This window comes from Dermochelys coriacea, chromosome 2 (assembly GCF_009764565.3).
Source record: "Dermochelys coriacea isolate rDerCor1 chromosome 2, rDerCor1.pri.v4, whole genome shotgun sequence".
NCBI lineage: Eukaryota > Metazoa > Chordata > Testudines > Dermochelyidae > Dermochelys > Dermochelys coriacea.
This window is the reverse complement of record NC_050069.1, coordinates 114,079,149-114,193,785: the sequence shown is the minus strand read 5'-3', so window position 1 is coordinate 114,193,785 and position 114,637 is coordinate 114,079,149. Positions and strand designations below refer to the sequence as shown.

The following is a 114,637-nucleotide window of genomic DNA, read 5'->3' as shown; positions in this document are numbered from 1 at the left end:
CTTAGGGGTTTTACATAGGTATAACTGGCTGGAATTTAGGAGGGAATGGCCTTTAACAGCTTATTATTTTCTTCTCTAGAGCTGAGACCTAGAAGAAAGCTCTCAGTTTCTCAGGGCAGCAATAGCTAAGGAGTGGAAGTCCCTTGGCCCACGCCGCTTCCCGCAGCCCCCATTGGCCTGGAGTGGCGAACCGCGGCCAGTGGGAGCCGCGATCGGCCGAACCTGCAGAAGCGGCAGGTAAACAAACTGGCCTGGCCCACCAGGGGCTTTCCCTGAACAAGCTGCATCCCAAGTTTGGGAAACACTGCTCTACACCTTTTCCCCTCACTCTGCTAAGTAACCAAAGGGCATTAGAGGCTGGACTGATAGTCACAGAGTCTTTCTACCACCATGTGGATCTTCCAGTCATCCCCACTCTCTGGAGGTGCAAGGGATATAGAGAGAAATCCTGGCTCCATTGAAGTCAATGGCATCAGCATTTCACTTATGTAGGCTATTTAGCTCTTAGGCTGGAGATCTCCATTTACTACATGATATGGGCTGATGTTTGGGGGTAGAATTTGGAGTTTCAGGTATAGGTATTTCTGGGATATGTGTATAATACAATGGCACTAAATCAAATACTGGATGCAAGTTCTACAGGGCATGGACTGTGACTTGTACAAAGCCGAGCACTCTGACCACACTTAACAATTAATAATAACATGAATGTTTTGGTTGAACACACTGGAAAGATTTCTGTATTTCAAATTATTTCCTCTGTCACCTTCTTCAATAACCCTGCTCACTAGACTTCAGTGTTCTAAGCCAACTAGGTATTTCCTGTTGCGTGTGTTTTTAAAATGATTATTATAGAAGGATAGCTGAAAATAGATGAGCTGAATTATTCACTGACACCTAGACCTGGATGTTCTTTCCCTCCCCGACACTTTCTAAAAAAACAAATCAAAAAACCCTCTGGATTTACTCAAATGATCATTTTCAGAATCAAATAATCTTTTCTTGTTTTTAACAATGTAAATTTGGCCTTGTTTTGGAGTATAAGATTTCCTAATTCCTGGATTAGCTGCAATTCTAAATTAGTACATGTATTCTGTATAAATAGTATAGTTCCTACATTGACTGATTACCAACACAGCTTGGATTTTCTTGCACCACAATAGTTTTCTGCCACCTGGTGGATATATAGGGTCAGTACCTCAATACTTACAATCTCTTATGTTTTCCTATATTTTTAATGACAAGTTAATTAAATAAATCAGGATTTTTACAGTTCCTTTTGAAGATAATATGAAACAAAGGGCCAACTCACCGTTTCTTGATAACGGTTGGGGAATTAGTTTACTACCTGAGTTTCTGCTTTCAGGAATATATCCTGTCATCAGTCTGTATCAAAAATTGGCCCATATTCTATTAATAAGGTTGGGATTATTTCTAGAACTGCATATCCCTTAAGGTCTGATCCTGATCCCATTAAAATCCATGGAAAAACTCATATTTTTAATTTGGCAAGAGCAGGCTCTGTAGGCCCAAATACTACACAAAGTGCAAGGCAGTAGAGACAAAGGCTAAGAGCTAGTCTACACTGGCAACGTTAAAGTGCTGCAGCAGCGCTTTAACATGGCTTGTGTAGTCACGGCACAGCTCCCACCTCCACGAGGGATGCGGCTCACAGCTGGGGCACTGTCTATGATGGCGCATTACAGCGCTGAAACTTGCAGCGCTCAGGGAGGTGTTTTTTCACACCCCTGAGCGAGAAAGTTGCAGCGCTGTAAAGTGCCAGAGTAGACAAGCCCTTAGTGTCAACAAAAGGTGATGAACTTCATATGGGATGTTGTCCCACAGTATCAAGCAATGAAACCTTTATTATTTTGTGGCTTTCTACAAACTTGATCATTCTAACATCATTACATGCGAACTTTGTATTCTGCAGTAATTATTTTCATTATTTGGCAACACACATTGCATGTGTCCTTTTGGTCACATACATACAGTATCACTGAAATGCAGTCACCTTTGGTGTGGCTGGCAGCGGCCAGTGAACAAACAGCACAACAGTGTGGAGAAGGGACACTTTTGGCTAAGAACAATGAAGTGACCCCCTAATGTTGTGAAAAGTGTCCTAGGATGTCTAAGATCCATGCAAAGCGGACAGGCCCTCAGGGAAGGTATGATAATACTAAAAAAGACGTATACAGTAAATGACTTATGGTGCTCAGTTTATACACCTTGGAAGGATAAAGGGCGGAATTGATGCCAGAAGGATTTTAAGTGGTTCCAGAGTCTAGATATTGTCTCTAGGAGTAAAATGATAATAGTTACATTGATGAAAAGAAGTTGAGATGTGTTTAGAAGATACAACCTTGTATCCTGTATTTATTACCTTGGATACAAGGCTGACTCTTCACTCATATAGCTACAACTCTTCAGCCACTAAAACTAGAAGCTGCTATTTTGGCCACCTGATAACTCCCATCTCTTTCCATTAACAAACAAAAATAAACAGAGAATGACAACACTGAGAATAAAGGCTTTAAAGTTCAAAAGGGCCTGTTCCCTGCATTATTTCCAATATTTATGTGGGTACAAAACTTCATGAAAATCACATTACGTTGATTGTTTTAGAGTAGCAGCCATGTTAATCTGTATCCGCAAAAAGAAAAGGAGGACTTGTGGCACCTTAGAGACTAACAAATTTATTTGAGCATAAGCTTTCGTGAGCTACAGCTCACTTCATCGGATGCATTGATTGTGTAATTCTTCTTCAAAAAGGTGATAACTGTCCTACGTGCCACAATTATCCCCATACATAGCACACATGTTTAAATAATTTTTCTCTCAAGATCATTGTATGCACCCAAGTAGGTTCTAGCTAGTGTGATGCTGTACAATTTAAATTGGTGCAACAATTAGTATGGAGAATAACCACAATTTTGGGGCAGAAAAGCACAATGAGGGTGTGACTTGGACACAGATCACTGGAATCGGTACATGATAATACAACACAATCTTCACACATTAGGGCTGCAACAGAACTGGGGAAGGCATTAAGTGTAGATCAAACCTGCAGACAATCGATTAAAGTTGGCACAGTTCATTAGATTGTCATTATGCAAAATGCCTGAAGGATGTAGGCATCTACATATCTTGACCAACATGATTTTATATATGATTTTCAGTAGAGGATTATTCTTTAGAGGCAACTATACATAGATGTGTATTAAGTGGAGTCAGAAGCTGGGATTTTTTTAAAAAAGATCCTCTTCCTTCACGTCCCGTAGATACATTAAAGATGGGTTTCCATTGTAGGGCAGGGGGCAGCCCATCCTACATGAGAGTGCATGGCAAGGAAGCTAAACTGCACTTTTAAAAAAGTGTAGCAAGGGCACATGTATCTGATATCAACAGTTAATAGGATAATTTCTTAGAAGTGCCTTTTCTGCAATATTTGTAAACCATTTGCAGGAACATAATCCATAGGGAGAAAGCTGTACCACAGTGGTGTTTTCCCTGCAAATATTTAGGAGAAAAGTCATACAAGTATACTGCCCCTCAAACAGCCATTTATTTCAGGGGATAATCAGTATCCCTGAAAAAAGAAAAGGAGTACTTGTGGCACCTTAGAGACTAACAAATTTATTAGAGCATAAGCTTTCGTGAGCTACAGCTCACTTCAAGTGAGCTGTAGCTCACGAAAGCTTATGCTCTAATAAATTTGTTAGTCTCTAAGGTGCCACAAGTACTCCTTTTCTTTTTGCGAATACAGACTAACACGGCTGCTACTCTGAAATCAGTATCCCTGGTTCCTCACGGGGATATTTGAAATTATTTGCCTGCCTACTATAAGTCAGAGCTGTATATCTGCTTCTTGTTGTTATTGAGTATTCAATACTTGTTTGCTTCAGCAGTCCAAAGGGTTGGTTGGCATCACATTGCTGAGTGATGACATATATAATATCAATATCAGATGCAATATTAGAAGAGAAGTCAGTGGCTCAGGTTTAGAATGTTCCAATGTATGACTGTTTTACTGCAGGAATTATTAGTGTAATTAATGTTAATTAACTGTTCGGTCATGACCTACACCGGCTACCCGTTCCTTTAGGTATGTGCTCTACATCCAGGTGAAATATATTGCACAACTAGTGGATGGTGCTATGCTGTGCACCTCTGACAATCAGACCAAAAGGGACATGCCCAAGGGCCCACAATGAGTTAGTGACAGAGCTGAGACTAGAAATAAAGTTTCAATGACTCCCACTTGAACATGGTCATTTCCAAGACATACCCTATAGCACATACAGGTGCTCCAAAAGAGAGAGTGATGTTATATAATGCAATTATTTAAAGTAAGGGCCTTTGAAGTTCTGTGGTTGCCACTAAGGCTTTAATTTTGAAACTGCAAGTCTGCCCATTATCACTATTACATTATATCCAAGCTATTCTCTGGGAGGAGGGCGGGTGGGATATGATGTACAAGAGACACTCGGTCAACTGCAGGGAGTAAGAGCTGCCTCCCCTCATTCAGATCTTTTGAAATGGCATTTAGGAAAATGGATGAATACACTTAAATGAAGTGCACTCTGAACTCGCTGTATTTAAACCAAGTACAGACTCCTTTTTTTTATTTCAGAATACGTTTACTGTTGAAAAATGGTATGTACTAAAGCCACAACATTATACATACAGATAAAACATCAGATAATAAAACCTTATTGTATGAGCACTATTGGTTGTAGTACAATCAGATACCTTAAAACTGAAGGAATTTATGTACTCTGAAAAGGTACAATAGGCACAATGTATATCCTGTAACTAGCTTTGCAAGCATATAACCATGAATTCACTCTTACAAAGTATTACAAGTGATCAAAAATGTATGCTGAATTTTAAGTACTACGCGCTGAAATCGTAAAATGTATAGCACACTCCACCTTAGTGTTAAAAAAGCATGTAAATAAGAACTGTAACATAGAATCAAGGGTCTTAAACAGAAATAGTCCCTTTAATTTGGGTCAGAATTCATATGGAATACATCTATGGCTTTTATTTATGGACGTATTTGAAGATTAGTATGCAAATCTTGCAAGTGGCTAAAAAAAACAACCAAAACCCTGGGATTACATCCCCAACAGGCAGCTTATACAATAGAATACTTTAGAGAACCAAAATCAGCAAGGAAACAAGTTATCGGGCATCTGACACTTAGCATGTGCCCAAATCATAAAACAACTCTATCTCAGGCTATGTCTACATTACTTTGGAAAGTCGACCTACGCTACGCAACTCCAGCTACGTGAATAACATAGCTGCAGTCGACATATCTTAGGTCAAGTTACCGTGGGGTCTACACTGCGGGGGGGGGGAGGTCAATGGAAGAAACTCTCCCGTCAACTTACCTTACTCTTCTCATTGGGGGTAAAGTACAGGGGTTGACTGCAGAGCGATCTGCTCTTGATTTGGCGGGTCTTCGCTAAATTGACCACCAGTGGATCAATCTCAGAGCGACGATCCTGGCTGTAGTGTAGACCAGGGGTTCTCAAACTGGGGATCGGTCGTGAAGTTATTACATGGGGGGATCGTGAGCTGTCAGCCTCCACCCTAAATCCCACTTTGCATCCAGCATTTATAATGGTGTTAAATATATTTAAAAGTGTTTTTAATTTATAAGGGGGAGTCACACTCAGAGGCTTGCTGTGTGAAAAGGGTCACCAGAACAAAAGTTTGAGAACCACTGGTGTAGACCTGCCATCAGTTTTTATAGCAGGCTGTGCAGTACTGTGTGAAGAAAAACAAAAAATCCCAATTCCTGCCCTCCAACCCTAAATAAAGGAACACAAAAGAAATCAGAGAAGTGAAAAACCTTCAGATGATATGCTGAACATTAAATAACATTTTCTAGAAGATATTAGGATTAATAATTTACAAGCAAAAGGGATACAACTGGTCTGTGTAAACTGAAAGCTGAGGGATACTCTACATATACATATTAGAAAAATGTTTGATTAAAATATCCTGTTTTTATATTCCATTGGCAAAATGTATTGCTGAAAATTGTACTTTTGTGTCTTAAAAACTCCATGATTATTAGAACAGATCTACAAGAATCACACACTTCCAGGGGGTACATTTTCACCGCATCATACATGAATTATCTAAAAGGTAAAAAAAATCTTAATTGTTTTAAGATTATTTTTGACTAGCAGAAACATAAAAAGGAATGCACTGAAACATGATTGTAACAAAGTATATCATGCAATATTTTGGCTTAATGTGTGCAGTGTAATAGCCACTAACGCAAATGGAGTATTTTTTTTTAAAAATCCCTTATGTTCACATGACATCATGTAGAATCAAAACCGTAAATGAAGGCAAACTGTGTGGAAACTTTAAAAATATCAGAATGCCTAATAAAAGCGTGCTAGACATGTCATTGTTTCTAGTGTACAGAGCTGCTGTTTGAAGACCTACTACAGCAGTATAAGCTACTGTTACTTCTAGTTCTTTATGTTGCTGTTTTATTTAGGCTGACCTTGGTCTGAGATCGTGCTCAGCGGGTGCTGTATGGCATTAGAAAGTTAACCTACAATCTCTGCAGGTTCAGTGACCAACTTAGATCCATCCCATGCTGTCTTAAACTGTTCAGGAACAGGAAATTCTTTCTGGTAAATGGAAAGAACAACAACGATTGTTAGATAAACAGTGGATATCTTATAAAAACTGATGGAGTACTATTAGTGCTGCATGATTGACAAGGCATTTATAACTCAGACATGCCTGGATTACAAAGAGGCCTTCTTCATTATGCACAGGAAACTGTTTCAATGTCACACAGAAAACAAGCTCATTATTACCATAATTCATTTAGCTTTGTTCATGTGCTAGTTTGTAACAACCCCCTTTCCTCATTATTTGGACAAACTACATCAATATAACTTGTTTCAAAAAAGAATATGGATTCCATTAGCAGGCAGTCAAGCTAACTGGATGGGAATGTAGAAAAGAAAACCTGGTAAATACCAGTAAACTTGGTAAGGTAGTGACAAGACTAACAGGAATTTTAAAGAGAAAAGTGATGTCCTACAGAGCAAAACCCATGGTCAATCCTCAGAATTTGGTGGCAGATGTAATCTCAGATCTCAAGATAATTGTTCACCAGTCTTAGGTGGATGAACAAAGGTGCATGTTAACAAAAACACTGTCACATTACCACTTTAACAGTGAAGCATTCCAAAAGACACAATATGTACAGTCAACGATGCAGGACTTCACAGGAGTCCTTAGCTCATTCAGTGTGCACCTGTGAAAGTGGCCAGGGACTCTGCTGGATCCCTGGCGTCAGGCGCTGCATACCTTGTAGGGTAAAAATTGTGTGATGCTCCTAAGATGTGGAAGAGAAGGCTCCTTTCTTCAGACCCTGCAGTGGATTTACATTTTCTTAAATGACTAGTGATTTTGGGTACCCAGCTCGAGACACGTTCAAAGGGGCCTGATTTTTAGAAGGTGCTTAGCAACCGTCCTCTGAAAATGAGGCCCTTTTAAGGTGTTGGAAGTTGGGCACCCAGGACCACTAGTCACTGCTGAACATTTAGGCTTTTTTTTTTTTAAATTAACAAAAACCTCCCCCATGAAATTCCAGCACAAAAATATTAAGAGAACGTTAAGGTAGCCTGGTTAAGCCCTCAGTAAAGTTGCATACACAACTTTAACCCTGCCCCTTTGTGTGTTTGTATTACAACACAGTCTAATTATACGATATCCTGCTACAGTATTGCATGCAGTGAATGAGGGATGGCTCCACAGGAGGTGCTGAGATACTGCAGTCCTAAGTATAGTATGAGAACCTCAGTAGAAGAGTCAGAGCCCTTGCTTCAGTAACGTGCAACATATGTATGAATCAAATGAAAAGGAGTACTTGTGACACCTTAGAGACTAACAAATTTATCTGAGTATAAGCTTTTGTGAGCTACAGCTTACTTCATCAGATGCTTTCCTGGACTCTGTCTAGCATGCGTAGAAAGTTCTACAAGATACTATACACATACAAAAAGCTTGTATTTAAAAATACATTGTATTATTTGAGAACTAATATGTGATGATGTTGACCTTAACACTGGCATTTCCTGACCTTTGAGTTAATGTTCTTATAATGTGTGGCAGGAAAATGAAGTTAGAAATCTGTTTCACACAGGCCAGAGACTAAATTGACATAGGAGACACTGAATTATTTTCCATCACAATGGAAGGAGATAAAGGCTCTTTTAATGTACGCAATTACTTTGCACCCCAGGAAAAGGTGTTCTTAGATTGTAGCTGAGACTATTGGTGTATGAAAGAGGGTTTATTTCTATGGTTTGAATCAGACCTTGCTGGGGGGAAAATTGTGGCACTTTAACTCCTACTTGCCTAGTCATATGAAAGGCTAATCACTACACGGATTAAAAGAGGGGAAAAAAACTGAGTCTTTAAAAATATTTCACTTACATAATCTCCATTTAGGGGGATGAGAATGTTCATTTCAGATGACTTGGCACTCACAATCTCACAGTCTAATGAATCTTCACTGAGGTATATGTGGCAGCCTTCTGTCTTGTTAATCGAAATGGTTGGCACTTTCCCCATCACCTGAAGAACAATAAATGCACCTAATACCAAATGCCACTGCAGCAGTGAAAGTAACAGTTAATAACAAAAACCCTATCCACCTGCTGAGCCTAGCTTTGGCCACCAAACTCTGATATATGGCTGCTGCATTTACATTTGGGGATTTAAACAGACTGGCATTGACCAATTAATAGATGGTGGGAAGGCTGCTACTGTTTAACTGTATTAAATGTTATTTTCTAGCCCTGAAGTTCTAAAACATCAACTTTTAAACAACAAGCCTCTCACTCACACACACATACACACAGTCTCCACCCGTTGGCCCTCTTTACCAAAGGGGATAAGATGATGGGATCCACACACACTCCCACCAGTACTAGTGCATAACTTGCATGTACATCAGTGGGACTTATGGGGAAACAGATCCCCCCCACACACAGAGTGACTGACTGCAAATAATGACAGGTTTCAGAATAGCAGCCGTGTTAGTCTGTATTCGCAAAAAGAAAAGGAGTACTTGTGGCACCTTAGAGACTAACAGATTTATTTGAGCACAAGCTTTCATGAGCTACAGCTCACTTCATCCAATGAAGTGAGCTGTAGCTCATGAAAGCTTGTGCTCAAATAAATCTGTTAGTCTCTAAGGTGCCACAAGTACTCCTTTTCTGACTGCAAATACTCCTTCACTAGAGAGATGCTCCACAAGTTTCTGCTTAAAACATTCTGCAGCCTGAAGGGTCTCTGAGGTATTGCAGCACATAATAAGAAAGGATTTTTTTTTCTTCCCTTGCCAGCAATGGTACAGCTCTAAAAGTGTATTGAAATTGATTACAATTTAAATTAAACAGACATTTCTTTAAGTCAGTTTGAAAGCAAGGGCAAGATTTACTTGAGGCAAGAAGAGGAAACAAGCCAACTCCTCTTTGCATCTGTGGGGTTGTAAACAACTCCACAGGACAAAGTGGTTGAGTCACTGTTTGTCAGTAAGAATCCCCTTCTCTCTCCCTCCCCCCCCCAAAAAAGCAGTAACTAGAGTCCCATGGTATATGATTGCCAAGATATCAAAAGGAGAGAGGTTAGTTAGGGTCATAAAACAGCAGCAGCAGGGGATATATATATATTCCCATGTAAATAAAAAGGAGTGTTTTCTCACATCATTCACGTTAATACATTTTAGATTCAGTTCCTGAACAACATGCTGATAAACACAGAGTGTTAAGTGGCCATGGCTTTGATTCTATGGCTAGACTGTGCAAGTGGAGCACTGTGTCTAGGTTGATTTTACTGGAGCTCCACTGAGGCGAAAGTATGCTCCTATGGATCATATGGTATGCTGTGGGTATTTTATTTGACAAATATTAACCCAGCAGGAAAAATAATCAGTAAATAGTTATACTGGTGGGGGTCAAGAGCCAAGAGCATTGCACTATTATTGCTGTTTATGACAAGATCTGCTTGGTGAATTCCATTGATCTATTATATTAACATATCATTCATATGACCAAACCTGCAAAGTGCTGACAGAGTTCAGGTGCTCAGCACCTTGCAGGATCAAACCCTTAGAAAGAAGACAGCAGCCTGGTTCAAGCAGTTGTTGTTCAACCTGACTCATACTTTTTTTAAGTGCAAGACCAGCCACGCTATAAGGCACTGAAATCTTATGCAACATTCATGAAGCCTGAATCATCAAAGGCATTTTGATTTTAGCAAATATATTTCTCCTTTATTTGAATTTTAACAAGATGTGGTGTTCCTTTTCATTATGTATAGACTTTTCAGCTCTGGTGAATAGTTCTAGCGCTAACAATCAAAATCCTCTATTTATTGAAAAAAAGATCACTGTTTCTTAAATAATCATGCCCTTTACTCTCTCCCAACTGCCTCTTTCACCAAAATGAAATGTAGTGATTACCAAAAAATATTGGTAAATGTTCAGAAGTAGACACGTAGCTAGTATAATGTCATTCACTTGTTTAACATTTAAAAGATACAAATATCTTGCTGTTACTCTCCCTATGGTGGCTTTGACCCACATTTCTGAAGCATGGGTACAGTATTCTTCATTATTAATGTCACTCACTGTGCTGTATCAGCCCATCTATATGTAAGTAGAAGACCCCACTGATTTCAGTGAGGAATGTGAGTCTCGAGACGGATGGCAGGATATGAGCTGATGAATGTTTCAATGGTTTTATTTTTTATTGATATTTTAAAGAAAAGCCATTGTTTGCCCTTCTCCCAGCAAAGCTGGAGAAGCCATTTCGATTCCATTCTGTTGCTAACAGGGTAGACTGTCAAGGGCTCAGCACCTAGCGCTCAATTAAAGTCATTGGGAATTAGGTGCCATTTGAAAATCTACCCAACATCCTCAGTGGAGAAAATTAGCTGAGCCTCACAACCACCTTCTTGACTTTAGCACCAATTAGGCAAATGAGTGGCACTATGCCATGAAGCTTTGCCAAACTCCGGCACTGATGGACCAGGATGCATGGAGTCCAAACCTGGGGACCGTTCATTGAGAGAACCTGACCACCACTTCCCAGAAGTAAAAGTTCCCAGACTATCAGAAAATACCTCTGCTGATCTCAACTACAGCACCAGAACATTAAGGAAAGGTGTTCTCGACAGGGAGCCTTGATCAGTGGCACTTGAAAACTCAAAGGCAAAAACAATAGTAACTCTCAACCTTTTTCTAGACAAGTTAGAAGAATTTAGTGCATCTAAAAGGTAATTTTTGGAAATATACATTTTTTTTGTATACTCCAGGGAAACTGAAATCATCTCTAGTAGCCAAATACCACTTTGAAGTTATTGGTTCTTTTCTTCTTCTTTTCTAATTGGATGTTTACCTGAATCTGGATATCTCTGGAATTGATCACTTCCACGATGCCCACGACGTTGTCAAACACAAGGCCAAACTTTCTGCAGTTGTCTACAAACAAACAAACCCCAAACAAATGAAGGCAAAATAAAAAGATCTTTAAAAAAAAATCACATGACCACATTAAAAACTAAAATGCTTCAATCCTGCAATGACTTACACGTGTGAGTAACTTTACACAGGACTATTCATGTCAATAAAGTTACCTGCATGTGCCAATCTTTCCAGGACTTACTGCCCCAAAGCTCATATGTGAGACTGTCCACTCACCAATTGTAATGGAATTTATTTTTCCTTTCATTTGTAGTGTAGATTTGTTGCATTTAAAAATGTAAGCCACTTGCTTGAGTTCAGTATCAGTAATAACAAGGTCGTTCTTATCCTCTTGGTATTCCTGTTTTAAAAAATGCATATACTGGTTTCACTATCTTTAATAAGGCAGCAATAAGGTAGACTTTAAGCACAACTTATTCCAGTCATTGCATCTTCACATAGAAAGGAATGGGGAGGAAAAAAGATTCTCACTTATCTCAGCCTGTGATAAGTCTAACTGATTGGGTTTATGAGGGCACATATTCAGTGCTGTGTGTGCATGGTTTAGAGCTGAAGTGTCTGTGTTGTGAAGATCTTAATACTGACCAAGACCAAAAAATGTTTATTTTGGTACTAGGTTCTTATACACTCAACTATTTAAAACTATCCCAGTGAAGTTGTTGCTTGGTTACCACCCAATTTTAGAACAAGTAGGCACCTTCAGGAATAGAACAAGTTGTTGGTGCATACTGTTATATAATTCATTAGGGTAGGTGTGAGCAAGGCAGTATCCAACAAGAAGTAGTGCATGAAGACCTTCCTTTCTATTTGTAAGACACTGAGAGCCCATTTTGTGCACAAGACTTCCAATTGATTTCAATGGGAGAGTTGAGGTATGTAAGCTACACATTGCGTGTCCCAGCATAGTAAAACAGAATTCATAGCAAAATGTTGGTCTACTTAGCATGTACACAGGGGCTTTCCCATGTTTTGCCTTTACTGCACTTTCTTGTCTCAGTGAGAGTACCTGGAATATTCTAACACTAGCATAGCACAACCCATGTAAACAATGGCTGTCCCTCATGCACACTGTGAGCCATGCAAACAAGGGCCTATGTAAGCTACCAACTGACTAAATTATGTCTTGTCTTCCCCACCCTTATAAACAACATAACTTGCCATTCAATAAGTTCTGTGCATGCACATGCAAAAAACCACACATACCCCCTCCAAAACTAAACAAATCAAGCTATTCTTTCTATGGGCTGGGAAAGAAGATGGAGAACAATTGTTCTCTCTATTTGTAAATACTATGATATTGTGATTATATGAGTATCTAGACAGAGGTGCTCCCACTGGCTAAAAAATGAGAACTTCCATTGTGTCACAACAACTATATCTCTCATATGTAAGAATGGTTTGCACGATGGGACCTTACTCAATTGGAGTTCTCTGTGGGTTTCCTTCTGAGGGACTTTTTGACTGAGTTAAGAACTAAAATATTGGTTCTGAACCTTATAAGAGTATTTTCCAGTTCAGGTAAATTCTTATACTATTCTCACCAACAAATGAACAAGCTGTAAATCCCACAAGAATATTAAGGACTAAGCTGTGGCTAGATGGGACAGTGCAGAGCCACTGTGCCCCCAGAGGAGCACTGGAGAGATTGTGCCTCAGGCAGGTACAATTCCTCTGGGGATATTCCAGGCACAAGTACGTGTGTGTGTGTATGTGCGATGTGAGCTGAACTTACCACTCTCCATTTCTTTCCCTCTAGTTCTAACAAAGGAGAATGGCTCTGCTGAGGAGAATTTTTGGGAGAAGTGGGGCTTGGAGTATGGCTTTTTGTAGGAGAACGAACTGGCAGACCCTGAGCACGTAGATTGGGATTCTTATGGGTCTTCTGGTCATCTGAGACATGTCGTAGCCCTAATAAATAAATAAATAAACAAAGAGGTGCTAATATGACTGAGTCTCTCTCACAGCATTAGGCCCGTAGGGAGGTTAATATTAAAACAGGGAAGAGAATACCATAGCTAGTTTGATTACAATTGTATTAAAATGCCCAACACACTTTTATGCTTCTTTAGGTATTTAGCCAAAAGAGAACTGTCTGGCCTCATACTTTTAAATAGAAGTTCTTTTACTGTGAATGGGCTGGCATTATATCTTCACAGATAAGCTCAGCAATGTCTATTGGCATCTCTCTGTACACAGATCTAAAGGTTCACTATATCTGTCATCATCTGTGCATGCCGCCACTCCATTCATTTTATAGGTTCATCTGTGAAAATTAGATTCTCTAGCTAATCTGATTGTAATGCACCCATCCTCAGAATACCTAGGGCCAAAGACTGAACTTTACTGTACTGCGTATATTTCAACTCAAAACTGTGTACACTAATTAAGACTGTCTAGTGTTATTAAGAAAAGCTTAATAGCTTTATCTAGGTGTACTTACAACAACATTATACAGTGGTATAGCAATCGGTACCTGCTTATCTAAACCAATGTCTCAGTACAAATCAGTGTACTGGGTGTGAAAATGCAGAGTGGATAAATTCTGGTCTCAGTGACATCTGGGCACTGTCACTGAAGTCAACAGGACCTAAAGTGTCAAACTTGGGTGCCTATAATTGGGTGCCCAAATTCACACTGAGGGATCTAAATAAGTGACCTGAATTTCAATTTCAGAGTAGCAGCCGTGTTAGTCTGTATTCGCAAAAAGAAAAGGAGTACTTGTGGGACCTTAGAGACTAACAAATTTATTTGAGCTTTATTTATTTTAAGCTTCGGTAGCTCATGAAAGCTTATGCTCAAATAAATTTGTTAGTCTCCTGAATTTCAAAGGTGCTGAGTACCTATGAGATCCTACTTATTCAATGGGAGCTGCCAGGGCTCAGTATCTCTGAAAATCAGGCTATTAATTTGGGTGCCTCAATATGAATTTAGATGCCTAAATTTAGGCTTCCAAGCTTAAAAATATACTGGCTTTGGGCTGTATAGATGTGACTAAAGAGAGAATTTGGCTAAGTACGTATAGTGGTAGCTAGTATCAGTTGGCTGAAGAGTGACAAGTTGAACTATTTTCCTCTAACCTTTGGTAATTGCCTCTCCCTGGTTAAGCTGGGCAAACAAGGCTGAGCGAGATGTGGTTGTTTCATCCTTCCCTTTCTGTATCGAAGACAGGAGGTCCTGGGGGCAGCGGTGGAGGTGGGGGTGGTGGGAGGCACTGCCCACTTGTTAGAGTAGACAACACAGATGCTGTTGATGCAGTTGGGCCCTATGTGTGGGAGATGGAAAATATGTTTAATACAGTTTTTCAGAAAACCCTCTATTATGGAATATTATTTCTTTTCATACTTGAATGCTGCTGGGAGTTGGACTTTGGCCAGCAGTGGGCTTGGGAAAAATTGCTGGCACTAATGAATGAACTTACATATTAAGAAAGATTCATAGTGTAAGGAAGAAAGTTTCTTCTTTCCCCAAATATCCAGATAAAATAAAACTCAGAATGATGCACATTCAGTATAGGCCACACAAATAAAAAAGCATTTCACTCTAATCTCCAGTGAAGATAACACAATGAATAATAGGATGGAACTTGCCCAGCCAGTTATACACATGCAAAGTGGGCATAAAATGCTACCACTCAGATTTTGAATATACTTTGCAATGTGGTGTAAGGCTGTGGTGATTCAGGCTGTTAAATTCAACACAATATTTCAGAATTCTGATTTGACTGCTTTTTATTTTTTTAAATTTCTATATGTTTCTAACACAATAGCTCCAGGTGCATTCATAATACAAGTTATAGACACATACTGTAATGAGGGACATGGATATAGTGTGAATAAACTAATTTTTCTAGCAATTGGTTTGTATAATCAGCAGTACATGGTATTGGTCTGTCTGAATTATATGTCTATGCCAGTGCACTATGAAAAGAAACAGAACAGCTTTATTAGTAAAAAATCAGATTCAGATCTTAGATTTCTAATTTGCCTGACTCACAGGAAAGACAGGAAGGATCAAAGGAATTGGGATTCATTTTTTCTGTCTGACCGCTCACTGAGTGTCACTCTGATTCCAAGAATCCCTCATCTGGACAGCACCTCTGCAGAGGAGGACAAAGACTATATTTTATAGGATCCATTATGGAAGATCAGACATTTGGAATCTATACCTGAAAACCTCATTGTTTCAGGCATAACTACCACCTAGAAGCAGCAGCCCAGGCTGGTTATATGGAAGTAGCATGAGGCCTTCTGCACCAATTATATCTTGCATGGGGGTTGCACAGGCAGGTTGCTAGGAGAATGGCTGCATAGGAGGGCCTGGTATCTGTGTGGGTCCAGCACAATCCAATGGGGAAGGCTACAATGGGATGAGGCTGCTGGAAAGGCCATAGGTTCACATGTGAGCAGAGTCCCTGAATTATTCCAGCCCATAGACTAGAATAGCAGTCAAGAGGGTGAAGGCTAGGCTGGGCTGCACAAAACCTTGAGATGGGAAGGTGGATTTTACCTCCACAGCCACTCCACTCCCATAGAGCACAGATCCTTGAGCCTTATGTGGGATGGGTAAATTTCTCCATAGAGAAAACAGAACTTTTTGTTTGGTTTTGGGATCATTTCCCTCCCAGGCTGCCCAACTGCCTCACATCCTATTATGGACCTGGTCTAAAGCCCATTTCAATCAATGGGAGTCTTTCATTTGAGTTCAGCAGGCTTTGGATCAGGCCTTATAACAACGAGGAAGCATTTTGGTAATTGTATCAGAAGTAAAAAGCATGGCAGTAATTGAGAAAAATATGCTAATATATTCAACCAACAGTACCTCTAAAATGTACTTTCCCACTGTTTCAGTCTGGGGTAAGATCTTTGCATACAAGTTATGACTCATATAGTAAAGGATCAGAACTCTAACCACTGTAAAACCAGCCGTGTTTTGTATTCCTCCTCCTCCTCCATGGGCTAAGTAAACAATAGAGGTTACAAAAATCATTATATTCCACTACACTCCTAGAATTCATAGCAGCACTCAGTGAGCCATCAAAGATTGAATGGTAAATAAGCTGCATTTTCTCTTGTTTCTTACTTTTATGTACATTTAGGTGGCTTGGGAAAGGGAGAAGAGAAAATAACAATCAACTTTGTAACAGAAATCAAGGAAGTTCAAGAGTTAAGTTGAACTTCTGTTGCAAACTTTTTTCCTGTGTGCCAAATTCTTTTCTCAATACAGCCAAGCAACATAGACAGAATATCAGCAGACTGCAGAGAAATCAATCTGCACAACAGCCTAGAGTACAATCATGGGTTTTGGAAGAAGACTATAAAAGTTGCTGACACTGACTAGGGAAGTGTCTAGAACAGTGTTTTTCAACCTTTTTTCATGTGTGGATCCCTAAAAATTTTAGAATGGAGGTGCAGATCCTTTTGGAAATCTTAGACATTCTGTGGACCCCAGGTGAAAACCACTGTCAAGAAAGAAGAGTTGCAGCCAAGTAACTCTATAAAAATCAACAGAATAACATGGGTGTATGTGAGAGCAGAATTTGTCCCCGTAATTATTGCATAGGAGTAGATTCTCAAAACGTAGTCCGACTTTTTAACCTGTCATGAATTTCAGTCATAATTTAGGCCACTGAGACATCTAAGAACAAATCTAAGGTAATGAGATTGCTGGGGTATAATTCAGGGCTGAGTTTGCTCCATTGTACGTGCAAATCTCAAGGCATGAGGGCTCAGCCGAAGTTACCAAACACACCCAGTGAACACACCTGGGATAGAATGACAAGAGAAAAGACAGACAAATTTAAATCATTAGGAAGCATACAGAAACATACTGTTGCTGCTGTCAACTGTCTGCCTCTGTGTGTACTGTGTGTGTGTCTGTCTCTCTCTTTTAACCTGTACAATACTGAGTTGCCCAATTTAGATCAAGTAAATATTCATGCTTCATGAAATTCATTCCATGGAGGAGGACCCATGTGTAGCATAGAGGCTCCTTGGCCAAGGGTCCCCTGTTCTTTTAAAACAAATCTCACCTCAGACCTGACAATCTCACTACACCAAACGCATGTCTTACAGGATATTTAGCCATAAAGAAGAGCGACTCGTAAGGTATCTACAGAAAACTTATAACCAGACATGCCAAACCCACAAAAAAGTGCAGAAATTGGGCTTGTTTTTGGCTTAATTGACTTGGGAGTTGCTTGTTGGCTAGTTTTTGGCTTGTTGCTTGTTTGGCTTGTAGCTTAGTGCAGCTTGTTGCTTCTTTTTTTTATCAACTCCTGGCAAGCAGGGGCAAGCAGGGGAGAGAGTCAGGGATGCACAATGGCCCCACCACAGTCCCAGACTGCACGACAGGGGTATCTAGTCACAAAGAGTGTTGGGGTTCTTAGGGACTGGCTTGTTTTGGCCTTGTTTTGAAATGGGATTTGCTTGATTTTTGGCTTATTGTGAACGTCAGGGTGCTTATTTACCGCATGGAAGTTGGCAACTGTGCTTATAACTTGTCAAGACTCATAATCTTTGCAAGATATATATGGATAATATTTAAGGAATAATGTATTTATATTGAAATTATGTTGTATCGACTTGGAGCAAAAATTAGTCACCAGGGTAGTCTTGGTGATGACCTATTCAAGCAAGAGTTGTCACCCCTCCCTAGTCAGCTGGTGAGGTAATGCAAGATTCTATTGTCTACTCTTGCCACATTGCAGAACAGTCAATGGAAAACCATCAAAGACAAATGCCAACAATCAAAACCACTTGGAGGTGAAAAAGAACATTTTAGCTGGCAGGAGATCGCCCTGACTATGAATAAAAACAAAACACTGTTTCAGTATAACAGAGTATAGGGAAAGGCGCTCTGGACCCATTCACTGAGGAAACCCTTTAACAAGGGGGCTTTCATGAACGTTTGGATTCTGGTTCTTGTGAAACCAGCCAGCTCTGCAACAAGCTGAACTTTGGGGGGAAGCCTACTTTGTTGTAACTACTGCTAATCCCAGACTCAGGTTTGTGTTTTACGATTGTTTTGTGTTTGTAACCAGTTGTTTCCATCTCTTTCTCTCATTTCTAGTTAAATCTTTATTCTTTCTTTAATAAACCTACTTTTGTTTTATTGCAAGTGTTCACAAGAGCTGTGTGGTTTACAGGAGTGGTGGTTTAAGGTAAAACTGGTAAACTAGGGTACCCTGCACCTCTAGGTGCTGAGAATCTGGAATTTCAGTGAGTAGCCAGTGTCTGGGGCTGGATGTCACAAGGGAATGATTCAAAGGGACTCAAGGCTTGGGGTGCACCTATTGTTAACTTGCAAAGTGAAGATAGAGCTGGCATAGCCCAGAGGAGAGTGTTTGAGTGGCTGACAGGCTGGTGGTGTCAGGGAGGTGATACCCAGTTACCAAAGGGAAGACTCCCTCTTGCTGGAGACAGGGGTAAGAAAGATGACTCACAGTCCTGGGTACCCCGAGAACCATCACACCATGCAAGGCCCTGTGGAAGCCCTGAGATACCTCTTGGCAAGGGGACAGGGAGCAGGCAAGCAGACTGGATGTGCAGGAAAGTCTCTGCATCCCTAGCCTGCCAGGGCAATGGATTTTGTTCTGCTTCCAAATACACTGGTATGGAGGGCAGTTTTGGAGTGGGCTTGGTTAGGAGGGTCCATTGGATCCATAAATTGCTCTAGTATCTAGGAATGGCTGCACAGGGATCACCATGGGGCAGCAATCACCATACGAGCTGGAGTAGTAGCTATGTAAGGGGTATTTTACAGTTGGGTGACCTGTCCCTGAATTGGGGTGAATTCCATTCCTGTCCAGTTTCCACTGAGTTTCCTTCATAAAGCCCATTTATTTGTGCTTTGCATTGCGTGTTGTGTGTATGTGTGAGCCCCTGGGAATTGAAAAAACAGCACATTATACGCTCACAAAACTTCATCTTTTCTAATAGAGCAGGTGCTTAAAAGGCTTGCTATTTGCAAACAACTCTTTACATTAACTTTGAGCAGATGTCCACAACAATGTATCTTTACACAAAGAGTATTTAAGAGCCATTTGACTAGCGAGGGTTGTTATCTGCAAGCCCCTGTCTTCTATTTTCATTTCAGCTGTTTTCCTTGGTAACAGCTGCTCTCCTCAGTGCCCTGGTTTACATACATCCACTCAAGTTATGCGCAGGGATGTTTGTTCCCACTTGCATCTTTGGGTGGTCATTTTCCATTTGTAATTAAGATCTTTTTGTTGAAACAGTGTCATCACTTGCAAATGTGCCCCTTGTAAGAAATATTAGGGAAGCGACTGACTTCAGCGCTAGCTAGCTAAAATGACAATTTTATACAAATACAGGAAGACATCTGAGAAGAAGGGAATGTATCAGTAACTTTAACCCATACACGTTTCATCATACAGTACTACCAATCTCAATGTGCTTTAAAAGCTTGCTTTAGTAAAGATTTATATAACTGGACAAAGAATTCTTTGTAGCTGTCTGAGTAAGATCCTATGAACATTGGAAAGGCTAGAACCTAGCTCTATGTGGAAATAACTGTGTAAGGGACCGGAAACGCCACAGGATTATCTTCATGGTGTTTCCTCTGCAGCCTTCCACTTGAGTCAGGGTTTGACCCTGTGTAGGTCCGAGTTATCTGCACAGAGGCTCTGTTCCTCCATACTGACTCTGGCTCCCTAGCAGCCCCCTGTACCTCAGTGACACAATTCCAGTGGCATCATGCTTATAAACCTCCAGCAGCTTGTGCATGCCCCAGGATACTCTGTAAAAGGGGGATATTGCTGTGGAAGGGGTGCAGGAATGTAATACAGACCATGGCTGTATTATGTCTCCACCCTTAGCTCCACAGAGCTACCCACATGTTCCTCCTGACCTACCTCTTTTCCCCCACGGATGGGCGAGGAAGGTGAAGGAGTAGAATATTGCATGGAAGAAGCTGAAACCCCCACACCATACTGGAGGGGCGACATCAAATGTGCAGATCAGTGGGGAAGGGGTGTTTGGACACAAAACTCTTTATTCTGAGTAGCTTCTCTATGGTAGCTCTTGGAGCGTAATTTAAGCCAGGTAATGTGCCCGAGACAACCTAGCCATTCCAAGTACAATGGCATCAGGCTTAGAGGGCCAAATTTATTCCTGCAGCAACTCCTTTGACTCAGTGAAATGACATGAGAGATGAAATTGGCCCAATGCCTGTGAGAGACTGGGTTTTGATTACAAGAACTTTCTCTACTTGGGGGAAAACCCCTATAGCTTCATCTAGAACACAAAGCAACAGCCCATCTCTTGAGTCACACTGTATGCACATACCATCAGTGCGCCACACGCTGCCCTGGCACTACCTGTTTGCTGCTACAGGCAATTCCATGTGTTGGTTATGACCTCTTTAGATCTAAATCATGTCTCATCTTTTTTTTTTTAATGTCCCAGCGCAGGCATTACAACCTACCCGATCACTCTTACTCCTAGTTCCCAATGTTAAGTTCCTAGGAAGTTTCTGTAGGGCTAGACGCAGAAAGGATCTCACTTCTATCACTTATCAAGTTCAAATTGAGTGAGCCACAGAAAGGTATCTGTCCTTATGGTAGCATCCAGATGCCCAAAATGAGAAGTGAGGCCTTAATGTGCTAGGTGCTGTACAAACACACAGAAAGACATGGACATGCCTCTTTTTTTTCAAGCTTTTGGTGATCTACTGCAGGGTTTTATGTGTAATAACAAGGAAGATGGGAGGATGAAGGTTCCAGTGCAGTGTGAGATTACTGTGGAACATTTAAATGGGAACACATCTCATTTTGTAGTCTACTCTTAGTCAGGAAAGACTAAGATTGCTCTTAGTCAGGAAAGACATTGGGTATAAATATAAATGTCTAAATAATACATACAATTATATATATATATATATATATATATATATATATATATATATATAACTGAAATAGGTTAGAAATAAAATGTATCCCTTTATATCTATCTCATGATACAGGTATCTAATTGAGGACGAGACTAGTGGTTTTGGGGGGCATAACCCCCTGAAATTCATTGAACGCTTTCCTTTTCACGGCAACAGATGAATAGGACTCCCAATGGGGAGGTTAACTTTCTCCTCATAAAAGGATACCCCACCCCCCTTATTATAATCCTAGTTACATGCCTGAAATGATTACTGCTCTGTGTTGTTCTCTTCATACACATGCAGACACAAAGATGAGGATCGTAGAGCTCAAAATATCATGTAACAGCCTCTAGGAACAGGTGGACTATGACACAGAGACATAGATCTTTTGTTAAGGTGTTTCTTCTGTAAAAGTGGCTTAATGTTATGGCCCTATTAACTACAACATTTTAGGCCACCTGTCTGCAAGCATTCATGCTGCCCAATGATATGGAAATTATAAGATGAAACAGCTGATGTGCAGGGGCTGCAGTCTTTGTGAATAAAAAAAAAATCCTCTTTTTCTGGTTCTCGGCAGGATTATTTATCTGTCCAGCTCTCCAGCTCTGAAGCTGCTTTTATGCCATTTATCACCTGTTCGGGATTTAACATAGGGCCTATATTGCCACTGAGCAATGGTACCATTCAATCATGCAATCAGAGATGCTTTACAAAGTCTGGGTTCTCTAAATCACCCTGGAGCTGAATGATGATGTACTATCATTAACTAATTTGTTTAATGTGCCTATTTAAGCTGTTTCTTTTTTAAAAGTAAAAAAATGTGGAAATACTTTTTGTAACCTATTAAATTGATTAGTAGACATCTTTCTCTCCTCTTCCCTCTATGTATGTTCAGTCCTCCCATTCCATCCCCCCCGGCTGTGTTTATATTACAACTCAAGCTGCACTTGATGGCTGGGTGTCAAACAAGTCTCCCCAGGCTTCTCCTTAACTGGGGCTGAATAATGTTTGGCCACTGGTGTGGATAGGGCCAAATTAGTATACAGTGTTGCGAACCTCTGCTAGAAGGAGGGAGCGAGGACACTTTCTTAGTAAGTGTGTTGAATGTAACCGACCTTATCTACACCAGTGGGCAAACTGATTTCAGCACTGGGTGGTGTTCTGTCATGTTTACATTGAGTGTCCTGAATGGTAGTTTCTATAATGTTAGTGTCTCAGTGGTGAGACTCTGTCTTACAAGGGAAAGGTGATGGCTGAAGCTTTCTACAGGAACCTCTGCCAGGCAATCTCCAACTTGGCATTGCACTGGTAACAGTCTCGGAGCACAGCGTGTTCTGTGAAATGGAAGTGGCTAAGATTAAAGTGATGCAAGCTGGTCAGCAAAATGAGTGAGAGGGAAATACAACATGGGGCAGAAGGGTATCCCAGAAAAGATTTTTTTTGGGAGGGGAGGGCAGGAAGGGCAGGGCAAGCCATGTTCTCTTACCAAGACTTAGAGGATTAAAACACTATGAACAGACTCTGCCCTTACTTATATTTGTGCAATCCTACTGAGGTGAGTGGAGTTGCATCGCTATATAGTAACTTGGGGTGGAATTTCACCTGATCATGTTAACCCCTTGTTTTATGAAAGATGAGTGTCGCTGGCAACGGTGGGTGCATCGTTTATTTTATGAAGTTCTTGTTGGAAACATGGAGTTGCATCAGGTGTATGTTTATACCTTCCCAACGTCTCTTCTTCTGGGGGGGTGGTCAGAAAAGAAAGATGAACTTTATTCCACATAAGAACACAAGCCTTATAATTCCCCCTGGGCGTGGCTATGTGGCTTTTTGATAAATGGGTCAAACTAAACATAGCATGGCAGATATACTATAAAGACAGCATGAGGTTGCTGGTTGCAAAAATCAGCCTTTGCAGCCTCCTCGTCTGAGCATGCAGATGTTAGGGATAAGACAAAGTTTTATGAGGAAAATGTTGAGGTGTTAAAGGAAATGGTGGCGATTCCGTAAGAGAATGTCTAGAGCAGGCATCTGTAGCTGGGAATGAAGTGCCAAATGATTGTATTGGGACTAATATAAGGGCAGACTGGCATGCTAATTTATGGGCTGCAGTACTTACCACTGTTTGATCTATCTCTGGTTCTTGCTGAAGATGCTTATGGGAGTTTTAATCAAAATTTCAGTTTTTTAAAGAACATTTAAAAATATTATGTATTCCATTATGAATATTTTAGAAAAATATGTGTTAGGAGATAAGACTTGCAGACACAGATAAAACTCTCATTGGCTTCAATGTGAGTAGGATCGGCCCACTGTAAATAAATCTCAATTTTGAAACTGTTCGTAAATTGCAGATTTTCTCCTAGGTATCTGTGTTTGATTTATAAATGGGGAAAATGTTTAGTGTTTCCTTGAGATTGTGTCAAAGGGAACATTTTCACTAAATTCACCACTATTTTGAGACTATTTCACCAAATCAAAAACTCACCAATTCTGTCCCAAATGACCGTAGTCTACAAAAAATAAATTATCCCAGCTCTACACAAGTAACTTGAGATGAATGTTTTGGAAAATAATCCTCAGGCAGTATTTGTTTGTTAGCACTGATTTGAGATACAGTTAGCTACAGCAAACTCTTCTTATTGCCAGTTGTTTCAGGCCATAAAGTAAACCTGCATGAATAGGAGCGGATGTATTTCCCTGGTCCCTCCCAACACACTCAAGACTTCCAGCAAACTAAAACTTTTATGAGACATTCCTGATAGCTTATACTACAGCTGTTCAGTCCTTTTTTTTAAAAAAGAAAAAAAAGTGGGGCGAGGGGAGGGAGAGACAGTTCAGTAGTCTCTTGCATTTCACCAGTGACAACTGAAAGAAGGAACAGTTTATTACTACAGCTGTAGATTTCGTCTAGAGTTCAAAAAGTGGTAACAAGGAAACATGGTTGCAACTGTCACAAACAGAACAGTTGTTGTGTGGGGGGAAAATGATATGCTGATCATTTTCAACAGTTCATTATAATAATAGCTTTGCACTTCTACAGTCTCTTCTGACATCTGAAAACGTCCACGCATTAATGAATTAAATTTTACAGAGCTCTATTAGGTAAGTAAATATTATTATCCCCATTATACAGATGGGTAAATTGAAGCACAACACTTAGTGACTTACCTACTACAACCAGGTATCATGACTCCTACCCATTCACGTGATTTCTGAAACTTCATACATTTCAATCAATTCAATGTATCCCCAAAACCTTACTTTAGGGAAATTATTTCAGATTGAATTATTTTGGATCATACTGGCAAGAACAGTCTCTTTGAGTTGCACAAACACAATCCTGTTAACATTCATGAAAATTATGCTTGCATATCATGATGAAAATATAATTCTATATTTTATTCCATGGGTATCAGTGGGGCTGAGCGGTGGGTGGCCTCTATGCACTGGTCAATTACCAAGTTGCAGTCAGGAGATAAGTCAGGGTCGAACTGGGTAAGGATATCAGGGAGTCAGGGTCAGGCATCAAGTTACAGACAGCAGGCAAATAGCAGAGTCTGGGACAAACCAGGGTCAGAAGCCAGAGTCTAGGGTCCACAGCAAGGCAAGGTCTGGAGAAGAAGTAAGTAGGCAGTCTGTGTCATTGCTCAGGACAATTCCCCATGACGGCTTCCTGGTTTATATACCAGCATGAGACAATCAGTGGGCTGCAAGGGGCTGCCACTCAGACCCTGTTGGGCAGTACTTCCTGCAGTGCCTAGCTCCACAGGGTACTCCAGCGGAAACGTGGCGTAAGCTTCCGATGACAATGTTGAATTGTTAGCAGCCCAGAATTCTCATGGTCCAGGTTCTAACTCTTTCCCCCCTCCCCCCCAGTTCTGGGTTGGGTTCTACTTGAGGGTTGGGGGTGGTTCCAGAGCATGAGGTGTGGTGATGCCCAGACTGTACCCCCCTACTGCGCCTGGTCTTGTTCATTTCCTGAGCTCTTCTGAGCTGGAGAGGAGGCAAGGGAATGTTCTGGAACCACACAGTGAAAACAGAGCTTCACTGCTGTCTATGTTCTTTCTCCTGAGGTCAAGTGTTGGTGACTTTTGTTGACCTATATGGGTTCAGGACTGGGTCCTACAGGCTTTGGTGTGGAGGGTGGACATGGGGGCATCTGGCCACCCCTCATTTCCTTGGGCTACTCACACAGCTGAGAGTTGATGTGAGATCAATAGAGGCCTGTAGGCAGGTGGGGCAGGCTAGCTCATCTTTTACATACTCACTGAGCATCACCGGAATGTATGTAGTTGGGCAGCGTCATTCCATTGGACGTCTGCTGCACACTGTTGGAAATGAGCAACATAGGTGGCTGGCCCTTGCTCCCGGCGAAGCTTCCAGAGGGCAGTCTCTGCAGAGCAGCCACAATGTGGGTCATCAAAGATGGTTGAGAAGGCTTGCAAGAAGGAGTCCCAGTCAGAGACCAGAGGCCTGCTCTACTCCAACAGGAGGGAAGCCCAATCGAATGCTTCACAGGCAATCAGGCTAACTATTAGCTCCACCTTTGTCTGCTCCATGGGGTACGTCGGGGGCACAGCAGGAAGAGCAGGCTGCCTTGGTTCAGGAACCCCTGGAATTTCCAACAATCCCTGTCAAACTGTTTGGGCAGTGGCACCGCAGGCGTTGGTTCAGGCCACGGGTGGTCTGTCAGGCACATAGTGTAGCTGCTTCTCCCTGTAAGCATGTCAGCTGCTTGTGTAGGGTTTGTGCTTTGACAGTGAGCTTCATCACTCGGGTCTGTAGTATGAGGTTCTCTGCCTGCAGGTTGGCAACTTCGTCTTGCAGGCCCCAGGCCCTCGGGGAGCTACTGGTCGGAGGGCAGCCCACTCCTTCCATCATATATGGAGGGGTTAGATGGGCTTAGGGGGTGAAGGTGGTCTGAGTAAACTGTCAGGGCTGGGCTGTGGGTAGCCTGTGTACATGGTCAGTTACCAAACTGCAAGCAGGAGAAGAGTAGCTGGGTTGGGGTCAAGCCAGTTCAGGATACCAGGATGCCAGGGTCAGGCACCAGGCAAGTAGCAGGGTCAGAGTAAAGCTGGGTTGGGATACTAGGGAATCAGGGATCAGGTTACAGACAGCAGGTAAATAGCACAGTCGGGGACAAACCAGGATCAGAAGCCGGAGTCTAGGTTCCAGAGTAAGGCAAGGTCTGGGGCAGAAGCAAGCAGGCAGTCTGTGTCATTGCTCAGACAGCTCCCCATGATGGTTTCTTGGTTTATATACCAGCATGAGCCAATCAGTGGGCTGTGAGGGGCGGCTACTCAGGCTCTACTGAGAGGTACTTCCTCCAATGTCTATCTTCACAAAGTCCTCCAGCGGAAACCCAGCCTAAGTGGCCAATGGCACTGTGGAAGTATCAGCAGCCCAGAACCCGCCGTCATCCTATCTAGTCCCTCAGGTTCTTCCAATGGGAACCAGTCTTGTGAATAGTTTTTCCATGAGCAAAGAGCCCAGAAATGCACTAACCCTATTTATTATTTGTTTAAAAAATCTGAAAATAGAGGTGGCTCAGTTCTGCCACCTGTATGAACGTTGAGAAGTAACTTACTCCTCAAATAATTACACATATTTCAGTGGGACTGCTCAAAGAATAAGGTATTACTCAACAGTGTGGCAGAATCAACACCAAAATGAATAAGGGTGACAGAACAGGGCACATTATTATCTTTCAGAGTCTGTACAGATCTATTTTTATCAGCATAAGCACAATAATAAAAGCTGATAGAGCCCCTGTAATTATATTATGAGGGCTGATTGCTTATGTGTGCTTTCACCCTTATGTGCCCTGTACTAGTGCCTCTATTCTGTACTCCATTAAGACCTATCTTGAACCTGCCTCTTAAAGCATCCAGAACTGGCCAGTGCCAGAGACAGAGATACAGTTCTAGATGCCCTAATGATCTGATCTAATTTGGTAACTCCTATGTTCTTGATTTTATACATTTTCCCAAGATATTTGCAAACTGGTTGGAAAAAAGTAGTAATTCGCTAATGATTTTCCAAGACACTTTTTCTCTCTCTTTAACAATCCAAAACACACTGATTTATTTATTTTATTTGTGTATGAATGTGATTTCTAGCATTCCTTGTCCAGTTTTGTAGATACCAATGATAAATTATTTGTATGACATGGTACTTACAAATATGCATTCAAGTTGGTCAAAAGTTTATTGTATACACAATAGCGATTCTGTACCAACATTTTCTTTCCATAAACATTCCTTTCTCAATGCATAGTCAACCTACCAGTTTTTCCTTTTATGCACATAAGCGGATGCTATTCCTTTCAAGGATTAACAATTTTGTTTGTAATAGTCCCATAGTACCTATCTAAGACCCTGATCCTGCAAACACCTGGGCATGTGCCTGACGTTATACACTGTGGGTCTGGTCCTGATGTGTTGAAGTCAATGGGATCTTTGCCATTGACTTCAATAGTGCAGGATCAGGCCTTGTGAGTAGTTCCACTGATTTCACTGGGAGTTAAACTTGTGCTAAATTGGTCAAAAATTCCCTTTTAAATGCAGTATCTTTATGATACAGTCACTTTATGCCTGGCCAAAACTCTTAGGTGTATCACTTTTGAAAGCCTGCGTATATAATCAGGGATTCACTGAAAACTATCCAAAAATATTGATATGTGACTGTTTAATTCTGACTTTAAAAAGTAAAAGAAAATCATATTACCATTTTATAACTCATGGATTTGTTACAGGTGTCTAGTAGAAAAATATCTAAACAGAAAAGATACATGCTAATTTATTAAACTTCTGACTTTGTAAGGTTCACTTGATGGTATGTCAAAAAGAATTACGTATCACATCAATAAGAACATTATGTTTAGAATTTGACATCTGAGTCCCAGGTCATCTGAGATTTAACTGAACCATACTTTCAGGATAATCCACTTCAAATAGGACATATTTCAAGTGAGCGAAACTAATAATACTATGGATGGAGTAAATCATCTTTAACCAGCTATAATAGATGGAGTACTGTCTGTGGAGACGTTAAATTTGATATGAACAAACAGTGGGTTTCGGTCTGTTTGCATACAGCACTCTGATTGACAATTAAACCGAAGGAAACAGAGAGACCCTGGGTGGGAGGCTGAGATGCTGAGTTACAACCAGTCAAATGACAGGTTTCAGAGTAGCAGCCGTGTTAGTCTGTATTCGCAAAAAGAAAAGGAGTACTTGTGGCACCTTAGAGACTAACAAATTTATTAGAGCATAAGCTTTCGTGAGCTACAGCTCACTTCATCCGATGAAGTGAGCTGTAGCTCACGAAAGCTTATGCTCTAATAAATTTGTTAGTCTCTAAGGTGCCACAAGTACTCCTTTTCTTTTAACCAGTCAAATGTATCCTGCAATAGCTACTATTTTGGGAAAGATTGCAGGTGCCCACAAAGCTAAAAATGACTCCTATTTGACGAAATGCAAATGAGATAGCTTTGTCTTATCTTAATTTTAGTTCCATACCTGTAAAGTTTCATTATGTAAAATAAAATTATTTCTTTTATATATTCGCAGATATAAAGTTGGCCCTTATTCTAATGCTCATTCTGCTAACAGGGTAATAGAGTTCCTTAGCCCTGTCTTATAATCATTTCAAAATTGGTAATTCTTCTCACACCCACTGACTGGATTAAAATAGAATAGGATGCAGCAAGGGTATAATTTTATACTAAACACTGAGAAAGAAAGTGAAGTTTAATATTTTAAATCTTTGCTAAAGAAAGAACCCCACAAAAAAGCAGCCCTCAGACACCTCAAAAAAGTTTAATATTTTACTTTGGTTCAGACCAAAAAGTACACATATTTCAGCAAATGCTAGTTTCTCCTTTGTTTGAACTTGCACTTGCACTTGCTATGGTTCAAGGTCTTGCATGGTGCACAGCGAAGAGTGCAAAGTTGTAGTCCAGTGCAAATCTGAGCAAAGGCTATCCCTGGGCACAAGCAACATGTTGTACTAGGCACAGTTGTTTTCCCTGAACAGAAGTAAGTTTCAAGCCCCTTGAGTGCAAAGCATGTTCAGTGAATATATGTGTCTAAAGGGACATGTCAAGTGCAATCTTTGGCATGCTAATATGTGTTTCTTTCTCTGGGCCAACGTAACTCCTATTAAAGTCAGTAGAAAGACTCCCGTTGACTACAATAAAAGTTGCATCAGGGCCTTTATCCTGACTCCTACTATTAGGTTGTAGTGATTTGGCAACCATGAATTTGTAATATTAAAATACGCCTCAGAAGAGGTGGCTTAGTGGTTAGGATGCAGGCATCAAAGGTGAGCGATAGATACAGTTTATCACATGGATCTCACCTCTACATATGTGCCATATATATTGGAGGGGAGGTAACCACTTCATAGATGAAGTTAAAGCTAGCCTCCATTATAAGATACAATTTTAGCTTCTCTAGGTCTTAGGATTGGAAAACTGTTTTGGCCTGAAACTGTAAATGTTCTGGTGACTTGTCCCATTCCACTTAATTACAAAATTTTAAACTGTGTCTTTATTTGCTCACACAAAAGAAACTATGAACAATATTGTATGTGTGTGCTTTTTAAAAAAAATTAGGACACTCCAAAACCAAAAAATTGTTAATGAAATTTCAGGGCATAAGACATTTTGACTCACATCTAGAATTCCTCTAACTAGATAATAAGTAATGTGAGTACATTCTTTAGACTACCAAGAAGAATCTTAGACTCTTACATTTTTATATTGATAGGAGATCAAAATCCTTGCATGTGTGTCAAACACAGCAAATTCTTTATTCTTAAAGTTTAAGAGAAGAATATTTAAGAGAAGAATAGACAACAGATTGCCAGATGATCCTCTCATGTGGTTATACATCATAGTTGTAACACAATGAAAATGTACTTATATTGTATATATGTACACACAATATATACACACAGCATGGAGCTCAATAATTATTTATATTCGTATAACATAGTAAAATAAAATCATCTATATTATAATAACGTGATATGTGTCCCTTGTATTCTTTTTCTCATTATAAAACCTCCCTCTTCTCTGTCTTTCCCTCCCATTCTTCCATCTTTCAATCTCTCCTTAACTTCTTATCCCCTTCTTAATCTTTCTTCTGCTCTCTATCCCACAAGCAATGGCGCACCAGACCTGGAGAATCTAATTTCCTTACTCCTCCCTCATTGCTGCTGAGAACTAGGAGCCCAAAGAATTTCTCCACCTCCCCAAATGTCTAGGCCACAATTGTCCTAAAGCATCATTCCGTCCATCTTTTGCACAAGTTTCAGCTGTTCTCAGCAGAGAGCAAAAATAATGTAACTTCTGCTACTGGCTAAGAACAGTGAGTTGTGACTGTTACCTGCTCTGCCCTGGAGAAGCACAGTTGTGCAGCAACACAGCCAGCACTATTTTGTCTCTGATTTCTGTAAGATATAAAATCTTACACCTCCCTGGGGCCCATCAGTTGTGATGCTTTGGAAAAGTGAAAGGAAAGATGAGGGTAGAGATGGCATTATTCACAAAGGCAGATTAAAGAAATAAAAATCCTGCAGCCAGCATACATTGAGCCTAGTTTGTTCATATCTGATGACTATTATTACAATGTCCACCTCCGCCCACTCAGATCTCCATTTTATTTTATCAGTGCACCTGACCCACTTTACATCTTTCATGCTAGGAGACTAAGGCTTTATCTACACCAGCATTTTTGTCAGCAAAACTTTTGTCAGGGGTGTGAAAAAACCACACCTCTGACCAACATAAATTTCGCCGACAAGAATGCCAGTGTGGATAGCGCTATGTCAGTGGGAGACGCTCTCCTGCCGACATAGCTACCACTGCTCATTGTGAGTGATTTAATTATGCCAGCAGGAGAGCTCTCTGTGCAGTGCAGTGGTACAGCTGTGCCACTGTAAAGTCTATAGTGTAGACATAGCCTAAAAACCTACCTTACTACAACATTCACTGCTTTGCACTCTCAACTTTTGTTTTGAATCTTCTTCCTGAGTCACATTTGTCTTATCCCCTTAAAATATTTTTAAAATTTTAAATACAGAAATGAGGTCTTCTTTTTTTTTTTTCTAATCCTTTCCTCTCCCAGAGATAATGTTTGGTCTCGCTGCAATAATGCCAGAATCTGATAAAAGCAGAATAAGCTAGTGTTATTTTCCTGTTCTGACTGTGAAAGAGAAGGAGCACTCACGGTTTTACTCCAGGTGAGGCCTGTGGTATGATGCTCTTTGATGTAAGCTTGAAGCTCAGTCCAGATGTTCAAGTATGATTTCACCCAATCAACATGACGTAAGTCACTGTAAGGAAAAAAAAAATTTTCTATGTATGATTTATTGTCTTTAAATATAGACACTTGCTACCCTGTATTTAAAGTAGACTAGAGACTGCATCTGTCATTGGCCACTGACAATTCAGTCAGAAGACTGCTGACAGACAGGCAGCCCAGCAAATGATGAGGCCTAGCAGACTGGTGAGCCCTGAGATCCTTCCAGAGGAGAGATAAGGGAACAAGAGGGCTCCAGGACAGAATGTTTCCTGCCCAGGATCAAAGTGAACCAGGGCAGTAATAAAGCTAGATGGGGCCCTGTGCCAGGAATTCAAACCTGGTTCCCTTCAGTGTTTTGATTTTTAGAGAATTAAAGATCAGCATATTCTGTAAAATGTCCTGGCTTCTGAATTCAAAGGTAGCTTGTCGCTTTCCTTTATACCTCTCAAATGAGCATGTGCTCTGCTACCCTTTCCCCTTGGAACATTTTAACCAGCACCTTATAAACTCTTAAACACAACTAAAATATTAATCTCAAAAGAAAACGAGGAGTTGTCATAAATGAAGGCTGGTCAGGAAGCAAAGGTTATGTGCATCTTTAGGCTAGATAATATGGTGTCATGTTATAATTTCTCTCAGACTCATATTTATAAGCCAAGATTTTCAAAAATAAGTTAGGTTCCCAAATTATTATTTAGGCACCTAAATAAGTGGCCTAATTTTCCAAAACTCCAAGCACCCAGATGGCTATCATTGACTGCAATGGGACAATGAGTGGAAGTAAGAATATGCATGGGAGTAACTATTTGTAGGATGGAGCTCTTAATGGTGAAAATCCAGTTAAAGATAATAACAGTGATCACTAAAAGCCTGATCCACGGCCTGCTGGAGTCAATGGAAAGACTCCCATTGATTCCATTGCATGGGCACTGGGATCAGGTTTTAAAGTAAAACAAAGCCTCAGAGAAAAATCTCCACACTTAAATCCTGTGTCTTGTTTGTTTATTTTTATATAACTTTTTCAACTCCAATACTCAGAAATATCTTGGTGTGAAATACTAAACAAACATCATCCCTCTCCTCATCCCTAAAAATCCTGCACATTAATTATTCCTTTTTAAAAGGTGCACTTTCCCCACTGGTACTTATAACCGTTCAAAAAGTACATTCTAAAATGGAGCAAAGAATTAGTAGATAATTTTGGGCTCCAGCAGCTCACAACTATAATTAAAAGAACTTTCTCAAAAATTCAGATCTGCAGATTAATTTTTACTTGGGCAAAAGATTAAATTACTTGTGAGCTGCTTTCCCTCTGCTGATCAGTGTGGATGAAAATGTGTATCAACAGACCTGATATAAGGACTTGAATCAGGTATGTTCTATAAAAGAACAAAAATGGGGTTTCAATCAGCCTAATTTGTCATGGAAGATGATGGCTAAGGGGGAAAAAAAACCCTAATTTGCAGGTATTGCATTTTAGTAACAATATGGTACTATTGGCTAAAAACTCTGCAAAGGCCAAGTGAATGGGATTTGTGCAAGGGTTCCCCAAAGGGGCTCAGAAAAAGGAGTCATCCTCTCGCTATCTCAGGCTACAGAACACCAATAGCACTGTACCATATCTGCTGCAGCAACCACATGCCTCCCTGTGCCCACTCCTTAAGATCCCCATGCATTGGTGCAAAGAAAGCACCTTTGGAAACATAGCATCAAGGGGCAGTAAAGTCTCAACTGCATGGAGCTGGACTGCAGATGATAGAGCCAAAATGCAATTTTTCAAGCAGAAAAGCAAGATGGGTAGTCAGGGAATTCCATCTCTGCAGCAGTGTATCAGTTAGACAGGGTAGTGCTGTAGTTGGCAGTGTGTGTGTCGTGCATTCACGTGTTGAATGCTTTTTAATTTTAAAAACATTTTTTTGTCATGTGTTTGCAAATAATACAGTACTCTCTAGCACCTCAGTAAAGTTAGTTCTAAGCTATCAATAGAGAAAGTGTGGACATTCACACCAGGCAACATACCTGTTTTTGTAGTCCTTTAACACCCTGTTAGTATAAAAGGTAGCAGCATCATTCATCTCCTTGATATAAGGGCCTGGTTTAGGAGACTAAGAGAACAGCACCATCGCCAAGCAGAGCAAGAAAAAAATAAAAGAAGAGAAGAGTTAAAACATTAGTCAAAACCCCCTATCAGTATTTTAGACTAAGAACTTGTCTTCACTACAAGGGAGATCAACGCCGCTGCGAGCGATGCAGCGGGGGGTCGATTTAGCGGATCTAGTGAAGACAGCAGAGCGCTGTTCGATCAACTCCGGTACCCCAGCTCCCCGAGAAGAATAAGGGAAGTCGACCGGAGAGCATCTCCCGTCAACACAGCGCAGTGAAGACACCAGGGTAAGTCGACCTAAGCTACATTATTCATGTAGCTGGAATAGCGTAATTTAGATCGACTTACTCCCCTAGTGTAAACTAGGCCTGAGTGTAGAGATAAGGAGATGGGAATACAGATTTAAATAATATTCAGGACTGCTCTGATTTGATTATTTGTTTATGGAGTACCATTAAGAAGTATGTTTAAAAATACCCTAGTCTGTGTCTAACTCACCACTGTTATCCACCCAAGTGCAGGAATGCTTTCGCTGACAGCTGAGAGGTGGTTGAACATTTTACTTCCTCGGTTTCTCTCTCTGAAGGTCTGGATTTCCTGGATCTTGTCAGATATAGGTTTGAGTAGCACGGCCATCTCACTCTGCAGTAAAACATGAAACTAATGGTAACGCTGGCAGACTGGAAGCACTCTGTCCTCAGCACTTCTCTGTGTAATGCCATCCATTTAGGGAGGCAATAAAGTTCAATGTCTTGTATCACTTGTAAGCTCACCACACAACTTCATTTGCCCCGCTCCAGTTACAACAGCAAAACATCCACCCATTAAATATTGATGTGCATTGCAATGTAAATTACAGTCAGCATCGGCAGTGTCTGAGATATGTGCAATCTATACAGCAGGGCTGGTCAAACTGTCTCTTTTACCATTAAAGTGTAGCTCGCAAGCCCTCCACGTCCCCCCATTCTCTGTCTACCAGACTGGGGGGGAGCTCAGGACCTCTGCCTTGCAGTGGGGTGGTGGGGTAGGGACTTCTATCCAGCAGGGAGGGGGTCTCCGGGCTTTAACCCTGTAGGATGCACTTGCTGTGGCTCGGGGCGTCAGCAAAAATGGGGCTGACGCCCTGAGCCCTGGCTCCTGCCAGGTGTGCTCCAGCTTTCGAACTTCTGAAGATTTTTGTATGTGGCTCGGAGGGCCAGTAAGTTTGGCCACCCCTGCTATATAGTTAAACAGGGACCTGTGCTTCCTGAGACCTGTGATGCTCCCCAAGGGCATACATGGTTGTGAGGCACCTCACTACTACCTGCTTTTAGCAGACACAAACAAGACTCCTTCACACTGTGGATCAGCTCCCTGAAACCAATGACCTCTGGCAATACAAGCACTGCCTTCCAGGCCTCTGCAGGCCTCACTCCCTCTGAGCAGGTTGGCACACACCAACAGCCAAGCCCTTTCTGAGCATTCCCTGTTTTGTCCAGCCCCGTATTCACTAAACAATCAGAGAAATACCAGGACATAGAGAACACTCACACTCAGAAAACACACACAGAGAAAATAAATGTACACATAAGGCATAGACCAACTTGTAAGATTCAGATCAAGACCTGCACTTTGCTTAACATCAGCGCACTGAGATATATTTATAGTGAAAACAAGAATAAGTTTATTATCAAATAGTAGATATTCAGGAGATAGTGAGTAAGGATACTGGAAACATGGTTACAAATGAAACAGTATCATAACACACTTTCTAGAGATAGATTAACCTCCTTTCTAAAGATTTTCAACACTTTCAACCAAGGCTGGCTGAGATCCTATTTTCATGAATATAAACACATCGTCCATTTAATTCCTAGGTACAAGATGAAGGGGTATCTTTGTCTTCTAGATATATCAGCAAAGTTCATGGTCTTTACTCACAGACAGGATAACCTCCCATAGATTGTCTTTTTTCCTGTGTGTCCTTTCCCTGTTTGCTTCACATCTCTTCATTAATATTTGACTTCATATGTAAATGGGCAGCCATTGTGTTAGTTTATAATGCTTAATTTACATCCTGACACAGAGACACACACTTTTCTTACCTCCCGTTTGGAGGAAAACCTGTTTTTCACCTTTGCTGGTGACAAACATCTTGATACAGACTTAAAAAACATATTTAGAGTGTGTGTATATATACATAACTTCTTCATATATTTCATTAGGATAGTAATGACCAATGTGACACTGGCTTTAACTTGAGACCTCACATGACATTCTTTGGTGAACCAAAATGTACATACTAGAATCAGGATATGCCCATAATCTTACCAACTGGCATTACGAGATTCTTGGGTCACAGGACCCCACTCCTAAAATGCCTATACATTTTGGAGTTACTGTGACAGTTAGTTTTTCATACTATATCCCAGAAACTTCTTTAGGACACTTGCAATGCCCTGGGTTTTCATTTTATCTGTCAAAATGTATTTTATGTCTGATTTTATTTTTTAGAAGTATAAAATATTTGTTTTGATGTATTGCTATACCAAGTAGAATTTGCTCTGTGTTTACCAGCAACAAACAGTCCAACAGAATGAGTACTCAGTGCGATTGAATAGCATTTGGAATGAAGAGAAAAGCTGGATGAGCATAGATGGCATCTAAGCTATTATTTTATTCAACGTGAATATTAATCACACTTGTCCAGTGTATCAGATGAACTCATTCAAAACCCTAAGTTGCTGGAAAATTTACCACATTCAGTAATAGACACATGTTGCTGCAGAGTGAGAATCTGTCAGAATCTTCTTATCCGTAATATAACCTATCTTGCGACCCTAAAATATATTGCCACAAAAATGGCTCAGTTTTTGATTTTAAAAGTTCAGTCACCTAACCCATGCCGCGCATTGACATGTGACTGACTTGAGAGAACACCGTTCCTCAGTGTCCACGCTCTTTCCTGAAATATAACCGAGGGGAGAAGTTGGCCACTAGTATTTATGGACAAAGTTGTCTGAGACAGATACTTCTTTTCACTTTTCCTAAGAGTGTAACTGTTTGACTGACTTAACTGTTTACTGGAGAAAATTCATTTTTCAGAATATTTTGAGGACCAGCATTACCATTCACATAATAAAATTACCATTATTGTACAATTACCTGCCCAGTCAAGGTGCAGGTCCATTCTGTAGTAAGAAACTGGTATATCAGAGTGCTTACTGCAGTGATGGATGCTAAACAATTCCTAAAATAAGAAGGTAGTGTAACAGAGAGATTAATTATCAGAAAGACTTTCCAGTCAGCAAAGAAAGATTGATTGTAAGTGGCTTCATTTAAAAAGATGTATCCAAATGTGGGATTAGTGGAAAAGGTGAAAGCTACTAAATGGCCTTTTGAGAGCGACACAATTTTCTGTTCCATGTTGGGAGAGAGTTGTAACATAGAGAAGTTCAAATGTTCCCCAGATCAGCTGAGGAATACCTTTACAGGATGACTTTCTTCCTGCCTTGCCATTTAAAATATCTCATGACTTCTGATAGAGCAACAATATCTCATGACTTCTGATGGCTGTAAAAAATAACACACAGCAGTAAGCTTTGCTTGTTTATTTCCCCCCCCCGCCTCCTTTAACGTGTTTCAAGCCATTCCGCATGACATAAGTGTCTTAAAATATTCCCCCTACTTAAAATAAATGTGTCAAAGTTACCATAAATCAACACATGGTCAAAAGGTTTTCCCAGCAACGGGGGAAAAATCAGAGGTTCAAAAATTTTAAAGGAGTCAGTCTCGAACCTTATTATTGTCACATTGAGAAAAACCAGTGCATCTGAAAAGTTGGTGATATCTGGCCTGCCTCCACAAAGGGCAAAAATATGATATTTACAATATTAACTGGATCAGAAAGGATCCTTGTTTATCTCTGGCTCCCCAACTACAAGTCATTAAGTCTGAAAAGACCCTGCGATCTCTTAAAAATTGGTTTTGTGATCATAATATTATCAAGTTTGGAAAAGTTCTTGTTTACAGTTTTTATTTTTTCATACAACACTCAGGAATCTGAGTACAACAGTGATTAGCAAAAATGAAATCAAATAAAGTATTTGCCCTGCTTTTGTGTTGTGCTAATTTGCTCCTAGAGTCTAAGGAATGTTTACAGTCTCTAGTTCATCATAAACCTTCATGGCCCAGATCCAAACAGCCCAAGAGAATGTCAGGAACAGAACATGTAGCTCCAGAAAGGCCTTGCATATCGAGGCAGCATGGTCATGGGGATAGGGCACAGGCTTGGTAATCAGGAAACCACAGTTCTCTTCCAGGCTCTGCCACTGACTTATTGTGTGACTTCTGGAAAATCACTTCAGTTCTCTGTGCCTCAGTTCCTTATATGTCAATTGGGGCTGATGATACTTACCTTCATTTGTAAAATGCTTTGAAAGCCAAGGATAAAAAGCCCTAAATAAGAGGTAAGTGGTATTATTACTGTGGGCAGGGGACCCAATCCTGCTTTCACTAAGGTCAACAGAAAAGCTCCCATGACTTCAGTACAAGATTATGTCCATTTATCTTACGTGTGTTAGAGTTTTCTGTTGCTTTGAATGTAGGGAGATATATATTTTCTTTTGCTGCACTACATATTAAATATTTCTAAAAATGTAATCCATTTTACATTTTCTATTAAATTATTTAAGCCCATCACAGGGCTTTTAAAGATGAAATATTAAGTGCTAGAGAAACTGAAAGGAGCAGAATTTGGATTCATACAGCAGCTAGATTCATCCTCAAAGTAAGTGTGTGTGTGTGCGCGCACACGCGCGCACGTAGCTTCTTGTTACTCATGCACTTGGGCAAGGGTCTGTCAAAATCCAGCCCTAAGCATCCAAACTTCTTAAAATGATTGAAATATACCATTAGACGAATGATATTCAGTGCATTTGACTATGTGATGTGGGGGAATTAATTAATAAAATACTCTTACTTCTGGCAGTAATAGCTCTTGATTTGGCTCTACAATAGGAGCAATATGGATCTGCTCTGCTCAGGATTCTAAAAGAATTTTCTCTTTATTAGCTACCAACTGATTTAATATTCATTGTGATAAAGTGAATCTCTATACTGATCTGTAACAAAAAAAAATCAATTCAAAGAGATGAATCTGACCAATTAATTGGAAAAAATCTTCAACATGTCTTCGGCATGTGCTACATGAAATTTCTTGTCATGTAAGACAGCACTGTTGTTCAAGGTACAGTAATTTAGGACTCCTGGTATATAAACACTAGATCCATTCCTATTATAACATCATTTTACTGAAATTTAAAAAATGCAGAATAGTACAACTGAAAAATATCAAATATAATTCTTAGCTTCTCTCTTACCTTTCGGCCTTTATAATAGTTAGTAATGCTAGACAAGAATCTCTTACCGTTATTAGTAAATCTAACCTAAGCCAATCCATTCCATATAATTCTGCATTAAAAATCTAAATCAGAGTGATAAGGCTACTGAATTGGTTACAGAGTAGCAGCTGTTTTAGTCTGTATTCGCAAAAAGAAAAGGAGTACTTATGGCACTTTAGAGACTAACAAATTTATTTGAGCATAAGCTTTCGTGAGCTACAGCTCACTTCATCGATGCATTCAATGGAAAATACAGTGGGGAGATTTATATACATATAGAACATGAAACAATGGGTGTTACCATACACACTGTAATGAGAGTGATCACTTAAGGTGAGCTATTACCAGCAGGAGAGCGGGGGCGGGGGACCTTTTGTAGTGATAATCAAGGTGGACCATTTCCAGCAGTTGACAAGAATGTCTGAGGAACAGTGGGGGGTGGGGGAGAAATAAACATGGGGAAATAGTTTTACTTTGTGTAATGACCCATCCACTCCCAGTCTCTATTCAAGCCTAAGTTAATTGTATCCAGTTTGCAAATTAATTTCAATTCAGCAGTCTCTCGTTGGAGTCTGTTTTTCAAGTTTTTTTGTTGAAGAATTGCAACTTTTAGGTCTGTAATCGAGTGACCAAAGAGATTGAACTGTTCTCCAACTGGTTTTTGAATTCTTGACATCTGATTTGTGTCCATTTATTCTTTTACATAGAGACTGTCCAGTTTGACCAATGTACATGGCAGAGGGGCACTGCTGGCACATGATGGCATATATCACATTGGTAGATGCGCAGGTGAACGAGCCTCTGATAGTGTGGCTGATGTGATTAGGCCCTATGATGGTGTCCCCTGAATAGATATGTGGACACATTTGGCAACGGGTTTTGTTGCAAGAATAGGTTCCTGGGTTAGTGGTTCTGTTTTTTGGTGTGTGGTTGCTGGTGAGCATTTGCTTCAGATTGGGGGGCTGTCTGTAAGCAAGGACTGGCCTGTCTCCCAAGATCTGTGAGAGTGATGGGTCGTCCTTCAGGATAGGTTGTAGATCCTTGATGATGCGTTGGGGAGGTTTTAGTTGGGGACTGAAGGCGATGGCTAGTGGTGTTCTGTTATTTTCTTTGTTGGGCCTGTCCTGTAGTAGATGACTTCTGGATACTCTTCTGGCTCTGTCAATCTGTTTCTTCACTTCAGCAGGTAGGTATTGTAGTTGTAAGAATGCTTGATAGAGATCTTGTAGGTGTTTGTCTCTGTCTGAGGGGTTGGAGCAAATGTGGTTATATCGTAGAGCTTGGCTGTAGACAATGGATTGTGTAGTGTGGTCTGGATGAAAGCTGGAGGCATGTAGGTAGGAATAGCGGTCAGTAGGTTTCTGGTATAGGGTGGTGTTTATGTGACGATCACTTATTAGCACCATAGTGTCCAGGAAGTGGATCTCTTGTGTGGACTGGTCCAGGCTGAGGTTGATGGTGGGATGGAATACAAAAGGTTTTTCCCCCCCGCCCGCTCTCCTGCTGGTAATAGCTCACCTTAAGTGATCACTCTCGTTACAGAGTATACGGTAACACCCATTGTTTCATATTCTCTATGTATATAAATCTCCCCACTGTATTTTCCACTAAATGCATCCGATGAAGTGAGCTGTAGCTTACGAAAGCTTATGCTCAAATAAATTTGTTAGTCTCTAAGGTGCCACAAGTACTCCTTTTCTTTTTGTGAATTGGTTAGTGTAGCTGAAAACACTCCAAAGAACTCACTGAATGCAAAACCCATGGGTTGGGCACTGGCTTCAGAGGTTTATTTTAACATACTCTGCCCCAGTCCTACAAAATTGCAGTGCATATCCATGAGGCACTGCTTATTTCAGCAGACCTTGCTGAACAGTCACTGCTCCCGGAAACACTTTTCTTTAGTCACATGAGAAGTTGCATAGCTGCATTGGCTTGCAGGAGTGGGGCCTACATATATCGGCGTAGCCAACTCTTGTGACTTTAGCACAAGTTTTGCAATATTTGGTGGTTTTGTAAAGTTCCAGCCTCCGAATCAGGTGATTATTATGAAAATTTCCACTTTAATTTAAAAACAAAAGTAAGTGTCTACTTCCCCTCTCTCCTCCCAGTAGTTGTGGAGCAAAGCTTGAAAATGTGAATCCTAAAGGTTCACAAACCACAAGGCAAATAAAAAGAAGCCAACGTATTATTTATAGTCTCATGACTTTAAGCCAATCTCATAGTGTTTTGGGGCTTGACTAATTTAAAAAAAAAAAAAAAGGCTTGGGGTTGACAACACTTACAGTATATCTACCCAGCAACTGGGAAGGTGTTCCCCAACCTGGATCGACAAACATGTGCTAGCTCTGCTTGAGCTAGCACGCTAAAAATAACCGCGTAGCCAAGGATAGCATAGGAGGTGGCTCAGGCTAGCCATCGAACTATATACCCTGGAGGTTGGGTGTGATTGTATTCAGGTAGCTAGTCTGAGCCACTGGCCATGCTGCTACAGGACACTGCTATTTTTTTTTAGCACATTAGCTCCAGCAGTGTTTGGAAGAACCCTCCAGCTGCTGTGTAGACATACCCTGAGTTCTCTCCAACCTTGTCCACACTGCAGCAGTTAGTTTGAGTTAGTACATTCCAGTTACCGTATCCAGGTTACCCGAGTTCAAGTGAGAGCAGAGTGTGGTCGCACTGCGAAACAATGCTGGAGCTACACAGTGATTGGATTAGCATCTGATGAGTTGTAATCTGAGATGCTGCATCCCCACAGCTATCTGGTCATCCTAGATCCTTCCCATCTTGGATTCCAAGTTAGAATAATTCCCTGCACCTCCACCAAGCAATACAGCATATCTTTTACTGTGAATTGTGTATGGCCATAAGGTAGGCCAGAGTTAGTGATATCACTGTGTATTGAAGAATAAGGCATTGTAGTTTGTTATCGCTGATGAGATGAAACTCTGTTATGGACGGATAAAATCGTCTAAGAATTTCTGGCATAACTACAGTTGCAGAGTTTGGGTGCATTAACTGTGCTTTTCCATACTTTCAAATGTTTGTGTTTCTTTTGAAGGCAATCTGTAAAGAGCATTTTTTTTATTGGACTTGAACCCTTCTTTTATTATACGGAAGGCATGAAAGGTTGTTTTGTTTTTGACATTCAAGAATGTCAGCAGTGTGATGGAATAATTTTTCTATATTATTAGCAATCTGAACTCAACTGAGGTGGTGCTTGTGTTAGGCTGAGGAATGATTTTCAGAGCTGAATCTAAATAAACCCAAAACAAGCTGCTAAACAGCCTTGAACCTCCAGGGCTTGCTGTTTGGGAAATATCTGGATCCCTTGAATGGTTACAATTTTCTGTTTGTTTATTTCTTAGCAAAAATGTATCCAGCTTTCAAAGGCAGCTGCCGGACAGTTCCTTTTGCACACTCCTCCTCCTCCTCCATGGGATGAGATGATTCACCCCCCTTGCACAAAGGAGCTTTGTCTTGTGTGAGGTTTGAGTGGGAAGAAATTGCAGCCCCTCTGCATCTGCTACTTCAGCCTCTGGGCCAGAATAGCATCCGCTGCCCCTGTGCACTGGGGAGCAAGTGGGTTACTGCTAAATGTATGCAGCTGCAGCTTCAGTAGAACTTCCCACACCCTGGGCCCATAGGCCTTCACCACACCAGCTTATTCGGGATCAGTACAGGGATCTGTCTTCAGGAGTCCCTCTGTGTGACCAATCCACTCACACCTCCCCCAGGGAGGGCTACAGCAATATTACCATGCAGGGGGCCTTGTGCAGACCCTCCATACATAAGTGAATTTTCTGATTTTTCTTAAATTAAATGAGTCTCCAACACAATTGTACATTTAGGGCTTGTTCCTGCATTCACAGAAGTCAATGGCAAAGCTCTGATTGACTTTAATGGTGCAGGACCTGGGCCTTAACAAGGGTGCGACAAGTGTGGGGGAAAATTCCTGGTCTTACCCAAGTCAGTTGTCTATTGACAGATGCATTTGATTCAGCAGTCACTTAAAAGGCATTTGATGTATTTCTCTTAAAAACCACAGCAATCCCCAATCTAATAACTAATTGGTGTTCTGTCAAAACTGACAAATTACTATTTTTGTCACTTGTGGTTTTTATTTTTATGCATAAAATGTTAGGAAAGCAAACAGCCAGGAACATGAAAGATAAATAGTTTCCTAATCAGTGAAGAAACCTGGGGCTGGTGTAAATTTCAGTGGAGCTGTGCCAAGTTATACCAACAGAGAATCAGGCCCAATATATTTATCCTGGGAGCCTGGAGTCAGTCTGACAATTTTTATAATTAGAATTGCCTACTACTGCACACTGCGTTACCTTCTGCAGTCATTCTGGCCAGGCAGCACACTGTACATCCAACTAAGAGCCACTCCTAAGGTCAGACAAACTGTGCAGACCCACCTAGGTGTTCTGCTGCCCCAGGCAAACTGAACAGATTCCACTTCTAACTGTGGGCTGCTAACCAGGCAAGAGCAGTTATCAAGCTTTTGATTTGCTCCTAATTTGTGCTGCTCGAGGTACTCCTGGGTTCTGTTTGTTACATGGTATGACCTACTCTGTATGTTCTAGCAATACACTGAAGCAAATTTAATGACAGAGAATGGCTGTAGGAGGGCATGTGCACTAACTGAAAACACAGAAGTGTGCAGGAAGACTGAGCTGACTAACTATATAAGCTTCTCGGGTTTTAAAAAGCAATCATATGCGGTAGTACCACTCCAACATGGGCATTCATGCACACTCCAGCTTTAAGAAGGACAACAATTCTTCTCTAAACACTGCTACTGTTAAAATCCACTCACCAGATTCACCCGGTGTTTATGATGACAAAAACTCTGGTCGCAGGTCACTAGTGGTAGCAAATTTGCCAGAGATGGAGACTGCAGCAGTGCCCAGTCACCACGTTGTCTCTCCTGCCAGAAGATGTAGTGGGGGTGAGTGCAGACCAAAAGTGCTGGGAAGTGGGTGGTCCTGCTGGCCAAGGGAGTGAGCTACTTCAGTTTTGGGTGTGCAAAAAATGAAGAGCATGGTCCCTAGTGGATTAAGGACTCTTACCAGAATACTTACATCAAAACGGTTTAATGTAACCTTATATAGCTCAAGGGCTTGAGTATGAGCATTGTTGCCGGGATTGAAAACTGGCTGAAGGATTGTGGAGAAAGGATAAATGCCAAAAGGAAATGTTTCAGGCAGGTATCCAATAAGGAGCCACAGGGATTATTAGTGTTGTGTCCAGAGGCATTTACTATTTCATTCATGAGCCTCGAGAGGCAACAAATAGCATATCCGTTAAAACGGTAAAATGGTGCTCAGCCCCTGCATGGATGTGCTAGGGGGTCAAAGGTGGAAGGAGCCTCCCTCTTACTTGTGTCTGGCTCCTGCATGTGTACACGATGACAGTGCTCACACTGAGCAGTGCAAAATCTGTGAGAGGCTGGTGATGCTGATGATGTCTGCCCCTCAAAAGAGTGTGAAGAAGCAGAGCCATCGCCTCAACCCCCTTCAGCACTGGCCAGAAGAGCTGGTAGGGTACAGAGAATGGACTTCCTCAATGATACCACAAAAAACACAGCCTTCCTGTACTCTCTGGAGCTCCAGGTGGTATTATGCCTTCCCGAGGCTAAGTGCCCTGCCTGCAGGGCTGTGTCTCAAACACTTCAGACCATCAAGCTGCAGAAGACATTAACTTGGGAGGTTTTGCAGACACCAATGAGGAAAGAGAAACCATACAAGGGGATCTACAGAGGTGAGCTATGTGGACAGGAAATAAAATTAGTCTGAAGCTGGTAAAATGCATCTGGAGGAAAAAAAGTGAGAAATACAGGTCCTCAATACTTACACAATAATACTTACCAAAAAACAACCAAGGATGGTGGTGGACAACTGGATGTAAGTGTGCAATGCTGACCAAAAAAAGAGCCCATGCAGTTTTGGGCTGCATATACAAAAGGCATCACATGAAGGAGCTGGGAACTGTATGCTGCCTGTGGACCCTCTTTACATGGCATTAATGAGACCACAGGAATCACACAATTCTAGGCTTATTCATATCTGAAACATGCTGACAATCAGGAAGGAATGCAGAGAACTGGGTGGAAGGGGGAATAAGGACCTAATGATGCAAGGTGCTGAGTGCCTCCTATTAGGGGCTCAGCACTCTCAACTCATTCACTTCAACCTCCACACTTTTTACCAAATTGTGCCCTGAGGGCCTAGAAAGATTTAAGAAAGAAGAAAAAATAATTGGACCAAATTCTGCTTCTAGTTACAAAGGTGCAGCCTTGCTGAAGTCAACCAAATGAGTAAAACGACAGCAGATCTTGACCTAAAATGTTTAGTTTGGCTGAGCAATAACTGAAGAGGGAGGGATGTATTTAGAAAATAGGTGGTCCATGGGTGGTATATCTAGGAGCAATCAGTAATGGAATGACAATCAACAAAGAGAAATTCTACATAAGTAATAGGAAAAATCTCCTACTTGAGGCAATAGTCTCCCATGAGACGCAGTGGCCATCCTATCACTGGGGTAATTTAAAAATAGGCTAGTTCCGATGCTGCCTCCATGATGTTCTGTCCTGAGCCAAATCTGGCGGGTTACTGGATTAGATGCCGATGAGCAACAGGTTTCTGTTGATACTATCCAGCTATTGTGTTTTAGGTCTTCCGAGGGGTCTTTTCTATCCTGCTTTCATTAGATAAAATTGAAAATAATTCTCTCAAGGGAAGCTGGTGGATATTAGGAGCAAATGACCATACCACCTTAGAGAACATTGGGTGACCGTCCAAGAGAATGGGACCTGTTTAGTTGGAAGATGGGTTTCTTCAATTGACTTGAATTTGGATCATTTGATGTTTTTGATCGTTTCTGAGATGCTAGCTTCATCTGAATGGTGTTCAACTTCTTTTCAGTCTGGACAAAATAGACTGGAAAAAAACTTAAGAATATGACGCTGCAAACAATCCTGCACTCGCAGGAATGAGCTGGTTGAAAACATTCATCTCTAATTTCTATAGACTAAATTTTGACGCATTTACTCAGTCTCTACTCAGGCAAATTCCCACTGACTTTAATGAAAGTCATGTCTGAGTAAAGGGCCATTTAAAACCTCAGGTTTTGCTCCTACAATTCTATTCTAACTTCCCTAGTTTTTGTGGGATTTTGAGGACAGGTTATTGTGATTTATTTTTTTCTAGGTGAGCCCTTCCCATTCCCCACTCTCAAATTGGTTATAGTATCTGCACATTAAGGGCAGGTATTTAACCAGAATGTTTGTCTACAGAATGTTAATATCAGACCAGCTGGGGATTGACAGACATATGCACCATTTATAGTCTGAACTGCATCTGTCATCTGAATCTGGTTGTGATAATCTCTTATGACCAGTTTCTTACATTTCTAGCTGTGCCCATTTGTAAGGACACTAAATTTTTGAATGTAAAGGGCTTTATCTCAGAAGTGCTGTGGTGTAATTTTAAATGAATAGATTTAATGGCAAGATGTGCATCATTACATCATGAAAAAAGCCCCTCTGCCTCCCACAACATATCTGAGGAATAAACTTTAATATGAGAGGTTCCTGATAAACTGGGCGACAATATCTCAGTCCAGTACTATCTGCAGCAATGTGTTTGGCACAGATCTAAAGCTGATACTGCTTATACTTACAATAATTCATGGGCAAACTTATCTTATTAATAATCCCCTTTGTGGGAACAGTGGTACAAATAGAAGATCAAACTGACAAAGCAGTTTTTTAAGATATTTAAACTCTAGAAGTGAAAAGAAACAGTTACTTAAGAAGCAGTGGCATAAAATTTATCATTCATAGAATATTTACTTCTATGACTTTGAATGGTACTATTCTGGAACAAGAAGGCATTTTTTGAAATCACAAGTAAAAAACTATGTTGTTAAAAAGATAGTTACTCAAGGAAACAAATAACTTTAAATATGCCCACAAAATAATACTCTGTTTGATTCAGAATTAGATTTTGAATAGAATATGTGGAATAGGAAATTCAGTTCAAAACTGTTTCACAATATTTTGATATTTTAATTTTTTGAACAGCTCAAAAAGCATATAAATCGAAGTACTCAAAATTCCTTTTAAAATAATTTCTCACAGAACACACTTACACCTCTTTGGCTCTCTCTTCACCCCTTTCCATTCCCATATATAAATAATTTATGGTAGACAGGTTTACATTTTTAACATTTTAAAGTGTAGCATCAGAAAATTACTTCCAATAAGTGGATGAATGTAAGGATTGTAGAATTAGTTTGTATCCAGCAGCCACAAGTTGGGACACAAACATTAATATCAAATGATAGTTTTGTCATGTGATCTCTTCCACTGAACCTACAAATATAGAACATGACCATAAAAAGTAAGGAGAACATGCACTCTGCTAAGTAATTTATTGCAGTTGATGCAGGATTGGTATGCCATCTGGAACAGTTATTTTCACATATACAGATGATAAATGCTGTGCGCCACAAGCTCCAAGATGAAAAAATGTAGAAGCTAATAATAAGAAACAAATCTGAACAAAATCAAGCTAACGGAGTTTTAGCTAAATGGAAGAGCATTTGATAGTAACTCACTGACTACAGATATTAAAGAACTAAATTAATTAGTCACCTCAGCATTTGAATAAAAGGAGAAGAGAAAAAAATCCTGACTTCTACAAATTATCTATTTCTAATTTCTGACCTCAAAGTTATAATATTATTACCACAACAGCCATCTTTCTAATGCTGACTGCCTAATTCATTAGTTTCTTTAGCAAAGACAGCTGAGCTAATTTGTTTTTTCAGGATTTTCTCTCTTTATTTTTTTTTCTTAAAAAGTCACCATGTGCGACATCCCAACACCACAGGAAGTCAGTAAATCCTCTCAGTCTCCACACTGCTCTCTCTGAATATCTACAAAGCTACTATGCCATAATTGCAACTCACTGGTTCATTCACAGCTTTACATTACTAAAGCAAACAGTCTAGACAGCTGAATGACAGAATTACTCTCTTTTCTCTTGCATTTACAGATACGCTGTTATCTTCATTTGCTTTTCTCTGCCCTGTGCATTCCGATACACTAATGATTAGCTTTCCTGTTTGGATTCCACACTGACTTTGTAGCTTTAGGCTATAAATACAAGCAGACCCAGATTACATCACATTACTATAGTCATGGGGGGGAGGGTCTCCCTTCCTTCCCTCTCTTGGGCTATAATATGCTCACCGATTTTCATATGTAGTGCAGAAAATAATCTGCAAACCCATTAATCTGTGTGGAATTAGTAACACAGGTTTTTTTTCTACTACTGACATGTAGATGTGAAAAGACAGAGTGGTGCCTGGAACTGCATGCTCTGCAATGGAAAACACTATTCAAGCTGCTGCCATGCAAACTACATTTTGCACAGAATAAGTAGCCATCAGCAGTGTTCAGGTCTGCCCACAGAATAGCTGAGTGTAAAGCTATGCAAAGAACTGGGTCTGAAAAAAAGTTAGAATGAACAGCAATATCCTTTTTATGGAGGCACACCAAAATAAATGTTTGTATCAGCAATGCTATCTAATGCTCTTGATATTAAAAAGAACAAATGCACTGGGCTTGGTCTCACTCAAAAGTGATCAGAAAAAAAACCTTATGACATTTTTAACTTTCCCATAGTGTTCGCCTACACACTATGACTATGTGGAACTCTGTCTATAGCTATAACATTCCAGCCTTGATCCTCTAAGTCAGGGGTCTCAAACACACGGCCTGTGGGGTTATTTGCTGTGGCCCACCAAGCTCCCTCCCCCGCCCCCAGAGTTATTTCCTGTGGCCCCAAGCTCCTGCCACCCCCCCCAGAGCACCGCGTTCCCGCTCCTCTGCCTACCTCCAGGTGCTTCCCGTCGCCAAACAGCTCTTTGGCGGTGCTTAGCGCTTTTCGGGGGGTGGGCAGGGAGCTGCATGCTCCGGGAGGAGGCGGAGAAGAGGCAGAGCAGGGGCAGGGATTTGGGGAAGGGGTTGGAATAGGGGCAGGGAGGGGGCGGAGTTGGGGTGGGGACTTTAGGGAAGAGGTTGGAATGGGGGTGGGGAAGGGGTGGGAAGAGGCGGGTCAGGGCGGGGACTCATGGAAGGGGTGGAGTGGGGGTGCGGCTGGGGGCAGAGGGTTTTGTATCTTTATATTAAAAGGTGTCAGTGGTGCGGCCCTCAGGCCAATGTACTAGTCCTCATGTGGCCCTCGTGGTGATTTGAGTTTGAGATGTTTCTTAAAGCCCCAGTTCCTGGAAAGCAGTGATTTACATGAGAATCTTAGTTTACTTTTTTTTTTAATTGAAAGTTTCTAGCCCTCATGGTTGCTGAGAAAAGCCTGAAAATGTGATTCAATTATGCCAAAAGTTCAGAAACAAGAAGACAAACAAAAAGAACCCCAAAATGCGTTTTTTTTAAAGCCAATCATGAACTTTTGGACGGGCCTGACTCCCGATTTTTGGGTGTGGCAATACTGCACGCCTACTGCTTAATTTATCGTGACCCAGGAACCTCTTGATGTCAACTGGCAGAGGGCAAAGGCGGTTCATAGAGTTTTACAGGGATCCCCTGAATCAATTATATGGATAATAATGTGCCAAAGAATGTCATGTAAGGTTTCTACTGAACGCCTGTTTTACACTGTTCATCACAATCACTGCAAAATATATGTACAGATAATATGGAAGGGATAATGTGCATATATACTGAAAACTGAATTCTTAAGGTATGTAAGATGTGTCACGAGAAGGTGATAAACAGCTTCTGTTCAGACAAGGGATAGGAGATACTTATCTCCCTGGCTGACCATTGTGTGTCTTAAAATGGAAGTTTAGTCATTAATGGATGCCATTAATGACTGCTCCTTGGAGCAGCTAATCCTGGAACCCACAAGGGGAGAGGCAAGTCTTGATTTCGTCCTAAGTGGCGCACAGGCTCTGGTCCAATAGGTGAATATGGCTGAACCATTCAGGAATAGCAACCATAATGTAATTAAATGTAACACCCTTGTAGGGGAGGAAATTCCAAAGAAACCTACCACAGCAGCATTTAACTTCAAAAGGAGAACTACACAAAAATGAGGAAACTACGTAAATGGAAATTAAAAGGAACAGTCAGCGGAGTGAAATGCCTGCAAGGAAATTTTTTAGAACATCATACTATATGTATACCTCAAACAGTAAGAGGACCAAAAAATAGCTAAACAAGAGAGTAAAAGAGGCAGTTAGAGACAAAAGGACATGAAGTCAAATAGAAAGGAACATAAACTCTGGCAAGTCAAGTGGAAAAGTATAAATAGGCAGGCCAAAAAATAATTAGAAGAGCAACAAGCAAAAGACACAAAAACTAACAGCACATTTTTTTTAAAGTACATCAGAAGCAGGAAGCCTGCTAAACAATTTGTGGTGCTAAAGGAGCAGTCAAGGAAGACAAGCTTTGCTGAGAAGCTAAATGAATTCTTTGCATTGGTCTTAACTGCTGACAATGTGAGGGAGACTCCCACATGTGAGCCTTTATTTTTAGGTGACAAATCTGAGGAACTGTCCTAGATTGAGGTGTTAGGAGAGGAGATTTTGGACAGTAATAAGTTAACAACATCAGATGGTATTCACCCAAGAGTTCTGAAGGAACTCAAAAATATGAAATTGCAGAACTAATAACTGTGGTATTTAACCTATCACTTAAATCAGCCTCTGTATCACATGACTGGTGGCTAGCTAATATAATGCTGATTTTTTAAAAAGGCTTCACAGGAGATCCTGGCAATTCCAGGCCAATGAGCCTAACATCAGTACAGGCAAAAGTAAAGACCAGATTTATCAGACACACAGATGAACACAATATGTTTGGGAAGAGTCAACACAGCTTTGTAAAGGGAAATCATGCCTCATCAATCTATTAGAATTCTTTGAGGGGGCCAACAAACATGGGGATAAGGTTGACCCTGGGGATATAGCGTACTTGGACTTTCAGAAAGCCTTTGATAAGGTCCCTAACCAAAGGCTCTTAAGCAAAATAAACAGTCATGGGATAAAAGGGAAGGTCCTCTCAGGGGTCAGTAACTGGTTAAAAGATAGGAAATAGTGGGGAAGAATAAATGGTCAGGTTTCACACTGGAGGAAGGAAATACAAGGGTCCCCCAGGATCTGTACTGAGACCAGTGCTGTTCAACATATTCATAAATGATCTGGAAAAAGGGGGTAAACAGTGAAATGGAAAAGTTTGCAGACTATACAAAATGACTCAAAATAGGTATGTCCAGAGCTGACTCTGAAGAGTTACAAGGATCTCACAAAACTGGGTGACTGGGCAACAAAATGGTAGATGAAATTCAATGTTGATAAATGCAAAGTAATGTGCATTGGAAAACATAATCCCAACTATACATAGAAAATGATGGGGTCTAAATTAGCTGTTACCACTCAAGAAAGAGATCTTTGAGTGATTATGGCTAGTACTCTGAAAACATCTGCTCAATGTGCAGCAGAAGTCAAAAAAGCTAACAGAATGTTAGGAACCACTAGGAAAGGGACAGATAATAAGACAGAAAATATCATAATGCCAATGATATGAGTCCATGGTACACCCACACCTTGAATACTGCGTACAGTTCTGCTTGCCCCACCTCAAAAAAGATATATTAGAATTGGAGAAAAAAAAAGAAGGGCAACAAAAATGATTCGGGGTATGGAATGGATTCCATATGAGTAGAGATTAAAAACACTGGGACGGTTCATCTTACACAAGAGATGACTAAGGGGGAATATGATAGAGGTCTATAAAAGCATGAATGGTATGGAGAAGGTGAATAAGAAAGTATTATCTACCCCTTCACATAACACAAGAACCAGGGATCACCCAATGAAATCAGTAGGCAGCATGTTTAAAACAAACAAAAGAAAGTACTTCTTCACATAACTTTATTGTCAGGGGATGCTGTGAAGACCAAAAGTATAACTGGGTTCAAAAAAAGAATTAGATAAATTCATGGAGGATAAGTGTATCAATGGCTATTAGGCAAGATAGTCAGGGATGCAACATCATTCTCTGGGTGTCCCTAAACCTCTGACTGCCAGAAGCTAGGACTGGATGACAGGGGATGGATCACTGGGTAAATTGCCCTGTTCTGTTCATTCCCTCTAAAGCATCTGGCACTGGCCACTGTTGGAAGACAGAATACTGGGTTAGATAGACCATTGATCTGACCCAGTATGGCTGTTCTTATTAAGTCTATTTGCATATGGAATCAGCTAATCAAGATTGCAAAGTTGACAAGAGATCACAAAATCTACAGGAAGGAACACACAGCAGAAGGGTGTCCAGTTTATGGCCATGAATTAGTTTGGTACATCAGGAAAATGTAAGGAGACACACAAGTTCTTTCACCTAGGAAGTAAGCTGATAATGAGCTTGCTTCGTGAACAGACAATCACAGTCAAGCCTGGCTGTAATACACTAGAAGGATTTTGGGTGAACTTTTTCTTATTAGTTAAGTTTAGGCTCTAGCAGGTGTGTTATGATTTTATTTCATATGTAACCCTTTGTTTCCAATATTTCTCCTTGCTATTACTTGAAACTCTGTTCTCTGTTAAATAAACTTATACCGGCTTTCTCTATAATGGCAGCTGTGGGAGTGACTCCTGTAGTGAAAAACACATTGAGGATGACTGGATGTGGAAGCTGTGGTATGTACATGATCCTGGAGGGGGGACCTGGTAAGAGTTTTTTCTGCATGAAATGCCGTCTGATAGAGCTGATGGAGGAAAAGATCCGAGGTTTGGAGATGCAGGTGGAAAGTCTCGTTGAGTTTAGGAAGGGGTTTGAGCAGATGATGGAGCAAAGATATGAGGTATCTGACAGGGAAAAGCTCAGACTCACAGATGGAAGCAGGGCTGGGGAATTTTGAGGGGAGACTGGGTGAGGAAAGTGGTCAGTGGAAGCATGTGACTAAAAGAACCAGGCAGAGGAAAAGACGGGCTAGTGAAGGAGAAATAGAGCTTAGTAACAGGTTTGCAGAGTTGGCAAATGAAGAAGGGGCTCAGCAGGTACTTGTTGAAGGTGGAAGGGTAAGGGAGAAGAGAAGAGAGGCTAGTCCTATAGGAAAAGCGGAAGAGTCAAGGGAGACTACGCCAAATATGAGCCCCAGGAGGATACAGGATGGGTTGAAGAGGATTATAAGGGAAAATAGGAATGGAAAGAACTTGCAGCCAGAGGGAACAGGGGAGAGACTGGAGAATAGCACTGTCACCAGGAAAAGGCAGGTCTCCGTGATAGGGGACTCTTTATTGAGAAGAACAGACAGGCCTGTAACTAGAGCTGATCCAGAGAATAGAAGGGTGTGCTGTCTTCCGGGTGCTAAGATACGGGATGTAGACCTGAGGTTGAAAAGGATCCTAAAGGGAGCGGGAAAGAATCCCCTAATTATCCTTCATGTGGGAACAAATGATATGGCTAGATTCTCGCTGGAAAGTATTAAGGGAGACTATGCTAGGCTGGGGAAGACGATTAAGGAAATTGAGGCTCAGGTGATCTTTAGTGGGATCCTTCCTGTTCCTAGAGAAGGGCAACAAAGGTGTGACAAGATTATGACTGTCAACAGATGGCGTGGTGCTATAAGGAGGGCTTTGGGATGTATGGCCACTGGGAGGCATTCACGGACAGAGGACAGTTCTCTCGGGATGGACTTCATCTGAGTAGGGAAGGAAATAGACTTCTAGGATCAAGGCACAACTGATATAGAGAGCTTTAAACTAGGAATTAGGGGGAGATGGTTGGGAGATGTCCAGGTAATCTCAATGCCAGATTTTAGCATTGAGAGGGAAGAAGACGAAGTAAGAAAGGATACAGCCGTGGGTAGAAGAATGTATATAAGGAGCGAGGGCGATGTGGATACTAGTCTAATAGGTTATACTTGCTGTAGAATGACTGTGCCTAACAGGGTAAAAAATGTGAGCGAGGCCAAACAGCAAAAATTAAGATGTTTGTACACCAATGCAAAGAGCCTAGGTAACAAAATGGAGGCACTAGAGCTACTGGTGCAGGAAGTGAAACCAGATATTATAGGGATAACAGAAACATGGTGGAATAGTAGTCATGACTGGACTACAGGTATTGAAGGGTATGTGCTGTTTAGGAAAGACAGAAACAAAGGTAAAGGTGGTGGAGTAGCATTGTATATCAATGATGAGGTAGAATGTAAAGAAATAAGAAGCGATGCAATGGATAAGACAGAGTTCGTCTGGGCAAAAATTACATTGGGGAAGATAACTAGTAAAGCGTCTCCTACGATAGTGCTTGGGGTGTGCTATAGACTGCCGGGATCTAATTTGGATATGGATAGAGCCCTTTTTAATGTTTTTAATAAAGTAAATATTAATGGAAACTGCGTGATCATGGGAGACTTTAACTTCCCAGATATAGACTGGAGGACCAGTGCTAGTAATAATAATAGGGCTCAGATTTTCCTAGATGCGATAGCTGATGGATTCCTTCATCAAGTAGTTGCTGAACCGACTAGAGGGGATGCCATTTTAGATTTAATTTTGGTGAGTAGCGAGGACCTCATAGAAGAAATGGTTGTAGGGGACAATCTTGGCTCAAGTGATCATGAGCTAATTCAGTTCAAACTAAATGGAAGGATTAACAAAAATAAATCTGCAACTAGAGATTTTGATTTCAAAAGGGCTGACTTTCAAAAATTAAGGAAATTAGTTAGGGAAGTGGATTGGACTGAAGAATTTATGGATCTAAAGGTAGAGGAGGCCTGGGATTACTTTAAATCAAAGCTGCAGAAGCTATCGGAAGCCTGTATCCCAAGAAAGGGGAAAAAATTCATAGGAAGGAGTTGTAGACCAAGCTGGATGAGCAAGCATCTTAGAGAGGTGATTAAGAAGAAGCAGAAAGCATACAGGGAGTGGAAGATGGGAGGGATCAGCAAGGAAAGCTACCTAATTGAGGTCAGAACATGTAGGGATAAAGTGAGACAGGCTAAAAGTCGAGTAGAGTTGGACCTTGCAGAGGGAATTAAAACCAATAGTAAAAGGTTCTATAGCCATATAAATAAGAAGAAAACTAAGAAAGAAGAAGTGGGGCCGCTAAACACTGAGGATGGAGTGGAGGTTAAAGATAATCTAGGCATGGCCCAATATCTAAACAAATACTTTGCCTTGGTCTTTAATAAGGCTAAAGAGGATCTTAGGGAAAATGGTAGCATGACAAATGGGAATGAGGATATGGAGGTAGATATTACCATATCTGAGGTAGAAGCGAAACTCAAACAGCTTCATGGGACTAAATCGGGGGGGCCCAGATAATCTTCATCCAAGAATATTAAAGGAATTGGCACCCGAAATTGCAAGCCCATTAGCAAGAATTTTTAATGAATCTATAAACTCGGGAGTAGTACCGAATGATTGGAGAATTGTTAATATAGTTCCTATTTTTAAGAAAGGAAAAAAAATTGATCCGGGTAACTACAGGCCAGTTAGTTTGACATCTGTAGTATGCAAGGTCCTGGAAAAAATTTTGAAGGAGAAATTAGTTAAGGACATTGAAGTCAATGGTAAATGGGACAAAATACAACATGGTTTTACAAAAGGTAGATCATGCCAAACCAACCTAATCTCCTTTTTTGAAAAAGTAACAGATTTTTTAGATAAAGGAAATGCAGTGGATCTAATTTACCTAGATTTCAGTAAGGCATTTGATACCGTGCCACATGGGAAATTATTAGTTAAATTGGAGAAGATGGGGATCAATATGAACATCAAAAGGTGGATAAGGAATTGGTTAAAGGGGAGACTGCAACGGGTCCTACTGAAAGGCGAACTGTCAGGTTGGAGGGAGGTTACCAGTGGAGTTCCTCAGGGATCGGTTTTGGGACCAATCTTATTTAATCTTTTTATTACTGACCTCGGCACAAAAGTGGGAGTTTGCTAATAAAGTTTGCAGATGATACAAAGCTGGGAGGTATTGCCAATTCAGAGAAGGATCGGGATATTATACAGGAGGATCTGGATGACCTTGTAAACTGAAGTAATAGTAATAGGATGAAATTTAATAGTGAGAAGTGTAAGGTTATGCATTTAGGGATTAATAACAAGAATTTTAGTTATAAGTTGGGGACGCATCAATTAGAAGTAACGGAAGAGGAGAAGGACCTTGGAGTATTGGTTGATCATAGGATGACTATGAGCTGCCAATGTGATATGGCTGTGAAAAAAGCTAATGCGGTTTTGGGATGCATCAGGAGAGGCATTTTCAGTAGGGATAAGGAGGTTTTAGTACCATTATACAAGGCACTGGTGAGACCTCACCTAGAATACTGTGTGCAGTTCTGATCTCCCATGTTTAAAAAGGATGAATTCAAACTGGAGCAGGTACAGAGAAGGGCTACTAGGATGATCCGAGGAATGGAAAACTTGTCTTATGAAAGGAGACTTAAGGAGCTTGGCTTGTTTAGCCTAACTAAAAGAAGGTTGAGGGGAGATATGATTGCTCTCTATAAATATATCAGAGGGATAAATATAGGAGAGGGAGAGGAATTATTTAAGCTCAGCACCAATGTGGACACAAGAACAAATGGGTATAAACTGGCCACCAGGAAGTTTAAACTTGAAATTAGACGAAGGGTTCTAACCATCAGAGGAATGAAGTTTTGGAATAGCCTTCCAAGGGAAGCAGTGGGGGCAAAAGATCTATCTGGTTTTAAGATTCTACTCGATAAGTTTATGGAGGAGATGGTATGATGGGATAATGGGATTTTGGTAAGTAATTGATCTTTAAATATTCAGGGTAAATAGGACTAATCCCCTGAGATGGGATATTAGATGGATGGGATCTGAGTTACTACAGAAAATTCTTTCCTGGGTATCTGGCTGGTGAATCTTGCCCATATGCTCAGGGTTTAGCTGATCGCCATATTTGGGGTCGGGAAGGAATTTTCCTCCAGGGCAGATTGGAGAGGCCCTGGAGGTTTTTCGCCTTCCTCTGTAGCATGGGGCATGGGTGACTTGAGGGAGGCTTCTCTGCTCCTTGAAGTCCTTAAACCATGATTTAAGGACTTCAATAGCTCAGACGTAGGTGAGATTTTTTGTAGGAGTGGGTGGGTGAGATTCTGTGGCCTGCGTTGTGCAGGAGATCGGACTAGATGATCAGAATGGTCCCTTCTGACCTTAGTATCTATGAATCTATGAATCTATAAACAGATCTAAGTGCCAGGTGTTAAGTGGAGCTGTGATCTAATGTGTGATGGGTAAGTTGGTGTTTACTGTTCCCTTGGGAACAGAGGATTTAGGATTTCTGTGAGTGCCCAGTGTATCGGGGCCTGGATACTGCATGGAGATGCTCAGAGAACTCGGGGGTTGGTGTGTGCCTATCTATTGCTAATTTGCAGAGAGGATAGTGCAGCCTGTGGGGGCTGAGAGGGGAGAATGTGTGCTACTGTGGCTGGTGGTTTCAGGGAGCTGACCCCTGGCAGGCATAGACAAGGATTCCTCACGCGAAGTGCAGATTGTAATGAGGTGCCTCACAACCCAGGGTAACCTGGAAAGGGCCATACCTACCTCGGTTGTTATATAGCATCTCCCACTATCGTTTCTATGTCCTTTATGCTGCACGGAAATATGTCTCAAGTCCGTTGCATACCTGTCCCCTTATTCACAAGTGCGCAAGGTAAGAAAAAATAGAAGTCCAAAATTTATGCACAAGCTGAATGTATATTGTCACTGTGTGTCAGGCTGATTTGTATAAATTGTATGGCTCTGACTTCAGTAAAGAGCTTTTAAAACTGAAATAGAGATAATGCAGGCCATGGGCAGGTTTAATCTTTAGGGCTCTTCAGGATGGTAAAGTACTATAGTCTGTCTGAAAGTTGTGATGGCTCAATGTAGGGAAAGGCCACCACAGTTTTCACTAGCAAAGCACAGAGCAAATAATTCTGATACCCCAACATCTAAAAAGGCAAACAATAGCAATCCCAAATAATCAACCTTTTACTACTGTCACAGATGACTATATAACAATAGTGAATTGGAATCTGTCTGTTGTAAAGGGTTGATCTACCTGTGAGTTTCTATAGCTTCTTGCAGGGCTGGCCTTGCAAGCAGGACAAATGATTGCTTGAGGCTGTACCCTAATGGGGATCCCCTGCTTGGCCTCAGTGAATCATGACCTACTTCTACCCTCTGAGAGCAGGGCCAGATGGGGATACACTTCACAGCCTGATCCCTTCTTGCTCTGGGCTGTGTAAATCAAAGGTCTGGCCTGGAGTTTGTATATGTCAAGGGTCGGCCCTGTTTTCCTCCTGGAGTACCCACGCCATTAAAAAGTACTGATTCAGATATCTTTTTATTTGTATCTGTAGGAATGTCAGTGACAACAGAACCGTGTTAATTCATTCTAGCGACTAGGCGCCCTACTGAGGGATTACTGGATTATGCAATTTATCAAGCAAGGAGCCAAAACAAGGGGGTCAAGATTGCAGGCCATGGACAGACTATGCACAGGGACTCTTCATTCCCTGCATGCCCCATGAAGGAGGATTTGAGGGTGGGTCCATGGAGAGACTGGGATATTTGATACAGACAGATCAAAGCTCAGTGTATTACAGAATCTGTTATACAGGCTCCATGGCAAGTACATGGCTGCTCCTAGCCCTAGCTTCAAATTGTGAAGAAGGATTCAAATAACTCCCCTTTAAAAAAAATAATCATCCTGACAGAGAAATGTTTCCTCCTTCTCCTCATAATGCTACCTCCTTGAAGTATTTTCCTCCCAAAATTAGTATAATCTGGGCCTCAGGCAGGGCACGAGTCAGCTCTGAGCCAATAATAATGTTTCTATACATAAAAAATGTTGTGGCTTTCAAGTCTGTTACCTAGTGTCCCTGCAGGGCTAGAAATGGAAGTTTTATTCCATGGGAAACAGGAGATTTCTGGCTTCCCAATGAGACACAGCACTCACTTCCAGCCCCAGAAGGTCCAAAGGTCCCGTTAGTATTGTGACACTTTTAGACATGGAAAAACTGTTTTAGGGCATTTGGGGGATTTTATGGCTTACTCTGATCCCTGTGCAATAGAACTTCGAGCTACTAAGGTACCTTGCTTTACAGGTAGAGAGGGCTGCAAAAATTCGCCCTAGGAAAAAAGTTCTAAAACTCTCTAATATATTTTTTAAATGTTCTGCCATATGTGTGACAAAGCATAAATAACAGTGTGTTTATATCAGTGCTCATTTGAGAGTAGCCGCATGACCCACTTCTAGCTTTGCCATTGGTACTGCACCCATCCCAAACTCATGTCAGTACAGCATTTATACCACACCATCACATAGTCCCTCTAAATAAAGAACAGTGAATGCACCAGAGCTTGAGTGCTGCCATTTATACATACACAGACATTCTAACATGTTGCCTCCCAAAATGTTATACTGATTTCCTTACCTCTTGAGGTTCTTGATATTGAGACACTAACAACAGGAAGGCTCTCTGTGCTTGGAAAGCAGCACGTACCATTTCTGCCTATAAGAAGAGGAGCAAAACAAATTAAACTGTAATCTTGGAAGGAAAATAATTGTTAATAGTAACATTAACCTCATCTTTTTAGCATTAACAATTATTCTGCTCCTTCTTTATGCCCTAGTTCCCGCCTCCAGCCTTCATTCTTCTAGCTGGTACCGCCAAGTCAAGTGTTATGACTTAATTCTCTCTTTCTGCTTCTAGTCTAACTCCCTGCAGCAGGCCACAAGACAATGGAGGTAAGGGAGTCCAGCACCTTACAGGTGGTGCTCAGCTACTGGTAGCAATGGGTCCTCTTGTTTTTGAACATGCACAAACAAGCACAAAACTTGACATGGGCTAGAATGTACCATCTAATCCTCATTCAACTGCAGATCAGGAGAATCCAATTCAGGTGTAGAGGATAACAGTTCAAACAAGCATATCTGTGCTTTCTCCTAGCCAGGGGTGGGCAAATTTTTTGGCCCGAGGGCCACATCTGGGTATGGAAATTGTATGGCAGGCCATGAATACTCACAAAATTGGGGGTTGGGGTGTGGAAAGGGCTGAGGGCTCCGGCTGGAGGTGCGGACTCTGGGATAGGGCCAGAAATGAGTAGTTCAGGATGCAGGAGGGGGTTCCGCATTGGGGTGTGGGGGAGGGGGCTCCGGGCTCGGGCTGAAGGGTTTGGAATGTGGGAGGGGGCTCTGGGCTGGGGCTCGGGGGGTGGGGTGAGAGCTCCGGCTGGGGGTGCGGACTCTGGGCTGGGGATGGGGATGAAGGGTTTGGGGTGCAGGAGGGTGCTCCAGGCTGGGACCAAGGGGTTCGGAGGGCGGGAGGGGGATCAGGGCTGGGGCGGGGGTCAGGGCACAGGAGGAGGTCAGGTTTATAGGCTCTGGGCAGTGCTTACCTCAAGCAGCTCCTGGAAGCAGCGGCATGTCCTCGCACTGGCTCCTACCCAGAGACGTAGCCAGGTGGCTCTGTGCGCTGTCCTGCCACAGGCGCCACCCCTGCAGCTCCCTTTGGCCACAGTTCCCCCTGGCTTCCCCTACGTGTAGGAGCTGGTGAGGGGACACGCTGCTGCTTCCAGGAGCTGCGCAGAGTCATGGCACACGTGGAGCAGGGCAAGCCCCAATCCTGCTCCCCGGCGGGAATTCAAGGGCTGGTTTAAAAGGTCTGACAGGCTGAACATGGCCCATGGGCCGTAGTTTGTCCACCCCATCCTATGCTGTCTTTCATGCTTGGGAGGAGCACCCATAAACATTCGCAAAGCTATCTCATTATCCACCTTCAAAACCCTCCTTAAACTCTCCTTTACCATCAAGCCTACAAAAAGCTTGACAACAGGTAGGCTGTTGGTGTGCTGAAACCATTGTGTATAATGCTGACTATTACTTGTCTCACTGTTTCCTTGTACTCTCCTGTTGTTCTGTCTGCATACATCCATTGTCTCTTCTCTTATACTTAGGCCTTGTCTACACTACAAAATTAGGTCTAATTTATAGAAGTCAGTTTTGTAGAAAGCGTTTTTATACAGTCAATTGTGTGTGTCCCCACACAAATGCTCTAAGTGCATGTAGTCGGCGGAGTGTGTCCACAGTACCAAGGCAACTGTCGACTTCCGGAGCGTTACACCATGGGTAGCTATCCCACAGTTCCTGCAGTCTCCGCCGCCCATTTGAATTCTGGGTAGAAATCCCAGTGCCTGATGGGGCTAAAACATTGTTGTGGGTGGTTCTGGGTACATATCGTCATGCCCCCTTCCCTCCCTCCCTCCGTGAAAGCAAGGGCAGATAATCGTTTTGCGCCTTTTTTCTTGAGTTATCTGTGCAGATGCCATACCATGGCAAGCATGGAGCCTGCTCAGCTAACCGTCACCATATGTCTCCTGGGTGCTGGCAGACGTGGTCCTGCATTGCTACACAGCAACAGTTTATTGCCTTTTGGCAGCAGACAGTGCAGTATGACTGGTAGCCGTCATCGATGTAGTCCAGGGTGCTTTTTTAACTGACCTCGATGAGGTCAGGGGCTCCTGGGCAAACATGGGAGTGACTCAGCCAGGTTATTTCCCTTTTAAATTTAATCTCATGGCGATTGAGTCCTACCGGCAGTGCACTGTCTTTTAATCTGCAGCCAGCAGAAGACGATGGCCAGCAGTCATACTGCACCGTCTTCTTCTGAGCACCCAGGTGATGACGATGGCTAGTGGTTGTACTGCACAGTCTGCTGCCAGCAAGACGTATAAAGATAGATGAAGTGGATTAAAACAAGAAATAGACCAGATTTGTTTTGTATTCATTTTCTCCTCCCTCCCTCCGTGAAATCAATGGCCTGCTAAACCCAGTTTTGAGTTCTGTCCTTGAGGTTTTGAGCTCTATCCTTGAGGGGGCCATTCAGTTTATCGCAAAGCCACCCCCTTTGTTGATTTTAATTCCCTGTAAGCCAATCCTATAAGCCATGTTGTCAGTCGCCCCTCCCTCCTCCAGAGCAACGGCAAACAATTGTTTCGTGCCCTTTTCCCTGGATTGCCTGAGCAGGAGCAGACACCATAGCACAGCAAGCATGGAGCCTGTTCAGCTCACCACAGCAGTTATGACCAATATAAACACCTTGCGCATTATCATGCAGTGTATGCAGAACCAGCACCTGAAAAACCAGGCGAGGAAGTGACGGCAGTGCGGTGATGAGGACATACACACACTTTTCTCTAAAACTGCGTTCCCTCACAATTTGGAGATCATGGTGTTAATGGGGCAGGCTCATGCCGTGGAACGCCGATTCTGGGCCTGGGAAACAAGTACAGAGTGGTGGGACTGCATAGTGTTGCAGGTCTGGGATGATTCCCAATGGCTCCGAGACTTTCGCATGCGTAAGGGCACTTTCATGGAACTTTGTGACTTGCTTTCCCCTGCCTTGAAGCGCAAGAATACCAAGATGAGAGCAGCTGTCACAGTTCACAAGCGAGTGGCAATAGCCCTGTGGAAGCTTGCAAAGCCAGACAGCTACTGGTCAGTCAATTTGGGAATCAATTTGGAGTGGGCAAATCTACTGTGGGGGTTGCTGTGATGCAAGTAGCCAATGCAATCGTTGAGCTGCTGCTATCAAGGGTAGTGACTCTGGGAAATGTGCAGGTCATAGTGGATGGCTTTGCTGTAATGGGATTCCCTAACTGTGGTGGGGCTATAGACGGAATGCATATCCCTATCTTGGGACCGGACCACCAGGGCAGCCTGTACATAAACCGCAAGGGGTACTCTTCAATGGTGCTGCAAGCACTGGTGGATCACAAGGGATGTTTCACCAACATCAACGTGGGATGGCTGGGAAAGATTCATGATGCTTGCGTCTTCAGGAACTCTGGTCTGTTTAAACGGCTGCAGGAAGGGATTTACTTCCCAGATCAGAAAATAACTGTTGGGGATGTTGAAATGCCAATAGTTATCCTTGGGGACCCAGCCTACCCCTTAATGCCATGGCTCATGAAGCCATACACAGGCACCCTGGACAGTAGTCAGGAGCTGTTCAACTATAGGCTGAGCAAGTGCAGAATGGTGGTAGAGTGTGCATTTGGACGTTTAAAGGGTCGCTGGTGCAGTTTACTGACTCACTCAGACCCCAGCGAAACTAATATTCCCATTGTTATTGCTGCTTGTTGTGTGCTCCACAATCTCTGTGAGAGTAAGCGGGAGACGTTTACGGCTGGGTGGGAGGTTGATGCAAATTGCCTGGCCGCTGAATACGCGCAGCCAGACACCAGGGCGGTTAGAAGAGCACAGCAGGAAGCGGTGCGCATCAGAGAAGCTTTGAAAAACAATTTCATGACTGGCCAGGGTACTGTGCGACACTTCTGTTTATTTCTCCTTGATGAAAACCCGCCCCTTTGGTTGACTCTAATTCCCTGTAAGCCACCCGCCCTCCCGCCTTCGATCACAGCTTGCTTGCAAAGGAAATAAAGTCACTATCGTTTAAAAAACATGTATTCTTTATTAATTGATTATAAAAATAGGGAGATAACTCACAAGGTAGCCTGGGTGGGATGTGAGAGGAAGGTAGGAGGGAAGGAAAAGGCCACTTTAAAACTTGTTGAATGTCAGCCTTCTGTTGCTTGGCCTGTCCACTGGGGTGGAGTGGTTGGGTGCCCAGAGCCTCCCACCCCGCATTCTTGGGCGTCTGGGTGAGGAGGCTATGGAACTTGGGGGGGAGGGCAGTTCAGCAGAGGCTGCAGTGGCAGTCTGTGATCCTGCTGCCATTCCTGAACCTCCACCAGACGCCGGAGCATGTCCATTTGATCCCGCAGTATCCCCAGCATTTCCTCATGCCTCCTCTGATCTTCCTGCCGCCACCTCTCCTCACATTCATCGGCCACCGTCCTGTACTCTGCTATTGTGTCCCTCCACACAGCTCTGTCAGTGCTGGACGACTGCATGAGCTCAGAGAACATGTCATTGCGTGTGCATTTTTTTCACTGCCTTATCTGAGATAGCCTCTGGGATGGAGGAGGGAGGCTTGAAACATTTGCAGCTGCTGGAAGAAAAAAAGGGAGTGAAGTATTTAAAAAGATACATTTTACAGAACAATGGCTATACTCTTTCACGGTGAACAACACTATTCACATTACATAGCACATGTGATTTTGGTACAAGGTCGCATTTTGCATCTTATATTGAGTGCCTGCAGCTTTGGGGTTAGAGATCACACACGCAGGGCCAGGCAACAGAATTCGGCTTGCAGGCGGCCATGGTAAGTGATAATCTTTCATAACAGCAGCCCCCTCCTTTCCCATACCAAGCAAAGCCTGTTGACTTGGCCATTTATTGCTGCAGTTTTCCTGTTAACGTGCTGCAGTAGAAACCAAACTAACCCCCTCCCCCTATCCAATTCTCTGGGATGATCGCTTTTCCCCTCCCCACCACCGCCTGGCTGGTATCGGGGAAGATCCCTGCCAGCCAAAGGCGAACAGCTCAGGGCCAATGGCCCCCCCTCCCACCACGTGGCTAACTGCGGGAGGATTTATTTTCAGCCACAGGCAACAGCCCAGTAGGAACGGCCACCTCTGAATGTCCCCTTAATCAAATTCCCCTATTTCAACAATGTTACCATGAACGATATCACTCTCCTGAGGATAACACAGAGAGATAAAGAACTGATGTTGCTTGAATGCCAGCAAACACCGGGACCATACGCTGCCAGGCTTTGTCATGCAATGATACCAGATTACTTGCTACTAGCATGCCAAGGTAAAGTGTCCTACCATGGAGGACGGAATAAGGCTGCTCTCCCCAGAAACCTTCTGCAAAGGTTTTAGGAGTACCTCCAGGAGAGTTTCATGGAGATGTCCCTGGAAGATTTCCGCTCCATCCCCAGACAATTAACAGACTTTTCCAGTAGCAGTACTGGCCATGAATGCATCCCAAGCCCTCAGGGCTACTTAATTATTAAAAAACGCTTGCTTTTATAACATGTATTATATTTAAAAAGGTACACTCACCAGAGGTCCCTTCTCCGGCTTCGTTGGGTTGGGAGGGTATTTCAGTCAGGGTGATAAAAAGATCCTGGCTGTTGGGGAAAACAGTGTGCTGTGTGCTCTCCCCAAGCTCGTCCTCCTCCTCATCTTCCCCATCTGCAATATCCTCAGCCACAGCGGAGAGTATCCCATCCTTGGAGTCCACGGACAAGGATGAAGTAGTGGTGGCAGCCCCCCCTAGAATTGCATGCAGCTCAGCGTAGAAGTGGCATGTCTGGGGCTCTCTGGTATGCTTGTCTGAGCTCCTTAAGTTTCATGCGGCACTGTGTTGCGCTCCTGATGTAACTTCTGTCCCTCATGGCCTCTGAGATTTTTTGAAATGTTTTGGCATTTCATCTTTTGGAACGTAGTTCTGATAGCATGGATTCCTCTCCCCATATAGCGATCAGATCCAGTACCTCCCGTACGGTCCATGCTGGAGCTCTTTTTCGATTCTGGGACTGCATGGTCACCTGTGCTGATGAGCTGGCCTGGCCAAAGAGGAGATGAGATTCAAAAGTTCCTGGGGCTTTTCCTGTACACCTGGCCAGTGCATCCAAGTTCAGAGTGCTGTCCAGAGCGGTCACAATGGTGCACTGTGGGATAGCTCCCGGAGGCCAATACCTTTGAATTGCGTCCACACTAACCCTAATTCGAAACGGCAATGTCGATTTCAGCGCTAATCCCCTTGTTAGGGAGGAGTACAGAAATCGGTTTTAAGAGCCCTTTATGTCAAAAAAATGGCTTCATTGTGAGGATGGGTGCAGGGTTAATTCAGATTTAATGCTGCTAAATCCGACATAAACTCATAGTGTAGACCAGACCTTAGATTGTAAGCTCTCTATATGGCACCTACCACAACGGGGTCTTGGTTTCTGAACTCGGTTCTTAGGCACAATGATAATACAACTGAGTAATAATATGAATAAATGGAAAAACAGGATGACTATGTTAAATTAACCTAATAACTGTACTTTCAAATGGGAATGTACATATTGGTCCTTTTGTTTTTCCCCAGTGTCTTTCCTTTATTTATCTGTCCCTCCCATCTAAAAATAAAATAAGGAAATTAACTGTAAAAGCCCATGTCAATATAACTTTTGATTGAGATTTTAAATATACATGAGTGAGGAAATTCATAGTTATAGCAAGAGTAAACCAGACACATTGCACACATGAATGTTACCTTCAATATCATACCTAGTAACATCAGATACTATGTGAGTCAATTCATGTCTGCGGTGTAATGTTGCTGATTTCCGAGTGATTACTGTATGCTAGGAATTAATCTGGCTTTAGATACTTCAGGCTGCTGTGGGCACCAGAATGCTCATGGTCCTGGCATGAGTATTTAAATCTTGACTGAAAGGTTGTATTAACATAGCCTTTGCAATTAATATAGTATAATTTTATAAGGCCTCTTATTATCACTGTTTACTTCCTTCTCCCAGCAATAATATTTAAAGATGGTCCTACTTGAGTTCTACTGCATATCCCTGTTTCTGGAAGTGTGTTGATTTCATTCCACTATGTCTCTGCAAAGTAACACAAATGCTTCCTCACACTGAGAATGCAGTATCACTGGCTGTAATCTACCACCACACTTCCTTTTTTAACCACCTCACAGGCTTGGAACTCTACTTTACACATTTCATTGTCACCTACCTGAGGAGCCCTGCAAATCCATAGATATCCACTTTACATCCGCAGACCATGTTTGTGGCTTGCGGATTGGATGCGGACACACATTTTGTATTTGCGCAAGGCTCTACCTCCCTGGTTCTAACAAACTAGTTATTTACCTAAACAGATACATTTATTTTTACAGAGAGCTGGTCCTTGAATTGGACTCTTTATTGAATGGGCAGCCAATGTAGTGACCGTGAGCACAGGAGTGATGTGTTTACAGTGACTTTTGTGGCTGAGAAGATGGGCTACTGCATTTTGTATCAGCTGAAGCTTTTTAAGTTTTATTTGGCTTCCTTCCCAGATATGAAATGAAGTAATGAAGTCTGGAAGTCATAAATGCCTGGGTAAACATGGCTAGATCTTTGTCCTACCGGATGGGGCACAACTTCTGGCTATCTGTGGATGCCAATGGATATATTTTGCAGCCATGGCTCTCCAGGCATGCACAATCTTTGGGAGTCCTTTTAGTCTGTTCAAGGCTGTGCACAGATTTCACAATTAGTGGGCAGGTGCCTTCAGTTGAGGTGTATGTTACAGAGTAAGCAAACTATGAAGCCAATTTCTTTCTTATGGAAGTCTATAGTGCTTCCATTGACTACAATCAGATAAGGAGTGGGTCCTTCTGTACATTCTCGGTATCATTTATCAATACCCAGGTCTCGAGATAGTGAAACCTAGCTCACTGTGAACACCTCACCCCTATGCTCCACTCATTATATTGAATAAAGAATGCAATTCTTTTTTTTTGAATAAAGAATGCAATTTATGCACATTGAATAAAGAATGCAATTCAGGCTCCCTGTAAAAAGAATGCTGTCTGTTTAAGTAGATAACACGTAGGTGACAATGAAATGTGTGAAACAGTCCCAACGGCTGTGAGGTGTTTAAAAAGGAAGAGCAATGGCATATTACAGACAGTGAAACTGCATCTGTCCTACAAAAGGTCACTGCAGAATTCTGGCTAGATTGCTGTATGGGCACATATACATAGAACCAGATGTTCAAAAAAGCTCAGCACCCAATAGCTCCCATTTAAGATCCTAAATAAGAGGCTGGATTTTAAAAAGAACTCAGCTCCTAACAGCTGTCAATGGGAGCTGGTGAGTTCTTAGCAGTTTTGAAAATCTGCTTCCTAATGTACAAGTATAGTAAACTATGCATCTAAAAAGCACTGTGCCCTAGTTCTGGCCAGAACTTCCCCTTCTCTGGAGAAAGCACGATGAAAAACAGTATACCTGTATCATCCGAGCTGCCACACCATACAATTAGCTCTGTGCATGACAGCTGACTAAAGAGATTAAATAAACTATATGCTGTGTGTGTGTGTCTATTAAGCAGTTTTGAAGCTGCCTCTACAATTTCACATAGATATATATTTGGGCTGATGCCACCTAAAATTCAGGCTTCAGTGAAGGCTGTCATCAGTACATATGTCTGCAACATCTGGAGGATACATGTATTTTCACAGTGGCTGGTGGCAGCATGTTCTCAGCAGAGGGTCCTTGACTCAGGAATTCACTTCTCTTCCTTATCCGGCCAAGTAAGGCCTTGTCTACTCTAGAGAATTTTACTGTTCTAAGAACGTTTAGTCCCCCTAGTAGACTTGTAAAATATCTCATGTCCACATACAAAAGTGCTCCGAATGGTTAACATGTGTTCCAAGAAACGATTTGGATTAAACTTCCTTTTAGACAGTCTAAACTACTGCATTCTTTTAGTGCCAGCGTAGATGGAGACTTGCCCAAATTGTAGTGTTTCAAACCACTCTCCCACAGTGCACCCTAATGATGGGGTCTAAATTAGCTGTTACCACTCAAGAAAGAGATCTTGGAGTCATCATAGATAGTTCTCTGAAAGCATCCGCTCAATGTGAACCAGCAGTCAAAAAAACTATCAGAATGTTAGAAGCCATTAGGAAAACGATAGATAATAAGTCAGTAAATATCACAATACTACTATATAAATCCCTGGTATGCCCACACTTTGAATACAGCATGCAGCTGCATGCAGTCACTCCATCTCAAAAATATACATATTAGAATTGGAAAAAGTACAGAGAAAGGCAACAACAATGATTAGGGGTATGGAACAGATTCCCTATGAGGAGAGATTAAGAAGACTGGGACTGTCTGAAAAGAGACAGCTAAGGGGAGATGTGACAGAAGTCTACACAATCATGAAAGGCGTGGAGAAAGTGAGTAAGGAAGTGTTATTTACTCCTTCACATAATACAAGAACCAAGGGTCACCTGATGAACTTAATACGCAACAGGTTTAAAACAAAAGGAAGTAATTCTTTACATAATGCAAAGACAACCTGTGGAACTCATTGCCAGGGGATGTTGTGAAGGCCAAAACTATAGCTAGGTTCAAAAAAAAGAATGAGATAGGTTCACAGAGCATATGTCCATCAATAGCTATTAGCCCCTATTTTCTGGGTGTCCCTAAGCCTCTGACTACAAGATGCTGGGACTCGACGATAGGGGATGGATCACTCAATAAATGCCCTATTCTTTTCATTCACTCTGAAGCATCTGGCACTGGCCACTGTCAGAAGACAGGATACTGGACCATTTGTCTGATCCAATATGGCCTTTCTTATGTTTGTTCACTACTGGCTTTTGATGTCTCCCTGAATGCACTGCTCTGGTAGTGGTGCCAGGAACTCTGGGAGAAAAGCTTAGAAAGGATACTGCAATTGAACTGTTTAGAATAGAGCTAGTTTGGACACTGGGCAAAGCTTCATTGGTTCAGAATGTGAACTGACAGGGTCACGCGGAGCCATTTGTGCTTGAACCAATTCTATATCACCAATTCAGTTAGGAACAGTTGAATTCTGTAGTGCAGACATGGTCCTAGGGAATGATAAGACCATCCCTCCTCTCAGGCTGTGGGGGCGTTGGTGGTGGTAGTAATTCGCTTTGTTTGGGGGCAATGTTTGTTCTTTTTATTATCTTTGCAAACTATAAATTCTGTATGTGTATACATTTCATGCCTGCACCTTGCGTTTGGGAATATGAGTGCTGTAGGCTGGTGGGCTGTTCCAGGAGCCAGGAAAGGGAAGCAAACTCCATGCCCAAGTCCCTGCATAGTAGATTGTTTATAACAAAGGAGATAAACAACACAAAATAAAAACTCAGCTGAAAAATGTTGCTTACCATCCCCAGACTTTTCCCTGCCTCAACCAGCCAAGTAGAAAGAGGCCACAGTGTTCTTCCCATATGACCCAGTTTTTTCTTCCTTATATATCCTGTCTGGCCAGGGATAGCAAGGATCCTGTCATAGGATGACTGGCCCCATTAAGAGGGAATGGGTCCAGTTCACCTGTGACTAATTACTGCCTCTCAGTGGAGCCTCATAGACAGTATCTGGCCTCTATAAAGAGCCTTGAAGTAGTTAGGAGAGTGTATGTGTGTGGGTATATGTGTACTGGTGGGAGATCTCTGGGATAGCTGCATGGTGCTTCCCAGAGTCCCCTGGTGAAGGAAGCAGTAGAGAGCTACTGGGTAAAAGGATCAGGGAATTACCCTGTAGCCTGCTCTTCTGTACAGGGACAGGGTCCTGGGGAAGGACCCAGGATGGACTAGGATTTTAAGCCCAGGCCAAGGAGGGCAGACACTGATTGCATGGGAATTTTGTTTAGGCCCAGGATGGCGGCTGGATGCTATTTATTCAGCTTCTTCATTTGGGGCCTTGACAGAGGTGGATTAAGATTTATTGGGGCCCTGGACACAAAGAACATTGCCCCCCCACACACACACACACCCCGCCATGCAGCCCTGTCCTCTGCTTCTCCCTTTCTCCCCATGGCTCTGCCTCCTCACCTGGCCAGAAGCCAGGCTGTGGTAAGAGCCTGGGTTGCTGTGGGGAGTTCTGGACCTTCCACCTGTCCTAGACAGCGCACCCTGGGAGGCTGGGACATGGGCCAAGGGCTGCTTTCGGGCACCCCGGCTCCTCACCCAGGGCAGGTGGAGGGTCCGGGGTTCCCCAGGCTCCCTGGGCAGCTTTTATTATAGTCTAGGGTGATCACACATCCTATTTTGGCCAGGACAGTCCCCTTTTTAAGCCCTGCCCTGGACGTCCTGACTTTTTTGGCAAAACTAGGTATTTGTCCATCATCATTTGGCAAGAGCAAATGGGATAAATGCCCAGCTTTGCCAAAAAGGGACTTGGGGCGGTAGCAGCTCTGTACGGGGGAGGAGAGAGAGGGATTTGGGGAGGCCCTAGAAGGGAAGATCTGTATACAAATACAGGGAGCAAAGGAGCAGTGCATATATATGTTTAAAAGAGAGGGGAAATTTTGGCTGTCTAAAAGGCCAGTTCAAATGGGGAAGGAATGAATCTGAGTGAGGGTGAGAAGGGAGCTGCGAAAAGCCTACATAGCTTATATATAACATACTGGGCTGTCTGGAAAAAAACAGCTATGGGAGAAAACAAGCTATTTATTGAAGACAGCAAAGGAACTGTGTACAGTTGTCAGAGTAGCAGCCGTGTTAGTCTGTATTCGCAAAAAGAAAAGGAGTACTTGTGGCACCTTAGAGACTAACAAATTTATTAGAGCATAAGCTTTCGTGAGCTACAGCTCACTTCATCGGATGCATATGTACAGTTGCTGCACTTTATTTTACTGCCTTTATTGTTTTAAATAAGTTAGAACTGCCTATCTTATTGCAACTTGTTTAATAAAGAAAAACATGTAATGATTTAAAATACTTCAATTATTCCTGTTTAACACAGATATGAGATGTAACTTTTTTTTTTAAAGTAGTTTGAGAAGCTGATGTAGTAAGAGCATCTCAGCACGGGCTGTGGAGTCAGAAAAATGAGTTCTCTTCTTCACTAGGTGATCTTTGCTTCTGGCATAACTTTGCATTGCCTAAGTTTCCACATCATAAAATTATTTTTACTTACTTACCCTCCCAGCAGGGAGTGAGGATTAATTATTTAGCTTTTATAAAGCAGCTTGAAATTTAAAAATACTAAATATAAAATAAATATTTATTGGGAAAACACTAGATCGTAAGCTGCTGAGGGCAGAAGCCTTGTTTATTTACATGTCAAAGAATCAAACACTGATGTAAAAGCGTCAGCCTAGAAATAAATATGAATGAAAATAAATGGTTCACTGCACTAAAAATTTGGCTATCTTAAAGTTGTCATCTTGTCAATAAATTGTTTGGTTTTGAATTAATAACCCTGATACTTGTGACAGTAGTTTTGGAGCCTGTAATTTCAGGTGAGTGAGTGTGGACAGCTGCAGATGTCTGTACACATAACACAGCATTATGCCAGAGAACTCTGCCTAAGTGCCAAATATTGTAATAGCTGAGACATGATGTTTTTTTATTAAAACAGTATCTATCGGTAAGTGTTGGAGACTGGCAGTCAGGACTCTTGAGTTCTCTAACTAGCAGTGATACTTGATTCACTTTGTGCTTGACTGTAGGTAATTCACTAACCTCTGTGTGTATCATTGTACCCATGTGTAAAATGAGGGGAAGGAGAGGGGCTGGTAGCTCCGAGTGGGGGGGGGAGAGGGATTCGGGGGGCAGCGCCGTACGGGGTGTGTGGGGAATATGCTCACCCTATAGCTCCTGCATCTGGCCTAGCCAGGGAGCAGTGCCTCAGGGGGAAGAGGAGGAGCTGGGCAGCAGGGAGGGAGAGGGGGTGGGGCCAGAGTTCTGGCAATTCTGAGGGGCCCCCCAATTGGCCAGGGCCCCTGGGGATAGGCCCCATGGGCCCATAAGGTAATCTGCCATTGGGCCTTGAGTATATTAAGAGGACATGGAAGGAAGCCTGGTACCCCATTCTGAAGGATGAGTGGGATGGAAGAGCCTGGATTGGCAGAAGATGACAGAGCTAAAGTGACAAATTTTGAGCTATTAAATTGGGACTTTCTTTTCGTATTGTAAAGGGTTATTCTGAAGCCCGTATTTTAATAACTGAGCCCGGCCCATGGGTGGCTTTGGCTTAAAGTGCATTGGAGGGGTGATCTGAGGGATACTGAGATGGGCGAGCCAAGGCCAGAATCCTGGGGCGGGATGGTCCTGCCAAAAGGGAATGTCTCAGGAGGGCCTGCCTGGAAATCAATCTCTCGCCTTTTTCCAGGCTGTGGCTTTACCTCGTTATAAGCACATTTTATAGACAATAAAACACATAAGTCCATCAATGGCTGTTAGCCAAGATGGTCAGGGGGACAACCTGCTGAAGCTCAAATGATGCCAATCACAAAGTTGGCTCTAAGAGCATCAATGTCTTACTTTTTTTTCCAGCTTAAACATCTTATTCTATCTTATACACACACATTATAGCAATAAACACCCCAACTGACTGAGGGTCACAACATTACCATGAGCTAATATTCCGTTCTTTCTTTTAAGAATTTTAAGAAAGAGTTCAACCACCAAAAGGAGAAAATGGTCTTGCCTCTGGGATACTTGTCTGTTTTCAAGAGCCTTTTGAGAATGAAGTGGCTACTCTTTCAGAAGTATGACCTCCTGGTGGCTTTAAGGAACAAGGAAGAAATGGAGAAAGAATGGAGCTTTGATTAAACAGAAACAAGCAAACTACCCAGTGCAGCTGCAGAGACAATATGTATGCTGTACTGCTGAATAATTTGATTGCTTTTTTTTGTTTTGGTTTGGTTTGTATAACTGGGCCAAATGTTAGTCAGTGGCAATTCTCTAAACATTGTGCTAGTAACTGAACTGGTCAAGGAAAAGCAAAGCGAGCAAACGACCACCATCTTTCTCTCATTGGCGCATGCAGAAAGTAAGGGTGAATTTCTGGTCCCACTGATGTCTCTATCTGTCTCTGTGCAGATGACTCTAGACCAGTGGTTCCCAAACTTGTTCCGCCGCTTGTGCAGGGAAAGCCCCTGGCAGGCCGGGACGGTTTGTTTACCTGCTGTGTCCGCAGGTTCAGCTGATTGCGGCTCCCAGTGGCCGCAGTTCGCTGCTCCAGGCCAATGGGGCTGCGGAAAGCGGCGGCCAGCACATCCCTCGGCCCGCGCTGCTTCCCACAGCCATTGACCTGAAGTGGTGAACCGTGGCCAGAGGGAGCCACGGTCGGTTGAATCTGTGGACACAGCAGGTAAACAAACCGGCCCGGCCTGCCAGGCGGCTTACCCTTGCAAGCCGTGTGCCAAAGGTTGCCGATCCCTGGTCTAGATTTTGACACCCTTACCCACCTTTCTCTGTGAGTAGCCCTACTGAAATCACTGATACCATTCAAAGTGAATAATGGTGTCAGAATCCTGGCTCCTTTGAATTTAATTTCCATTTATATGGTTTTGGAAGACTCCCAGGCCAAAATTTACAAACGTAGATATTTAAAGTTAAGGCATTTAAAACTATATTTAGGTACCCTTCTGCTAAAGAGTGACTTGACTTTCAGAGGTGCTGTGTACCCAGGGCTCTCCAATTCATGACTTGGAGTTGCGGGTGCTCAGCATCTCTGAAAAGCACTAAAGTAGGCCAGTTATCTAGGGCCAGGTCGACACTACAAACTTACTTAGGTATAACTACATTGCTCAGGGGTGTGAAAAATCTACACCCCTGAGCAACATGGTTATATTGACCTCAACACCCCTGGGTAGACAGCACTATGTCGGTAGGAGAGCTTCTCCCACCGATGTAGCTACTGCCTCTCACAGAGGTGGAATTTTTAAATCAATGGGAGAGCTCTCTCCGTCAGCTTAGAGTATCTTCACCAGAAGCGCTACAGCAGTGCAGCTGCATCAATGCAGCTGTGCCAATGCAAGTTTGTAGTGTAGACCAGTCCTAAGTATTTAAATATGGACTTAGGGGTCTACTTTTAGGCACCATGTTTGAATATTTTGGGCTCTGATTTAATTTTTAGTATTGATTACAAAGAAATATGCAGTTTCTGCAGTCACCCTTGGTCTCTGTTAAACAGGTATTTTATAAAAATAAGCTCATGAGACTAAATTCTGTCCTCAGTTATACCAGATGTAAATTCAAAGTAACTCCATTGATTTATTCCAGGTTCACAGTGATATAGCTGAGAGCAGAAGTTGACCTAAGGTAATTCCTTAAATAGAAGGCTATAAAAAGATTTCAGACTTAACTACTGACTTCAAGACCCTGTACCAATCTATTTTACTGCACCTCCAGGAGTTGTTGAGAAATGTGAAATTAAATCTGTAAATAACTAAATAAATTTTTGCATTACCCACTGGTGTTTTTGTGTGTATGTGTGCATAGTTCAAATTGATTATGAAGTGACATAGTATAGTTTATGATGTCATATGATAACCAGAAGTTAGCAACAACAGGATTGTTCTACCCAAATTTACTCTCCAGCATTCATGAAACTGTACATACTGATAATATACTTCAATCTGAACAAAAAGAGGCAAATGAACATTTACAATACCAGTCGCTCCCCCTTCCTGCAACATCACTCCCAGCTTATTTAAAACAACATTCAAACTGCACATCAGTTTCTCTTGTGCCTTGTTAATACTCATTATTCACTGAACTCCTTTTTTCTAGAAACTGACTGAAGAGCCAGATTCTGAACTCATTGTTTGCATATATGCTGACTGCAATGAATAACCCCCCGTTTCCTAACACAGCATTTCTATGCGACTCAAACAGTTGCAGCCACCAACTAAAAAAAAAGGGGGCAGAGAAGAGTTATGCAGGGCAGTGAAGACACGTGGTTCCTGGAGAAAATGAGATTGAAAATTAATGAAAAAGCTTGTTCACAGCCTGTAAAAACAAACAACTCCAATCAAGCATAAGAGAGGGGAACCACTCTTCAGCATCAGAGGAAAAGCTTTAAAAATGGACACTGATGGGTATATTATTCTCAACTTGAAAAACTAGGCTCAGTAGCACTGCAGCTCTGAGATGAAAAAATAATAATACATTCTCCTTCATTCTGAGAGAAATTAAAACCATAGGCCAGATTCAATGGTGCAAGAAGCTGTCGACTATAGCTTGATGCGGGGAGCTCGCCCTGATGCGGAGGGCAGGTAACACTGATTCTGCCATTCTCTCTTAGATTTTCTGCTGGATCAGGGCAGCTTTCTATTTTGGCGAGGACTACATAGGAGTCTGCTAGCACTGTGACAGGCACAGAACTCCCAGCCTAGAAGGATGGGTGGCTATGGAGGCTTTAACCCACCTTTGTACTCTCCCAATCTTGGGCTGTCTGGGGCTGAAGAGGTCCCCAGCATAAATTAGCCTTGGGGCTGTCTAAGGTATGGCCCCCTTTCAGGGCTTCTTATTATTTATTTTACCATAGCTCCTTGGAGCCCTAGTCAGGGACAAGGACCCCACTATGCTAGGCACTGTACAAACATATGGGGAAAAACAGATGCCCCAAGGAATTTATAATCTAAGTATAAGACAAGAAACAAGCAATAGGTACACGCAGACAGTGCAAGGAAACAATGAGACAGTATTGATCAGCATGATATGCAGTGGTCTTAGAACACAAAGCAGCCTCATCATTGTCATTTTTTTTTTACAAGCATCACAGCAAAGGAGAGCTTTAAGGAGGATTGCCCTACTGCAGTGGTTCAGAAACTATGGGCGGAGACCTCTAGTGGGGTCGCTCTGTTAGTGGGTGGGGTCACAGCAATCCTGAGTGCACAGGATTGTAAAATGGCATCCTCTGTACAGCATGACCTCACATGTATGGTGTATGTGAGATCACATTCCATGGTGGACACCATTGGTGTGCAGAACGATATGGCATCCTCTATGCAGCCTGATCTTGCACCTACGAGGTGATGCTGTGCAGAGGACACTGTTTTAAAATGGCATCCTTCAGACTGTCTGGGATCATAGGAAACAATACATCTGAAAATGGGGTCATGCAGGCAAAAGGTTTGGAAACTGCTTCCTAATGGCTGTGAACCTCCAAAGTCTGCCTGCTGCAGTACCACCCCTGACAAGCCCCCTATCCTGGGGCTTAGAATGGGCTCCTTGGAAGGCAACCCTACAGCTGTCTTCTGCAGTGTGTGTGCCAAAGGAACCCTCCCCCCAACTGCAATAGGGGCTTTTAGGACCCCTTTATGACATTCAGGGCCTTTAACCAAGCATAAAGGAGACAGAGCAGGGTTGAGGATGCCACTTCTAGAATTAAGAATGCAGAAAAGGCTCAAGTTATAACACCACACTCCCACCCAACCCCTATTTTTACTCACTTGTGACTTCCCCCAAAATTCTTCTTATGGGCTGATATTTTTCATGTTTGGTTTCTGCACAGAATATGTTCGTTTTAAACTGAAGCTGATTATGTTCAGCTGTTTTGGGAATTACAAAAAAAACTTGACAAAATTTTTTTCTATTCTCACCACCAGTTTTTATCATAAAAGATACCTCAAAAATTGTTGAAATTTGAAAATTGAAATGTTGATTTAGAGACTTCAAGTGACTGAAAATCCACCACATCCCTCTTAAATTTTTCCAGTGGTTAATCAGCCTCACTGTTACCTGCACCTTCTTTCTAGTCTGAATTTGTCTAATTCAGCTTCCAGTCACCTCTTAACCTTCTCTTGGATAAACTACGCAGATGAAGCTTCTTTAATCTCTTATTTAAGGCAGATTTTCCAGATCTCAAATAATTCTTGTAACTCTTTTCTGAACCTAGTGGTGGATTAGCAAACAGGCCGACAAGGCCTGTGTCCAGGGGCCCTAGCCAATTGGGGGGTCCCAGAAAATGGTCGCCCTGCCCCAGCAGACATCTGCCATGGGGCGGCAGAAGCCCGGAGCCCTGGTAGCAGCACCAGGCGCGGCGGGGGAAGTCCCCATGCCCCAACTCCACTCTCTGGTGGAAGCACAAAGCAGTGGGGGAAGCCCCAGCGCCCAGACTCCAACAGAAACCACAGGGCGGATGGGGCAGGGGAAGCCCCAATGTCCCGACCTTGCTCCCCGGCAGAAGAAGCGCCTAGCATCCAGACCCTGGCTGCAGCCCTGGGATGGAGAAGCTCTGACTCCCTGCCGCAGCCTCAGGGATGGGGGAGTTCTCAACCCCACTGTGGCCCCAGGGCTGGGGCAGGGGAACAGACCTTCTCCAGTCTTGGGGTCATAGTGGGGGGTGGCAGAAAGGAGCAAACAGGGGCCACACTGTGCAGGGCAGAATGGTGTGGGGTCAGGGGTGGGGCCACAAGAAGAAGGAGCGGAATGGGGGCGGGACCATTGGGAGGGCCCCCCCACTTGCTCTGGCCAGGGCCCCACAAAACCTTAATCTGCCTCTGTCTGAACCTTCCCTATTTTGTCAACATCCATTTTGAGATGAGGATCTCACAGTATTCAGTGCTGTACAAACACAGACGCTGTCCCTGTCCTGAGAGGCTTACAGTCTAAGGTTGTGATCCTGCAAACACTTATGCATGTGTTTAACTTTACTCCCTCCCTCAAGCAGTCCCACTAGTTTCAGTGGGACAATGTACATGCTTAAGCATGTGTGTAAATTTATGCAGAATCCAAGCCTGAGGAAGCAAGTTGTATAGAATTGTTGATAGATTGACTATTTTTGTTTTTGGGTTCTTAATGTTCTGACTTAACAAATGCCATCTGGAGGACTCCCAATAGAATTTTCCCCCCTTAAACTTACAGGTGCATGCTTCTGGTGCCAGCAATGCACAGCTAGGCATGCTGAGCACCATTTACACATTTTAAGCAGTGTCTGTTGGACTTTTTTTCTCCTCCTTTTTAAGATAAAGCTGGCGTTACTGCAACATTAAGGTTAAGAATCAAAGAACCCAATCCAATTTGCTATTAAAATCAACAGAAAGATTCTGATTGACTTCCATGGGAGCTGCTTCCAAGCCATCAAAAGTCAGGAAATTCCAAAAGTAAATGTGTGTATTACATTGGTAATTTGGCCACATTGCACATATGTAGTATCTTGTATTCCTGTCTGTCTTCTTAACCAGTAATACATTAAGATTTAAATGTATATTATGTAATATTTTATGGTACAGATATAGGATGTGCAATAAAGCTAAGTCAGGATTACTAAAGCAACCTTAACTTTGAGAATTTCTGGATTTTTTTAATATTGTTTTTTTCAATTAACATCACATTAAGACTATTTTTTTATTTAATTTTCTCTTTATTTTACGAAAGTACATTTTGGATATTTTAAAAATATTTTTGCTTCATTCTTTTTTCTTTTGCTCTGTTGTTTCCCTACCCTGAAAACTGTTCTATCTAGTGTTTGCTTTCAACAGCTGAGAGATAGCCCCGCTGCATGCTTCTCATTGGGCAGACTGACATCATTCTCTACTTTGAGTCCTGACTCAACTTTAGCACAATGCCTGAAACCACACAGCCTGTGGGCACAGCAAGATCAACATGAGAGTACACGTGTGCATTCTGCTGCCCTGTAAGCACATTGCCTTGTTAATGAGGAATCAGCCAAATAATAGGTTTGATAGTGCGTGGTTAAATTAGACAATATAAATTGTAAAAGTGTTTTCTCCCCATCACAGAAAGGAGATCCTGTTGAAAAATCCTGACCATGAAAGTCCATTGTCTACTTCTACACATCTCCCTGTAAAGGACAGATGATTTGAGTACAGGGAGTGTTATATCTTACAATAAAATGCTTGTCATGAACAGATGTAGATTATTACTTATTTTGTTTATAGTAGTTACCAACAGGAAGAAAAAGAAAGTTACCTTCCCTTACTCTAATTATTATTAATGATTTGGAAACTTGATCAGTTCCACATGTGCTGTGTTTGGTCCATTTGCAGGATCAAATGGTGGGGCAAGATTCCAAATATCGAAATCCTGAATAATTGTTGAATGTCTGGCATTCTAAGCATGCTCATAAACACTCAGCTGCATTAGTCTGGGCATCTCGTTCTATTGCCAATTTGAGAATACTCAGGACCATATTTTATGGTCATCTAGTGTAAGGTACCTGTTCTCATGGTGGCCAATAGAAATGATATAAAGACACACTGAAATCAAACGTGAAAGTGTATCAGGTTGATCACAACAACTGGGAAGCAACAGCCCACGACAAAGCAAGGTGGCTGCAGATATGTCATGTCACCATTAACTGCTTTGAAGCAAGGCACATTAATACCTTCTGTGAAAAATGTGAACAGCACAAAGCAAGGATACAACAGCCTGCAAAGATCATGGACAATCTTGTCTGTCTCCCACATAACCATGTTTCTTGCATTAGTCTGACCTCGCATGTACATGTTCACCTACAGCATTTGCTGAATTCTGGTACATGGACACTGACATGAGATTCCATCATTAATGATTTGCACAAGCGCCGGCTTTTCCCTCTGCCTGGGGGTGCTCAATGCCCACTCAACCCCGGGCCCTGCCCCCACTCCACTCCACTCCTTCCTCCCATGCTCCCACCCCACCTCTTCCTGCCCCAGCTCTGCCCAGGCCCTGCCTCTACTCCACTTCTTCCCCCAAGGCCCCATCCCCAACCCGCTTCTTCTTGCCCAGTTCCACCTCCTCCCCTCGAGCGTGCCTTGTCCCCACTCCTCTCCCCCAGCGGCTCCTGCACGCCAGGAAACAGCTGATCGTGGCGGCAGGTGGAGCTGGGAGGGAGGGGTAGGATTTGATTGGCGGGGTCGCCAGCGGGCAGGAGGTTCTGGGGATAAGAGGAGAGCTGGCTGCTAGTGGGCGCTGAGCACCTGCTATTTTTTTCCATGGGTGCTCCAGCCCTGGAGCACCCACAGAGTCAGCACCTATAATGATTTGCATTACAGTAGTGCTTAGTGGCCTCTATTGAGATTGGGGACCCATTGTGCTAAGTGCAGTGTATATGCACAGCAAGAGAAAGTCCCTGCCTGATCCATTTAAAATCTAAATAGAGGAAGTATGTGGGGGAGAAGGATTATTATCCCCATTTTACAGATGAGGAACAGAGATTAAGGCCCAGATCCTCAAAGGTATGTAGGCACCTAACTCCCATTTATTTTTATTGGGAGTTAGGCACCTAAATACCTTTGAGGATCTGGGCCTAAGTGACTTGCCCAAGGTTACACAGAAAGTCTGTGGCAAAGCTAGGAACTGCACCCAGATCTCCTAAGTCTCAGGCCAGTGCCTTAACTACAAGACCTTCCTAGAACACAAGAACAGCTATACTGGATCAGACCAGTGGTCAATCTAGCCAAGTATCCTGTCTTCTGACAGTTGCCAATGCCAGGTGCTTCAGAGGGAATGAACAGAACATGCAATCATCAAGTGATCCATCCCATTGTCCACTCCTAGCTTCTGGCAGTCAAAGGCTAGGGACTCCTAGGGCATGGGGTTGCATCACTGACCATCTTGGCTAACTGCCATTGATGGACCTATCTTCTATGAACTTATCTAATTTTTTTTTAATCCCATTATATTTTTGGCCTTCACAACACACCCTGGCAACAAGTTTCACAGGCTGACTCTGTGTTGGGTGAAGAAGTACTTTCTTTTGTTCGTTTTAAACCTCCTGTCTATTAATTTCATTGGATGATCCCTAGTTCTTGTGTGATGTGGAGTAAATAACACTTCCTGATTCATCTTCTCCCTGCCATTTATGATTTTACAGACCTTGGATATATATCCCCTTCATTGTCTCTTTTCTAAGCTGAACAGTTCCAGTCTTTCTCCTCATACGGAAGCTGTTCCATACCCATAATCATTTTTGTTGCCCTTCTCTGTACCTTTTCCAATTCTAATATATCTGTTTTGAGATGAGGCAACCAGAACTGCATGCAGTATTCAAGATGTGGGCATACCATGGATTTATATAAAGGCTATATGATATTTTCTGTCTTATTATTTATTATATATAGGAGCCTAGCACAGGAACCTAACAGTTCCTAACATTGGTAGCTTTTTTGGCTGCCACTGCACATGAAGTGGATGTTTTCAGAGGACTATCCATAATGACTCCAAGATCTTCCTTCTCAAGAAACTACCTAGAAACCCAATTTAAATGTCACACACAATATACAGGGAGGTTGATTAATTTCTGCTGGTGTATGTATGTATAAAAATCACCCCATCCCCTCCCATGTGCCAGCAGGGACAGCTTCATCCCAGGGGCACTGCCAAGGGAAGGCAGCTTTGAAGAACAGCCAGGGCTTCATAGGAGCCCTACAAGCAGAGGCTGCTCAAAGGATTGGCTAAATCAGCACAGCCTGTGGGCATTAGCCCGGGAAGAGCCGACTTTCACTGCTGGGGTTGTGGCCGGCTCCAGGACCCCTGCTGGAGTGTGGGGGGGTGGCGAGGGAGGAGGAAGTGTCTTGAGACACTGCAGCCACTTTTCAGATATACTTTGTGCCACCCGGGACTGCAGACTGTTTCTCCGGCAGAAATAGTAGAACCTGGAAGTGAAGAGAGACCGGTAACCTTTTCCTCTATGGACTAAATAAGTTGTAATGTGAGGAAAGGGAACTATGATTAGAGTTAACCAGATAACCAATTCTTTGAATACAGTAACACATATCATACAAGGTGTTTGGCAAGGAGGCTGTAATTCTTTTCTACCATGTGTTCTACAAAATATTGTCATATGCCAATCTTACGGTATCCACACCTTACCTCAGAAGACTTCTCTACTTGTATGTTCTAGTCTTATCATTACATTGTACATCTTATCTTGTACATCATTATTCTAACTTGCTTGAGCCAAAGCATCCCAGAGCCTGTGATATCAGACTCCCATATAACCAACATAAACTGACTCATACCGAACACTTGACAAAGCCAGGTTCTCAGCCCCTTTCTCCTGCTTGACCAGTCTCCTCAGTGTAACAGAATCACTAGGTAGAATAGATCTGGCATAGCTGGCTCTTTGTCACCCTCATCACAATCCTGGGAGGAGGGGATATGGCCAGGCAAAAGGGGATGTAGCTGATACACCTCTGCTCCAGCTATCTGTGGCTGCTGGAATATCCACACGGGTGCAGTTTAAACCAGGAGGCCATCTTTGCACTCCCCTGATTCCTTGGGCCTTTTCATCCTTGGACTCAAGTTAGAGCAGTCTCACTATGTCAGGGGCTCTGAGAGGCATGGATTAGAGTTGGTTTCCCCAGTTATATACTGCCAGATAGCCAGTTACATCTGTTTTGTGGCCAATATGCATCACCACAGGGGCACAGCAAGGCCGAAGATCTGGCCGTAAACATTTAATATAGCTTGTTTTCAATAGGCTATACAAAAATCCTTGCTTTTGGTTTTCATGTGGTTAGCTATTTTAATGCAGTTGACCTCTCAAAATAATCATCACTAGACATGCTATAGTTTAAATGCAAAACCATTCTACTACTAACTGGATTGGGTCTATGCCGAACTCTTCTTTAGTGAACTAATCTTTCTGAAATCCACTGCGCTGTTATGTTCAGCAGGGCTTACGAAAGCTAGTTATCAGTTCTCTTTTTTATTTTGTTCTCTTTCCAAAGACTAGCATACAGTAAGCTAAGAAAAACACAGAAATGGGGCACTGCAGTGGACATGAGATGTAGCTGTACTCTTCCTTTCATCAGAAACACAAACCACACTGTTCTTACAGCAATAAACATGAAATGCATCACATTAAATCCCTTATTTCTTTAGCATAATATAACGTCCCTTATGAGCTCTCTCTCATATTACCATCCTGATCAATCAGGTATGTGAGGTTTTCTAGGCAACAGGTGTTTTTGAAACAAAATACAACCTTCCCTTCAGCTTATTATGTGAAAGAGACAGCAGCTGCAAGCATAATGCTTAGGACACATGGTCTATAAGACATCCAGAAGAAAAACACTCCTCGTTCTGCTTGTTACGGTAAAGCACTGATGTTGTTGCAGCAGCAAGTAGAAACATAAAGCAACTATAGTCTGTGTTTCATGTTGTAAATTCAGAGACTAAAATTTCAGAATCTTTTAACAGGTTACAAACAGAATCCCATTTTCTTTATATGATGGAAACTTGCTAATAGTTTCTGTAGCTCTGAACAAACACTCTTAATTATTATTGTATTTGTATTCCAGGAGCACCCACAATATGCCAGCACTGCCCACATTTTCAGGAAGATTAAATCTTTTCATTTAAGTATTCTTTTAAGTGGACTAATTTGTGTATGTCAAATGTGGCCAGATTAGAGTGGATTTACTCAATTAGCAGAGTTCGGTGGCTGGATTTGCAGTGTACCCATTACCAGAGAGGAGATTTGTGATTCCATATGTAAATTAGCCCATGTCTTTGTTTTGTTTGTTTGTTAGGATGCAATACTAAGGTTTCCTATTTATCATGGGGTTTTATACTGCTGCCCATCAATTGCAATAGTGAAGTTCATAGTGAACTTCATGGTGGCTCTGGCACTTCTCTATTTTTGAGGTCAAATCTCTGCTTAGAGCCTAGTTTTTGTTTTTAAAAATATTTTATTATTATTTTATAATTTGTATTCCCATAGCACCTGGGGAATTCCCCTCCCTTTTTTCTTGTTTTGTTTTATTTTTTGCTGGTAGGGGCTTCAGGCTACAAGTGTTGGGAGTGTCATTCTTATGGTAGGAAGGCTTTTTCGAAGAGCCAGATTTTGCAGCAATTTCTAAAGACAGTCAGACTCTGGATCCACCAGATCTCCTGACCCATTCCAATATGCTAGAGCTTCCTGACTGAGGCATTCTAACCCTATTCGACAATAATGTATAAAACCATACAAGAGATCCAGTTCACAGAGCAACCTCAGAACTCTTGTACCTTGAGCAGACTGGGTGCAAGGGTCTTTTGAATGTGATGCTCTCAGCCACTAAGGTGAGACAACCTGTCTTTGCAAACTCAGTGGATGCTGCATGTTTTCCTTGCTACAGGGTTTGTGGGGTAGAGTAGCAGCAGCATGAATTAGGCAAGGATTAATTCATACGGGGAAAGGCATGGTTGCACAGCTCTACTGAGATGAGGGAAAATCCCTGACACTCTTTCACCCCCAACTCAGATCAGCTAACTGACTTTGAGCGATGAGCCCCCCCATTTGCATGTAGCTTTATGACATTACCAGGATAGACAGGATGTTGCAAGCTGTGATCAGATGAATCCATCCTTTGTCCCTCTGCCACAGAAAGTTAGCTAAAAGAAAAGGAGTACTTGTGGCACCTTAGAGACTAACAAATTTGTTAGTCTCTAAGGTGCCACAAGTACTTCTTTTCTTTTTGCGAATACAGACTAACACGGCTGCTACTCTGAAACCTGTCAGAAAGTTAGCTGTAGCTCATGAAAGCTTATGCTCAAATAAATTAGTTAGTCTCTGCGGTGCCATAAGTACTCCTTTTCTTCTTGGAAAATACAGTATACTCCTGATTATCAAAACAGTGTGGGGGACACAGATTTTATCTCAGTAATTGGGAGTTTAGATAATCGAGGGCAGGAGCTATTCAGCAGCAGGGTGGTCTCCCCCAGGGCTGGGAGCTCGTCCTCCTCCTCCTTCTCACAGTGCTTGCCAGGGGTCTCTGCTCTGCCCCACTCATTCAATCCCATGCAAGCAGGGCTGCAGAGGGCCCCCTGCACTGCCACGGCCGGTGACACTTGATCCCTGCAGATGCAAGGTGAGGGAGGGGGGTCTTAGTGGGGCACAGCAGAGATCCCCGTACAGGACTCTGCTCTGCCCTGCCAGGGCTGCAATCTTCCCTGACCTTGCACCTGCAGGGACTGGGTGTCACTGACCCTGCAGCTGTACAAGGAGCCCTCTCCAGCCCTGCTCACTCACTCCCATGACAGGGCTGCTGCGGGCTCCACACACTCCCATTCAGCAGCAGGGTGGCCTCCCCATGCCTGGGGGCTCCTCCTCCTGCTCCTCCTCACAGTCCTGGCCAGGGGTATCTGTGCTGTTATCAGAACCTCCTCATTATCTGAATCCCATCCTTGTCCCCCAGCATGAGATACATGCCACAGAGAGTTATGTATCTCATGTGTGGGACCAGGAGGGATTAAGATAATGTGGAGGTTCAGATAATTGGGTTCAGATAAATGGGAGTATATTGTCACTGAATTTTAGAAAAGACAGTTTAAAAAAAATAAAAACCCAGATCACAAAAGGGAGGTATCAGCACATAAAATGACCACATTCAATGTGAACTAACTTTGTCTTTATAAAACTTCCTTGTTACAAAATATATTGCAAAAGAAAAAAGAAACAGGCATAGATTTAAAAAATTGGGCAGATTAAAAACAATTTAATAATTTAAAACAAAATAGGCAAAAGTCCTGAAAATAAAGAAAGCAGATGAGGATTAAAATAAAAAAACCAAAACCAAAACTTAAGATCTGGAACCAAGTTGTGCACATTAATACCCTCAGTAGTCATGTGATCTTACTGTTGCGGGGTCCTTCTTACTTCATATTGCTTTTTATTCACTTGTTGCACCTTGTCTTTAATTAGGCCCCAATCCTCCAAATATTCATGCTCTTGCTGAGCTGTATGCAATGGGACTCATATTGTGTATGCTAATGCATATGTGTAAGGTTTTTTTCTACATCAGTGCCTTGGATTGTAAACCCTGTGTGACAGGGACTTTTTTGTTCATACAACCACTAGTACAATGCGGTTCTATCCGACTGGGACCTCTGGGAACTACTACTAATAATAATTAAAGCAACAGCAATGAGAATTCCATAGCCCTCTCCACAATCAAGGCTGGTAGAGGAGGTTTTGTGTATTTAGAGACAACCACAGTTATACTGGGGAGAAATGGGAAAATACTCACATGTATCTTCACATCACCTTCCAGGATCTTGCTATTCCTGAGAAACTCAGCCACACTCCCATTTAACAGTCTATCAAAGGCTTCTACGTACGGTGCTACACCTTTGGGAGAAAGGCATTTCATTACAACTGGTTCATAAAGTCAGTAATTTGTAATACTGTCCTTTGCTGCCGGAGGGAAAAATACTGTTGAAATGGGAAAAAACTGTTGTAATCTTTTGCCATGTTCACTGATTTTTCAAATCAGTGAAAATTAATGCAGCATCCTTATTTTCAGCAACAACCAAACAATATTGCTTCCAGTGAAACCTAGCTTGCAGCGTGAAAGTAATGTAATCTATATACTGTATGTGGCTAGCGGCCTTTGTGCTTAAATAACAGGTGTTAAAATAAATATTTTTCAATATTACAAAATCAGAATGACCAGATAAGTATGATTTAGACCTTTTTATTAACACAGTGCTATTAATATACATAAAACAAGTGTCATCCTCCTAAAGGAATCTGTAGTGAACCACTGCTATGTTTATTCCACACGCCCATTCCTGAAGCTTTATAAATTGTTTGGCAGACATTAAAAACCAGTAAGTCAATTTCTAGTAAGATGGGGCTTCAATATGGTAATAGTGCAATTCTACGATATGAGGAAACCAGTTCCTAAGCGATCAGTATACTGAAGCACAGCACTGGAATCTCCTTGTTTCATTGTCTGAGTTTGCAAAACTGTAAATTCCATAAAAGCTCCTCCAGTTGCTGGAAAAAGTCTAACTTTACTAAATCATTAATCTCAATGACTATGTGAACTTTAACATACCAAGCTGATGAGTACAAGCACAATTTTTCATATCGTGTATACTACTGTCTCCTGATAGAGTGGATTCCATTTAAACTGGACGTGAATTGTCTGGACTGTTGGGAAACCCAGGTAAGAGTCAGTTTCTTACACCAAACTGGCTTTCTGAATAACCTTATATATCATTTAAGTCAGAGAAAGTAATCTTTTCTAGGATGTTTTCCAGTCCCTTTTTCGCTCCCTGATATGCTGTCATATCTTCTCTATGGCCCTGATCCAGCACATGTGCAAATTTAAGCTACCCAAGTGCTTTGCAGAATCAGGGTCAAAATTTTCTCCTGCCTCTCTCCCTGAGCTTTCCCTCTACTTGGTAAAAAGTGAAACCTGTTCTGAAGGGACCCCAGGCTTTGCCCAATGCTGTCTTAACCAGTTGGCACTGCACTACGGCAGAACCCTGATTAATAACCCTGAAAGCTCTTTTTGCAGTAACAGCATTTTGGCCCTTTCACAGAAAACACTAGCTTTGACAATGAGGACTTGGAATTGCCTGCGTTTAGCACTCTGTGCTTAAGCTACTTGATGGAAAGCCTAGGCTGTCCTGTTCTCCTTATGTCCCTTACTTTTCTCTCACCTTTGATTCTAAGGAATTTCTGGGCTTTTGTCCATTTGAAATGTTTATGTGTAAGTTTCTTGTGGGACCTACCACACAAAGTTTTTTATAGTGGAGAAGAAAACGTTTTCCAAAGCCCATTTATATTCTTTGTAAAAATCCATGCCAGTCTCCAAGACACTCATTTTAAGCTTTTATTTTGGAGCACAGAGACTCAAACAGTAGCCCATCAACTTTACTAACACTGTAGAAAAACAGAACACAGCTACATCTATTTTTAGGAAGCAAAGCTGCTGATTTATGAGACCATATTCTAGAGATTGCTGTGGACCTCTCTATAATTCAGAAACTGCATGTTTTTCCTGCAAGCCTGCCACCATGATCTTCAGGACCAAAATGTGTACTCTTCTCCATCAAGCCATGTATGATAAAGATATTAACCAACTAAGATGGAATACAATATACATTCAAGCCTAACTTATCACACATATATTCTGAAGTAAGCAATGGTAAATTATTTGGGTCATTACTATGGAAGAACAAATACTCTTTTACATGAATTCCTATTTTAAATGAAATAAAGACACTCCCTTCCTATAAGACAGGTGCAACTGTAAAGCTCTAAGACTATCTAGGGATACTGAGTGATAACATGGCTTAAAACATGTCTTTAGGAGGTATGCCAAGAGCCTCCATCTTTGAGGGGCACCGTTAAGGAAAGCGGCATGAATAAATACAGATGGGGAACTCTATGTGTCATGTTACTGAGCCACATTCATCCCTGGTGAGGAAATTGGGCCATCATGTTTAGCCATAGAGACTACTTGGAATGTGAGAACCTGCCCTGAAACATACCATCACAGGCATATAACGTATAGCTGTGCTCATGACACCATACACATAACAATGGCCCAAAATGAACACTATTGCTAGAACCGCTACCATCTCTCCAAACTCATGGATTGCTTGAGTGTGACACTGCACATGATGTGGGCTCTATGCACTCTGCCAGCACAGCCTAGGTTCTGAGCTCACATCTGTGGTAACTGCCTGTGGCAGCCATGCTATACAGGGGATATACTGTAGTCCCTGGTCCTCCAGGAAACTTGGGACTGACGGATGCAGCCTCCAGAATAGGCAGGTCCAGATCAGCTGGAAGGTGTGTTTATTTACAACCTCTCACAGACAGGCTTTGCTGGTTGAGTTCCTGTGCAGCCTAGCCAGGATTTTAAAGCAGCACTTTCCCCAGTGGTGAGTCCCGCATCAGATGTAGCTGGCCCCCTAAGCACAGGGTTGTGCAAATTTCATGGGTAGATGTGGCTTTGCAATTAAAATAATCAGAATAGGGACCTTAGTAACAATGGCTCCAATCCCACAGTGAGCTTTCTGTGGATGCAGGGGTCTTCCCCGCAAGGAGCTCATTGCAGGACTGGAACCTATGTTTTGAAAATACATAGTTTTTAATAGTTACTTATTTTCCCAGCTTCTCTGTGGGTCATGTGTTTTTGTCTGACTATTCACTCATGCAGTTTTGCTTAACCTGGAAATTTCAAGGACAACCAAAAGTCTAACTTAAGATCTGCACAGTGTTAAGTATGTCTTGGCAACAAGATACAGACAGGTCTGGGTAGACTGTGATCCTAGCCTTCCTTCCTCTGTTCCAAACTCCAGGACTTTGGAGATGCACTTCTGGGGGCAGAGTATGAAAGAGAGTATAAAATAAGGCCAATACTCCGACAGTGGCAGCGATTAGTGAACAAATGCTTAAGAACAAGTTCAGCTGAGATTAAGGGGATCAGGCAATTAACTGCAGTGTTTCTGCACAGTGAAATTCAATTCAGGGAGCTGGAAAATAAATCCAACGTTTGCATTGTAATTTCTTCAGTAAAATGTATGTTCTGACTTTTCAGGAACACTAATTTCTTCTGCTAATTAGCCTTAGCAGACATTTTCAACCGGTGAGTACTCTATAACAATATAAACCATAAAACAGAGCAATAAAGCTTGAAATATGGACTATATATTTAAGATTAGTTCAAATCTTGAATTTTCTAGGGCATGCTAATGTATGATTATGATTAAGATTAAGGATGCCTCCTGACATGTTCCAACTGAGTCTACAAAAAGAAAAAAAAATTGTTTTCTGCTAATGTCCAGCTCTTAAGGGGCTGGGATTGTTCTCTCTCTCTTGGAACAAAAAACATGCTCCACTTACAAGCCATACATCTGGCATTGCAAAAAGAGGCATGCAGTTCTTGAAAGAGCCACTCATACCTCCATTGACTCCGTTTACAGCTCCACACTCCATTCCAATGGATCTGTGTGAATCTGAAAATAACGATTCAAGTCGAATTACAGCTTTTTCCAGCCTCTCCATCAACACCTGTGTCTCCGCCATTCTAAAAGACAGAAGCCATGTTAGACATTTGAAATGAGCACAGGTTTTACAGCACTATCATTCTTCTGTAGTTTTTGGTGATTTTAACTTTCATCAATTTCTAGGATAAGGACAGGTCTACTGATCTCCTTTATAAAAACTACTTAGCTTGCATCATCGCAACATTAGAAAAACAATCTCCTCTCTCCTCACCAGTAAATTTAAGTTATATTTTAAGGGATGGGTTTCCAAAAGTGGTCTCTATTTTTACATCTCCAAATGACTCTCAGTGGAATTTTGGTTACGTGCACAGCCTGACGGCACCTGCAAGTTAGATTCTTAGATATCCAAGTGACTGAAATACAGTTGCAAATAATTGTTGGCATAAGGTTGTGCCTGCAATCATTTGTACCTGCTATTTACAGATACAATACAGAACGCCAGTTAAGTCTGGACTAAAAGTTGTGTGAATGTACACTCTCTCCTTGGATTTCCTAGATTTTTCCAATCCTCATATATATTGTGGTAAGATTCTGTCTTGGTTGTTTTTACTAATGACTACACAGCTTCAATTCAAGAAACCAAGAAACCAACCCGAAAGTCTTGTATTTGCTTCTTTAAGATCTGACCTCTCATCAGTTAATGTTGTCTTCTTTCCCTTCTAAAAGTACATGATGTGAACAAATCAAATAAACAGCTAGGTTTCAAAGCATGGAACCCTCCCCCTTCATCATTTACTTAACAGGTTTCATGCACACATGTTCCATTTAAGGTTGTGAACATTTTATCCCAGTAAGTGACATCCAGGGTATGCACATGTTATTTCCTAATAAACATCATTGCTAAAAGTGTTAATCCCTCAGAGAGATCACATGTGTAATACTAGATTCCAACAAACTGCATATTATTAAGCTACACTAGCAACCAGAACAAACACCATTGTGCTAATTACCTGTCCCCGTACTGTGGGGAGAGTGTTTTATAGTATTATTATTAGATAGCCAAATATGCAAAGAGGGTTTTTATCATTATTATTACTACATATTTTTAATTTTTTAAAAAGATGTAACAGGCTATTAGGATCCTACATATAGATGCAGAGCTCTTCTGCTGATTCACCTTGGCTGTCAGGCTAATGAGTCCTTTTAGCTCAACCCTAGTAGTTTAATAAGGTCTGTGCGTGACTGGGGACCAAGGAACTAGAAGCAAAGTCAGTGGATTCTACAGGAAAAAACCCTAGGAACAGACATTTTCAGGAAAAAACGTTGGTCAAGGTTTATATTTTGTTCTTATTTATGTTAGCAACAAAGGCAAATCCTTGACGTGGGTAAGCTTGGACTAGATCCACTGTGCATGGTGCTGGGTGGGAACTCAACCTGCCTACAATAGATGTGTACATTGTTCTTTTTGCAAAATGTAATCTGCATATTCAGTGAGTGAGTTGTTCAGAAACATTCCAAAAATTGTTTGTTTTTTATTTTGTCTGAATGAAATAAGATAGGTGGCACCAGGAGAGCTTCCACAATGTACAAGATTTTGTGAAAACATAAGAACTTTTTCTTAAAATAAGTATTGTACACCCCTAAAGAAACTACAGACTCGCTTCCTTCCACATTCTACACAAATCTCATGTGCTAAAGTCTAAAACTCAAGTTGTAAAAGACTCTAAAGTGAGGTTGGGCTAACTCATCATCTTGAAATAAGGACCATCTACAGTCTAAGTCAAGACAACTATCTGATGTAAAAAACACAGCTTTCTTTTTCTTCCCAGTAAAGACATAGCCTACCTGAGCCTGGAGAAATCTTGGAACAATATCTCTGAAAGGTGCTCACTAGGGTGTTAACTCAGATGCCCAGTGATGATCATTTAAATATTAACGCTGTTAACTATTTCATGCATGTAAGAAAGGAGAGGGGGATCACAGACTTGCACAATTTACTGTGTTATCTCAATTTGGTGTCACAAGTGGGTGGTGTTGACGAGGGGTCACCATTTATTTTTTCTCCAAGCCCAAGGAGCCTAGCACAGTCTATGGAGACATGGGCAGAGCATATTTTATAGGCAGACATTGAAACAGAATGACCATTCCTTCCCCTACCCCCATCTGACCTCTACCTACAAATATACTTATGTCTGTAACCTAGGAAAGAACAAAACTGCAGAATAACTTCTCTGGACACTCTTCATCTCAAACATTTTCCAACATAGCAGACAAAGAAAGAGCAGCACAAATGGGCCTGCTCCTACCATCATTCTGTGTGGCTGACAGGAAAAAAACATATTGCTTTGTCTCAAGTTGAAACAAGCTGTAATGAGTCCATGACAGTAAGTAGCACAGTGACATAAGAAAATAAAAAAGTGAAAAAACATTATGACAATCAGAAGAGCAAAGATTCCAGTTCTGAAAAGAGGAAAGATAGTACCCTCTTAAGTATAGTTTTACTCTGAAAAGTAACTATAAAATAGTGTCATAGGGTTCCATGTTTAGTGTGCCTTTTTGATTCCTTACCATATTCACTCAGTTTAAAATTTCAAAGATGGTTGTTTTTTTCCTAGCTGCCAGCCCCTTCAAAATCAGCCTGGGATCTGAAAGTCAAGCTGCGTCCTTTCTTTCTCACATATCTCCACCACACTACAGATAGTGCAGGGCAAATTCTGCCCTCGATTGTTCCTGTACAACCTCATGAGATGCAATTTGGAAGTTGTGTGACTAAATCCCTTGCACTGCTTGGAGAAAACACTATCATAGTCTTCAAATTATAGTGGCCCATGCATTTGCTCTCTGATAAGATGTAACTGAACTATAAAATATACAAACCAAGCCTCCAGTATTCTAAAAAGGTAGCATCTTAAAGCCAACCATGAATTTATTACAGGTTTAGAGTAGTATGTAGCAGTCTATATCAGGAAGGCTTTTTTCATCTGCTAGCTAAGAAAGCAATACAACATATACTAAGTTAGGAGAAACATCCCAACATGTTCCTGGAATTCTTCTCAAACTGGAGAAGCATCCAATCATAGTTTAATTGTCATAAAACACAGCAAATGTAAGATGGAAATGCAAAGAATAGCTACTTTCCCCTGTTATTGACATGTAATCTTTAAATTGTTACAGGTGTGTTGGCATTTCCTGGTGAGGAACTCAAATCTTTGCTGCTCCCCACACTCAGGTTGTCCATAAAATGTGCCAGCCAATGCAATGGCTTACGGTTTTAGGGATTAATTCCCAGTCAGAGACACTAAGGTGGGAAAAGGGGAGAGGAAGAATGGGACTAATTAAGTGCAGCAGAACCTATTTAGTTTCATTACTTGCAAGGGGGCGGGAGGGAAGAGGAGTAGGAGGAAGAAAAGGAAAAGAGCATGGGTAGTGAGTTTGCTTCACCATAAAGCATGAGTGGAAGGAGGAGACAAAATGGTGATTTCTCTCATAGAAGACAGTGAGATAGGAACAGTGTGTTTGCCAGAAGCTTGCATATGGCATGTTAGAGAAACAGAAGTGCTACCTTGTATGGTTAGTACTTTGTTTTTATGTTAACTCCACGGAAAGAATGTAGCTAGAGACATGCCAAATTAATGTCAATTTAGATTAAACAAGAATCCCTGCAATAAAACCCTACCTAGAGAGAGGGTTACTTTGTACTCAAAGCTGAGCCTTTGGTGACCTTTCTTCTAATTTTGCCCAATGCTTCTATATCCTGGGAAATTTCCCAAAATCTGGGAATTTTTGAGTAAAATGTTTTGAATGAAAATTCCCAATTTCCCCAGTTGAAACATTTTACTCAAAAATTCCCAGATTTTGGGAAATTTCCCAGGATATAGAAGCACTGCTGGGAATTTTTCACCAGATTTGGGAAGATTTGGGAAATTTTTAGGGCTAGGTTGGGAAAAGTTGGCATCATGATATAGAAGCACTGATTTTTCCCTTGGCCCTGCAGCAGGTTGTTTTAGGAACAGCGCTCCTAGTGTAGAGGATAGCTGTCTGTAAAAATGTTATAAATATTTTTTTTTAAAATTATGCAATGCTCTTGCATTTTTATAGCATTTTGATTTTTTGCCAACATTTTGACTAGTCTTATCTGCCTTGGAAAAAACTAGGCAAAAAATGTGTGCGTGTGTGTGTGTGTGGGGGGGGGTGTTTTGGTTAAAATTTGAAATGGAAAAAATTGTCAGTGTTTGAAGCTTTTGACTGGTTCTAGTATGGTACAAAGTATAAAGGAACTTTCATATCTGTATCCTGATGGATACAGATGATGGAAACTGATGTTCTATTAATGAAAATGGGTCTTTTAAATATTATATATATAGTCACAAGATGGTATCCAAAAGGGTTTTTTCTGTGAGCTACACTCTTCAGGTACAGTGTTAAGTCTTAAAAGCCTTTTTATCAGAAGAGACCTCTATGGAGAAGGGAAAATCCTGACCTTTCCTTGTTTTCTCCTACTTATCCCCAAGTTTTTTTCCTTTGTTTGACTTCATAGAGTTGGTATGCAAATTGACTAGTACTGCAGAGCCTATCTACTGTGTGTTTGGTTTTTCTGTCACTTTTCCTCTTTTCTGTGTTTTGTCCAACAGACTAAAGTTTAAAAAAAAAACATTCAAAAGGACAGTGTGGCATTTTATATTTTGACAGTATTTTATATTGGGAGAGCTTTCATTTAAAAAAATAAAAATCCCATCCAGCAAAACAGAGACTAAGATTAGAAACACATCTTAAATTTCTTATCACATCCCAATTTAGTTTCATATAACTACAGGTAAGCAATAGCACATGCCAGGATAATTATTCAAGAATCTGTGTATGCACACACTGTGCTGAGGTCTTTGAAATATTTTACTGATTCACATTTTTGAATACAGTATGTGCATATATATTTAGTATGCCTTCAAATAGCAGTTCATTCTCCAATTACACATGAATATCCAGTTGTTTTAAAAAAACCACTCCCATCCAGAGCTGAGTAATTCTTAACACTTTATCAATGGTGATGACAAAGAAAAGTTCATTATTTAATGATCTACTATAGCAATCAAGGATTGCTAATTTGATGGAGTTAAAATAAGGAAGGCAACCCATTTCCTAGTACATCCTCCTAATCACTTATGCTACATTTTATGTCACTGTTCTCCCAGTTCTTGCCTTATCTTTTGTCTGGTTTTACTTGCTTCTCTTTGTGACAATGAAGTGTAAGATTTTAAGTATTTTTCCCATCAATAGATATACTGTGTTCTTAGGCACCCCTTTGCCATGTATTAGCATAATACTTTTCAAGTAATCAAACATTCTATAGGGCTTGCAAGCTACTTAATTACATACCACAAGTCCAATTACTGTATGCAAGCAAAATGAGCTGCTGAACTTGGAGAATATACTGCATACGGCCACAGATGTTGAAGCTGGTGAAGTATGACTACCTCATCCAATAAGATTGAATGGTAAAATCCTTAACTAAATTAGTTAAATTAATCTATCTAAGTTGTGCTTTTAAAATGCATTTGTGCTATTTAAAAGGGTATGCTTCCCAAAGCAAAGAAGCTGTCAGTGTTTCACTTCTTTAACCAGACAGAATTATGGCAAACAAACAAAAAAATCATGGAAGGCAAGAAGACATTAGCCTCTAGGCAAAACCTCCAGAATTGGCAACAGTTAAGTTGCTGTTACTACCACTTAGGACAAACTTGATCGTTTCTCTATAGTATACCCTAGCTCTCGAGAATATCCATACTCTGTCAAATCCTGCATTCCTCATTCAAGTTTGTTTTATTCAGACAAAATGTGCTGTCAATGGGTAATCTTTTCTAAATCATAGACTATCAAGGTCGGAAGGGACCCCCCGGAGGTCACCTAGTCCAACCCCCTGCTCAAAGCAGGACCAATCCCCAACTAAATCATCCCAGACAGGGCTTTGTCAAGCCTGACCTTAAAAACCTCTAAGGAAGGAGATTCCATCACCTCCCTAGGTAACCCATTCCAGTGCTTCACCACCCTCCTAGTGAAAAAGTTTTTCCTAATATCCAACCTAAACCTCCCCCACTGCAACTTGAGACCATTACTCCTTGTTCTGTCATCTGCTACCACTGAGAACAGCTTAGCTCCATCCTCTTTGGAACCCCCTTTCAGGTGGTTGAAAGCAGCTATCAAATCCCCCCTCATTCTTCTCTTCTGCAGACTAAATAATCCCAGTTCCCTCAGCCTCTCCTAATAAATCCTGTGCTCCAGCCCTCTAATCATTTTTGTTGCCCTCCTCTGGACTCTTTCCAATTTGCCCACATCCTTCTTGTAGTGTGGGGTCCAAAACTGGACACAGTATTCCAGATGAGGCCTTACCAATGCTGAATAGATTACTCAAGATTTAAGAGAGACTGGGCAGGAAATCCTCCTGCAAGTTCAGGAGGCAGGTAGGGAGGGGATAAGTAGCTACTTTGCCGCTATTAATACTGCACTCCATGGGCTGTATCAGCTGTTGCTTCACAAAGCCCGATTCAACTCCCACTAAAGTCAGTGGAAAGACTCCAAGTCTCTTCCAAGAGATTTAAATCAAGTTCTAAGTGAGGCCTGTGGCATACTAACTGACCACTCTCCTAGCTCACTTCCCTCCACACTCAAATCCTCTTTCATGCTACCACAGAGAAACATACCATGGATTTGTGGAGCACTCCTCTGTCCTGCCCCTGTGATCCTAGTACTTAGGGATGGGGGAGGGGGCTTTCTGCAAAAGGAGGTAGAATAACATCATTTGACTCTGACTTACATTAATGAGAATTGGTCCATTTCTGTAAGAGAGTTAGAGTAGACTTTTTAACTGGTAATAGTGGATTGAGAAAGGAGGATGGAAAACAGTTACCATGTATATACTCAATGATCCAATAAATTTCACAATCAGAAAATGAGGACAGTTCAGCCATATCATAATTATAAAATCCATCACTCATGGACCACATTTAGCCTGAACTTTATAAGCAGAGGAAGCACTTCATTCAATATGGGAATGCAGCCACTTCTGGTATGGAATACAGCATTGGTCTAACAACTCACAGGAGTTTAGAACAAGCAAAGAATACTGCCCTATCCTGTTGAAACTACAGAAGAAATGGCAGTTGGAAGAATGTCTGGAATAGGGCTAGGACATGGGGGCTACCATTATTACTCTTGCAAAAAGTGTGGTGCTCATTACTGATCACAAGTAATCAGGCCCCTTTTTCATGTCTCATTCCAAAGACAAAGGCTCTAACAGTACAATATCTCCAAAACTATGCTGGGCATGTGTTTGCTTCTGACACAGAATGAAGAGTGCCACCTATTGAATTACCAACAACATTTCTTATAGCACCTTGGTTTCTATTTGAAGATCTTCCCTCTTAATAGTGACCAAACTCAACTTTACTCTGTTTATGAGAACTAACAGCTATATATCCCAGGGTGACAGAGTTGTACGCAACTTATCCCATGTCAGAGTTTCAATGTGTGGAATTATGAACTCCAGAATGACCAAGTTAGCCCTGATTAAGTCTTGTTTAACTTGACCATTTGTACAGTTAACCTTTTCTAATACGGCTGCTCTGATTGACATGAAATCTTTATATGGCTGAATTGTTCTTTTCCCTAAACCACTGGTGGTTAGGTGCAGAATGTGTTGAATCATTGCTTATCTTGCTTCAGAAAAGTAGCACCTTAATATGTAGTTACACTGATGGAAAAACTGGACTGAAATATTACAAATCCTATGCTGTAATAGGATTTGAACTCACTGCTTGGAACTAAACCACATACTTTAACCAATTATGTAGTTGTCCATTTAACTACCTTTTAACTAGGCCACAAACCTTATTCATTGGGCCAGTGATTCCCAATGCACAGCAGTACCTGCACATCAGGCTTTTATAATTAGGACTCTTGACTGTTCCTGCCAGCATGAGTCTTGAGGTGCTAAAGACCACCAGCCACCATTGACTCAACACTTCACAAGAGTGAGTCACTCTCTTGTATGTGTGTTAACACTCGATGGAACCATTAGACTGAAGTCTCCAGGAGCTCAAGCGCCACTGTAAGTAAATACATGTATAGATGAACTAGAGGAACATACAAAGACTTAGAGCCCGAACAAACTCTCACTGATTTCTATAGGAGTCAGACTGGGCCCTTAGTCTGAAACTATTATCAGTTTTCCAAAAGATTTGGGAACTCTTGGTATAGACTAGACAGCTTTGATCACCATTCATGGGAATTTATAACTGTTAATTAAGCTATACAAAAGAATTTTTCTTTTGCATTCCAAATACAAGAGAAACAACTAGAATTAAGAGGAAAGAATTTTCAAAAATTGAATAATGTAGCCAAAGCTCTTCCTTAGTTTGTTATAAGATCTATGTGCCTGAAAACTGAGTTCAAATTAGGGTTAACTTGCTGGGTTTTTTGCCTAATAAATGTGAGAAGTAAAGGAACTTTCCCAATTTTTACCTATAAAAATGTCTTACTAAGACACACCTACTAAAATTATCTTTTTTTTTTTTGCAGGTGATTTTTAGAGCAATGAAGTCTGCATAAATCAACAAAGAACATTCCATTAAAGCTATTTGGCATGTCAGCATTTTTCCTCGATGGATCTCAAAGCATTTTACTAAGGTGAGTAAATGTCCTTATTCCTTAAAGATTGTAAACTGAAGTACAGCAAAATTAAATGACTTGCATCAAGTCACACTGGTAGAGTCAGGCACAAAATATGGGTGCCCCGACTTCCAGTCCTCCTGCCCGCTCCACTAAGCCACATTCTTTCTCCAGTGTATGATAATTCAGGGTAAAGTCCCAGATTCCCATCAAATTTAGTCCTGTATAGGTGGTAATTTTAGTGTTCTTTTGGAGCCATTATCAGGATTTTCAGTTATTGCTCTTGCAAGAGAGATTTAGGTGAGTTATGGTTTCGAATGTGGAAGTCTGATACGAACATAGGTAAACAAATATTTCTTTGTTTTCATTTTGGTTAATATAGGATCTTCGTATACCAAGATCACTCACCATTAGCTATAGGACTGAGGATACTATGCATTTTTTTCCACTGAAGTATTTGCCATTGTCTACAATGGATGACCAAGCCATGTAATGTGTTAGACCTACTATAGTAAATAATGCACGCCTTTTTCATTTTTATTTAACAGAGAAAACAGATTTTATTCATTACTCTTGGAGTTCTGCATGTGCACCATCTAGATCTGAGCAGTGCTCGCTTTCTTGAGGGAGAAGAGGTTGATGGATCACAGAAATAGTCTAAGAACCCTGTAACATTTTATTACAACAAAGATCTAAAATGTCATACTATTCTACACATCTGGCTTCTCTATAGAAAAAGCACTGTTTATAGTATTACATTGTTTAAAAGCTTCTCCCCCCCCCATTCAATTTTGTTATTGAATCCTTGTTTTAAAGTTTATAGTGTTAAACAAAAGCTAAAGAAAACTTTACTGTTCTGTGAGCTGTAAACAAAAGAAAAACCTGCTTCAATATGTCTGCGGCATAAAAATTAGCATGTGAAAATGTTCACTTTGCTAATGTATTAATAACTTATGCAATAAGGACAACTTTGAGAAACAGTATTTAAGAGCTTGCAATTTTGTGGGGGTTTTAACCACCCCCACCATCTACAATATACTTTTAAAAATGCCATTCACTCCCTGAAATATGAATGGTTTGCAGATAATGGTTTCATAGAACAATGAAGCATGGTACCCACTGAACCAAAGATCACTTTTGTCTTTATCTCCTGCAGCATTTTTTAAAAACACAGTAGTCCCCCTTTTTTAAAACAACTGTTAATATAGCTGCCTCTAGATCAAAGTATATTCTCTCATTGTATTAGTAGAACACATTTAGATAATGGAACTTTGGAAGTCATTTTTTCAAAAGTCCTTTATTTAAAAAATATGCTGATGAAATTTGGTCTGATTTGGTATCAGACATCAACTGTGTTCGTCTGTTGCAAATATATGGCTCTAAATTACCAGTCATTTAAAAAAAAACACCACATTTATTTTATAGTCTTTCAGGTGGGCTCATGATCAATTCTACTCTGCTATTGTGCAAAATGAATCTGTTGAGAGCATTCCTTTAAAATGTTCATTTATTTCAAAATGCAAGGTGGCTTTGAGTTCCTTGATTCTTCTCTGTTGCTCTCCTTCTCTCCCTCCCCTCCCCCTTTGGTTTTGTAGCATCCCTATAAGCAGGGAGTCTCTGTCCTCCCTTTCGCTAGGATATCCTAAACTGCTCTTTAGCCCTTTGCTTGCCACGCAGCTATACCTGTAGGCTAATCACTAACCTAAGACTCTTGTCACCTAACATTTTGCTTCTATGGCTCTAGGTGTTCCCTGGCACAATTTGAGCCTAGGCACCATCAAACAGCCCTGGCTCCTGAACAAAATTAGCCGATCTTAGTCTTGCACTGCCCGAATCAGCAGGGCATCACTTGACACCATCAGATCTAAAGGCAGAACCAGAGGGTTTCCGATAATCTCTTAGAAAGAGATGGTGATGCGGGGGTGGGGCTTCTAAGTCCAACACACTTTATGGCCATCTACCCTCAACAAGCCAAATCCTGCAGTGCTGCTCTCAGGGCTTCCCTCCTCCTCAGCTGAATACGAGGCAGAAAAGCAGAAGATGCAGGTACAGCTGTAATAATAAAAGCCCTGGTTCTCTGTAAGCGCGTCTCTACTGCTGCGTGCCGCTGTCAGCCTGGCTTCATGGGGGGGAGGGGGGTGAAGCGATGTTGGGGCTTCTCAGGGGGCTGAGCCGAAAGTTGCAGAGCGAACCGGGGCCCTGGCCAGCAGCAGGCCACAGCCCCAGGCAGAGCATGTGGGGGAGGCAGCGCCAGTGTGCGGAGCTGACCCAGATAGAGGAGGGCACAGGCGGCTCCGCCGCTACGCCGCCCCGCCCCAGAAGCCCGCCGGGGCAGCACTGCTTGGGGACCGTGGCGCAATAAGCCCCCTATCCCCGCCCCCCCCCAAGATGTCCTCTGCCGGCAGCAGCCGCTTGGCAACGCAGGGCCCCTCTGCACGGCCCCCCGGCAGCCGCCGCTCCGCCTCGCGCGCGTACACACACATACCGCCCCGCTCCGGACCGGCCCCCGCGGCCGGCTCCGCCGCGGGCTGCTCTGCAATTACCTGGCTGGAGGAGCCCCCGGCTCGCGTCCGCGCTGCGGGGATAATCCCTGGCCGCGGCCTCCTTCCCGCTCCCGGGGTCCGTCAGCCCGGCAGAGCGACCCGCACCGCCGCTTCCGGGAGCGCCAAATAAAGCCAAGTCCAGCGAGAGCGAGATGGAGAAAGACAGCAAAGGGCGGGGGGGGGAGGGGGGCTGCGTGAAAATGGAGAGCGAGAGCTGCCGCTCAGCAGCTCCGCCAACAGCCCTGCGGAAGCGGCGGCGAGGAAATGGAAATGTTAGCGCGGCGCTAGGGAGCAGGCAGCGTGGGAGGAGGCCGGGGAAAGTGGGCTCGCCAAGGGGAAAGACGGCGGGGGGGGGAGCAAGGCTCGGGGTAATACCTTGCCCTGAGTGAAAAGCTGGGCAAGGGAAAAGGAAATCTACTCTGGCTTGCTGCCCGGGGGCAGCCCTGCCTGCTCTTCCCTCTCTAATATGGAGACAAGCTGGGTGTGAGGTAATAATACCTTTTATTGGGCCAACCTCGCTTGGTGAGACGAGAGGCAAGCTTTGGAGCTCTTCTTCAAGTCGGGGAAAGCGTGCTCTGGAGAGCCGGAGTTTGTCTCTCTCTCAGCAACTGAAGTTGGTCCAATAGAAGATGTCACCTCGCTTAACTTGCCCCCGGTGAAGTGAGCGGTAGCTCAGGGAAGCTTACGCTCAAATAACTTTGTTAGTCGCTGAGGTGCCACAAGTCCTCCCCTCCTTTTTGCACTTACCTTCTCTCTCTCGTACCCTGGGACCGGCATGGGTGGCTGGACCCACACTGCACGTTTAGCGAGATACACAGCCCGGGCAGTGCCCTTCGTTTGTCTTTCAAACATAAGGGCAGGTTCAATCCCGGTGGAGTTCCACTGAAGTCAATGGAATTAGGCGTGCTCTATGCTAGAAGAGTTATAAGGGTATAAATATGTTGGTTAGTGCCACGGGGAGGAAGCAGAATGTTTTTAAATTCAGGAGGTCTAGAAAAGTCGGTTTGCCCCTAAAAGGAAAATAATTGCCTGACATAGGCATATAGTTAACCACACAGTTGGGATTTGTGGCAGTTTCTGTAGCTGTATGTACTGTATGTATGTATGTATGTATGTACTGTAGCTGTATGTATGTAGCTGTAGCTACATTTATATTTAAAAAGTCCTTATGTAACAATAAAGATGACTTTTTAGCATTCAGCGTTGGAACACTATAAAATATGGAACATAAAATGTTTGTTTTGAATTACATAAGTGTTAATTGGGATTAAGGAAACTATACATTAATGAAGTACAGTCTAACCAATTCAGCAGAGCTATATATTTGTATATGACAGGTTTCAGAGTAGCAGCCGTGTTAGTGTGTATTCGCAAAAAGAAAAGGAGTACTTGTGGCACCTTAGAGACTAACAAATTTATTAGAGCATAAGCTTTCGTGAGCTACAGCAATGCATCCGATGAAGTGAGCTGTAGCTCACAAAAGCTTATGCTCTAATAAATTTGTTAGTCTCTAAGGTGCCACAAGTACTCCTTTTATATTTGTATATGGTGAGATATAAGAAAATATGATAGAGAAAAGCTGATGGCAAATATCAACAAAAAATGGCTTGCAAGCCAAACTGTCATCTTGCTGGGTAGTGAATTAGTTCATAACTAACAGGAACTGGTGCTGCATCATCATATACACAATTATGAAAATATATCTATTTGGCTTGTTGGCCTTGATCAAACTCCTGCTGAATCAGCAGAGTGAATCCCATTTACTATACAGGTTTTAGGAGGGAAACAGATTAATATGAACTGAAGTATCGCAGATACTCACAGATAGAGAATAGAAACAAGACAAATGAAAAGAGGGAGACGAGAGAAAAGAAAGTATGGAGAAAGAGAGAGAAATGGAAAGATCAAAAGTTCACTGAATATATTACATTCTGAAAGATCCATTTGAATGTTCCTCTATAGTCTGGGGAGATAATAGGTTAATGCGATAGAAGGTTCAAGATGATAAAATGTAAACAGATTTCTTCCTTCCAAATGATGGAAAGTCCATTTGAGACAATGGAATACAGTCAAGATCAGAAGAGTTTTACAAACAAATTATTAAACAGTCATTTGTAAGCACCTGGAGGAAAATAGGGTTATAAGGAATAGTCATCATGGATTTGTCAAAAACAAATCATGCTAAACCAAATTAATTTCCTTCTCTGACAGGGTTTCTGACCTTGTGGGTGGGGAGAAGCAGTAGATGTGTTATACGTTGCTTTTAGTAAGGCTTTTGACCCAATTCTGCATGATGTTCTCAAACACAAACTAGGGAAATGTGGTCTAGACAAAGTTACTATAAGGTGGGTGCACAACCAGCTGAAAGACCATATTTAAAGAGTAGTTATCAATGGTTTGCTTTCAAATTGGGAGGTCATATCTAGGGGGGCCCTGCAGGGGTCAATCCTGGGTCTGTTACTCTTCAGTATTTTCATTAATGACTTGGATAATAGAGTGAAGAGTATACTTATAAAATCTGAAGATGACACCACGCTGGGAGAGGTTGCTAGCACTTTGGAGGAGAACATTAGAATTCAAAATGACCTTGACAAATTGGAGAATTGGTCTGAATTCAAGAAGATGAAATTCAGTAAAGACAAGTGCAAAGTATTTCACTTAGGAAGGAAACATCAGATGCACAGCTACAAAATGGGGAACAACTATTGAGGTAGCAGTACTGCTGGAAAGGAGCTGGGGGTTATAGTGGACCACAAGCTGAATATGAGTCATCATTGTGATGCAGCTGCAGAAAAGGCTAACTTGATGCTGGGGTGTATTAACAGGAGTGTTGTATGTAAGACAAAGGAGGTAATTGTCCCATTTTACTCAGCACTGGTGAGGCCCCAGCTGAAGTATTGTGGCCAATTCTGGGCATCACAATTTAGGAAGGATGTGGACAAATTGGAAAAAGTTCAGAGGAGAGCAACAAAAATGATAAAAAGTTTAGAAAACCTGACCTATGAGGAAAGGTTGAAAAAACTGTCCATGTTTAGTCTTGAGAAGAGAAGACTGAAGGGTGACCTGATAACAGTCTTCCAATATGTTAAGGGCTGTTATAAAGAGGCTGAAGACCAATTGTTCCCCATGTTCACTGAAGATAGGACAAGAAATAATGGGCTTACTGTGCAGCAGGGGAGATTTAGGTTAGATATTAGGAGAAACTTTCTAACTATAAGGGTAGTTAAGTTATGGAATAGGCTTCCTAGGGGGGTTGTGGAGTCCCCGTCACTGGAAGCTTTTAAAAACAAGTTGGAAAAGCACCTGTCAGGGATGGTCTAGGTTTGCTTGATCCTGCCACAGTGCAAGGAGCTGGACTTGATAACTTCTTGAGGTCCCTCCCAGCCCTGCGTTTCTATGAATCTATAAGCAAAAATGCAATACATCTAGCTAAGCACTAGGTTTACAAACATCACCCATTTGTATCATAGACTCATAGAAATTAGAGATGGAAAAGACCTACTAGGTCAATCCCCTTGGCAGAGTAGGATTGTTCACTTGGGTACCAAGATCATAGGTGCCCTATAAATATCAAAGATAGATATATAGTTCCCTATAATATATTTTCTAGTGCTTTGTTCATTCTGGTTTCGAACATCTTAAACAGGAGCTACAGCTACCAATAAAACAAAATAAATGAGAATGGGCATCCATCACTTCCTTTAAGAGAGGCCTTGTCTACACTTCAGGGAAAGATTGATCTAAGTTATGCAACTTCAGCTACGTGAATAACGTAGCTGAAGTCGATGTACTTTGATCTACTTAACTCGGGGTCCACACTATGCGATGTCAACTGAAGCTCTCCCATTGGCTCCCCTTACTCTTCTCGTTCAGGTGGAGTGCAGGGGTCAACGGAAGAGTGATTGGCGGTCGATTTAGTGGGTCTAGACCCACTAAATTGACGGCTGATGCATCAATCGCTGCACTTCGAACCCCCGGTAAGTGTAGAGAAGCCCAGAGTGTTGGATGACATCAACTGAGCAAAGGGAACAGCGACAAATGGTAAATTCAATAAGAGGAGAAAATGAATATATCATCATTGGAAATTACCTCAAAGTACAGAGGAAACCTAGTAGAAACAAAAGACCTAAAAGCAGGTATATGTCAAAATATACAGTCTTAAGAGCCATGTCCACTTCTGTTGCTATATAAATAATAAAAATAATATTAAAAGACAATACTAGGAAATAGAATTCTTATAATGGTTTTCTAAAGAGTAAAAAAGGACAAAAGACCTGCAAAATAAGTCTTATGAGCCTATTTGTAGTTTACAGAATACTGTATATGCAAATGTAATGAACAGATGACTCATTATAAACTATTTCAACCTCTCAAGAAAAAAAGTCAGGCTTTGGATCGCAATAGAATTGGTGATATGAAACTATATGGTATTGACTTCAAATGGAAATACATGTGTACTTAAGGATTGCAGGATCAGGCTATAATGGCTGAGCACTCTGCCCATGATCCAGCAAAACATTTATGCTTTGGTGCTTAACTTTATGCACATGAGTTGTTCCATTGACGTCAATAATTAATAATAATGATTACCTTTCAACATGTGCTTAATTATTTTTCTGGATTGTCAGTGTGTTCAGTCACTTTCAGGATAAAACCCTAAATCTTCAGAGAGACTTCAGTACTACTTATTAATTTATGGAGGCCTGACCTACAATTCTTACTCAAGCAAAACTCCCATTGAAATTAACAGGAGCTTTGACTGAGTTAAAAACTGCAGTAGTAGCCTCTTGCTAGAGAATTTATGAGATTAAATTTTAATGCTGCATGAAGTGTGTTGTACTGTATTTTAATGGATCATATTGAATATACCTTTGGTTGTATAAGCTTTTCATTTTACTTTTTGACTTTCCACACAGATTGTTGCTGCACCCAAGGCTTGCATACTTTAGTTCCTTTTCTGGAAGAAAGAGTAGTTCAGAAATTCTGAACAGATCTCACAATGAACTACAGAGTTTGTTACAGAGATATACTATGTCAAGCTCTATAAAATAAGAGAATTATATTCTATATAAAATACTATGATGCACTTTTTTTACCTGCATACTCATTTTTACAGAAAAGAAAACTGAGGAAAATGTTAAAAATCCTCTCCTCAATCCTTATAATAATTCACTGGAAATAAAATTACGAAGCATATGTTTGAATTTGTACTGTTGAAAAATTTTACCAATGACATAAGCCATATCTGAATGATAAATGAAACTTGGAAACAAACAAATATGGTTATTATTTACCTTGATTTTATAAAGGCTATTTTGTTGAAGCATTGCAGAACAAAATACCATTGATTAATATTAATTAGATATTGATTTCAAGCCAATATATGTATATAACACAAATGGGAATAGCTTGTTCAGAACATCTTGGCAGTTTGAATTGCGAGACATGCCTATCTCATATTGCAATCTACTCAGGACATATCTTGATATCTTTTATCTATAAAATCTGCATCTTAGCCTATTGAACCAAGTAAATATATATAATTAATTAATTGAATGGAGCATTTTGTAGACACCTTGCCTGTATCAGATATCAAGATGTGCAATGAATGAAACAGATACTGCCAAAAAAGAAGAAATATGAGCAAACTAGTTAAAAAGAAGGGGAGAATCTGTCTTCATCCATTTGACCACCTGTAAGAAAAGGTTAGAGCAGGTTCAGATTATATGTAGTCTCAGATAGGGTATTATACTACCTCTTTTTGGCCTCATTTACTTGTTATGTCTTATCTTTTAGATTGTAAGCTCTTTGGGGCAGTGACTGTTATTTAATATATATTTGTACACTGCTTAGCACAAGAGGGTCCTGACCTGGCAGACCTTTAGGTGCGACTACATAAAAATGTTAAATAATAAACACATGGTTAGCTTTAAGCATGTGGATAATCCTTTCCCTATTTAGCACAGCACATAAGCATTCCATGTGTGTTTGGGTATATCTACATAGCAAAAGATACACCCCAAAATGGGCTAGCCTACCTTAGCAAGCTTGAATCCAGCAAGCATGAGTAACAATAGAGTGAAGACAGCATACAATGGAATTCAGAAAGGGTTAGCAAGCCAAGTACATACCCGGGTCCTTACCAGGCTTGGACTGCCCACAATGTGTTGTCTTCACTGATATTGTTACCTGTCCTAGCTGGATTCAAGTTAGATCAGGTAGGCTAGCCCTATGCACAGCTTTTTCTTAAGTGGTTTGCTAATCAGAGATGATTATTCACACGCTTAAAGTTCAGTAGATGCTTAAGGGTTTTGCTGAATCAGGGCCTTAATTAAAAAAAAGGTATAATCTAATGTCCTGAACACTTTATTAACATGAATAAAGTGATTCATGTATCCGTTTCATTAAATTCAGGGGACAGTTAACATGGGTAAAGCACAGGATAAGGCCCTAAATATGCTCGGTTTTTGCATTAAGCTACTCCATCTCTGTGATGAAAGGATGAGTAATGATTTAGTGTTACAATATACAGGTATTCATTCTGTTGCTAAAAGAAAAAGTCTTTCCCTACAATATTGCTTTTCTGAATCATTTTCAAATGAAGTTTTATTTTTTCAATACAAAATAAATAAAAGGACAACAAACACACACACACACAAAACCCCAAGTATTTTCAAGCAGAATTACTTATTTGAGAACCAGGAAAAGCAACAAAGAAAGAACAAGTTCAGTTTTCATGAGAGCCAACATAGTGTTGCTCTGTAACACTCACTTTGAATGGATTTACAGCATTGTCCCTCACCAGAGAGCTTTACATTTAAAAGTGCAGCATACACTGACCCAGGCCAACTTTTTGATGCACTTCTGTCTCATTAGTCTCTAAGCCCCGATGAAACAATAACTCCAAAGGAGTTGTGTACTCTTAATTGTAATGGGCTATTAACTTTTTCACTGAAGAATCCTCAGCACCTCAGTTTGAGCCTTATTGATCTTCCCATGCTTTTAGCTCTCCATTCTTTTCATTATTCTTTTCACCCAGGCAGATTGGGTTCCTTTAAGAGATTGTCCGTATGTCTTAGTTGTATTGCATTTGGATGAAATGAGGCACTACCTCCAGCATAGTAATTGAATGCACTGCCTCTGCTTTACGACGAACTCCACTATGGCATTAAAGAGTGCTAGCACTAGGCCACCCTACCTGCCCCAAATGCAAGTTATGGAGCATGTGAGTAGGGTAATTATAGCTAGTTAAGTGTCAGTGCTGGAAACCTAGTCATTGCTCAGGGCTTTGTAATCCATCTGTGCCTGGGGAGCAGATGTGAAAACCTGCTGCTTCCTGCATTTGAGAAACAATACCAAAAGTTCCACCTCTCTTCTCCAGACCACTGATTCACCCTTGTTGGGCTCATTCAAAATGCCCTATCCAGGAGCTCCAATCATCCTCAGGCCCTGTAAGTGGTTCAGGCCTAAGAGTGTAAGGAGGGTTCTTACTCTCCTATAAATGGGCTTGTACTGTGAGTCACAATCTAGCCATAAATAAATATCTCCTGTAGACAGACTAGGTAATCTTAGCACAATGAATGGCCATTTAAATATTATTATTTAGGTGATAGTGCTCATGAAAGGTACTGAACCGAACTAACCCATATTTTTTCCCCACAGAACAGGATTGGGGCAGCCACAGTGTGAGCTTTCCCCAAACTCCATTAGCTGTGTGCCTTGACCAAGAACTTGAAGAATTACATCTCGGACTCAGAAAATATCTCAGTCTCTGTGTCCTTCTCTGTCCTCTTAAATAAGAGTGATGACATGGATGTCAAGGTACATTACATTATATTAATTGTTCAGTTTAGTCTATCTAAATTAATATCTTTTACAAGTGATGGCTCTTTCTGCAAGATTTGTTATTGCTGAAGCCTTTTTTCAAAAAAGAAACCAAATGTAGCCTCACTGTTTTAGGGTCTTTGCAGTGCTGATTCATATTGCTCCTAGCCTTAAAAATGGCATTGTACCCAACATAAGAGTGTTTAGTGTCCTAATCAGCACAGTGTGTGACTGGGGACAATGCCTTTAAGGGCTGAGCTTCCCAGGCAGAGAATCTGCATGAGGTGCTATGAAGCATCTCATTATGCACAGCCGGTTGGAACTTGTTAACAGAGACAGAATAAAGCAGAACTCTTGAAATCACCTAAAGCATTGAATGATCAATGACAACCACACAGTGGTTCTCAAACTGTGGTCTGAGAACTCACTCACAACCTGTAGAAAGCTGGATGGGGCTAATTCACCTTGTTTCCACCAGATAAGATAAAATCAAAAGAAAATTAAAATAACATTAAATACTTTTCTAATATTAATTTTCCATATCAGCAATTCATGTAGTTGCTACAGTAATGTCAGGAATGTGAGAGAAGCATCTGCGAGACAATTGTTCTGCTACAGTATGATCTGTGCTATGAAATCTAGGTTGGTCATTTTCTATTATAAAATACTGGTGAAAAAATTAAAGGGCATCCTGCAGACTTTTCATTCAGGTCAGTGAGCAAGGACTGCAGGACTGGTGTAGGTATGCTCAGTCTTTCCATTATGATACTCCATCACTGTGAAGAAAGGACTGGTATCTTTTTAATTTTTCAATTTTCAAAGGGTTCTTTTATGGTCAAAATAAAATAACTTCATTTGCAGTCTATGCTTTTGCCATTCCAGTTCAGCAGAAGGTCGTCTTTCTTTCAGTAAAAAAGAAATAATAAAGTGTGTTCTCCCTTTGTAAGTATTGCAGTATGAGGCTCTTAACAGACACAGCTTTCTTCTTGTACCTGGGTTTTTGAATTGTGCTCATCTATGGATGAATTTCTACAATGAAAATATTGAATACATAAAAAGTAGAGCCGGGGGGGGGGGGCTTTAAGATGAATGTTGGCATTGCAAAGGCTCTCATTCCATTTGCCATATTTTGGTTTAAAAATGTAGCAAAAATTAATTCATATTGATGCATGAAATATGGACTAGAACGATCTGTAAATGCTTCAGGCTCTAGGGGTGAAATCCCAGTCCCACTGAAGTCAATGGGGGTTTTGCCACTGCCTTCAAAGGGTCTAGAATTTCACTCCAAGTTCCAAGACTAAAGATTGGCTTGAATAAAGATAGGCTAAAAAGATTTATGTAAGAAAGTTCAATACTTCGAAAGTGTCAGAAATATTTTTCTTTTTGTTTCCAAACCATTCCTTCATTTAATACCTTTCTCTCACCCCCACGTCCCCCATCCCTGTATTTACACTAGCTTTGTACCTACTGTACCATATATAAAAAGGCTGTAATTTTCTCTGGAAAAGGAATTGTTTGTTCTGCTAAATATTTCCTCTTTGAAGTTCTCTTATTAATTCCCCATCAAATATTCCATTCCAACATCTTTCAGAGAGAAAAGAAATGAACAAAACAAACATTCTAAAGCTGATTTATGAATTAAAACATGAACATAAATCCATAAAGGGTCATTACAAATTAGAACTTCAGGCCAGATTTCAGTTACACGTGTGTAAATCTGGAATAAGTTCACTGACTACAGGTTTTGATCCATGTAACGAAGATCAGAACTGGGTTCTTTACATTGTTTGAAAGATAAGGATTTGAGGGAAATTTGGTATTTATTCCTGGAACGATATAGTGAATGATATATAAGAGATTTTTGGGGAAAAGATATTAGTTTGTATTATGGTTAGATACCAGAATGAACATAATACAAACACCACAGTAGACAGAATATGGTTTGTAATGTGTGCATATGCAACCACTTCCCTTATCACTTTTCTTCCTAAATCCCATATAGGTTGATAAACTACAAATACTTTTAAAAGAAAGGAAAAAACCATAGTGTAGCCACTAAGACACTGTGGCACAGAGTTACACCACATGTTTAATCTTTCACTCTACTACTAACTTATATTAAATCCCTAAATGAGATCAGTGAAGAAGCCTTTCGGCAGTACCCACTGAAGTTCAATTGTCAGTCTCATCTGCAGGAGGTCATCTAGCCCAGCTGTTGAGTTGGAGTATCTCCAAGGCTTTGTTGAAAGGGGACCCCAGCTAACTATACTTTTGTCTGTACAAGAAGGGTTCACACCTTGCATCTTACACTGAAGTGTTGTTTCCAAGTCATGTAGCTCATGGATGTTCATAAAACAATGAAGCATAATAACCAGAACAGTTTTTATAGTATCTCCTTGAAGAAGGTGTAAAGAAATCTTTAAGATCAAGATCATATTAAAGACACATGTCCACAACTTTTAGACATATTAAAATATATAAAAGACTGTTAAGTTACATCTCAGCCTCTCTCAGCTTCTTCAAAAAATATGTCTTCCTGTTCCTCTTGGCTCATGATAACCAGGAGAACCAGTTTTCCATTCTATAATCGATTGTCTCCACATGCAGTGCTCCATATCTTGATCACAGCTGTCTTCTGCAGTTTCTGTGGGCAACCCCTCCATGACTGATGAGCAAGGCCGTGGACTAGATTGTAGGACTCAATGGTCACATTTAATCTATGGTCCAGACTGTAACCCCTCCTGTTGTACACACAGAGCATAGTGAGCAAGGGACCGCTGAGAGTCTTTTTGTGCAGCACTAAATGAGACAAAATTAAAAAGGGGTTAAGGAAGGGGTAGACTGAATTGTTGTTTGGAAAAGAAAGAGTCCCCATGTTAAAATATTCTGCCGGTAGATCTACAGTATCAGTCGCAGTGAGCAACATATACAATATCTTGATTTAGAAGCCATCCATAAAAGTTTATAGTCATTCATCATGGCTAGGGTGACCAAACATCCTGTTTTTAAAGGGACAGTTTCATATTTAAGCCTGCCTGTAGGTGTCCCGACTTTTTCTTAAAAATGGGCAAATTGTCCCGTATTTTCTGTCTCCCCCTGATCAGTACTAGCAGATCCTGCTACTGGTCGGATCCCTGCTCACCAGCCACCCGCCCATCAGCAGTGAGTGGGGGGTGGGGGTCCAGTGGCCGACGATGGGAGTGGGTGTGAAAGGCTGGTGGTGGGGCAAAGCTGCAGCTCACGGGCTGGCTGCTCTTCCTGCTGGCCCATCAGTGCAGGGCCCAGCCTTCTGTCCCATTTCCGGCCGGCACTGGCTGTGAGCTGAGGTGGCTGGTGAGTCTGGACAGGTGCCAGGCAACGGCCGGTTACATCACCTTTCCTGCCCATCCATTGGCCCTTTACGTGCTCCCTCTCTCGCTGTCCTCTCCCTGCTTTGCCCCTTCACACCCCCACCCCAGCCCCACTACTCCTCCATATCTCCCCTGGCTGGGCACATCCCACTCCCAGTGCTGTGCGGAGAACTAGCCCCCAGTCAGAGCACTCAGCTCATCAACAGCCTGGTCTGCAGGCTCCTTCCTTCCCTCACTGCCTCGGGCTGGGCTGGTGCCCCTGGAAAGCCCAAGACCCTCCAGCCCAGTGCACTGGCCAGGAGGAGCCGAGCCCTTTGTGTGCCAGAGCCCCGCACAGCGCTGGCACAGGGCATCCTCTCCTCCCTTCAGCTAAGCTCTGAAATTGGGGGAAGGGAAAGCAATTTCCAGCCTGTTCACGCCCCAACCCTGCAGGGTCCACAGCAGCCCGCGGGGCAGGGACTTAAAACCCTCTTCACCTACCCCCCCCCCCCCCCGCTTGCGAGGCTGCTCCATTCCTTAGGCACCCTCCTCTGCTGAGCCACCTCTCTGGCCGGGTTGGCTGAAGCCTTTACAGTCAGGTTCCCTGGGCCCTGGTGCACAATGCATCCTTAGTTCTTAACCCCTTCCTGCCCACGCTGCAGTCACGGCTTGGTTATGTTGGTGGCCAGCAGCAGCCTGGAGGGGTTAGCTGCTTTCGACACTGTGTGGGCAGGAAGGGACAAGCTGCTTCCAGCCACAGGGGAGTGGGAAGGAGGGTTAGGGCGGGGGAAGAGATGAGCTCTGCAAAAACATGGGCCAGGTCATCTCTCCCCCCCTTCCCTGTGGCTGGAAGCAGCTTGTGTCCCTTCCCTCCCACATAGTGCGGAAAGGCTGCTGCTGGCCACATTCTGGTGTGAGCCCTGGCAGAAATCTGGGGAGGGGGGCATGTGAACAGGGCTGGATTAATCTTTTGTGGGCCCGGCGCCAAACATATCTGTGGGCTCCCATGGAGGCAATGGAGCATGGTGAGGGGATGTCAGTCCCTGGAGCAAGGGGCCAGCCAGAGGCAATGGGGCATGGCATGGCAGGGGCAGTCCTGCTCCGCCCAATGCGAGGGAACTATTTACAAACCGGCAGTTGCCAGAGGCACAGTGGCCTGCCCGGCCCTGTGCTGCCAGCATGCCCCTTCCCCTCTGGGGTGGGCCTATGCCACACCATGCAGCCCCCTCCACCCCGCCCAACACCCCCCGACTCCCTATGGCTAGAGGCCCCCCGGACTGACTGTGCCCAGCGTCTCCCCAGACCTCTCCACAAATGCACAGCACCCTGCACAACACCACCCTGCCCTGCGCCCCTCTGCCTACAGCCCCACCACAACTGCCCAGCACCCCCCACAGAACCCCCACTTCCTAGTGCCCCAACACACACAGATCCTCCTCACCCCTTCCCAGCCCAGCACCAGCCCCTGTATTCCCTACAGACCCACTCCTGCAAACCCTGCCTCCCAGCCGCACTCACGAGCTCTGCTGGGAGGTGACTGTGTCTGCCGGTCTAAGCCAACAGCACAGCCAGGGCTGGTCCCAGGGCCAGGAATTGCTCCGTCCCCTCGGGAGAGGCACGATCAGCCAGGCCAGGACCTGCCCCGGCCGGGGTCCCTCAAGATGCACTTGCCTGGAGGGGCCCAGCCAAGCTCTCCACACTATTCCCCCGCCACACACAGACACAAACTTGGTTGAGACTGGCCAGGCTTCTGCACCAGTCCCAGGCTGCTCAGCTGTGGGGAGACAGGTGGGGCCCCACAGGTGGCGGGAAGCAGAGACTGCCTGGAGCTGGAGGTGCACTGGGGTCCGGCCAAGGGGCTGAAAGGAGCAGGGGGTGGGGCCAGGGGGGCGAAGAGGAGCCCTCGGCCA

The 114,637-nt window shown here is 42.0% G+C and overlaps 1 protein-coding gene and 1 long non-coding RNA gene across 2 annotated transcripts; one reads left to right on the top strand and one right to left on the bottom strand.

Annotated features, from left to right (window-relative positions):
• Positions 1–4,984: 4,984 nt before the first annotated feature.
• CAP2 (cyclase associated actin cytoskeleton regulatory protein 2) lies at positions 4,985–101,833 on the bottom strand. Its single transcript, XM_038391436.2, is given in 14 exon segments — positions 4,985–6,662; positions 8,485–8,625; positions 11,454–11,536; positions 11,756–11,879; positions 13,272–13,447; positions 14,617–14,690; positions 14,692–14,801; positions 31,672–31,777; positions 33,766–33,851; positions 34,349–34,492; positions 59,718–59,795; positions 86,650–86,750; positions 90,326–90,450; positions 101,575–101,833. Coding segments are annotated over 13 exon segments (1,431 nt in total). The 5' UTR covers position 90,450; positions 101,575–101,833; the 3' UTR covers positions 4,985–6,578.
• Positions 93,827–106,643, top strand: LOC122458402. Its single transcript, XR_006278446.1, has 3 exons — positions 93,827–93,940; positions 98,942–99,049; positions 106,491–106,643. It is a non-coding gene; the product is annotated as an uncharacterized LOC122458402 (long non-coding RNA).
• Positions 106,644–114,637: the final 7,994 nt, after the last annotated feature.